The sequence below is a fragment of the Peromyscus eremicus genome, chromosome 4 (genome assembly GCF_949786415.1).
Source record: "Peromyscus eremicus chromosome 4, PerEre_H2_v1, whole genome shotgun sequence".
In the NCBI taxonomy this organism is placed as follows: Eukaryota; Metazoa; Chordata; class Mammalia; order Rodentia; family Cricetidae; genus Peromyscus; species Peromyscus eremicus.
The window spans coordinates 44035003-44179181 of NC_081419.1; the positions used below are offsets into that span (position 1 = coordinate 44035003).

At 38.8% G+C, this 144179-nt stretch overlaps 1 protein-coding gene across 7 annotated transcripts; it reads left to right on the forward strand.

The window, feature by feature from the left end:
- Positions 1-14546: 14546 nt before the first annotated feature.
- On the forward strand, positions 14547-100445 carry LOC131909182 (sodium channel protein type 2 subunit alpha). Of its 7 annotated transcripts, none has more exons than XM_059260577.1 (26): positions 14547-14856; positions 15696-15814; positions 25927-26016; positions 26951-27079; positions 27458-27549; positions 28617-28889; positions 31588-31651; positions 33184-33325; positions 33464-33670; positions 34917-35204; positions 42983-43330; positions 47487-47616; positions 52079-52317; positions 54975-55148; positions 56993-57349; positions 66571-67050; positions 76477-76597; positions 78956-79110; positions 80140-80313; positions 83049-83171; positions 85304-85585; positions 86523-86576; positions 89763-89900; positions 90432-90536; positions 95622-95892; positions 99250-100445. In XM_059260577.1, exons 1-26 carry the CDS (start codon positions 14590-14592, stop codon positions 100443-100445), a joined length of 6018 nt encoding a protein of 2005 aa, XP_059116560.1. In that variant the 5' UTR covers positions 14547-14589. The 7 variants fall into 7 exon arrangements, with proteins under 7 accessions (XP_059116560.1, XP_059116566.1, XP_059116561.1 ...); XM_059260583.1 differs by having other exon boundaries at positions 42983-43183; positions 86523-86580; positions 89767-89900; XM_059260578.1 differs by having other exon boundaries at positions 28617-28829; positions 42983-43375.
- The last annotated feature ends 43734 nt before the right edge of the window (positions 100446-144179 follow it).

The following is a 144179-nucleotide window of genomic DNA, read 5'->3' on the forward strand; positions in this document are numbered from 1 at the left end:
GGCTTGGACTCTGGTCTTGACATTTATGTCACAGGTGTCGCTGGCGAAAGTGCTGTGCGACCAGATGGCAGGCCTTCCCGAGGCTGGCAGTATCTGCTATTGTCATTGCTACCTGTTCTACTTTCTGCTTCCTGTTCACTTGTCACTGCCTTGTGTTGTCAGTCCATGTGTCCGATGCGATTTACCTTCCTCCAGGTCTTTCCAACTGTGGACACCTTTCCAAAAGTCCTCTCTGCCTAGAGCTGTCACATCCAGGAAGACTCAACAACAAGGCTGGTGGCTTCCTCACCTTCTTGCTTAAACCACAGTTCTGCAGGGAGAAGCTCCCTCGTCGCCCTACTGAAAATTGCAGCCTTCCCCCCCTCTCTTCACTGTACGATTGCTCTGTGGTCCTACATTACTCTTTCAAAAGCAGTCACCATCAACTTTTGTGTTCTATATTTAATTTACATATACATTATATATGCCTCTTAATTAAGTTGTATAAAATATAAGCCCACAAGGGCAGGATTTTGAGTGCCTAGCTCAATATTCAATGTTGAGCCAAAGTAGTTGGGAGAATGATGGTCCTCTGTAGGTGCTTAAAATTTTTGTTGCTTGGCTCACATGAAGCCTGGCTTGGATTCTCAACAACAACCAATAAAATATTTAAGTGTAATAAATAGAAACTGTTCAATGATTAACAGATTATTAATACTGAAAAATGTAGAAGACGGTTGTTTTACATTTAATTTTATTCAAATGGTCAACATAACGTTACATGCATAAGACCTTGAAAGGTACAGGGGCAAATGAACAGTCATAGTGTTCAATATTTTATGGGCATCGTCCAGCTCTTTTAACCCTGTAAATAACCCAAGTACTTTCATTAAAGAATCGCAACCAGAAAGCAGCAGAAAAAAGACGAAAACAGGTGCATCGGCATTGAAGTGACTGTCTTTCCAGAGGCGTGGTTCTACCAAGTAGCAGAAAGGAAACCCAGATCTCCGGGATAGAAGATGTTGCTTAGGCACAGCTGGAAGCTGAGTGGCAAAAGCACCCATGAGCCTTCAGCAGACAAAGGCAACTGGGAAGGGAGGCACACCCAAGTTTGGAGAGCTGTAGCATTCTGAATTAAGAGGCTGAATTTCCAAAATCATTAATTTTGACATATTCACTGAAAATACATTTCATATACTAGTCAACAGAGTAAAAGAAAATTATTCCAGATGCTGAAAAAGATGTAAGAGCATCTCATGACATTGCTCTTGAATGCTTTTCGCACTCTAGTCCAAAACACTCATAGTTAATTGCATTTTCTAAATTTATTCTTCTCTCATATATTACATCCCAACCACAGTTTCCCCTCTCTCCTCTCCTCTCAGACCTTCCCCCCCACCAACCCTTTCCCCATATCCACTTCTCCTCCATCCCTTCAGTAAAAGGCAGGCTTCCCAACTAAACATAGCATATCATATTGCAATAAGATTAGGCACAGCCCCTCATATTAAGGCTGGATGAGGCAACCCAGTAGGAGGAAAAGGATCCCAAAGGCATGCAAATGAATTAGAGATAGCTCCAGCTCCCACTGTTAGGTGTCACACAAGAATACCAAGCTGTACAATCATAACATAGGCAAAGAACATAGATCGGACCCATAGGCTCCCTGGTTGTCAGTCTCTTTGAGTCCCTCTGAGCCCTAGTTAGTTATCTAGTGAACCATGTTTACTGATAAAATAGTTCCTTACTTTGTCTTCTCCTCTGACACATTTAGATCTAGCTACACAAATGCAAATTTGAGTTCATTATTAATTCAACACCATGTATTTATGAAGACCTCACATGATGCTCAAGTCATTAGAGACCAGAATTTCCTCACCAAGCCTGGACTAGCCATCTGCTCTGGAGGTTGGTGTAGGCGTGTGGGGCTCACCACTGGTGAGGAGGATGACATGTTCTGTGGTCACCTCCAGAATTTGACAGAGGTCTTATCCAGACTTTACATAAATGATCTTAATAACTATAAAATTGTATTTTCATTTTTTATTTAGTAAGAGACAAATTACTGAAAAATTATAGAATCTAGAAGTAAAAGAGGCCGGGCGGTGGTGGCGCATGCCTTTAATCCCAGCACTCGGGAGGCAGAGCCAGGTGGATCACTGTGAGTTCGAGGCCAGCCTGGTCTACAGAATGAGATCCAGGACAGGCACCAAAACTACACGGAGAAACCCTGTCTCGAAAAACAAACAAACAAACAAACAAATAAATAAATAAATAACAGTAAAAGAGATTGTAAAACTACATACATATGTATATCCAAGGTAAGAACATATAGCCAAGTATCCTGATGGTAGCATTTGCTTTGTCTCAGGCAGTGGAGAATTGTTAAGTATTTTTAAACATTCATTTTGTTTTGTGCAAGTCTTAGTATTTAACCATTGTTGCCTATATTTATTTTTTCTTTCATTGAAAACAGACCTTTTTCATACAAAATATTCTTATTAGTTTCTCCTTCCCATACTCCTCCCAGTTCTTCTTCACCACCACCACCACCCCCAAATCCAGATCCACATCCTTTCTGTCTCTTGTTAGAAAACAAACAGGCTTCTAAGGAATAAAATAAAATAAATCAGAAAATGATAACCGAACAAGAAAAAGAGCCAAGAAAAAGCACATAGTTGCAGAGACACACAAGTTCACACACACAGGAATCCCATAAAAACCCAAAACTGGAAGCTATAATGTATATGCAAAGGATCTGTAATGTTAAAAAGAAATATGACCTGACTTGACATTATGAGACAAAGTAACTCCAAAGATGCCATTAAGTTCCTATTGTGTTGGCCATCTACTGCTCGGAATGGGGCCTGCCCTTAAGAGTAGCTTGTTGTATTTATAACAAAGTAAAGCTAAAGAATAGCACAATTTTAGGGTTTGTGCAAACATCAATTCTTCATTCAGATACCTCCAAACTAGAGGTGATCTGGGGTTTTGTAAGAGAGCTAGCAAGTAGATCAAAGGAAATCTGCATTCAAATACACTGGTGGAACCCAATAGAAAACCCCTCCTTACATAAAGGCAATGCTTGGTGCTTCTGACTGGTTCACACTGGGTTGCATTTGCCACTGATAGAGGTAATTAAAAGGGAGGGCTCCAGTTGTGCTTTGTGTTTTCAAATTAAGGTGGAGATTATCATCTGTAAGGGCCAATGGTCTTTGACTTACTTTAGGATACAAAGAGAGATTTTTATTTAGTCAATATTAGTCTTAGATCTGCCCGTGGAGTCACAATAGCTTGTTGTACATAAAATCCCCTCCAAAGTGTTCAGAGCAGAATCTCTGAAATCTCCTGCTATCCAACTGTTTCTCCGAGAATTCACTGTATGCAAGTCATTGTACTATGCAAGTCTATGTACTAGAAGAATTACAAGGCAGAATATAGAAGAGCCTCCCCTCTTGGTAATACAGGTGATTGCCTCTATTTATACAGATAGTGCTTGGTTAACAAGTTTCCTGGAGCTTGAAGAAGTGAAGGAGCATGTTCAGTTGGAAAGCAGTGAAAATGTTCTTGGAAAATAGGATACTTGAGGCTTAAAGCTGCTAATGTTAGGTTGAACTGGTATGTGTTGAATTTTAGGTGATGGAAATCACATCAACTGACTCTTAGAAGCAGAAATAGTTCAATAAGCAGGCTTAGAAAAGCTTAGCTAACATGTCTGAGCAAGGTAAAGATAGATAGAAAAGAAAAGCCAAACAATTGGCTCTTTAATCCATAGCACAATTTATGCGTCTTACAGATAGTTTTGGAGAAGGGTTGGATTCTTTGGTGGAGGTGACAGATGTGAAGTGACATGTTTATTGTTTTTGGCCAAGAGTAGTTTGGGAGGTGAATTAAAGCCAAGAAAACTGTTTTCAAATGGGAGAATTAAAAGACTAATACCAAACAATTTTTTGCTTTAGATGAGATATAAATTTAGATAATGAAGATCTAATTTAACAAAACTTTCCAGAGCAATTGGATATTGATATGCTTTTTAAAACATCAAAGAATGTGGACTTTGTGTGCCAGTGAAATAAGACATAGTCAAAAAGAATGCCCAGCAAGTGTGTGTGAAGAACTGTGTGGAGGAGGGGTGGGTTGAGGGAAGGGGTGAAGTACAGACGAGAGGGGAAGAGTGAGGAGGAGGAATGAAGAGTCTAGTTGACTGTAGGTTGGGACTATGCAGGAAATGCAGCTCCTGGGGATCTGGCATTCCCTTCTGGGCTCAGTGGGCACTGAAACATAAATGACCATACACATACAGATTACATGTACACACACATAAGTAAAAATAAAATATATGTTTTTTAAACTAAGAAGGAAGAAAGGAGTACATTCAATGAAAAGAGAAGGGAGGCCTGCTCTTTTCTGAAGGAAATGGAGGAGGAGTGGATCTGAGGAAGAGGGGAGGTGGGAGTGGGGAACGGGACAGGGAGGAAAGGCAGGAGGGAAAACTGCTGTAGAGATATAATGTGTGAGAGAAGAGTAAAAGAAAAAACATAAGAAGAAAACTGCTAGGTAAAATATAGGTTTAAGGAAATTGATTTATCACTTGGTTGTGGTACAGTTTATCTCAGGTGTGATGCTCAGCTCAGTGATCTGGAAATCACAGAAAAAAATTAGATAAGATAAAGAAGATGAACTAAAAAGAGAAATATAAAAATTAAGCATCTACATATGACAATCACAATATAATACATAAATTTATATGGAAAAATCAAAATGGGCCTTCATTTCTCACTGATGTAAAGCTAAATCACATCAGTAACTTATATAAAGCCAAATCAACAAACTAACAAATGACAGGAGACCATTGGCTTCAAAGCTTCTGATCATTCCACTGCTCCATGTCTTGAGAAAGAGAGACACTGCTTACAGAGCATGCTGAGACTCCGCTTTAAAGAGTTGATTTTGAGTTATTTGGTGGAAGTGGGAATATGTTGCATCCTAATGAAACAAAAATATAAAGAGGAGATGAATTAAGGAATTGGAGCAAAAAATAATTCATCTTAACTTGAATATGATCAGAGAGATATAAGGGATGGAAAAAAGAGCTAAGAGTAAATGAAAAAAGAGAGAATAAAGTTGAAGATTTAACTATACTTAAACATCTAACTTTCAAAACAGCTTAGTGTAATTACACATTCTTTGCTTGTCTTCTTTTGAGATAACGTCTGACTCTATAGCCCAAACTGGCCATGAGACCCATTGTGTAGCCCAAACCAGCCTTGAGCTTGTGACAGTCTTCCTACCTCAGCCATCCAAGTGCTGGGATGGAAGGCATGAGCCACCTCCCCCTGTCTGTAGTCACGTTTTAAAATGGATTCCACTAGAGCTGTATGCAAAGTGGACAGAGGAGGAACAGATTGAAGGGGACCAATTGCTTACTCTCTAGTATTGTTAACTGATAATGTGGTTCTAAGCTTGATGTTCCGAAGAAGGAGAAGAGAAGAGATGAGTGATAGTAATTGCAGAGGTCTGGTTGACATAATAGGATGGAGCAGCATGAAGAAGAGAGAGACAGAGAATGTCAACACTATGAAGCTTGGCACAGGAGGTGGTGCTTCTATAAGAAGTTGAAAGAATAATTTGTCTTCATGAAAAGTTAACTTCAATTCCTCTGTGAATTCAGAGTATTACAGTACCTGTGCCCTAGAAGGTATACATTGCTTATCTATGCATTTGGTTCTGTCTATATATTTGGTTCCTGTTAGGGGCTAAAGATCATCCTAAGAATAGGTGACACAGAAACAATGTTAGTCTCATTTTGACATCATATTGCTCTACCCAGTGCAAGACCATGATGGTCCTTTCTAATTCTTCTTGTGATCTCCTGCCTCTCTATAGTTAGTGGTTTTCTCTTAGGATGCTGCAGTAGTGTCACTTTCTGGAGGACCGTCTTCAGATTATTTTAATCTCTGTTCTCACTTCATCTGAATGCTGGAAGTGCCTGGGAGTTTCTATTTCTTACGTAGTTAGCAAATGACTGGTTACTACAGTTTCATGAAGGTCCAGGCAGGGTTTGGAAGTCAAATGTTTGTTTGACTTCCTCTTCATGCAGATCTGCAACTCCATGAAATAACTTACTGTCTCATCCTAGGGAGACTTCCTTATCCCAATTCGGTATCTGCTTCTGGAGTAATTGACCTAAGACGTCAACTTTGCACTAGAATTAACAGAGACAGACAGTATAACTAATTCAACCATATAGTACTAACAGATGAAACAATAAAGCAAAATAAGGAAGACGATGCTGTCATGGTGTACATTTGAGTGTGTACAGATGGTTTGCAATATTATACAGTATGCTTGGAGAAGGAATCATCATTGAGGAAAAATTTAAGCAAAGATTATGACATAGGAGGAAATGAGTCAAGCAGATGACTAGCTGTGTGTGTGTGTGTGTGTGTGTGTGTGTGTGTGTGTGTGTGTGTGTGTGCCACTTCAGGCAAAGAGAAAAACAGCTGATGTGTATAAGCTGAAGTTGTGTCTTGAGTACTTGAGAGTGATGACCATGTAGGATTGTCCAGGGAATGGAAAAAAGATGGTAGAAGGTGGTACTGGTAGTGGACAGATCTTCCCTACTAACATAAGGTTCTATACATGCTTTGGTTCTGCCTTGAAAAGTGGGATTTCATTTTAGAAGTTTTAGCAAACTAGTGACTTGGTTTGTCTCGCATTTTAAGATAAGCTGGCTTCTACACTGAAGAGGTCAAAAATCAGTCAGGGAGAGCAGTTGGTTGAGAGTCCTAAGATTTGTAGGGAATCTTACCAACGTCAATGTTACAATGTGTCCCTGGCATCCCAAACTGATCAGCATCCCTGTTCCCATCTCTTCCCAGTGACTACTGTCACCCTCCATGGGGAACACTAAGTTTCTAATGGGAGGAAACATATTCTGCTGTCACTAACTTTGTTGGGACTTGGGGGCACAAATGCAGGCCAACGTGCCATTAAGAACACACTCTGGCTTGCCAATGCCAAGGCAAGCAAGGAAGGTGCCTTCACATCACAGCCAACCCAGGTGTTCTCAGATGCAAAGGCTACGATCCACTGGAGAGGGGAAGTCTACCACAACAGTAGTTAGAGGAGGAGGCTCACAGAAAGAATAAACTGAATTCTCTGAGGGGCAGAAGAGACACAAGCCCATTTTAAATCAAAGGAGTCTATGCAGTTCAGTGCTTGCCCTGTATCTTATTGCTTTAGCTAGTGTAGCATTAAATAGCAAATAAAACTATAAGATCAGGAGAGCAGCCATATGTCTTTGTGTGTGTGTGTGTGTGTGTGTGTGTGTGTGTGCACATACGTGAAAGCACTTAAGCATGTGTGTGTAGTTAGTGTAGTGTATGCATGTATGTACACATGTTGGGGGTTGCAATCACCTCTGTGTACATTTGTGGAAGTCAGGGACTATCTAGTTAGGGTTTCTATGGTTGTGAAGGGACACCATGACCACAGCAGGCTCTTATAAGGAGAATATGTATTTGAGAGGGCCAGTTTACTATTTCAGAGGTTCAGTCCATTATCATGGAGGGGAGCACAGCTGTATACGGGAAGACATGGTACTAGCGGAATAGCTGAGAGTCCTACAGCTTGCAGGCAACAGGAAGTCAACTGAAACACTGGGTGGTTTCCTGAGCATAGGGGAACCTCAAAGCCCACCCACACAGTGACACACTTCCTCCAACAAAGCCATGCTTCCTAACACTGTCATTCCCTATGAGAATATGGGGGCTAATCACATTCCAACTACTACGGGGACCAACTCTAGACATTTTCCTCTATTTTGGAGGGCATCTTATTTTGGAGGGCAGGGTCTCCAATGGGAATCGTGGAATTTTTGCTGGGTTGCCTTGTTGGCAAGTTCCCCAAATACACCTATCTCAGCCTCTCAGAGCTTGATTTACGGAAGGCATCACCATGCCCAAATTTTATGTGGGTTCTGGGAATCTGTACCCAGGACTTTATTCACTGATGCACCTCTTCAGTCTGAAATATCTCCCTTTATAATTTACTTTTTCCGAAAAAAAATTGCATGTAAAGTGATTTTTTTTTCAAATTGACTTATATTTTCTCCGAGTTCATTATGATACAATCTGTAAACATTTCTGTTAAACAAAAAAAAAAAACAAGCAAAGACATAACGATCATTAAAATGAATGCTTGTCTTTAATAAAGATACTCAATGCATATAATATGAACACAAAGAACTGAAAAGGAATTTGTTTCATATCAGAATGTATCTAGTATTGAAAAAGGAAAAAATGACAATTTTCAAATGGTACATACTGCACTTTGGTTTTTCATATTGTATTGTGCTCCCTTCCTAATCTACCACAGAAAACATGAAAGTCTGGTTGTCCAGAACTTTCTCCCCCTTGGGGAAATTGTTCGTTACAGAAATGGGCTGGATTCGGGCTGAATAAAGAGAAAGGAAACACAAAACCACAGCAGGCGACCACTAAAAAGCACAGAAGAACAGACTCAAACCTCAGAACTAAAGACATTAAGAAATTTGGGGGCGGGGGAGCTTCAAATAAGATTTAACAAGTGTTATCTAAGTTTATGCACATATTGAAGAAAACTAAGTCACTATTTTAAAACAGGACTTAAAAGGCACTGCTAGAAACCCTTATTTCTCAGATTTTTCTCAACTTTCTTCACAATGGGGTGCCAAAGCCTCTAGGATGTTAAGTTATCCCAAACTATTAATTATAAATTACTACATGATTACATCTTTATCTACAGGAAATAATAACAGTCATTTTCTTGCTGTGTGTTTATCTTTACAGTACTTATTATATTATATAAATGTCAATTCTTATGCAGAGAAATTAGTTATGCAATAGTTACTACATAGCCTTGATTTTAAAATTGTCCCTTTATGTAAGTATAAGTGTATCATTTATATTTACATCATTGTGTACAATGAAATGGCATGGTTTGCGGTTTTCTTTCATCAGTGTCCCTTTGGACCTGTGTGTGTTTATATGCATGTAGGTGCGTGTTTATGTGTCTGCAGATACAATGGGATGTGCAGACACATGTGCACATGTGTGTGGAGAGCAGAGGACAACCTTGTTCGTTGAGTCCCAAGTGCCATCCACCTTGTTTTCTTTGCAAAACATAGTCTCCCCTCTCATTGACCTGGAGTTTGCCTGGTGAGCTCAGCTGGCTGTCCAGGAAGCCCCAGGGATCTGCCTGTCTCCACCTGCCTGGCAGGGGGATTAAAAAGAAACAGCACTATGCCTAGACGATCTCACCAGCCTTTCATGTCCTTCTTTTTTATAATCTGGAAAACTAAAGAAAATAAATCATTGACAGAGAAGTAGTGGAGCAGTGGCAGTAGAATATAGAAATGCAATCTCAGTGTTCCTTCTTTTTCTACCTTCTTTATATAATATTGCTCTCCCCAGTTTCTTATGAGTCTTCCAAAAATAAAGCCTCACATTAAAAGTTATTACAAAATCTTCTGCATAAAGAGTGATACAAATGAATATAGTTTTAAGTCTTCAGGTAACTGTGTGTATGTTCTGATATTGGTATTACTATTTGCCAAATTTTCAGGCATTGAAAGTTGACTGCTAGTATATTACTAAAGTACATATTTGTATTAATGTACCCCTTACTACACTAAACACAATTCTGTTTTTTTAAGATGTTTCATTTTTATTTGTGTGTGTGTGTGTGTGTGTGAAAGAGAGAGAGAGAGAGAGAGAGAGAGAGAGAGAGAGAGAGAGAGAGAAAGAGAGAGAGAGAGAGAGGCAGAGACAGAGACAGAGACAGAGACAGAGACAGAGAGCAGAAAAGGGCATGGGACATACTGGACCTGGAATTATGAGAATTGTGAGCTACCAACCAGCATTGGGAACCAAACCCTGGTCCCTTGGAAGAGCAGCAAGTGCTCTGAACCACAGAGCTGTCTGTCCAGATCACTCCCCACCCCATTCTAGTTTTGAGTACTTCTACTTAACAATACGACCTTACAGTTCACATGCTTTAAAGGAAGATTTTCTGCTCCAAAGCATGTGGCTCAGGCAAGTCCAGTTCACTGGAAATACTGCTATTGCTCTGCACAGAGTGGTCATTTAGGAGCCACCTAGAATTGGGGCCAGTGAAAGATAATGACAGCTTTTCTCGCTTTATTGTTTGTTTTGGGTGTGTGGGGGTGTGTGTGTGTGCAAGTGCATGAGAGCGTGCACACTGTTGCACTTTTGTTGTTTCCTATCACACTTGAGTTTGGGAAGTTGGCAGGCTGGGCTTTGTGTAACACCTATCACAATAGGAGCCTCTAAAAAGTACCTCTCACTATGGAAGTCGGAGCCAAAAGATCCAGTGTAACTCTGCACTGATGACATCAGCTGAGGTTCTGACTCACCCCATACTTAATGCTAGCCTTGGACAATAAACTACAAAACAACAAATCCTTTCTCTTTTTTTAATTTTCTTTTTGCTGCAACCAGTCTGAGTCACTTTCTCTCACAAGCAGAAGATATCTGCCCCAGTGAGTAAAATACTACTTCTGGCTAACTTTTCCCCTTCTTCATTTCCAACAAGTACAATCTCCACTGAAAAGAAAACAAGAAAAAAAATGTGCAAATATGTATTTTTGGTAGATTAACTTCTATTAACTACTTTTCATGGAGATTACCAAATGCCTGACTTAAGGAGCACCATCCATCATGGTGGGGAAGGCATGGTGGCAGGAGGTGACAGAAGCATGTGACAGCTGGGGACACTGTGTTTGTCGTCAGAAATCAGAAAAATCTGGTAGTCAATTGGCTTTCTCCTTTTCTCCATTTTATTCAGCCTAGGACTCCACCTTCTGGGATAGGACCTCCCATATTCAATGTGAGTCCTCCTTGGTTTAAGCCTCTCTGAAAACATCCTCCAAACACATGGCCAAAGGTGTGTCTCCTCAGTGATTCCCAACCCAGTCAGGTCAACAGTGAGGACAAACTTACACCGCTGTCCAATGTGTAGATCATGTTCACTTTGGGCTTAAGCTGCATGAGTGTTTCTTTTGATGACTGTGTAAAGGTTACAGGTTTCATTGTCAGCCTTTGAGCTTGAATTATGTTTACATGACTTCAGGAGACTTCCGAATCTCAGTGTAACTCTTCTCTTTTCAAATACGAGTCTGGAACGTGTTATTTCATAGAGTTATGGGACCGTGCAGGCAGGCATCTTAGCCCAATGACTGGCACATAGTAAGTCTTCCATTCTTATTATGTTATTAGTTGACAGAGTGACAGCTATGGTCTCAATCTCCAGTCAGAACTATTTTTTTTTCCTGGTAGCTTTTCTTTTCTACATGTATTTTTCCTTTTGGACTTGTGTATGTGTATAGGGAAGTGGTTCTCAACCCATGGGTCATGATCCCTTTGAAGGTTGTGTATCAGATATCCTGCCTATCAGATATTTACATTACAATTCATAACAGTAACAAAATTACAGTTATGAAGTAGCAATGAAATAATTTCATGGTTCGAGGTCACCACAGCATGAGGAACTGTATTAAAGAGTCACAGCATTAGGACAGTGGAGAACCACTGGTATGGGGTGTCTATTTCAATGTGTGTGCATGTTTGTATGTGTGTGACAAATGGACATGCATGTGTGGAGAGGCCAGAGATCAGAGCTGGGTATCCTCCCTGACTTCTCTCCTTTGTATTTATTGATCAACATCTCCCAGTCGAACCCGGAGGTAACTGCTTTGGCTAGACTGCCTAGTTCAGCTTGGAAACTCACTGTCTCTGTTTTGGTAGCCCTGGGATTGCAGGTGGGCTGGAATATCTGTCTGCCTTTTTCTGTGGGTGCTATGGATTCAAACTGAAGTTGTCATTTTTGTGCAGCAAGTGCATTATTCACAGAGTTTGCCTCTCCAGACCCTCTGGTTTCTTTTCAGTGACCTAGTCTGAGAGAGAAAGAGAGAGAGAGAAAAGAGAGAGAGAGAGAGAGAGAGAGAGAGAGAGAGAGAGAGAGAGAGAGAGCTTTGTGCATTATTAGGTTAAACATTTTTTTACTGGAGAAAGTAACTTACAAAACGCAAGGGTTATCTCTTTGTTATATCAGCAAACAGTTTATTGGACCCCAGGTATTCTGGAACAGAGAGTAATGTTAAATCTGACTGTGTATAATGTGTCCATTACTATGATTTCATTAATGGAGTCAGCAATCCACTACTGAGATTTAAATGTTTTTAACCCTTACCTATTTGCGTCTTTATACTTTTGAATTATTCATTGTGATTAAGACGTTCTGGCTTAGAAAATACAAGGAATGAATGGAAGCGTTGCCAGTCAGCCGAATGCAGCTCCGCCACCTGTCTTGATGCTTAGGTCTCTGACAGCTTGCAGACCCTCTGGGCTCCACCCCTGAACGCTGAGGGCTGCCTGCTGCTGCGTACTCAGTGTTTTTCTAGGAAGGTGTTTTTCTTCACAGTTCCCAGCCCTCTAGTGGCAGTTATAAAAATGTCACTTTGTAGTCCCCACACAGGAAATGCCTGTTCTTACTTCAGTTACCAGAATCCTCTTACAGGAAGTTAGGTGTGGTCTTTAAAGGAGAATTTGGGGAAAAAAAAAATTTTTTTTTCTTTTTTTTTTCTTTTTTAAAGCATGATGGAATTTTAGCTGCAGTCTTCTTGGTTCCAGCTCACAGACCCCAAACTCTGAGTCTAAAAGCTTCTGCAGGGGTAATGTGTTCCTCCTGTTCTTACTATGCTTGCAATCTGAGGCTTCTCTACCTTTGCAGTGGAATCCTTGGGGAGGGATCTGCAGGGGGAACCCTTTCATTTTGAAGCTGCGGGCTGCATGTTTTAGCATGTCTATCTCCCTAGAACACCAGGCATGGGTACAACAGTTTGCTCCCTTGAATGTGTTAGGAGCATCCTGATGCCTGTGTCTACCGCTAGGCAGGAGAACCTGTGGGGATGAGTGAAGGAAAATAAGGAATGCTTTGGAGATCCTGTGATGCTGACAGGGCAGTCTGACAACCGGTGCCTGAGAGGTTCCGGGTAACTTCAAAAATGAATTCTATCTATACATATAGATTTATATATATATATATATATATATATATATATATATATATATATATATATTATTTAATGAAGCTGTTCAGCAGCTTAGGGTGTTCAGATTTCCTTGTGTCTTTACCTGGTGTAGACTGCAGCAGAAATGAATTGGCAACTTGTTTTACTCTTAGAAGAGGCATTTCATATATTACAGTGGCAACTCATTTCTGTAGTGTGGAGGTTAAAATGGATTTCTTTTTCTTTTAAGGAAAAAAAAGAAATAGATTAAGTGATTTTTGAAGAGATGGCATTCTAGGGTCAAAGATTTTGCTGTATTCTTTAGATAGCACAGAAATTCCTGTAACTGACTGAGGTCACATTTGCAACCACATCTGTCAAGTTGTCTGCCTTAATAAAATGTGATTTAAGCATCAGTTAAACTCCGTCTGTATCATCAAGAAAGCCCATGCCATAGAGGCTGTGCTTAAAAGAGAAACTGTGTTAGACTACTTTTTTTCAAGTCCAAATTCTGAAATGGATATTTGAACTAGTCTGCTAGATTTTGTTGTGAAATGGGACTTAACTTGGAAACATGGTATCTCTCTGTGGTGTTTCTTTGCGTACTGCAAATTTGTTAATTTAAGAAGCAATTACACTAGTTGGCAGCAGGTTGCTAAGCTAGGAGGCCCAAGCTCCAGACCTCTGATGTGAGGAACTTCCTGCCTGTGCTGGCAGGTGCCTGGTCCCTTCCTGTGCAGTTTGCCAGCAGTTCCAAACACAGCCAGGCATCTCCTGCTCCTCCTTACCACCACCACCACCATGACCACCACCACCACCACCACGACCCCTACCACCCCACCCTCACCCCCCACAGATAGGCCTTGCAGGATTTCCTGAGCTCTTTCCCAGGTGAACCAGTTTTGAAAGAACTCTTAAAGGTGATAAATTGGGCCAAAGGAAAACTAGAAAAAAGAAAATGAGAAAGAGAGAGAAAGAGAGAGAGAGAGAGAGGGAGAGAGAGAGAGAGAGAGAGAGAGAGAGAGAGAGAGAGAGAGAGAGAGAGAAGCAAGATTCCCGCACAGCCTGCTTCTACGATTTTGTGTGATTTTTTTTTCCTTCTCTTGTTTTGAATCTGATATATTTTCAGAAAGAATGCAGGGGGAAAAATGGCTCCCAAAAAATATTCACGCGAGTGAAACAGCAAGCATACACCAGTATCTTCCATTTGCAAGCTCTGAACAGGGTGTTTTCCCCCAAGTAGCACAATCATTTCAAACATTTCAGGAGTGGGAGAACGGATTACCTCATACACACCTACTGGATGTGAGCGAAAGATCTTCTTGCAGGCAAATGAATGCGTGCACCAGAGCTCACAGGGCTAGATGCAGGGGCCTTTTGGAAGTTCTCTAGCTGTTTGCTTGACAGACTTTATGCTCAGTGTCCTGTGACTGCCACCCTCACCTTTTATCTTAATGGTCCTTGCTTTTTCCCTCCTGTTTCTGTAGCACTTTCTTATGCGAGGAGCTAAACAGTGATTAAAGAAGCAGGATGAAAAGATGGCACAATCAGTGCTGGTACCGCCAGGACCTGACAGCTTCCGCTTCTTTACCAGGGAATCCCTTGCTGCTATTGAACAACGCATTGCAGAAGAGAAAGCCAAGAGACCCAAGCAGGAACGCAAGGATGAAGACGATGAAAACGGCCCAAAGCCAAACAGTGACTTGGAAGCAGGAAAATCCCTTCCTTTTATTTATGGAGACATTCCTCCAGAGATGGTGTCAGAGCCCCTGGAGGACCTGGACCCCTACTATATTAATAAGAAAGTGAGTCTTTAAGTCCGGTTGCTGTTATTTTCCCTGTTACCTTAAGATGGTGAAGAATGTACCTCCTTCCATCTCTTAAAGTATCTGTAGGATGCTGGCTGGGCCTGATCACACAGTGGAACAAAATTCTATGTGTTTTGAAAGTACTTGTTTGAGCCTGTGTTCTTGGGACAGGCAGATACTGAAGAGCCATCCTGTAAGAGGGCACGTGAGGAAGGCACAGCCAGTTTATTTCTCTGAATACTGATTATACATAGTGAATCGAATGCAGATTCACTATGATGCTACGAGCCTATTATTTTTATATTTCTAAGAGTGGTATCTAAGATTCCCCTGTAGCCCGGAACTTGATATAAGGCTTACCATCCTTAGCAGGCTTAATTATACCTTCACACCACAGACCATCACTTTCCTGTGGCTCCCCCCGGAAGAAATAACACCAGGGCTCATGTAAGTGCCAAAAAAGTCTAACAAAGGCCATATTTGGAAAACCCTGAAGTTTTCATGAAATTGCCTAAGTGAAGAAGTTACGGCAGCCTCATTTTTACGTTTTGTGAGAACTATAGATAATAGCTGAAAATATGAGTCAAATACTTGGCAAAGACGCCAAGAATTCCTGTGATGCTAATCACAAAATTGTCTTTATATTCCTTACCTCCTGAAGTCCCTTATCACGTTTTGAATTTCTTGCAATGTCAAAAAGGAAAAGGGGCCATTATCTTGCCATGTGCTGGTAATTGTTACAGCACTTGTTATTTTAGAGAAGACTCTTACTCCCTTACGATGTCCTAGCTGTGTTCTGTAAATTCTGTTTCACGTGTTGTGTTTTTCTCTTTCAGACCTTTATAGTATTGAATAAAGGGAAGGCCATCTCCCGGTTCAGTGCCACCTCCGCCCTGTACATCCTCACTCCCTTCAACCCCATTAGAAAATTAGCTATTAAGATTTTGGTACATTCATATCCTTTTAGTAATGTGGTCATATAAATGGTCCTTTCTCTTTGATTTAATTATAAAGTTGAGTCTTTGCAAGAATATGTGTGGCTTTGTTACCCTGGCTCTTCCTTTTCTTCTGCAGTAAGCCTGTGGCAAGGGGAGGGACAGCGGGTAAGTAACACACTCTTCTATCTTCTAAGCAGCTTCTTTCTTTTCTGTTTCCTTCCCGACCACTTGCTACCTCCAAGACTTCCTTCATTTTAACTAGACTGCAAGGATAGCCTTTCATGCCTTCAGGTTTTACAGTGTTATATTGGAACAGTTTCCATGCATTAATTTTCCTCAGTGATTTATTATTTAAATCACACAGGGGCACAGAATCTGTGCTGTGTATTTTGCGTCTTTTTGGTCAGAATTGTACAAATTTCTCCTGTTAAGTTAGTGCTTGTAAACTCTGAGTTCATGAGGATTTGCCAGTGTGTTTCTAGGTACACTGGACTTCTCAATGGTTTTCCAGTTTTCCCCAATGACGTTTGTACTGACTTTCCCCTCACCCCCTCTTTTGATCACTTGTCCCCGTGTTTTATTCACAAGTTTAAGTCTGTTTGTCTGTATCTACTCAACTGTGGTCTTTATTCTCCCTATTGAAGGACATGATTCCTAGAAGCAGGATGGGAGAGCTTGATGGGTAACAGTGATTTGACTTAGTCCTTGAAGTTGAACCCAGTAGCTGGAATGAGAGGTTTTATTCTAGGCAAAAGCAGCAGTCTGGCTGAGAGTCAGGCCTGGAAAAGCAAAGAAGCAAAGACTTGAAAGACCAGAGAAACGGGAGCACATAGAAGCCTTGAGGTGAAGAATTGTGTGTTTCAGAAACCCAACACAAGTGGAAAAAAAAAAACGAAATACAGCTAAGTGTCTATTAGCACAAACTCTTTGTTTGTTTGGTTTTTGGTTTTTGAAACTGGGTCTCGCTGTGTAGTCCTAGAACTCAGGCTGTCCTGGAACTCACATTTAGAACAGACTGGCCTTGGACTCACAGAGATTCACCTACTTCTGCCTCCTGAGTGTTGGGATTAAAGGTGTGTACCACCATGCCCAGCCCAAGACAAACTCTTAAATGTTTCACTATCTTTATTTATTTATTCATTTGGTGTGTGTGTGTGTGCTGTGTGTGTGCTGTGTGTGTGTGTGTACACTTGTGTGCACATGTACCTGCCATTGCATACATTTAGAAGTCAGAGGACAACTTGAAGGAGTCAGTTCTCTCTACCACGTGGGTCTGAGAAACTGACTTCATATCATCAGATTTGGTGGAAAGTATCTTTATCCACTAAGTCATCTACTAGTCTAAAATTATTTTTATGTGTGTGGTGGTGTGTGTGAGGTGCCATGGTGCATATGTGGAGGACAGAGGACAACTTTGTGATATCAATTCTTATCCTCCACATTTATGTTAGTTTTGGGGTTCTAATTCAGGTTGACTGTTTTTTAGGGCAGGTACTTGATTCACAGGAGCATTTCACAGGCCCTACCAAGACAAATACTAAGTCAGAGAGAGTCATGACTTGAATTTTTGATATAGTCATACCAGGACCTGGATTTATGGCTTACATCGTAAAAATCTCACCACCACCACTGATAGCAGATGTGGAAGATGGTTTGAATCACATAAAGTAAGAAATTTGAAAATGGGATAAGCCTGATGCTGGGTACCTGTTTCAGGTACCATTTGGATGGCTATAAAACATGTCCCTAAAATTTGCCTGGAAATGTGACTAGTTATGTGTTTAGAAATGTACTACTGTGAATGTCTTTTTTTTTTTTTTTTTTTTTTTTTTACCCTGGTGGATTTCTTCTCCAGTGTTCTTATAGATATCATCAACATGTTTTTATTTGATCTTTATATTTAAGGTTTTAAAATTTACTATGTGTACCTTAGGTCAACAAAATTTCCTTCCACCTGTCCCAGTAAGAGAGTCTAGTTACATATGGAAAACATCTTTGAGTTAGCATTAGAAAAGAAAAATAAGTTTGGGATCTCCATCTTGGTTCCCGAGTTTAAAACTATGTTCTATTATGTGTCAAGCTTTTAAAATCTATGCACTGCATAAATATATTTGTAAGCTATTCATTGTATTTTAAACAACTATGTTTCATTTATGTAAACATAATTTATTTATGAAATTATGACCATCCATCTAGTAGATGCAGATAGGATATGCACTAAGGAAAATAATGACTTAGAAAGATAAAACTGGAAAATTTGATATGAAACAGGTAGAAATAAAAGACCCAAATGGAAGAGAAAATCAGCTTTGTCCTCCCTCTGATGGAAGAAGTGGTAGCCCTTATATAAAAGTATGAGTAGTCTTTGTATAAAAGAATGAGGCACCATTTTGTTTCGGAATGTAAGGAGATCATGTCTTCTATAGAATAGTTCATAAAAGCTATCATCCTCACTTTATGAAAGTCCTTGAAAGTTATGAATCCCAGGAGACAACCCCAGTGGAGACATCCCTACTTGTAGTTTTCAAGTTTGGACAGAGAATCTGGGTGTCAGAGACATTGCTTCTGTTAGGAGCTCTCTGGAGATTCAGATAATACTTAGATTTGCCTTTTATCATAAGGAACACAGTTATCAATAGGCCAGCAGGCTGATAAATTAAAGCTGGAGCAAGCCAATCTATTAAGGTTGCTAAAACGAACTCATGTTTCAGTTTTAAAATTTGTTTACATTTATTGATTTGTGGGAGAGAGAGTTGCACTCATAAGAAGGCAATGGTGTGGAGGCGAAGATGACAGGTAGAGGTAGACCTTCCTCTCCTTTCACCATGTGGATGCTGGGGATCAAACTCAGGTCGTCAGGTTTGGTGGCCAGCTCTTTTACCCACTGAGCCATCTGACCAGCCTCAAGATAAACTCTTGACACTCCTGGACCCTTTTAAACGATGCAGAGTCACAGATTCCCCCACCCCGGGAAGTAAATTAAATATAAGTTTACTCTCTCATTTCCTGAATTAAAATGTTATGTTTCAAACATACCATCTTGGAGTAGAGATATAAGATGAAGCAAGGCAAGTGGGCTCATAATAAATGCAGATAAGCCCTTCTGTCTTTTGGTGACATGGTAAGAACTGAGCAGAGATCCCACTAAACAAGATATATGTGATGCTAAAGTTTCTGGCTGGTTTTTTACAGTGACTCTGTACTTCACTCCACACAACGTAAAGCTCTAGGCTCAAGCCTTGGTTTTGTGGTTCCCATAGCAATGCCTTTGCTGTACAGTAAAACGCTTGGGAATGGCCACAGGACAGTAGTTGACTATGGTTGAGAGATTCAGAGAGTCATCAAATTTAGATGTATATTGCAGGAGGGTTGACAGTTTCCCGAGCAACTAAATGTGGGCTACAATGTAGTAAGAGAAGCTAAAGACGGCACTATGTACTTACTCTGGATGAGAAGGAAACTGGAGTTCCTGTGTACTAAGCCTAGAACGGCTCCGAGTACAACAACCTGTAGACAAATCAACTGCTTGTTTTTCAGCATCCATATTTGAGACATCTGTTAGATATTGGGGGAGGTACTGAGGCGTTCCATATATATGTAAATCTGAAATCCAGAAAGGGCCAAGCTAGAGATATAACTTTGGGAGATGTTATTGTGTGGGTGTCATATATGGTCATGACACCAGAATAAACCACTAAAATCCTGAGATATACCACAACTACCACTGAACTGTCCATCATTCACAAAGGGTAGGAGAATGAAAATTATTGGGTTAAGGATCAGAAACCAAGACTCCAATCTTACCTCTGAGATTTATTTACTTAGTATATGTTGTTGATCACATTATAGGGTTTTTTTTTAATCTCAGTTTATCCGTTTGTAAAACTGTAGCCATAGTATGTAAATCATAATAGTAAATGCATTGTTGACTCTGGTGGTACACGCCTGTAACCCAAGTGCTCAGAGCCAGATGCAGATGGCCCAAAAGTTCAAGGCTATCCTCAGCTACAATGTGAGATCAGTGCCAGCCTGAGCTCCATGACAGGCTGTTACAAGAAAAACAAACAGAATGTATGACAAGTACCTAATACCAGGATCCATGACCAGCACTTAGGAAGTACTTGAGAAAGAGTACTTAGGATAGCGGCTGTTGGGAGCAGCTACAAATCGAGCTGCAATGGCTACAGCATCCACAAAAAGAAATCCTCCCATCATCTAAATATTTCTGAAAGAATTCTGAATGCATCACTACTCTGCTCCAACTTGTCCTTGGAAAGAAAAGGTGCATATTCCACCAGCATTTAAAGCTTGAAATGACCACCACACATACAATCCCTCCAATCATCTCACTTTTTTGATGAGAAATGCAGCTGAGAGGTTTTTAATGCTTGGTCTTTATCTAAGATGTTTTTTCCTCTCTCCCTGTCTCTTTTTGTGTGTGTGTCTCTCTCTGTCTCTGTCTCTGTGTGTCTGCATTTCTGTGTCTCTGTATGTCTGTGTCTCTGTGTCTGTTTCTTTGTCTGTCTGTCTCTCTGTCTCTGTCTCTCTCTGTCTCTGTCTCTCTCATTTTCTCTCTCTCTCATTCTCTCTCTCTCTCTCTCTCTCTCTCTCTCTCTCTCTCTCTCTCTCTCTCTCTCTCTCTCTCCAGGCTCTCACTATGTAGTCCAGACTTGACTGGAACTTTCTGCTGGTGCTCAGACTTGCAGGTGCTTCAGTTATAGCTGTGAACCAGCAGATCCAGATTTCTGAATGTGCACTGTCAGTACTGGGGCTCAAAGTTAAAACAGTCATTCCTTCTCAGCCAAGTGATATTGCATTTTTCTTTCAATGGAAGAGAACTGATTTTGGAACCCAGATACAATATATTAGGGTATCAGCCATGCTCATCTCTATATTTTTAAATGTTCTTTTCACTGATTCCAATTATTGTATTTATGTGATATTTATGCAGACTTTAAAAAATCAGTTTTATATATAAAAGAATGATACAGCTCTGTAGAAAAGAGAGTGATTCAACCTAGCAACATCCCTTTCTTATGTCTTTAATAAGCAAAGGTTATTGCCTAACTATGTACCAACAAGTATTCACATGAAGAGTTAGTAGTAATAGCCAAACGAATGGAAACACATGAACTATGAACCAATGACTGAGGGGCCCTCAACTGGATCAGGCCCTCTGAATGAGTGAGATAGTCGATTGGCTTGATCTGTTTGGGAGGCATCCAGGCAGTGGGACCAGGTCCTGTGCTCATTGCATGAGTTGGCTGTTTGAAACCTGGGGCTTATACAGGGTTGCTTGGCTCGGCCTGGGAGGAGGGGACTGGACCTGCCTGGACTGAGTCTACCAGGTTGATCTCAATCCTCGGGGGAAGCTTTGCCCTGGAGGAGGTGGGAATGGGAGGTAGGCTGGGGGGAAGGGGAGGGGGCAGGAGGGGGGAGAACAAGGGAATCTGTGGCGGATATATAGAACTGAATTGTATTGTAAAATAAAATTAAATTAAAAAAAGAAAAAAAAGAGTTAGTAGTATATGACATTGTATACACACACACACACACACACACACACACATACACACACACACACACATATATATATATATATATATATATATATATATATATATATATGACATAAAACAGAATTTTTCCTGGCTCAAAAATATGCTCATATATCAAAAGAGACCTACCTCACTGTTTAATCTCCACATTCAAGTTAGAAACTAATAACATGAAACATTTTTCTACCTATAGATTATATGTAAGTTTTTTAAATTCCTCGAACTTCTCTGGACATACACAAGACTACAGTGCTTTAAACCAGAACAGTCTCCTCTTCCTTGAGAGCAACAACAATAACAAAAATACTCCATATCTAATAACCCAAATTATTAGTGGTATTAAAATAGCTGATAATTAACTTAGCAGACAGCGACTGTATCTATCTTATGAGAAAAGTGTTGATACAATCATCCACATTAATATAATAAAACTGAACTTGCTGCTACATTTTTGCTACTGGTTCACACTGAATCACACCACTTGTGATGCCTACATGGCTAGTGAAGGATGAATGTGACCCTTGAGTGCTTGGCTTGACGCTGGGGCTGTCCTCATGGGCACAGAGAAGGGACTGTCAATACTCCTTGTCAAAAGCTATACAATCATTTTCAATATAAGCTTTAAAAAAGTTTTTCCTTACCACGTATATAGAGAGAGTATTTAAAATTTGCCAACTGATGAGTTGGTATCTATCAATAGGTCCAACTACTTTTATTAACACTTGGTACAAAGAAACCAATAATCAAAAAGATTGCTTTTTCCTGATATGATACAGATTAGTCTGCTTGTATTTTATTTTATATAGCCAAGCTGTTATATGGAAGTATTGTTTCAAGATAAGTTGGACTTTTGAAAAATATAGTCTAGTTCATCTATTGAGAAAATCATATAGGATGTGTGTATTTCACTTCTAATTTTAGATCTTAAATATGTGCCTTGATGTGCAGTTTCATAGTTTTTCAATACATGGCCTAACCAATATAATATTCATATCTTTATGATGTTTTTAATGTGGTTTAAATTTTGTTGAATTCTACTATTTTAGTCACTTATTAAAATCCAAAAATTTGAAAACTATATGATTGATGAAATAACTGACAATAATTAATAAAGTAGTGTAATTTCAAATTTTATATTTGCAAATACATAGCCTGCCAGAAATACCTGAACCTGACTCTATCTCTTATTTTAAAAGGAAAATAATTGTATTTGTTCAGTGTCTATCAAAGTACATATTTTGTTATTAAAATAGTAACCATACAATATGAACAACACTGTTTTGAGCATGCTTTATTATCTGTAATTTATGAGAAATTATCATTATCTCTATTGTTTATCTTAAAACATATTTTACTTTCTTATATCTAATTAAATTTTCCTGTTGGAAATAGCGTTTTATACGTATTATAAGACCATATCTCAGTCCATTATGTGACATTAATTTCATGAGGTTTTAATTTTCACTTTGTGGTTATTCTACATGTTCAAACCTTTTAACAGTAAGGAAACTTATATCCATTGTGTATATAGACTTTGACATTAGGTGACTATTATAAGGTAACACAGGTAGACCTGATCAGATCAAGCACTGTTGTGAATATTAAACAGTGTGCATCTAAAATGCTCATAACATCCCATGACTTTAAAAAATTAAAAGTTATTGGGATGAAGATAGTACAGAAAGAGCAAAAAGAGCTGAAGACATCTTAGAATCCTGACCTTATGTTAATACATTATATCATCATATATTGATTATATCATATATAATCATTATATCATATATAGGGTAGTGAGAAACTGCCAAAATGATCCCAGATACATTTACAAAATCCGTTTTGGTGCAGTGTGTAGAATGGACTAATTCAGGTAGATTATTTCAGAGGAATGCACAATAATGTACAAGTCTTGTTACATGTACTGTTGGTCCTGATGAATACTTGGACAACTCAGTAATAGGGAAATGGAGAGTCATGGACTGAATCCAGATATAGATAATAAGATCAGAAGTGTTCTATGGGAGTTAGATATAGAAGTTTAGGAAGAGAGAGAAATCCTCCAGGCTAAATCATAAGAATACAGAGATTGTAAAGGAGTTACATTACACTGTAGCAGAGGGACAGGAAGGCTGTTAGTTCAGTTTGAAAACTCAGCGTCTTTCAAAAGGTTTGCAAGAGCCAATGAGGTGCCTAAGTACAGATGTCATCTGCACAACTGAGTGAGTGGACCTAGAGAGATGTGTCACCTGCAGAGAAGATTTGGTATCTGTAAAGTCACAGGTGACACCTGCAGCTTGCTGTTGTATCTGGTAGGATGCTGATAGCAGCAGACAGGATGGTGGCTTAGATTTTGTTTCTTTTCAAAAAGGAAAAATGAAAGATTCCAAATGGCACAGAAATACTGTTGCTCCCGAAGCATGAACAATCAATCAGGCAATTGAGGCCTCCTGTTAGCAAAGAGGAAAAGACTTCTTGTAAAGGGGAGGGGCCATCTTTTGGGGGCTCAGCTGAACTGCAAGTCAAACAATAACTATATTATAGCTGTAGATTATCCTTTTCAGTGAAACGGCATAAAGGTTTTTCATCTTTAGTTGGCAGAATAGCTGGAGGCCTGAAGATGGGATAGGTTTGTAAGAACAAGAAAGATAAACATCTCTTTCAAGAACTTTGGCTGTGAAGTGGAGAAAAGATGTGAAGCCGGAGGTTGTGATGAGGGTTGTGGGTTAGAGAGACCCTCTCCCTCAAGATAGGAGAGACATAAGTAAGTTTGTGTTGCTGGGAAGAGGCTAAGGGACACACAAGTTGAGAGAATGAAGAGCTAAGATATTCCTAAAGCATTTGGGAAAGTTAGCTGTCCAGAATACGGGTGGAGAGATGGAGATTTCCCCCACTGTAACAGGGGAAAGAGAGCAAGTCCCAAAAGAGAGAGCTTTGCCAATTTGGGGTGGGGAGCAGAATCTGATGTTCTCATTATCTCTCTGTGAAGTAAGAAATGAGGTCATCAATTCGCAATGGAAAGGGAGGGAAGAAGAGGATTGGAAATTGAAGGACACAGAGAATGTTTGGAATTATCTTTGTGGGGGGTAGGGAATGCATCCAAGCTGAAACACACAGGACTGTGTTTAGGACCACTGTGGTTAAGGACTATGCATTTCAACTGTTGCTCATCTGCCAAGAAATTATGCATCCTTGCAGGGCCCAGAGGGGCTTCTACTTCTTTATACTAATGGTAAACTATCATATGTATGTATATATATATATATATATATATATATATATATATATATATATATATGTACATATATTTCATTGTTTTCTCTTTAAAATCATGTTAGATTGTACTGCCCTCACGTGGCTGATCCCCATCACTCCTTTAGAACTACTCTTAGGTAGATGCATTTGAAGAAGCTGAGAATTAAGCATAAGCCTAAGAACATTATCACTAAAACCAAAAATGTCAGTTATTGCCCTGACTAATGCCTGATATAGGTGAAAGCTGTCTTTTTAAATTAATATAACACTACGCACTCCCTGGCCTTGAACAGGGCCTTTTGGTTTCATAAAAGGGATGAAATGGTTTATATCAAAAAAGAAGCAAGAAGGAATGTGAATACCATTATCCTATATCTGAGATTATTATGATCATGTGTAAGTTCACAAGAAGTGATGTTTATATACAACTGAAGTGTGATTTATGTTAAATGTGAACACCAATCATTTCAATTATTTGACTGTTGATCCTTTTCATAAGAAGCTTTTTTTCTGCTTGTTTTCATTACTCAAAAGGAATACAAGATGTGTACTGGCCATACATGGGCAATGAGGGAAATAAACCAGAAAATTATTATAATCAACGTTTTCTCTGTCTTTTGAGAAATAAAGAGAACTGTTTGCTGAGTATATGCTCTCTGTCAGGTATAATGAGTTATAGGATATTTAACATGTTTTGCTAGTCTGGTTTTCACAAAAATTCTGTGGTATTATTTTTTTCTTCCTGTTAAAACCAAGTTGACCAATACTGAAAGAACTTAGTAACTGATTTGACTTAGTTACAAACCTAAGAGATGTCAGCATTATCAGCAGCCATCTTTTCTTACATTTCTGGATCTTTTGAACAACTGTTGTAGGTTGTACCTTCTATTTAGAAAGGAATTTTGTGTACAACATTCTCCCAGGGTGACACTTAGAATAAAGTCATAATGCATTTCACTAGTTCTTTGAATCGTTTTATCAAACGTTTACCACCCTAGTTTATTTATAAAGTGAACTTGCAATTCTGCTGTTTGGTGGATTCTATCATGAAGAAAATTTACATTGAAACTATTCACCAGTCAACTCACTTCTTTGCATTTTCTACTCTTAACTATTGTTTCTTATTACCCTAAAGATAGTTGATGGTTCTTTGAAAGTACATTTTACATGTGGAGTTAAAGTACAAAAATGAAAGGAATTTGTTGATAAAACAATATGTAGCATAAGATAGGCGTGTTTTAGATTTAGTGTGGATGAAGACAGGGCATGCATGAAAGTGGTATTCTCCTACTGACTTCATTTTCCTTGACAATATATTCTACTTTATTCAATGTGCTCATTATGTGCACAATTCTTACCAACTGTGTATTTATGACCATGAGTAATCCTCCAGACTGGACGAAGAATGTGGAGTAAGTATAAAATTCACGTTTCAAATTATTCATTTAGTATTTCAAGACACTTTCAGTTTCCTTACTACTTTTTTCTAGTCATGTTAAACCAGATGATTTAAATGTATGCCCACCACTGACTTCCTCTGGGACAGTGGGTCTCACACTTCCTAATGCTGTGACCCTTTAATACAGCTCTCTGTGTGTTATGGTGATTCCTCAACCATAAAATTATTTTTATTGCTACTTCAGAACTGTAATTTTGCTTCTGTTATGGAACATAATTTAAATATCTGATATGCGAACCCTGTAAAAGGGTTGGTACACACACACACACACACACACACACACACACACACCGCCGCCAAGAGGTAGCGACCTACAATTTGAGAACTGCTGCTCTAGGACAAAGTGTTCAGTGGTTCAAATAGCTGCACTGATTTTTGCCTGTTGATATTTGTGGGCTTTCATCTTCCTTTTGAATTTTACACACTGAAGATCTCTGATATCCATTATATTGCTCATCTAGTGATTAACATTGATCTGCTGAAATCATACTAAAAGTTGGCTGGTGTAGTTCAAATACTATCATCATACAGACTGGTGGGTTTTTTTTTTTTTACATCCTTTAGGTTGAGTAATATGAAAAGCAAAATTCCATTTATTTACAGTCAATAAGAATATCATTTGGAATTTAATGGATTCATTTTGCCTTAAGTCTTGCCTAAGCACTCTATCAGAAACCAACATGGAGCCTCTCTTCACGTGTGCCATCTAAGTGATCTTTAGGATATGTACAATCAGGGCTTGGGTGTATATCTCAACAGCAGAGTACCTTCTTACTAAGTGTGAGGTCCTGGTTTCAGGTCTGGCACCAAAATATTCTTTAAAAATTAAATAAACGTATGGGAACCACCTACAAAATCTTTAATGTGAACTCGGCTATTTTTCTCAGGTATACTTTTACAGGAATTTATACTTTTGAATCACTTATTAAAATACTCGCAAGGGGCTTTTGTCTAGAAGATTTCACATTTCTACGGGACCCCTGGAATTGGTTGGATTTCACAGTCATTACCTTCGCGTAAGTATTTTTATAATGTTTTCCATCCTGGTAGAGTAAATGCAATTGGAGACTATATTATAGTTCTCAGTTGTTGGCTTCCTACAACTCATACAGCATTCTTATTAGTTACCATGTGACTTCAGAATGCTTTTTCCAATCAAATTATTCAGTTTGGAGAAATTAGGAATGATCCTAATGAATTATATGACTTTAGTTTCAATTAGCTGTAAAGTAATAATACAATTCCCAAGTAACAGCTCATAGTCGATGGCAATGCTGTTCTCCTCTTAATTGGGAAATCTGATGACACTTGCTGAAGTTGAAACGGTCTTGACTCAAGACCAACATAGACTTAGATTTCCCAAAATTCTGAATAACTCTGATTTAATCCTACAGGTATGTAACAGAATTTGTAAACCTAGGCAATGTTTCAGCCCTTCGAACTTTCAGAGTCTTGCGAGCTCTGAAAACTATTTCTGTAATTCCAGGTAAGAAGAAAATGGTATAAGGTGGTAGGCTCCTTATATCTCCAACTGTTTTTTGTGTTCTGTCATTGTGTTTGTGTGTGAACTCCCTATTACAGATATGTGACAGAGTTTGTGGACCTGGGCAATGTCTCAGCGTTGAGAACGTTCAGAGTTCTCCGAGCATTGAAAACCATTTCAGTCATTCCAGGTGAGAGCTAGGTTAAACACCGAGGCTGACTTTAGCTGTACTGGTGCTCTGCTCACAGCTTTTTGGCAAAAGCCTGGTTGCTTGTTGCATACTGCGAGATGATGATCAAAAGCAGGAACTGACCCATCCTAGTTTGGATAGGTTTGACTACTTGCTTTTGAATGTTGCTTTCTCTCAATTTGTTCTAAATCAGCCTTTGAGTTTAACAAGTTTTGCATGAGGCACTTACAGTAACAGGCTACCTGGTTTGCATCTTACAGCATCAAGCTTTCCGCATAGAAGCTGAAATGTGAGACACGTGGGCCAAGGCAAATTCGATCAATTAGCTCGAAAACGGGCTGTCTCTTTAACTGGAGTTCAATGGAAAAGCAAGACAGAGCATGAGCGCTGCATGGGGCTCGGCTTGCAGATGTCTTCCTTATATTGGCCCATTCTCAAGTTTTCAAAGTTCAGACAAATCTATACCCTTGTAATTCAGTGGCTTCAAGATTCCTCCCTACTCCTCTACTCATACAGATTTTTCTCCAAAACCAATACGGGGTTAGAGAGTAAGACATCTGCAAATAAAAGCGAACTATTTACCTAGGGTGGATCGTCAAGCATGAGTAACACAATCATACCTTTTGCTGTAAGGAGTGCGTGAAAACACATTTGGTTCACTTCCATTTGGTTTTCTAAAGAATGTGTAAGTTCTGCTTTCATTCATTTCCACCAGCTAGCAGGCTTTTCGTGACATTTTTATTCAGCCACAAACATTAAACTAATATCGTTGGCATTCTGCATGACATTTGTATTTTTCAGAACAAGCTCATGATATTTTTGTTGGAAAATTATCTGTTGAATTGGAAGTGATAGTCCCTCCCTCTGGTTTTATTTGCAGGACTGAAGACCATCGTGGGGGCCCTGATCCAGTCGGTGAAGAAGCTGTCTGATGTCATGATCCTCACTGTGTTCTGTCTCAGTGTCTTTGCCCTAATCGGCCTGCAGCTCTTCATGGGCAACCTGAGGAATAAATGCTTGCAGTGGCCCCCAGACAATTCTACCTTTGAAATAAATATCACTTCCTTCTTTAATAACTCATTGGACTGGAATGGTACTGCCTTCAATAGAACGGTGAACATGTTCAACTGGGATGAATACATTGAAGATAAAAGTAAGATATACTCTTGTAGCCATTAAGTTGCTTGGTTCTTAAAATATTAAAAACTGCACTGTATGTGATAGAAAGCATCTAAAGTTTAGTATAAACCAAATGTCTTAGACTAATTTATAATAACTTCATACATGTACTAAGAATACCAAATTTTTCCTAATCCAACAAGTGACATGATGAAAGTAGTCATTTCAAAGTGTATCATCTATTCCTAAATGAGAGCTGAAAGTGCTACCACATCGTGCTGTATATAATCAAAAATTTTTACCATGTGAGCATTAGGCAGGAGTATTCAAACATCTTAATATGACATTGGCTAGACTCATTCAGTGCATTATGCTGCAGTGTGTCATTAGGAAGACCTGGAGAGGGGCAGGAAAAATAGTAAATAAAGTGCTTGCCTACCATGCAGCTCAATCCCTAGCAGAGCAGAAGCTGAACATGGTAGCATACACCTGTAATACCAGCGTTAAAATGGTAATTGAAAGGTCAGAAGTTCAAGGTTATCCTCAGGCACATAATTAATCCAAGGCTAGCCTGGAATACATAATGATGAAATGATTTGAATCTTTTTGGTTGGCTCAGTCCATATGATCTATCAGGATTGAGAAAACATTTTCCAAGGTAAAATCCAAACTTGTGTACTGATCAGAAAGGTAAACAACCGTGACTTAGTCACTTGGTTACTGATGATTTAATTTTTATTCCTTTGCATGAGTCTTGGTATTAGAGTTATCATTATCATTTGATTTTATTTGAGGCACAGATATTAGAACAGGTTAATGTTACATTACAACTTATCATTTTCTCTTACTGAAGCTAGTGAGTCTGTCATTTGATGACCTAAGCTCCTCCATGTACTGCTAGATTCGCCGAAAGCCTCTTGATCACCTGCATTCCCTGGGGTTGTTTACTCTCTGATACCGTTCATGGTCAGCATGCTTTTTTAGAAGAATATGAGATTTTACCACAGCTCACTTGATACTACATTTATCAAGTTTACATTCTTATGAAGGTTTTACTTAAAAAGATTCATTGGAAAAAAATGAGAAATTTTAACAGCCCAATATGAGGTTTTCTACTACTAATAATGTAATAGATGATGAAGAGCTTTGCCCATAAATCTTTTCTCTGCTTCTGTACTGCTACAGATGGATTTCTATTTATAGCACTTCAGTGGGAGGGGTTGATTGTAGCTGAGAATGCAGAGACATAGTGTCCAACTGCTCTCCTAAGAGGCCACACCACTTCATAGATCCTCCACAGCCAGGCTCAACTCCCTGAACTGAGACGAATATAGATTCTCATCACGTTTGAAAATCTTTTGGTAGAGAAAAATAAAAATCAGCACTTTACTGTTTTTTTTTTTCATTTGTTAATTAAAAGTGTAGAGAATTTTTAAGTATGTTTTCTAGCATCAGTGGCACGTTATGTATTTCCCACCATGTGAAATACCTGTTGATGTTTGTACTCATTATTTTACCAGGTGGTAGTGTTTTGAAGGGAGCCATAATGGATTCTTTATTAGCAATTGTCTTTCATCAGGAGAAGTCTACTTTCCAGCTTATTTTTTATCTTATGGCTTGTTTGGGGGCCTCAAATTTTTAGGCAACCCAATCATCAATTTAATTTGTACATTTTTATCCTATTTTTGTGTTCATAGAATGCTTTTTTATAAGGGATTAAACAGAATGTTTACATATTTTACCTGTACAACAGTGATATATGTTTTTGGTAGTGTATTGGTAGACTTGCCTTTAAGTTCATAACAATTTAGACTTTTTGTAGTTTGATGGAAAGATCTAAAAATATTTTGTAAAATTATGACCTAGATTTTCCTACATAATCTATTCATGTATTCCTTGAATACAGGGTTTTAAATACTCTTAAGTATCAACACAATAAATTTTAATGTGTGTGTGTGTGTGTGTGTGTGTGTGTGTGTATGTGTGTGTGTGTGTGTGTGTGTGTGTGTGTGTGTGTGTAGTTCCTGGGAATATTTTTGAAACTTCTTAAAATTGTATATGTTGTACCTTAAACAAAATAAGTTGCATATATTTAGACAGGTTACACTGTCCGAGCTAAAAGTTTTTTTTCTCATTTCAAAGGGAGAGATCAAGCAAAAACAAACAAACAAAACAAAAATAAAAACAAAAAGCCCAACCAGGCATTATAAGGAGTGAAGAGGCACCTGAGCCCACTCCTCGGAAGAAACTAAATGACAATTGGCAGGAAAAATGTCTGCATCTATTTCGAGTCCAGGCAAAAAGTATTTGGAGTAAAATCTCATTTGCATGCCCACTGAGAGAAAACATGCATTCCTTTACTCTCCTTCTGTCCCAAGCCAGCTGCTTCAATGCTACAGCTTTCTCTTTAAGTGTTCCCCAAACAGTTTGGGTTTGTTTCTGTAATAAATTCTGAACCAAAAATGCTATTATTATTATTATTATTATTATTATTATTATTATTATTGCTTATGCAAAGATTTCTTTCTAAAGTAATTTTTTCAAACAGTATTTAGTCATATAGTTGCTTGATACTCAATTCCTATGAAAAAAATTCATTTAACCACGACTTTCAATTATTTTTATCTATTTCTTTTATTATAACTAAACATATTTATAAGCTTCCTCGCCTGAACACAATGATTAAATATTTAAAGGCCTTTTAATGAGTCTATCCTTTGCTCTTTAAATAGGTCACTTTTATTTTTTGGAAGGGCAAAATGATGCTCTGCTTTGCGGGAACAGCTCTGATGCAGGGTAAGTTATACTTCTTATTGACGCTCAGTCAACCTCAATAATCTGCAACCTCCCACACACCTGATCTCTACTCACTCCTCATTCAAAGCTCTACATAAATTCTACTTCACACTGACTCACAGAATAGCCAGGGTAAGTGTGGATTCTCACCTCCTTCACACACTTGGAAGTAGTAATTATTTTTCCATATTAGGTCTCATCTAATCTTCCAAACTAGCACAATGGAAAATAGATACTCAGAGAAAATGCATTAAAATTCATAATCGCATACTAGTGTGTGATCATTTATTTAAGCTAATCTGATCTCAATGGCTTAAGACATGAAATCCCTGAAGATCATGTCACTAGCTGAGACACACGGCAACTACATATGCCTACCATATTTCAGCAAAACAAAGCCATAAAGTAGACTGGGATGTCAGCATAGATTCAAATTCTGACTCTACCATATTGTCTCACTTCTGCTTGTCTTGAGTTTTTTTCCCATGTATAAATGGGGATTGTAATAATTCCATGGATTAAATGTATTATTGAATTATGGCTACAATATAGAATTTTTTGTTATGCTTAACATTGTGGAAATGTTTGTAATTAAGAAGCATTATAGATGGGGGGAAAAAAGCTTGAGAAAGTTAAGAGAAATAGTTACCTTTCCCCACTTGAACTTATGTTACAAAACATAGGCAAAAATACCATGTGTCTTCTACAATAATGTTGCAAACTTTTGCAAATGATATGTTTACCAAAGTTCTCATTGACTACATGGTTTACATTTGGTTCCTATGGTCAAAAATCTTCAAACTTTATCTATGCTTAGATCTGTGATTGGTAAGGCAAACATTTTAACCCCCAACTGCATGGTACTAAATGCTTTCCACACAGTATCTTATTGAATATTTGCTAGGTTTTTTGAAACAGGTTCTTTTATTAGTCCATGCTGACCTGTGAGGTCCCTGAAGGCTAACAATGTAGGGAAATTAATCCAAGTTCACTTAACCCAGAAATGTCAGTCATAGTACTGAAGGCAGTTTTGTTTGATCAATAGGGTGACTGTATGAGATCTCCACTGCACAGTGCCACTCTCTTTTTTCAGGATGCCCACACAATGCTATCTTCTCCTCTCTGCTCTAACACACACACACACACACACACACACACACACACACACACACACACACACAAATACACATACACCACTTATATCTCAAAACATCTTCAGTGAAAATCAATTATATCTCTATAGATTATTTATCTTATTATGTCCATCATCACAAAATAAATTGTTAAAGATATAATTATCTTATATAGATGTGTGGTAAATATAATATTACAATTAGGAATTAGAGGAATCCCCAAAATGGACTTGGTAAATTCTGTTACTACATAGGAAAGCCCACCTAGTGCAGGGTAAGTGATAGGTAAGGCCAAAGATACAGACTTTCCCTGGAGCCTGTACAAAATCATTCACATCCAGTAAAATGGAAAAAGACTCATGGATGCTGAGTTCCTCTTTCCCTCTAATGTAATTGCAGCCAGTGTCCTGAAGGGTACATCTGTGTGAAGGCTGGGAGAAACCCCAACTATGGCTACACGAGCTTCGACACATTTAGCTGGGCCTTCTTGTCGTTATTTCGTCTCATGACTCAAGACTTCTGGGAAAACCTTTATCAGCTGGTGAGAACTGATGCAATGACTCTTTTAGGAAGCAAGGGATGCAGTGGCCAAGGGAACCACTGAGGAATCTTTTATTACTTAGAGAGGGAGCTAACAGCTGATGTGAAATTTATGTACATGTTCCTTCCATTTTGACAGACCCTACGTGCTGCTGGGAAAACATACATGATATTTTTTGTGCTCGTGATTTTCTTGGGCTCATTCTACCTAATAAACTTGATCCTGGCCGTGGTGGCCATGGCCTATGAGGAACAGAATCAGGCCACCTTGGAGGAGGCTGAACAGAAAGAGGCGGAGTTTCAGCAGATGTTGGAGCAGCTGAAGAAGCAGCAGGAGGAGGCTCAGGTAGAGTTGGCAAGCATAGAGACTGTTGGGTTTATCTCCATTCTCTGACCTGCAGGTTGCTGTTGACATTGGAGAGACAAAGCTGTGTGTGGTGGCAGGGACCTATTTGGTTGTAAGCAGAATGTTACTTGATTTGGTGATTATGATATATACTAAGGGCATCAAAATACAGACAATTACCGTTGCTTCCTTGATACGTTCCTCCTTGTGACATCTTGAGGATACGGACTGTTAGTACTCTCATTCAATGAGTCTGATAAAGTGGCAGAGCAATATGCTGTTGATGGAAGTGTTTCCTTAATACTCCAGCAAACAGGAATTCAGGTAGAGTGGCTTCTTCAGTACAGCCTCGCTAGAGGTGAGCAATGTCAGAAAATGCAAGTCACACTGCAAAGATTTCACAAATTCCGGAAACACAAAGCCTCATCTAATACGAAATCATGATAGCACTGACATCCTCAGCTTCTCTTGCTGAAAACTCTTTATGTAGACTCCATGAGTCTTCAGAATCATGTGAGTGTTTTTCTAAACACATTTGCTTGACTTAATGGTATTCACTAACCTACTTGTCTGATTTTATCTTTTATTTTCTGTTGGATGTAGGTCTCTTATGTCACTATCATTCAATGTATTTATTTATTTATTCAAATTTGAACGTATTTATTAAAAAATAAAGTTGCTGAGATAGTAGCAACTACACTGAACACTTTTTTTTAACCCATATGGTTATCATTTACCAATCCATTCTGACATCCTGGAGTTCCCTATTATATAATCTGTGACATGCTTGCACGTTTCCGAATTAAATAACTAAAGTAAAAGATTAAAGGTTTAATCAATAAACATTTGAATGAATTTAATTCCATAGCTCAGTTTGGTAGTCATTGTTGAATGTGATGAAGAGCAAATACCTTTGTTTGAGATGTAAATAGGAAAATTTAATTCTTAAATTTCTCTTTAAACCTTGCTTAGGTCACATGGGAAATGTTACTGTTTGTTATGTTCCTGTTGGTAGATAATTAGAATGCCACATGAGGTCAGAATTAAAAGATTTTATCGTTCATGTGTGTCTACTTCCATGTTGATTTTTTATTCTTTGGTTTATGAAAATGTTGTTTTCCAAAGTGTGGAACAGAATTACAGAACTGGATTTCAAGGTCACATTCATGGTATTCTAGATAAGTGAAGCAGTAAACGGTAACGTTGAAGGCGGTACACAAGCTATGCTCACGTTGTGCCCTTCTAGGCAGCAGCTGCAGCCGCATCTGCAGAATCCAGAGACTTCAGCGGAGCAGGTGGGATAGGCGTGTTCTCGGAGAGTTCTTCAGTAGCATCAAAGCTGAGTTCCAAGAGTGAAAAGGAGCTGAAAAACAGAAGAAAGAAAAAGAAACAGAAAGAGCAGGCTGGAGAGGAAGAAAAGGAAGACGCGGTGCGGAAATCGGCCTCTGAGGACAGCATACGCAAGAAAGGCTTCCGGTTTTCACTAGAAGGAAGTAGGCTGACCTATGAGAAGAGATTTTCTTCTCCACACCAGGTACAAAAAAAAGAAAAAGAAAGAAAGGAGGGAAAGAGAGAGGAGAGGAAGAAGGAAGGAAGGAGGGAGGAAAGGAAGGAAGGAGGGAAGAAGGGAGGAAAGGAAAGGATGGAAGGAGGGAGGAAGGGAGAAAAGAAGGAAAGAAAAAGAAAGAATGAAAGAAAAAAGAAAGAGAGAGGGAGGGAGGAAGAGAAAGGAAGGAAGGAAGGAAGGAAGGAAGAAAGAAAGAAAGAAAGAAAGAAAGAAAGAAAGAAAGAAAGAAAGAAAGGAAGGAAGGAAGGAAAGAAGGAAAGAAAGCTAGATTGTATTTTCACAACAGAGTAGCAGGGTTTCTCTTTCCAGCATTTAGTGGGGCTGAAGGTGTCTTCTCTTGAACTTCGTGGTGCTCTCACTATAGTAATGAGCATCAAGGGTCGGGTTGCCATCTCAGAGATCCTGCGAGTTTTATAACTTTTTTTGGAAGCACAAGAAGGCATTTTCATACTGTAGTGTGCTTGGGAAGGGCTGAGGTTTTGTTAAAGACTTGAGACTCTCTGGGCAGTGTTCCACATGGGGAATGATCACAGATGGTCCCCATCCCTTCTTAGCTACTGTGCCTGGACTCAGTGAGCTGTAGGTTTTCTGAGTGGCTGGTGCTCAGAAGTGGACCAGGGATGCTTCTGTGCCATCTGTGCTGTATTCCCTCCCAACCATGTGAAAGCTCTCGTGGAGAATGAATTATTCATTGTCTCAAAGGGGGCCGAAGTAAAATCTTTTCTAAACGGTAGTCCAAAGTCTCAGGTAGACAAGCACTAAGAAAGATGTGTGCCACTAACTAGCAGCGATGTTTGACTGTACTTGATTTTCTGTGCCTTATGTTAAAGTTAGCCTCGAATTCAGAGAATTCACTGATTTACATATTGCAAGAAAATGTTTTCTGCATGCCTCTGGCTTATGTACCCAACTGAGCTGTTGAAATTTCACTATTTATGTTCCTTGGTTTTTTAAAGTTACCAAGAGAATTCCCAGAAATACACAGTTCCTTGGAGGACAATTTCACTATGAGTGAAACTACAGTATTCATGTAGTACCAGTAACAATGACAACTTTGTTTGTATTGGTACCTGCAATATGAATTCTTAAGCACCTCAATACAAACCTAGGTAGCTAATAATTCAATTATTAACATTCAGACAGGAAGAGGGGAGGCTGTGTGCTTTGTTGAATGTTTTATGCACTGTTATCTACTTATTTTGAAATTTATTTTATTAGCATCTATTAATTGTAAAAAAAAATAAAGGGTATCATTGTGGCAATTTTCACATATGCATATATCAGACCTTGACCATATTCATCCCCCTATTCCATTTATCCTCTCTGCCTTTTGAGTCTCTCCCTGCTCTCATTCCTCTTCCCAAATCAAACTCATCCCATTCCACTTTCATATGTATTTTTCATATATGTATTTCATATATATTATTTGTATAATATATATTTAGTCTGGCTCATTTCTGCTAAGATGATGATATATTATGTTATTAATGACTAATTATTATACTCCATTGTGTAGAGATTCCCCGTTTTCTTCATCTGTTAGTGATGGACACCTAGGCTGACTTCACAGCTTTAGAATTATGTGTAGTGCTGTTTTAAACATGTATACACAGGTATCTGTACGATATGTTGACTTAACCCCTTTGAGTATATACCCAGGTGTGGTATAATTGAATTATATGTTAGCTCCATATTTAATTTTTTGAGGAGCTTCTTTACCAATTTCCAGAGTAGCTGGACTGACATAAATCCATGCCCATATTGCATAATGTTCAATTTCCCTGATACCCTTGTAATTTTTGTTTTCATATGAGGGTGTCTTAGGGTTTTTAATAAATCATTGTAACTGAGATGAGATGGAATCTCAATGTAATTTTGACTCATGTTTCCCTGATGGCTAGTACTAGTGAACTTTTTTTTCATGTATCTATTGGCTAGTTGTACTTCTTATTTTTGAGAACTAACTGTCCAGTTCATTTGCCCACTTACTGACTTGCTTGTTTGTTCTTCTGATGTTTAACTGTTTTTGAGTTCTTGACACACTCTAGATATCAATCTCTCATTTTCTCACTTTTCTCATCAATCTCCCATTCTGTAGCTATTTTTTCACTAAGGTAAATGTTTTTTTCTGCAGTGCCAAAGCTTTTTAACTTGATGCAATCCCATGTATCAATCTTGGCTGTTATTTATTGAGCTGTTATAGTGTTTTTCAGAAAATAGTTTTCAGCACCCATAACCTGAAGCATTTCTTTCTGCTCTGGTAGTTTTAGAGTTTCCAGTCTTACTTTAAGATCTTTGGTTCCTTTTTTAGAAAATATGAAAGGAGTTTATGTATTCAAAAATGTTGTCAGAGAAGCATCTTTTCACTGGGAAGATGATCTGAGAGATGAAGATTTGCACTTGAATGCAGAGAGTTCAGAACAAGTCTTGTGATTTACTCAGTTTAATTACCTTGACTTCTCCATGAAGACTGTAAGATCATTGGCCATCTTTTTTGCTTTTGGTTTCTAGAGATAAGGTCTCGAGTTTCCTAGGTTGGCCTGTCACTCGCTGTGTACCTGAGGATGACTTGAACTCCTGGTTTTAATGCCTCCACCCCCAAATGCTGAGATTATAGGCACATGTCCCCACGAGTGGCTACAAACATTGCATCTTCTTGATGTGGCCTTCCTTTATTAATATGTAGTAACTTCCTTTCATGTCCTCCAAACAACTTTAGCTTCAGATCTGCTTTGCCAGACCTGAGTAGAGCTGTGCATCCTTGTTTTCAGATTTCGTCCAGGTGAGATTCTCTTCTTGCATCTTTCCACTTTCCATCTGTTTCTGTCTTTCCTGGTGACTTGAGTTCCATGTGGCTAGCAGATAGGTGAATCTTGTTTTGTATTCTGTTTAGCCAGTATACATGTTCTAATTGGAGAGTCAGGACACCTTACATTTAGGGGAATTAAAGATATGTGTTAATTTATCCCTGACTCAGTTTGATGTTTTCCTGAGGTTTAATGACTAAATGAGTGTTTATATGTTGATTCCTTCCCATTCCTCCTTTTTTTAATGCTGTCAGGATTGTATGTATTTTTATTCTTCTTCTGTGTGGAGTAATGCTTTAAGTATCTGCTTTGTGTCTGGCTTAGTGGACATGAATTGCTGTAGTTTATGCATGGCATGGAAGGTCCTTTTTCTCACTCCATTTTAAAACAATCTTACTGGGTGTTGTAATCTTGTTTGGCAATTATTTTGTTTCAGAGACTGATATATGTTAGTCCCTGCAAAACATGTTCTTTCATAGTCATATAAACAAATAACAATAGTCAACTGTAATGAATAATCTGAAGTAAACTCACTTATACTGCTACATCTGGGAAGGACGCAAAAGAATAATCCAAGCACAACTGCATGTTTTTTAAGAAACTGAGGTCACAAGACTCTTCCCTTGGTTTCTTGGAGTTTTTTCACCCAAACTCAAAAATTCCTCACAGGACTCCATCTTGGACCATGTTCTGACAGAGAGGGGACAAGATGGGAGGGGGGAAAGGAGAGAGAAAGAGGGAGAGGGAGAGAGAGAGAGAGAGAGAGAGAGAGAGAGAGAGAGAGAGAGAGAGATCCCAGATGTTGTACTAACCCCACTTTGAAAGAAGTAATACTGAAAATGTCAAACCAAGTAAAGAAATTTTACCTGGGTACAATGGTAAGATCTTCTTCGGTTTTGTGAGATATTTTCAAAGGTCACAGATCACAAACTATTAAGAAACTGTGCTTTATAATGACATAATAGGAGACTATGTGGATAACCACTTCTGCTTTCATACTGAAAAAATGCATAATATAAGCTTTTCCTGCAAGATTATAATTTTCACAGCAGAGTAGGTGGAAATGTGAAATATTTCTTAGACATCTCTGACTTGTAAGTGTGGGAGAGGAAAGAAGGGAGAAAGTCAAGAGTGCAATCTCTATCATGTCTCAAGGGAATCTGGATATTTTCTTTTGAAACTTTTCTAAGAATCAGGTCACCTCTTTATGTCATGCTGATAGCTGCTGGTAGCAATGGCTTTACCAGAGGCCAGAGGAATATACATCAGATGGCAATTGATAGTTCAGATGTCAACCTACCAGATGAATAATCCTCTGGTGGAGGAACCCCATTCGAGCAAAGCTTACAGGGTCACAGACTCTGAACACTGTTGTTTCTGTGTGTAATTTCACATGTGCAAAAACAGCTGTGGTATCTCCCCAAGGCTGAATGCCTCATAAGTTACACCTTCTCAGATAATACACAAGGACAAATTCCTAGGTGTCTTATTGTACAACCAAGGTCAGGCACAAAGCAATTTTGGTACCAGTTCTCTGCTTGCTAAAAGTCTGGCTGATAAAAACCTAACTCCCTGCACAAATTCCTCAGCAGCTTGTTGTCATGGTTACTTACTCCCCTCAAATGTAACTTTTTACATTGCTTTCCTGGGGAGGTATATAGGGAGAGAGAGAACAGGAGAGAAGAGAAAGAGAAGCTTGAGGAAAAATAAAGAGCATGATTACCAGTACATGTATGAGTCGTATTCCCTCAGATAAATAAGAATTACTCCTAAGTCCTGCTACTTTGAGGCTTTCTCTTTGCAACCCTGGAGCAGTTCTGAAAGCTGGTCTCACAGGCTACAATAGTGTCATGATTGACGTCGGTACTTGTGATAAGCCAGGAGTTGTATTTTTGGAGATTCACTGGTGGAGAGGGTTTGTCTTCTTGGCCGTCTTTCATTTAATTTATATCATCGCATTTTACTACTCTAAGTTTATGAAATCATTGTAAGCATGTCTGTAGTGCAAGCAATGGTTCAAATAGAGGAATGGGATTCTGTGTGACCCACTGAGAACTTACCTTTTACCAACGTTTGGGAAAGAGAGGTACCTTTACACTGAGGTTGTTGAGACAGCTGACTCTAAGCGCTGCAGTGGGCATCTTTTCACACAGAAGGAAGTAACCTGGGCTGACATATGGAGAAAGATGTGGTTTGGTTATTTGTAATATAGCTAGCATCATATATAAACTCTGGACTTGAATGGATTAATGCACCTTTTAATCATGAGATACATTATGTGAACTTTTATTGAAATTATTTCCCTCTATTCATCTATGATGTACTTCAAGTTAACATATAAACTCTACTAAAAGTTCTACATATATGTTAATTTTACTATATTTCCTTTTAATTATTTTTATGCCTCTCTTTTTCAGGTAGTGATAAATAATCGATTATTAATTAAGATAGGTAGGATTGGAGTGGTAGCTTGAATGAGAACAATTCCCATAAGCTCCTGTGTTGGAATACTTGGTCCCCATTTAGTGGAACAATTTGGGAAGGATTATGAAGTATGGCCTTGTTGGAGGAGGTGTGTCACTAGGGGTGGGATTTGAGGTTTCAAAAGCCTTCCTCCATCTCCAATATCCTCTCTGCTTCCTGTTTATGACTGGAGATGTGAGCTCTCAGCTTCTGATTGTGCTGCCTTCCAATTGTTACCTCTATTCTGCCAACAGGATCTCTAATTCTCTGAAACCAAATAAATGATTTCTGCTATAAGTTGTCTTGGTCATGGTGTTCTATCACAACAAGAGAAAAGTAACTGAGACAGTTGGGTAAGGGGTAGGGTTAAGAATAGAAAGAAATAACTTCTTCAGAGGGACAAAGTATGTATTCTTAAATGTTATTCTTTTGTGAATAATGAATAGATACATAACATAAAAGAATATCTAACCCTTTTAGAATGTATTGTAGATATTACAAAGATCTTTGAAGAAAAGATGATTATCTAAAAATAAAGTTGGAATAATACTTAGTGGTCAAGGAATATAAGAACATTGTAGGTACAAAATTTTATTTGCTTAAATTCTTCCAAGAAGAAAAAAATCAAACTCATCATATTTAGTTATGGAATTTGTTTTATTTATGTTAATAATTATATACATACAACACAGAATAGCTTAAGGAAAGAACAGAATTATTATTTGAATAATGTCTATGAGTAGTTTTATGCAAGTATAGTGGTTTGATTTTATGGGGGGTTACAATTGTCTTCAGTCTCCAAAGCGATTTTGGACTTTGGATATTAAGCAATCTTGAGACTGATAGACTACAGGGATTTTTTGAAGTTGGATTAAATGCATTATACATTTTGATATGGCTACAAGTCTGTGAGCACAAGGAAGTGGAATGTGGTGGTCTGAATAAAAATGGCCCCCATAAGCTCATGTGTTTGAATGCATTGTCACCAGGGAGTGAAACTATTTGAAAGGATTATAAGGATTAGAAAGTATGGCCTTATTGGATTAGATGTGGCCTTGTTAAAGGAAGTCTGTCTCTGGAAGTGGGCTTTGTGTTTCAATAGCCCATACCAGACCCAGGCTATCTCTGACTATGAATTGGGATGTAGCTCTCAGTGACTGCTCCACTATCTGCCTGCATGCTGCCATGCTTTCTATCATGATGATAACGGACTGTGTCTCTGAAATAGTAAGCAAGTCCCAAATTAAATGCTTTCTTTCATAAGAGTTGCCTTGGTCATGGTGTCTCTTCACAGCAGTAGAACAGTGACTAAGACAGTAAGTCATATACAGGGACTTGGGCCTAATCACATCTTTCTTCAAATGTCAGCCCAGGTTTCTCCTATGTGTGTGGCATGATGCCATTGTAGCTCTTAGACCCAGTAATCTCAACAACCCCAGTTGAAAAAGCACCTCCCTTTCCCAACAGTTGGAAAAGGAAGGTTCTTAGTGGGCCAAGAAACACCCCGTGTTTCTCTCTAAGCCATTCTATATATTACAGGTATAAAGTGCTCTAGTTGGCTGTACCTGAGATTTTGCCCTGCTTCTAGGGTCAGGGATTGGATTATTGCCCCACAAACTAAATGATTCAAGAACTGAGGAGCTTTTCTTAAGGTACAGATACTATCAACAACAGAGAAATGAGTATTGGTCAAGTGAAAGTATGTGTCGCAGAGGTTATAAACAGACTAGTATAGAGGAATCAATTCTTTCTTGTTGGGCAATGATGGTCAAAAGAAGGACTTGTTGTAGAAACAGGCTTATCATTTAGAAAATGGTAAGTGACTATAATCAGATTCTCAGTTGAAAACCGTTTTTTGCCATTATGGTGTTGTTTGGATTTCCTGAGACAGAAGAGTGGAAATCAGGAAATGAATCATACAGTTATTTCAGCTTGATTTGTTTAATTTATTCATGAAGGCCATTATAAAATATGCAAAGGGAGGGAGAGAAACTGCTCCTGTACTATAATTATGCAGGTCTACCAGCAAGCTTTGATTCTCCTCTAGGGAGAATCTGCCTCAGGGTGTGGTCACTTGTGAGCTCTTACTGCATCTATTTTAGGCTTCAAAAGGCCTAAATGTAGGTGTGTGTTTAATTACTTTTCATTCAATTGTTAAGTGAAATTCAGTTCTAAGAGAATGATTTAGCAAGTACTGCTGTTTCAGGCATCAGCAATAAGACTAGACAATGTTGTGGGAGTGCTTTTAACTATACTAAGGCAAAGAAAATGACCAAAAAGGAGGAAAATAAAGGAAGAAGGGGGAAAGTAAAATGGAAGGGGTGAGCACCTAGCACAGGAAGGGAACCTTCAGCATGTGTCTTGTGACTTATCCTGAGGTAGCCTGCAGCTATGAACCAGCAGGTCAAGCCATTTTCTTCTGAGTGCAGGTTCTTAATTCCCTTCATCTGTTTTGTTTCTTTTGGTTGTTTCTAGTCTTTATTGAGCATCCGAGGCTCCCTTTTCTCTCCAAGACGCAACAGTAGAGCAAGCCTTTTCAGCTTCAAAGGTCGAGTGAAGGATATTGGTTCTGAAAATGACTTTGCAGACGATGAACACAGCACTTTCGAGGACAATGACAGCAGAAGAGACTCTCTGTTTGTGCCACACAGACATGGAGAAAGGCGTCCCAGCAATGTCAGCCAGGCCAGCCGTGCCTCCCGAGGAATACCCACTCTACCCATGAATGGAAAGATGCACAGTGCAGTGGACTGCAATGGCGTGGTGTCTCTGGTTGGAGGCCCTTCTGCCCTCACATCTCCTGTAGGGCAGCTACTACCAGAGGTGAGGCCTGTTGAAACAGCAGCCAAGGGCACAGAAGGAAAAGGGGCATTAGTGCATTCAGAAATGAGGGGTTTGATTTCCACAGGCAATAATTTTCTTGCATCTTTTTCCAAGGCCAAGAGATTGTTGGTATTATCAAGCTATGAATTTATCTTGTCAAAACCTTCTACACCTTCAAACAAATTAATATCATACAAGGAGTTCCATAGAAGCATTTGTTCATTATTATTACTATAGCTTGAAATTCAACAAAAACAAAAAAGACAAACCACATTTTTGCTGTGCAAACATGTAATTATTATTATTGTTATTATTATTACTGTCATTGTCATTGTTATTTGGTTTGTTGAAACAGGGTTTCCCTGTGTAGTCCTGGCTACCCTGAAACTCTCTTTGTAGAACAGGTTAGCTTTGAACTCAAAGATTTGCCTACCTATGCCTTCCAAGTACTGGGTAAATTAAATACATGCACCACCAGGCTGGCGATATGATTAACTATTAAGAAATTCATGTGCATGATTATATAATTAAGCATTTCAAAGGTTTTGCCATCCTGTTCCTTTAAAACAACTTCACACTTCCACTTGCTCTCAGGTTGTCACTAATTATATCTAAATCCCTTAGTCACAATTCTCTCCATTTTACATAGAGTGCCCTTCCCCCACCTCCTGCATCAACTCAAATGTCCCAGTGACTGTACATCTGTTTGACTTTTTCTAATGGATTTCAACTTTTATATTACTACCATAAAATCTTATATGCAAAGTTGCCCCAAATCAAGCATATGTAAAAGATTTTCAACTAAATAATGTATATCAGGATTCACCATTGATGATTCCTTTATAAAACAAGATACTCTTCATGTTGGTGTTAAATAAAATGTCATTTGACCTTTATAAAATACTCCAGCCATATTGTTTGATCACATCACAGTGTCCTGAGCTGGGTTAAAATCTCCTTTGTATAATTACTTTTATGTAATTTCATTTTTTTAAGGGGACAAGCCCTGTAGGATCCCATTATAATGGTCCAGTTAGTTTTCAGTCACTTCTTACAATAGCTGTTGCTCATCACTGATTTCCCATGGTCTCTCCTCAACTTTTCCTCCCGGAGAAGTTTCCAAGTATCTTGGAAAAATAGCAAGCCTCAAAAGTGGTGGAACTTCGTTGTGAAGCAGACAAGAAGAATAATGAGGAAATGTCACGTCTCCTTAGAAAAATAGTTTTAGCCAACTATCCACTACACATTACCCAGAACACTGCAGAGCTAATACATTAAACCCTCACAACCACCCATTATAATATTTACTAATTTATCTCCATTTTACAAAGGAGGAAACTGAGGCCTGTGCATGGTGGCGCTAAGATTTGCCCCCAGATGTGCTGGCTACAGGCCCTACTACATTTCACTCATAGTGAAATACAACACTCCATTGGATTTTCTTAAATGAGAAGAAGAGATGAGTAAGGAAGAAAATACGTTTAAATCAGTGTTTCCTCTTTTTTTCTTTCTTTTTTTGGTTTTTGGTTTATTGAGACAGAGTTTCTCTGTGAAGCTGGACTCGAACTCACAGAGATCTGCCTGCCTCTGCCTCCTCAGTGTTGAGATTAAAAGTGTGAGCCACCACTGCCCAGCTAAACCAGTGTTTCTTTTTTATTTTTAAATTCTCAAAAATTAAAACACAGTTTAATTAAAATACCAGAGACACATAAAACAAACCAACAAATAAATCAAATGCCTTTGAATAACCCTAATGTAGGATGTGAAAAAGCTCTATAATGGGAACACTGATAAAAGAAAATGAGGAAGACATTTGGAGACAGAGATGTGCCATGCATGCAGGCAAGTACTATTCCAGCAAGCTACTACAAACCCAGTTCTAAAATATTTATGGAGTACTAAAATGTTACTGTTTTAATGGGCAGACAAAGAACAAAATGGTATTTCTTAAGCTGTGCTTCAAGCTTTCTCAGATGAGTCTCGGAAATAGAAATTTCAATTTTTCTACCTACACCCAGAACTACTCTGACTGAAGCTATGAAGAGGGACCCTGGAAATCTTTTTCCTAAGAAACATTACATCCACATAGTTCTTGAATACAGAAGTAGTTCTATCATAGATCTTCATACCACTGGGATAAAAATCCCAATGTCATTGCATGAATATAAGTATGGATCCAGATATCAGCACTGTCCTGGCATTAATCATCATATGTGTATCCTATCAGGAAAAGTAGAATACATAAAGGCCCGTTGGGCTTAGTTTGAAGCCAAGCCTATTGTGCCCTGATAATCTGCAAATTCCCACACCTGCATTCTTTCAGGAATGAAGTCAATGCTTTGGGGCAAATTCTGTCCTGTAGAAGGAGCTGAAAGGACCCACACAACTGGCAGGCTTTGGGATCCTGCAGAGGGAACATGCAAACAGAAAACAAACAGCAGTGAGCAAATGGCTTGTCCCAGAGCACACTCTTTCCTGTTCTTTACACATATATTGCATTGAGACAATTAACTTCAGAGCAATTATCTGAGTAATTATCACGAGGGATTTTGAAATCTATCATCAAAACTTACATAGATCTGGAGTTTTTAATGTAGTTTTGCCTGATGCAGAAGAGATGGAATGACATTTATGTGACCTCTACATTATTCTTAAAAGTATTCCTCTTTGAGGAAGTAAAATATTTCCATTTTGTGAGCCCATCTTTACTTTAATAGTTTTATTTTCAGTGAGGGATTTTCTCTTTTCTTCTTGGTTCAACTTCTCCTTTATCTTGAAGTCAATTTCAGGTGACTGGATGGGTCTTTATCACCATTCATGATAACATCAGTTGAGTAGAAACCAGTTTTTAAAATACATGATTATGCAAATCAGTAAACACAGCAGTAATGTTCATTGCTCACATCACAGTGAGGTTCAGATTAATAAGCAGCAGCCAAGTTGCTCTTTAAGCAATGGCAAAAACACTCACAGAACTGAGAGTATCTTATTTATGGTCAACTTACTCAGACCTGCATTTGAAATGCTTGAGATTTTCCCTTTGTCCTATGACAGTTAAATTTAAGTTTGACATTCTGAAGTAGGAACATGTTTCTACCCATTTCCAAACCTGGAAAGTTTACTTTAGAGTAGGGAAGAATTGAGTCATGGTATGATTGCTAAAATCCAAACACCACTGATTGGTATGTCCTGAGAATTTCAATGTTTAGGTAGCTCATCTGTAAACAGAGTTGTTTCATAAGAATGATATGAAAAGATAGTTTAGCTTAAAAAAATTTGATATAGATATTAGCAAATGATATTTGTCTCAAAAAACCAGAAGTGTTTTACATGTGGATATCACATTTTAAGGGAACTATTACAGAAGCATATTGTATAATAAGGGTTTTTTCACATCTGTCTGTAAAGATATAAAAGCCTAACCTGGGAACATCAGGAACAATGCATTTCAGTTTGAAGTTGGAGGTTGAAATAGGTGAGATGCTCAGAGTTTATCCAGTAGATATTAATTTTGGTCCTTCCAACCTCAATCGCCAGCATGGAGGAAGCTCACTCTGGCAAACTTGGGCATCCCAGAAGACTGAGGATCTGGTGGACTTTCATAAACGATCCTCATATGCTACTTCTAGAAATGTCACCATGAACTATTGTGGTCTAGATATGAAATATACACAATAGGCTCACACGTTTCAATCATTGGTCCCTTGCTGGCAGCACTATTTGGGAAGGTTGTGAAACCTTAGTGGGTGGAGAACAGAAGGAGATGGTGAGTCACTGGAGGTGGGATTTGAGGCTGCATAGCCTGGTCCTGCTTGCTGCTCACTGACTGCTTCCTGAGTGCAGATGTGATGTGACGAGCCAGCTCCCTACTGCTGCTACTATTCCTTCCACCATTTCCTTCCCTGACTGCCACCGTGTCTTCCCTGCCATAGTGGGGGCTGAACCCACTTGAACCTTCGGTGAGCCAAAACAAAGAATTGTTCCCTTGAGTTGCTGTGGTTTGGTATTTTTACCACAGCAATGAGAAAGTAAGACACTGCTTACATCTAGAAAGCATGGTAAACTCTTGGTTAAGCAGCATCTACAAATGGAGTACTTTCAGGTTTGTTACCCAAGAATAGTGATTGTCTTGTTGTCTGGAATTTTGGGATTTCAGGGCACAACTACTGAAACAGAAATAAGAAAGAGAAAGTCCAGTTCTTACCATGTGTCCATGGACTTGTTGGAAGACCCTTCGAGGCAAAGAGCAATGAGTATGGCCAGCATTTTGACCAACACAATGGAAGGTATGTCAAAAGTTCCACACCATTGCCCTTTGATAGTAGGTTGGTAACGATGTGAAACTCCTTGCCTAAATTTCAAGGCAATACTTCCAAACCCAATACCACACCACCACTTCTTTTAAAAGGTAAAGTCAAATCAGTGCATAGAACATGGAATCTACTGTTTTGTGTAGATTTTGAAACAAGCCTCCTGGAAACTGCTACAAATTCAAGGTATATTTGGAATACGACTGTCAGAGCTTAAATTCTAAACTCTTGAAGCTTGATGATGACATTAGTAACAGTGTAATGATTTATGCTTATTGCTATGGTGTTAACACATTTGACAAGCTATAAAATATTATAAGCTAACACTTTATAAAATTTATTGTCTCAACCAGAATTATAAATAAAAGTGTAAGTTAAGGTGTCATGCCTCGTTGAAGCTATATTTAAAATTTTACAATTCTACTTTTGTTCTTCTCTTCTTTCTCCCTGTCTGCATCCATGTATTTCTGATGAAATATTATATCAGCTTCTACTTTGCTCAAAGATTATATCTGAATAGCTAGCATAGTATTTATAAGTCTGGTTTTCATACTACCAAAATGAAAGTTTGGGAAACAGCTTAATTTTATCACTTACAGGCTCTGCCACAGGTTAAATGTACTAATTTATGACTTGAATTTCATTTTTCTGCCAAAACATGGACTGTAATGTTTAGGTATAAAGTTGTTTTAAGGATTAAACAAGGCGACCCATGTAAAGCAGTCCCGTACTTTACATGCTGAAGACCGTCTACAGATGCTATGGTTATTAATTGTTCTATCATGCTACTTTTGTAAATTCATGTGGGTTTTTATATTATAAGTGAAATCAACAACTGTCAACTTCAGTACATAGAAAATAAATTCATCTAAAATGTATTCATGTATAATCCCCACCCTGGTTGTTCGTATCTTTCTCATTTTCCCTTTCTCCTTTCATATAAACTGTATTCAATCTCATCATCTTTTACAAGTCTCCCTGATTCCCATTCCCACATGTGTAAAAGTGTGTTTGAATATGTAAGTCAAAAGAGAAAGCTAAGAAGGAGCATATGGGTGGGAAAAAAATGAGTGTGTGCATGACTTTATTTTTTAAAACTCAGTTCAAATTTTAATAGATATATACACTGTATCTTAATCATATCTCCACTCCCTTCCTCCTCTTCCCTGGCCCTCCTCCCAGTATATCTCCCTTCCCAATTTTAGTTTCTTCAGAGACTGGGTAGATTCTTAGAAAGAATATTTTTTTAGTCATAATGCAAAAATCTCATGATCTCAGTATCAAAAATCCTGAAAGTCTTAACCAGAAAAAATTACCATAATAGATGACTCTGTCATCATAGACAAGATGTTGGTATAAGACCCAGTTTTCTCAGAGTCCTGATCTTTTCATTGGCTTCAATGGAATATTAAACTCTAGTCCGTTCTTCCCCAACCTTGCCTGCCTAGCTCACACTCCTTCTTCCCCCCAGCTGCCAGTAGCTTGCTCCTCCCTATCCCTCCAGGTAAATCTTTTGAAGAGTCTCTGGTCTTCTGCTCCTTGCCATAGCAAAACTACTGAGAGGAAGGGGCCAGTGGTGCTGCTTCCGATGTCAGCAGCATGGCTGCTCCCCAAAGCAGGAAGTAGAGAAGGAGCCAGGGTAAGTCTGAACGGACAGTCACACTTTGCCCTTCTAGTAGTGTTAAGTTTGAACTAATGTAAGGAATAACTGAAGGAAAAAACAATCAAACCATCACCAGTTGGACTGGTCCATGGATTGACATCCAGAGCTCAGAATGACACATACACGCACACACACACACACACACACACACACACACACACACACGCACACGCACATCTTTCTCCATGGAAACACGTCTCCTGGAGTTGGTCAGAATGAAAGGGCTGTTCTAGAAATTGGAAGAACTTAGGAAGCGACAGACTGCAATATTTTGTTTTTTTATGTCTTCAGAGCTTTTGTGTGAATGAAGTTCGTTTTAGTGAGATAGTTGGTTAAACTTCATTCTTTTTTTCCCCCCATTTGTGATATAAAATGAAAGCCTGATATTTCCTTATTCAGTTACATCTGAACAGTTTGAACATGACACTGTGTGGCAACAGTCTTGTGCACATAGCATGAATAGTAAAGTTTGCTTTGATACAGCCCTGTTCTGTTCCCATTAATAATGGGGCAGTTTCTTAGCGGTTATTATCTGTTTATTTAAACGTGGTTTCTTCTAAAATTTGGTTCATTTTCCCTTTTGTGAATGAGGCTTGTTAATGCGGCTGGCAACTTTGTTTCCCTTCATTTCAACTACAGCCAACTCTCCATTATCCAAAGTAATGAATAGTTGCGCTTAAAGATGAGCAAAAATTATTTTAAAATGCAAAATTGCATAGAAATGTTTCATGGACACGTTTTGGGTGATGCGTATGTTGGGGAATAAGTTAAAAGTTAAGATGAATCAACAGAAGATAAAAACTTGGCTGTCGCTGCCTCTAAGGTGGGAACCCCCCACAGGAATAATGGAGAAGTGGTTGTAGTCTTCTTCTCCTGGATGCTTCGCTTGTTTCAAAGTGGGAGATAGTCCTATGGGGAATTAATAATTGAATGATTTTATTTTAGACTTAAGGCAACTTTGCTCCGGCTTTTCCTAGAATCAAGACCATCAGCACCTGCTGAATTTCCCCTTTGAATGTTTCTCTAATTTCTTTTTTTTCCTCTGCTATGCTATTTGCTTTTCTTTTTCTATTAAATCATAACTTGTATAAATTAAAATGAAACTTATTCTGATAGCACATAGACAGAAATTTTGCAGCTTCTCTTCTATTATTTATTGCAAATTATATGATCTTCTTTTATTTCCTGTGTGAACATGAACTTGTTTGGGAGTATTGAAAAAATCTATAAAGTAATAATGCATATATTAAATAAATAAAAATGGGCAATAATTTTATTTGTGGGATTTTTTTCTCCTATTTAACTGAAATATTCTTTACTGTTTGCCAAATTAAAAACTGTAAGAGATGGAAATACAAATGTTCACTTGAAGAATTTCAGTATCCAAAGAGAAATTTTAAAGTGTCTAGCTTTAACAGAATTCCACTAACAGAGTTAAGAAAATAAATTGATTTAAGAAAGTGATAAATTTTATAGCATAAATAAATAGCAAATGTTTTTTAGCAGAACAAAGATCTAGCAACATGCTTCTCCATTTTCTATGCTGTCTCCTCCCTTATAAATTTTACTTTATTGTAAACTATATTAATGTTGAAGAAATACCCTAGTTTCTACAAAAACAGTGCTAAAGTGACTGGTCAGAAACCACATGCCCTTTCTGTTAATGGGAAGAAGGGATGGTCATGGTCACATGTTTGGCAGAGCAGGTAATCTTCTGCAATGGCATTGGCAGAAACTAAGAGATTTGGTATCCTTTCCCACTGAAGACTTCACTAAGTGGCCATCTTACCAAAGGAAGATGGAGATGATAATTTTCTACCTCATATTTCCCCCCAAAAGTCATTGTCAATGTTTACTAAACAGGTGACATCGAGAAGGTCTCTTAATTGCTTAATTTTATAAGAAGTGATCAAAAAGCCTTGTAGACAATAGTCAGGGAAGTTTGATACTACACTGCCATTCAGCTTAAATCCTTCTTAAGAGCACTGCATGTTTTTTTTTTTAACATTTTTAACATGAAGTTTTATGCCATGTTTGATAAAATAGTTACAGATTTCAATATATTAATGTAAATAGATCCAATATAAATGTATGAATTCTATGAATGTTTTGCATTAAATCTTGTATTTTATTAATAGTACTTGAATCTCACTTTGTAAAGTGTTAGCATGCTGACAGTGAGGACCCCAGTTTATTCAGTTAATTATTTCCCTTTTTGGGGGTACTTTATGGTTAAATTGATGTATTGAGAGCACACTAAACTTGTTGAACTTAACATGCAAGCCCATGTAACTAAAACCTGATTAATGTGAGAGTTTTTTTAACTCAGAGGAGTTATTCCCTTGAATGTGCCTCATTAGAATCCCTCCAGTGATGTCTAAGAGACTGAGGTTCTCTGTGACTCAGTGAGGTTGTTAGGGTGTCTCCTGGGGAGCCTTTAGAAATACACCCCAACCCTTGTTCTATCTGGAATATAGATGGACATGTGCGTAATGAAAGTTCTGGATTTTGTTTCTTGTAACCTTGTAGACGATTTTTTAAATCAGTATTGCAGATAGAGTCTTAGAAACTACGTCTATCTGAGAAACACTGGGAAATTTATTAGCCTTTCTGTGACTACAAACCCATAATTTTTTTCTGGCTCTTTCATCAGATTTTCATATCTTTTAAAAATACATTTAGATTATTTTTAAAGAATTGCTTTCAACTTAAACCCAGGACTGAGCAATAGAAAGTAAAGGGTTTTCAGGGATGTATTTACTTTTTCCTCCCCAGAGCTTGAAGAATCCAGACAGAAATGCCCACCTTGCTGGTACAAATTTGCTAATATGTGCCTGATTTGGGACTGCTGTAAGCCATGGTTAAAGGTAAAACACCTTGTCAATCTGGTAGTGATGGACCCATTTGTTGACCTGGCTATCACCATCTGCATCGTGTTAAATACGCTCTTCATGGCCATGGAGCATTACCCCATGACGGAGCAGTTCAGCAATGTGCTGTCTGTCGGGAATTTGGTAAGACTCCTTGAGGGCTCATCTTTCCCACTGGTTCATGAATGTTATATTAGTTTTATGTGTTACTGTCAAATAAGATATGAACTCATTGATCATGTTCACCAAAGACACCAAAATCTCTTGCATCTTTTTTTTAAAACAATAAAAGTAGGTTGCTACACTTAAACATAGTACAAAGGATTCAAGTGTAACTGGATTTAGAAATAGTCACTTCTCTACTATAATGATAATTATGACCAGGCATAATGACACATACCTGTGATGCCAGCAACTGGGAGACAAAGGCAGGAAGATCACACATTCTAGGGCCATCTGTGCTACATAGGGAGATCCTACCTGAAAGCAAACAAGGAAAGAATCATAAACAAAATTAGGGCCATCCAGATGGCTCAGTAAGAAAAGGAGCTTTTCACCGAGTCTGATGACCTAAATTGAACACTTGACCCCAAAAGGTGAAAGAGAACCAACTTCTGTAAGTCATCTACTGACATGTCATTTTATATATGTGCTCCCCCAAATACACAAGAAAAATAAGTGAAAACATTACTTAAAAGCAAGAATATGCTAGGAATTTGGGAATATACACTTATATATAATATGAAATGCTTATTAAGTGCTCATGAGCCTTAAACAAATACCTTAGAACATAATACATTTCTTATATTTGAATTGCACACTGTATATATTATTTATTTTATTCCTGATAGATCTCAAGTGAGTCAAATGATAAAATATGTGCAATAAAATAAATAAATAAATGATAAATATGTGCATATTTATATCAAGTTCTACATTAAATAGCATACACACTCCATTTCTTTCCTCTTCTTCCCCTACCTTCCCAATGGAGACCATTTTAATTTAACAGTTCACTTGAAAAAAAAAGACATTGTGGAACAGGAAGTGTTCCTGAGGAGACCTGCTTCAAAGTGCTCTGCCCCATTGAATACGTGCCTTTCTATAGCCCGAGGAAAGGACATTTCACGCAGAAACAACCTCTTTGAATTATAGTGGTCCTTTACCTTAGATTTGAATTGGTCACCTCTGTTTTATCATCATGCTTTGAAATTAGGATCAAGGGTTTTAGCAGCTCTAAGCTTTTGATCGGTTTAATAGATATTCAGCTGCTACAGTTGGCTGAGACTCAGTTGCTTGGTTATAGGGCGCAGTCTAATTTAGTTGTCCATTTATTTAGAAAGCAAGCTAGGTTACAGTTTACTATGTATGTTGGCAGCTTCAGGCCAAACTTGTTCTCAAATTAAAAAAAAAAACTGCTATGGGACAAATTCACTTCACATCAATGCAGTAATTTGAAAAGGCAGAACTAGTGAATTCTGATAGCACACAAACTCTTAAAATGTATTGGTCTTTTAAGAAGATAAGAATGGCAGCAGCCAAAGGAGCAAGAAAGCACCGGAGAGTTTATTGGTTGGTAGAGGTGGGATTTTTAAGGTGAGAGAAGGATGGAGTCTCTATTGTTTTCTTAAAATCCCAACAGGGAAGCAACCCATAGTAGGAACAGATTGAAACTATAGGCCACTTAAAAAAGCAAATACCGCCGGGCTGTGGTGGCGCACGCCTTTAATCCCAGCACTTGGGAGGCAGAGGCAGGTGGACCTTTGTAAGTTCAAGGCCAGCCTGGTCTACAGAGAGAGATCCAGGAAAGGCGCAAAGCTACACAGAGAAACCTTGTCTCGAAAAAAAAAAAAAAAGAGAGAGAGAGAGAGAGAAAGCAAATACCTCATCAAGTTCAAGACACAGCTACCACAAAAGGGGAAAGTTACCTCAGAACAGGGGTGCAGCATCCATTTTAATATGAAGAAATACATCAAGTAGGGATGTAAACACAATATGTTGGGCAATGAGAGACAACAACGAGGTTGGCTAACTCCAGTCACCAGTAAGAAATACTGAGAGTAAAGGGCAGAAAAAAAATCAAGGTATGTGGAGAAGAAAGAAGGTTTGAAGTAACTGTAGAAAATGGAAATGGAGCCGGGCGGTGGTGGCGCACGCCTTTAATCCCAGCACTCGGGAGGCAGAGCCAGGTGGATCTCTGTGAGTTCGAGGCCAGCCTGGGCTACAGAGTGAGTCCCAGGAAAAGGCGCAAAGCTACACAGAGAAACCCTGTCTTGAAAAACCAAAAAAAAAAAAAAAAAAAAAAAAAAAAAGGAAATGGAAAACATTGATTTTATTTTCCTAAATTGACAATTGATAAAAGTCTTTACTGTCTTGAAGGCCACTAGTGACTGTGTTCATTACAGTTCACATAAAGTCTCCTTAGCACCAGTTTCATCTCCAGATCCATGGAAGGAGGCACACCTATTGTAATTTGGCAGCTAGTCTGTGCTTCTGGGCAAATACTTGAAGTTTTGGAGGACAAGAGAGATAAACCACAGCCGAGCACAGTGTGCCCAGTGCACTTTTTTTTATGAAAATCAGGGTGTTTATTTATTATCTGAATCTATATTTTATCACCTGATAAACCTTAAATATAATGAACAACCAAATGTTGGGTAGAATATAAAACATGCAGAAGCATCGACTTGCTGTGTGCATGCCAATCTTTAAAATCCAGAGTTTGTGCTGGATCTGCTCTTGGGTGCGTTGCTGCTTTTTGAGAGTAGGCATTCCTAATATCAACTGCATTACTCATTTAGGTCTTCACCGGGATCTTCACAGCAGAAATGTTCCTCAAGATAATAGCTATGGATCCATATTACTACTTCCAAGAAGGCTGGAATATCTTCGATGGCTTTATTGTAAGCCTTAGTTTAATGGAACTCGGCTTGGCCAATGTGGAAGGATTGTCAGTTCTCCGATCATTCCGGCTGGTAACTAATTTGCAGTATCCATACTTTCTTTTGTAATTAATTAGTCTTCATTCTTTTCTAATAGCAGGTTCAACATATTTCACAAATATAATATTATTAAAGACATATGAAAACGTAGTTTTCCCTGAAATGTAGTTCTTTTTTCATGATTGCTTTGATAAATATACTGTTCTATTCCAATAAACAGCCAGTAACGACTCTCTCTAGCAGTCAAATGACAGATTTGATGGAGAAAGAAAAAATGGGAGACACACATCAGTCCAGATTGCAATCACCATAGTCAACACAGTTATCTGATTTGTGTAACAATGCATGAGGCTCCACAGGGACCTTGGATTGCCTACTTTATCCCCTGAGAAGCTTGTACTTGGGACAGGGTGTATGGGAGGAGGAGAATAAAGACAGTACTCCTTGAATATTTTTTTCCCTCAGCCAGATCAGGAAGTTATCAAACCTTCTCTCTGAGAAGTACTGACTATACTGTATTTTGATAATTTTAAACTAATTACCTTTCATTTGATCTCTTTATTTCATAACTATTTGCTTCTTTTTAAAATTAAATGACTACATATCATTTGACACATTTCTGTTAAGGGTTTGGAATATTTTATTGCATATGTTCTGACTAGGGATTGGTTCTATTTTCAAATAGTAAAGATTGACTACAGTTACCAGCAAAAGTTCTTGTAGGTGATCTATTGCACTGCTAACTAATCTCGAGACTTTGATTTGATGTCTATTTGGGACTTCCCTTATGAATTTCAAAGTTCAAATGTGTGCTGAGATCCTTAGAACTATAATATCTCTCCGTAGTCTTCAATGAGAGTTATGTATCTAATCTGAAACTAGAAGGATGCAAGATTTACAGAAAACAATTAGAATAATCATATGACAGTTTTTAAGAAGAATGTTTAGTAAATCTTTGTGATAATTCATACAAGGTAGTGAACTGGGGATCACAGTATCATTAGCAGCTTGTATAATGTACCAGGTGCTTTTTTATAAATTATCTCTTGGAATGAATTAAACAATCTGGTGCTTCTACTTACTCCTTTGAGTCACTTAGGTGTCATTAGATAATGCACTGCTGTCTGCCTGATGCTTACTTAAGCAGCAGAAATGAAATGCTTCTGCTATTTAACTGATGGTGCTTTAGGGGCCTTTGCCAACCAATTCCACCAATTTGTCAGGTACAGTGGCAAGGGGATGTGTACACTCTGTAATGACTTCATTCTTAAGTTACGAAAGACATCAAGGTTGAGAAAGTGCACCTTTCAGCTTAAGCCTCCTTCTAACATAATTCCTAAAAGGTATAGTCTAATACTATAGTAAGCTAGAGCTACAGCTAGATGAAAATCATGTAAACTCTCCAAGAAATGTTCAGCTTTCGCTTTTAACTTATCCAGTGTGTGTCATACATCATGATCTTTCAACTACACTGAAAAACATATTCATGCTGGGCTGTCTGTTAAATAATAGCTCTACTTCTTTGAGAATGAGTCTCTGTGAATTACCTACACGATCTTCAAATGTCTTAGTTAAAATCAAATAAAAAACAACACTAAAAATATCCAAAAGCTTCCATAGGGCTGCCCCTACCCCTGTGTGTGTGTGTGTGTGTGTGTGTGTGTGTGTGTGTGTGTGTGTGTGTGTGTACAATATCTGCTACACTTGTTAGATAATTCTTTGGCACATGAATAACCCATCATTCTACAGTTGACACATATTTGCTATACATTTCTGTTGTAAATAAGAATACATATACTTCTGCAAGGCAAGGTGTTAACAGGTTAATATGGCCAACAACAATATAAACATGTATTCTTACATGACTTTTTTTCTAGCTTAGAGTCTTCAAGTTGGCAAAATCCTGGCCCACACTGAATATGCTCATTAAGATCATTGGCAATTCAGTAGGTGCACTGGGCAACCTGACCCTGGTGTTGGCCATCATTGTCTTCATTTTTGCCGTGGTTGGCATGCAGCTGTTTGGAAAGAGCTACAAGGAGTGCGTCTGCAAGATTTCCAATGATTGTGAGCTTCCACGCTGGCACATGCATGACTTCTTCCACTCCTTCCTGATCGTGTTCCGTGTGCTGTGTGGAGAGTGGATAGAGACCATGTGGGACTGCATGGAGGTCGCTGGCCAGACCATGTGTCTCACTGTCTTCATGATGGTCATGGTGATTGGCAACCTCGTCGTAAGTAGTAAAATCATTTTTCTCCTACTCAGTCACAAACAATATGATTTTTAAAATGTTTGACTGAAAGCGTTTTGTGTTTTAGGTAGGATTATTTTGTAAGGAGTTTATTTCCAGTTGTCTATTACTTAAAATTGCAAGAGTCACACATGATTTAGACTTCAATAGTTTGCACACCCTCAGAATGCCTGTTGAACCAAAGTTCTTCCTTACTATTCTATGGTGAGGAACCTGCTAATTTTATATTTCCACACTAATGTGGAAGTATAAATAAAATCACTCACTCATTTTGTTTACAATTATTAACAATAATATATTTCAAAAATGTCTCAATTTTGGGTTTCCTCAAAATTCAAGTTAAAATCTTACTAAACATATCAACTCAGGAATAGTATTCAAAGGCACTTTGCACCTAGAAACTACAGTATGAGTCAGTAACATTGTCTTGAAAAACAACCGCTGTCATTTCTGTAGAACATCAACTGTTTCCAGCACAACTGTCCTACATCTCGGAAAAATGAGTATGATAATAAGAAAAATGTGCCTCAGCCCAAGTCATTTGCTGAGATAAGAGTTCATGTTTGGAATTTGAAAACAAAGCCCTGTATCTTACCTTCACATAATGGAAATATTGTTTTGCTAGGGTGGCTCAGTTTTCATTAAGGAATGTGAATCTGAAATAGCTATGGTTGTGCTATAAAATTCAAGCTATAGGGAGAAAGACGATTGTCCCCAAACTAAGGAACAGTACACCCTACAGCTGGGAAACAGGGAGTAGATTTTGTAAGAAAGAGCAGAGATTCATATATCAAACACTGAATACTGAGCAGTTTCTGTGGATGGAAGTTCAGGATTGGGGTATCTGGACTGTTCAAGTTCAGAGTTAGTCTTGAGATTGCTGTCAAGATGTTTACTGAGGGCACAGTCTTGATTGGGATGAGAGGAGCAGCTTCCAAGAAAGCTCCATCTCTTGACGGTTAGCAAGTGGCTCCAGCTCTTCTTTGGCTACTGGAGGAAGGCTGCAGATCCTCTCCACAGGATTGTTGAGTGTCCCCATTACATAGCAGCCAGCCTCTTCCATTTCAGATAGTACCAGAGAGAGGGTGAGAAGACAGCCAATATATTCTAATCCTGGAAATCACACTCTATCACTGTGCTGTGATCTGTTTATAAGAAGGTACTTACTGAAGGAAATGCATATGGAACAGAAAATTAATTTTTAAGGGAAGAGTATCAGGTAATTCGTGGATATATTTTAATGCCACCAGAATCACAAATACAGCTTTAAAGATGATTGCTTTTAGGAAAGTAGAAAAGGATTACATAGAACAGAAAGGATCAGTCATGGAGTCACAGGACCAGAAACGACAACAAAAAGGTCATGCCTGTGGTAGACAATCTCTCATTTCCGGTGTGTATTGGGCACTAGCTGGAGAAGAGCAGAGGAGGCAATAAACAGAATCTTCGTGACAGTGGAGAATGAGTGGACAGAAACAGGAAGTCAGAGTGGAAGGAGAAAAAGTGGGTTGTTGCAAAGCTGGGTGGTGTCTAATCGATAAAAAGGCTAATTTTATTCATTAAAAAAAAGAAATTTCCTTCCTTAGGCAATTCAAAACTAAAGATGCCTTTTTAAAACCCAGGAATTGATGAAAAGCAAGTGGTATCTGAAACAAATTTATGTCAGGGAATTTGGGATGAACTTGAAAAGAAAGAAACTCAGTCTCTTACCAATTACTGTATTGAAATAAAACAGGTCTCTTTGTGAATGTGTTAAGAATTGTTTCCTTTGTACTCCATTTTATTTATTTATTCAATTATTTATTTACTTAATTAGTGTATTGTGCGTGTACGTGTGTGTATGAGTGTACATGTGGGTGAACATGAGACATGATGTGTATGTGGAGGCCAGAGGATGGCAGGTGGGAGTTGGTTCTTTCTTTATGCCATGTGGGTCTTGGGAACAGAACTCAGGTTGTCAGACTGGGTGGCAAGCACCTCTATTCCCTGAGCTGTCTTGCAAGCTCAGGAGTTCAAGTCTAAAGAGAATTTCAGAAACTATCAAAAACTATGGTACAGATGACATTCAGTGTTAATATAGGTTGTCATGAAAACATTTAACTAAAATAGTGCATTGTTAATATGAAATAATTATTTCTATCCTGGATTTAAAGATTGAAGTGTAATATTTTCAAGATAAAAACCTAAAAGGCCTTCCTTTCTTTTTTATAAGATTTTTTATTTTATTTTTTAATTGAAAACAAATATATTACAGCTCCTAGTTTTGAGTTTTTATGTGACTCTGCATCTATGTGTTTCTTATGTTTTTTCTTTGGTTTTTTTTCTTCTGTTCATATGTTGTGTCTTATTCTGGTTTGTTTGTTTTGTTTTATCTTATTTTATTTCATTATTAGTCTTTAGAAAATAAAAAAAGCTATTTCCAATAAAAGAAAAATTTAGGGCCGGGCGGTGGTGGTGCACGCCTTTAATCCCAGCACTAGGGAGGCAGAGGCAGATGGATATCCGTGAGTTTGAAGCCAGCCTGCTCTACAGAATGAGTTCCAGAAAAGACACCAAAGCTACATAGAGAAACCCTGTCTCAAAAATACAAAAAAATAAAAAGAAAAATAAAAAAAGAAAAGAAAAGAAAAATTTAAATGTATATGTAAAAAAAGAAAATACATATTTCATACAATATATTCTAATTACTGTTTCCTGTAGCTGGAATTTTCTCCAGTCCTGCCTGGCCCACGGTCAGGACAAATCTCTCTCACCCACCAGTTCTGCAGCCGCTTAGACCCAACCGAGTAAACACACAGACTTATACTGCTTACAAACTGTATGGCCATGGCAGGCTCCTTGTTATCTAGTTCTTCTATCTTAAATTAACCCATTTCTATAAATTTATACCTTGTAACATGGCTCGTGGCTTGCCAGTTATCTTACATGTTGGTACTCATGGAGGCAGCTGGCAGCGTCTCCCTGACTCAGCCTTCCACTTCCCAGAATTCTCTTCTCTCCTTGTCCCACCTATACTTCTTGTCTAGCTACTGGCCAATCAGTGTTTTATTTATTAACCAATCAGAGCAACACATTTAACATACAGAACATCCCACAGCAGTTTCCCCTCCCTGGACTTCTCCCAGATCCTCCCTATTTCCCTCCCACCTGAATAAACATCTTTTCTGTCTCTTCTTAGAAAACAAACAGGCATCATAAAAGTAATGGTAATAACAAAATAAAATAAGATACAGTAAGAACAGATCAGAATAAACCAAAGCAGGAAAAAAAAGAAAAAGCACAAGAAACACAAAAAAACTGACATTATATTCACACACAGAGAAAACCCATTTGAAAAAAAAAAAAAAAAAAACCTCAGAAACCATAATAAACAAGCAAAAGGAAAAAAAAATCCCAAAGTATTATGAGACAAAAATCCTCCCAAAATACCATTAAATTTATTAGGTGTTGGCTGTTGGGCATGGGGCCTATCTTTAAGTGTGGTTTCTATACCCAGTCAGACTCCATTGGAGTGATGAGAGGAGAAGTGGACACAAGTCCACATCCCTAACTCAGAAGCTATCTCTGATAAATTTGTTTTATTTTTAATTGTGTATATGTGTGGAGGGGGTGGTGAGTATGTGTGCATGTGCATGAGCCTCTCTTTTATTGCCAGTTAAAAAGTTCTTTGGAGATATCCCAAATTTATTTATGCCACAGCTAAAGTAATATGACCATCAAGTTTACCATATATATATGAGACAGGGTTTCTCTGTGTAGCCCTGGCTGTCCTGGAATTTGTTCTGTAGACCAAGCTAGCCTCAAACTCAAAGATCTGCCTGCCTTTGCCTTCTGAGTGCTTGGACTAAAAATTACCACTATTAAGAAAAGATTTTCATTATACCCTTGGTTGAGTATGACTGAGCTTCATGCACTAGCTTCTGCAAATTTTTCTTTCCACATTTGCTAGAAAGATGGAAGAGCTTTCAATGGCAAGCTGGCATGACTTCTTCTCAGTGCATATAAACTGCTCTGTAGGTTTCCATCACAGTAGCTCTGAGTAATCTCTGCCAGGGTTAGCCCATAAGCAACTGGAAAATGGGGCTGCAGACAGCCTATCCCCAAGCTAGCCTTTTTTCAAACCATTCTTGGATACTGTTTCTTCAGTAGTGGAGCAATGGCATATTGAAGGGATGTGAAGGTTTTGGGTTTCTCTCACAGGTTAGGAATCAGAAAGGAGAAAAGTATTAATACATGTATTATTTTTCATCTGGTACCCTAACGGAAGTAGTTATAGTACCTTCCTTCTCTGAGACAACTTCATGGAACACGCTAAAGAGTTGATTTCTTTTAGTGAGCTGACAATCTTCCCATTTGTCTGAAGGGGAAGAGTATTCAAAATTTCCAACTATCTCTGAGAAAGCTTGCTAAACTGTTCCTTAAGTCACTATCGGCACAGTAAACAAGGTCAGTTGGTTACAAAAGAGGTTTAGATGATAATGTCAACTTATCTTTCTAGAAAGAGAAGACCAGGAGGAATATGATGCTTTGAGGCCATGTTGGATAATGATACCAGAGACAGCAGTTAACCCTTCTCAAGGGTCTGCCATGATTATTTGTCATTGATTCTTTCTTAGAATCCTTACAACAACCTTATAAGCAGGGCACTTGAGAAACTGTATTTATTTACATGTGCAGAAACTAAGGTTGATACAGTGCCTATTGATAAAACCAGTGTTGAACAGAGGATAGAAACTTGAGTTTTATTCAGTACCTCAGCTCTAAAAGATGTCTTCCTCTGTTATAGAAAGAAGTGTGTGGAACTTGGGCTGGCAAGATGACTAAGTTGGTAGAAGTACTTGTCATAAGGCCCAAATTTCTTCCCTGGAACTTATAGTGGAAGGAAACAATTCTACAATGTTGTCCTGTGACCTCGAGATGCATGCCATGGCATGTACCCCCATACACAACATCATACACATCATCATAATAAAAATTATTTAATTAAAGACACTTGTGGAGCTAATATGACTATGATATTTGTAATAAAATGATTTGCCTCATACCACCAAATGCAGATTGAATGCTTTGAAAAAAAAATTCTATATGGGGAAAGGAGAGGTAGTTTTTTTTAAGGGTATGGTGCTTGGTAGATTGACCATGCTTTAGCAAACAGTCATGTATCCATGAATATTTGGGCAATACAAATTGAATTTACAGGTTATTGGAACAAGGGAGGGAGGTGGGAAGGTATGGGAGTATCTAGGAGTTGTTATGGGGAAAGTAGGGGATAAAAATGACCAAAATGTATTGTATAAGATCATGAAAGCTTAACAAAAGTATTATTTTTTAAAACTAGGGAAAGGGTGAGTTCACTGAATTTATGGAATAGAAAATTCACATAATGAGTGACTATTTCTCTGGCAATGGGATAACATTCAATTAACTTGTCAATTTGTAATAGAACATGGAAACATCTAGAAAAGTAGTAGCAAATTTTTCATATTGACTGTAAATATAGCAGGAATTCGCAAAAAAATGATCAATGAGCAAATAGGGAATTCTATTTTCTTCATGTAAATAATGAAACTTAATAATGAAAAGCATGCAAGTTGGATAGTCAATACAATGATGTAACTTTTCAATGTACTCATCAACTATGATCTTCCACAAATACTTAAGGTAAAGAAATCTCTGTTTTCTCATCTACAAAATAGTGGCAACAATCCCTGCTCTGCAGAATGGCTGTGAGAAATAAATCATATGAACCTCATAAAATGCTCGGGCGAACACATTTACTAGGAACTCAGCAAAAAGTCCCTTAACTGTTATTGTTATCGGGTGTGGGCTCTGCTGTGACTCCCACTCTGGTGTATACTTAGGAGCTTAATACAGTAGTCATTTGCCAGCAAAGTTGTAGAACCCACACTGGTGTTCTATTGTACAGTAGGCAATGATAATAGGCAAAACCCAATGCATTATATACTCAAAAATAGCTAGAAAAGAGGAATTAAAACATTCTCACCTGTAGCTAGAGTTTTCCTGCCTGGCCTACGGTCAGGGCAAATCTCTCTCACCTGCCAGTCCCACAGCCGCTCAGACCCGACCAAGTAAACACAGAGACTTATATTGGTTACAAACTGTATGGCCATGGCAGGCTTCTTGCTAATTGTTCTTACAGCTTAAATTAATCCATTTCTATAAATCTATACCTTGCCAAGTAGCTCATGCTTACCGGCATCTTCACATGCTGTTTCTCATCATGGCGGCTGGCAGTGTCTCTCTGATTCAGCCTTCCACTTGCCAGCTTTATTCTCCTCCTTGTCCCGCCTATACTTCCTGCCTAGCCAATGGCCAATCAGTGTTTTATTTATTGACTAATCAGCAACACATTTGCCATACAGAACATCCCACAGCACTTCCCCTTTTCTTTTTTTTTTCAAAAAGGAAGGTTTTAACCTTAACAAAGTAAAATTACATATAATTTGGGAATTTGGGCGTAGCTTCTCTTACTACTTCCTGCTGGAGGGGGGCGCTGTATCTTATGGGGACACAAAGAAAATTTTAGGATCATGGAGTAGTCCATGAGGCTGTATTGTCTGAGCCAGATGCCTTCAAACCATTCTGGATGTTGGATCATCTGGGTCATGGTGTCATTGGAGACCTTTCAGGGGGTCTTGGCTGGTCAAACCTGATGTATCTTAATCTGGAACAAATCCATTGCCTCTGGCTTTCTGTGGGAACAAAAGCAGAGTCTCCTTTCCAAAGTAACACATCCTTATATCCAAATTTTGAAGTCAAGGTACCTTTAAAATATACATTTTGGTATAACTCAACAGCTTTTACAATCAAATGTTTTTCTGCAGTTAAAAATCCCAAAGACAACACAATCCAGATTCTCTGTGTAATATCCATTTTTATGTGGCTTATTTTTTATACTACCTTTACTGTATCTTTAAAGACTTTATTTTTAAAACTATTTATTTCTTTATATAACTGTATATATTCCTTTTTCTCTCTCTTTCAAGCCTACGTACATTTTTACACACATTGTAAACTATTACATCTGAATCTGTCTTATTGTGAATCTATTGCCTTAAACTGCAGCAGCTGTGGCTGCTGGCTCCGCCCACCTCAGCTTCCCAACATGGTGGTAGTACGTTTTCCTCCAGCTCTGGGAGCTATCATGGGTCTATGCTTTTATCTAAGCAGCGTATAGCTCCAAAACCTCTTTTTTGTTTTGTTTTGTTTTGTTTTGTTTTGTTTTGTTTTGTGCTAGCAAAGTCTAAATCCACCATGCGGCTTAATGTGCCACTTGCAGAGGCCTCATTCCAGCCATACTGCAAGTCGAGCGCACATGCTAGGAACCCACCAGTAGCTCAAACCCGCAGCTGCCACTCATTTGAGAGAGACAATTAGGAAGCTGTCTTTAGCTCCATTTTAGAATCTTTTCTCAGGTTTTAGGTGGAAACTCTTGCCACCATGTTGGACGTCATTTGTAGCTAGAGTTTTCCTGCCTGGCCTACGGTCAGGGCAAATCTCTCTCACCTGCCAGTCCCACAGCCGCTCAGACCCGACCAAGTAAACACAGAGACTTATATTGGTTACAAACTGTATGGCCGTGGCAGGCTTCTTGCTAATTGTTCTTACAGCTTAAATTAATCCATTTCTATAAATCTATACCTTGCCAAGTAGCTCGTGGCTTACCAGCATCTTCACATGCTGTTTCTCATCATGGCGACTGGCAGTGTCTCTCTGACTCAGCCTTCCACTTGCCAGCTTTATTCTCCTCCTTGTCCCGCCTACACTTCCTGCCTAGCCAATGGCCAATCAGTGTTTTATTTATTGACTAATCAGCAACACATTTGCCATACAGAACATCCCACAGCACTCACCAAAGAGAAATAATGAATATTTAAGGTGACAGATGAGCTAATCACCCTTACTTGATCATTGTATAATGAATAGACATATCAAAGTATTGTAGTATTAATCTATAAATATATGTCAACCTTATATGTTGATCAAAATTAAAATAAAATAAGAAAATGAAGTCTAATATTGTACATTGTATGGGAGGATTCATTGATATAGATAAAATTTTTTCATGATAGACAAGGCCTTTCCATTAGTAAACCCAAAAACTGTTAATTCAATGTTCTTACAGATAAAGACTCAAATTGAGTATTTAAATCTATTTTTCCTTATTTTATCTATTTTTCAGCCAAGTGAAAAATTCAAGTTAGTCAGTGTGAAACACAAGTGTATTAATAAATTGCTGAAGTAGAGGGAAGGTAGGTCTTCACATGGCTGTAAGGAGCCATGGCAAGGACACTGACAGATGGTCGGTATAGACTTTACCTTCATCCTCACTGGCTCTTACCTTACACATGTCACTGTCATTTTCACTGGAATTTTACCTAAAATCTTCCCAGGGTCCACTTTTGTACTAACAACCTTTTCATTTGGTCTCTGCTGTATTTTATTTTGATTCTGTGTTTGAATAATCAAGGACTGTGTCACTTAAACCCTGAGGAAAAAAATTAAGACAGTTATGGTCCCAACAATGCCTGATTCCTAATTTCCCTGCCTGGTCTACAGATTTTACCTGTCTGATCTACACACTTAGAGATGGCGATACTGCAAACTTAATTTTTAATTCAATATTAACAACATGATTATCGTATAGCAACCACATCTTTATTTCGTTTCTGTTACATAAACACAGCTACTACAAAGTTTTGTTTAAACAAAATTAAGGTTGTCAGTCTAATAATCAATATATTTTTCTTGAATTTTGCAAGTTACCAAAGTGAAAAATCTGGCAATGCTAAAGAAGCCAAATCACATTTAAGTGTACAGGAGTTCTAGTTGGTTCTAGGAATAAAATTACAATAAATATTCACTGTCCTAAGAAATACACATTGTATGTTCAAAATAACAAATGTACAAAATAGCATGTCTTTTTTCTGCAGAGCTGTCTAGATTATTCTGGATGTAAAGTTAGTATAGAAGTGTCATTCCATGGTAGCTAGTGATTTTGAAATGAACCTGAAATAAAGAGTGTGAGTAGTATTTGCTATCAGCCAGGTGTTAGTTTGTTTTTTCTTTGCTGTGTTTCTGGAGACACCATCCTTAATGGGATGTACGAAGAGAATTCCACGTCTTACAGCTGAAGCAAGGCAAGCAGGCTGTCTGATCGCTCTTCCTCCACTCTCTTCTAGGTTCTGAACCTCTTCCTGGCCTTGCTCCTCAGCTCTTTCAGCTCTGACAACCTTGCCGCCACAGATGACGATAACGAAATGAACAACCTCCAGATCGCAGTGGGAAGGATGCAAAGGGGAATTGATTTTGTTAAAAGAAAAATACGTGAATTCATTGAGAAAGCCTTTGTCAGAAAGCAGAAAGCTTTGGATGAAATCAAACCCTTGGAAGATCTGAATAACAAGAAAGACAGCTGTATCTCCAACCACACGACCATAGAAATAGGCAAAGACCTCAATTATCTCAAAGACGGAAACGGGACAACCAGTGGCATAGGCAGCAGTGTGGAGAAGTATGTAGTAGATGAGAGTGATTACATGTCGTTCATAAACAACCCCAGCCTCACTGTAACTGTGCCCATTGCTGTTGGAGAGTCTGACTTTGAAAACTTAAATACGGAAGAGTTCAGCAGCGAATCAGATATGGAGGAAAGCAAAGAGGTAGGAATATTAAAATAAAGGGATATATTGGTATGTACTTCTGTGGCTTTAACACTATTAGATAGTTTATATTATATGTTGCTTCCCTATAAGAAAATAGGAAATATCTACTGTAACATTCATATTGTAAAGATGATTGACAAATTAATGTTAGATTATACTGGCTAGGCAAATCGTGATTTAATTTTTCAAATAGTCACTTTCCAAACTCACAATATTTATGTGAATTTTTCTAAACATTTTAAAAATAAGTTTAGATTTAGGATACTGCCTCAGTGTGTATACTTTCTTCCTTATAATTCACCACAATAGTGGTTTTAGTATGTACTAAAAGATAACTAATGGCAACATGGTTCTTATTCTCATCTTGGATTCTTGCCTGCAATGAAATACTTTATAAAAGAATAGTATCTAGTTTTCCAAGCTCTATTAGCTCGTGCTAAAGTTGACTTGGATCTTAGCTTGATGGTATTTAGTTTTGTGTTTCCTAAAGTAGAAATTTTTTTTAAGGAAGAGAAGTTTGTGACAGGGAATTGTATCTAACCCAATTGAGTGTGGTCAGCCTGCTTACAAAGAGAAAGCCTCCATATGTTATTGAACACAAATTCTGAACTTACTGACTCAGTGTCTTCATAATGCAGTCTTTGATTTTGAGATAATTGTGAAGATTAGTGAATGCTTTGTTGTGTTTTGTTTTTAACCCTTGAGTTAAAGGGGGAAAAGTGAGGTACAGTCTATTTTGCAGTGTCAAACAAATTCTTTTTGAAGGGTAGATAACTAGATGGATTCAGAGGGTATGAAGATGTTTGAATTAAGTGCTCTTTTGCATTTCCCCCGAATTAGCTTGATTCTTTATCAGCTTTCTGGACTACCTCGAATATATCATTTAAAACCCAAGCCCTAATCCTGTAGGCTTTAACTCTCCTGCTATTTTGACTATGTTTAATGCAATTCCCCGCTATGATTTGTGAGTGCCTGTTTCTCTTTTTAACTTTTGGAATAATGTTGAATCCGTACTTGAATGATAACCTTTCAAAGAGAAATTTAGTGGTGTAATACGGTGACCTTCACTTCTGACCATTCTTACTTCTCACAGGCGTGAGACCAAGCTGGAGCCGTCAAGAATGCTGCTCTGGTGTTTATTAAGCATCCAGAGGCTCAAGCCACCACTTTTACCCAGGTTACCAAAGCAAGTTGTGCATATATAAATATAATCAGTGTCTACATGACTTGACTGGCCTGCATGTGACTCAGCTATGTCCCTTGCCCATCCATTGGCAGTGCAATAGAACATGCACAGCTCTTCCTAGGTTGGGTTGTATAAAGCATGGTCAGGCAAGGCTGACAATCCCAACTTCTTTCTTTTGTTTTAAGAAAAATTAATTTAGCTGCTAATTTCTTTATGTAGATTTTAATAGAAAGTATACTCATTTAAAAGTGAAAATGCATGCCTTTGCAGATTTTGTAGCTTCCACTTAATGTCACAAGTTTGGAACATGCTAGTGGCCTGGAAGAAGATTGTAGGTACTCTCAAAAAAAAAAAGCACTGAAGGAAAGCTTTCTGTCCTCTGCCTCTTTGCTTTTGTATTTGTTTTCTTCTACTACTTTTAAAATACATCCCCAGTAAGTGTGCTATGTTGTTGATAATATTTTGCTCAGTGTCTGAAGGGTAATGTGCAAATTAAAGCAATCCCTCACCCTCATGCAAACTTCCCAACCGACTTTCAATGTGATAATAATGTAAATGAATGGAAGTGTTTGCATTTTGCTGCCAGCAGCAAGGGTATAATTTTCATCCACTTCATTTTTGGGAAAAGGGCAATGCTTTATTTAGCAATTGACCAAAAGCCTTTTGCATTTAGAATGATTCCCTTAGAGATTCTGTTAATATTTACTCTTAAAATTCCTAGAATGAAAGAAAAGAAAAGAAATGTACTCATACATCAAAATAAACCCCCCCAAAAAGAGAAAGATTGACGTCTACCTATCTTTATATGATGTGCTTATTCAGAAAATAGATCGTCCTCATCCCTTTACCCATTGTAACTTTCTCCTCCCTGACCCCTTCTCCACAGCACCAACTTAGTCCATGGCATAGTTCAGGTACGTCATGCTCCACAGCACCTCCATAGGATAATCACAGTCAACACTTGTCTCTGTTTGCTTATTTATTAATGAGAGAACCCCCACATAGTGTGTAACTGTTCTGTGATCTCTTTTTATTGAACTTTTCACTGTCTAATATTAATTCACAGTTCTGTGCACAGATATTTAAACCAAATTGTTTCTTCCGGTTTCATCACTTTTGTAGAAATGTTAATAAGAAACTTTATCACTTAGAATTAGTCACATTAAAACTGTAAAATAACTCATAATAAAATCATGTTGAGATTTTTTTTGAAAGGAAGAAAAATCCCATAACACTGTTAAAACATTCTTTAATGCTTTGGAAGAAAATTCAGTTGCCGGGACCCCTGCTTCTGTCAGAAGACCAGTGTGTAAAATATCCAAGATGCAGATTCCTCCCCAATTATATGTTATTTTTTATTATCTTTAAGGTAATGATTTGCTTTTTCTATAAAGAGCCAAGGTTAGTTCCTTTAGTCTCTGAATAGTCTACTTTCCACTTTCTTTAGGGAAAGGCACTGAGAGAAATAACAATAAGGTATACAACCTTCTAAAGTATCGAGGCAGTATATTAACAGATCAAAAAAGAATTGATTCTTAGAATTTTTAATTCTTTTTAAAAAGTCTTTTACAGTCTTTTTTGGAAATATGGTTCAATCCCTAAAAGAACATGCTAAATTCCAACATGAACGGCATGAAGGAGTCAAAAGTATGTGGATTAGATCTGAGCAAGCATTGGTAGGGATGATACCAATGGATAATAACTCAAGATTTTTGCCATAAAATGAGTAGTCCTCATGGGAAAGATTCTCAGTGGGGTATTGATAAAGCAAAAAACAACAAAAACCTTCTACATATCTTTAACATCAGACCAAAATGAGCCAGACACATTGGTAATCTGCTCAGGGTAGTCCATCACAATATAAGTTTTGGGTTTTTTTGTTTTGTTTTGTTTTGTTTTTGCAACTCCACTAAATTAAAAGTCTGTTACGTATGATTTAAAGTTTATAATAAAATATCCATCATAAATAATGAAATGATTTTCTGGTTAAATCACCATAATGAACATGATATTTTGGTTTAGTCAACTTTCTGATTGTAAAGGTAATACCAGCTTTTTTTTAATGTTTTAATGTGTCACTATGACTTTAAGCCCATCACCAAATCAGGCCATGCCCTCCAATGTTGTGATATTAACATTTTCCCTGTAAAATCAATTGGCGCTCCTTCAGTGTATGCTAGCTGCAGGATCCAGGTCTAAACACTCACCATTGTTTGAGAGCAAAACAGTACACGCTGGAATACTTGATTTAATCTACATTTGAAGTAAACGCTTTTTGAAATCCTAGTGTTTTACTGTTACTATTAAATTAAGTTAGAACATATTTTATTCTCAAAATTTTGGACAACGCTTACTAATTACATTTAAAAATAACAGCTTCAGCCGGGTGGTGGTGGTGGCACACACGTTTAATCCCAGTACTCCGGAGGCAGAGCCAGGCGGATCTCTGTGAGTTCGAGGCCAGTCTGGGCTATAGAGTGAGTTCCAGGAAAGGCACAAAGCTACACAGAGAAACCCTGTCTCGAAAAAACAAATATATATATATATATATATATATATATATATATATATATATATATATATATATATATATATATCTTAGCTTCATGGTAACAAACAAATGTTCACATGAGAAACTTAATGTGAAATATAGTTTTCTAGACTTTTCTCCAATCAGAACTTAATTATTTTTAAAATTATTTATTTTCCTTGGCTTTCTGGAGGGTTATTAGTTTGACACACTGCAGTTCAATAATAATTTATTTTTGATGTTGAAAATATAATCTTTAAAATTAAAAGATGGAATAGTAGGATCTTGAGCTGAGTAGTAGCTGGTGAAATGCCTGCAGTGCAGGAACAGGTATTTGAATTTGGATCTCCAGAGTGCATGTGTAAGCCAGGTACAGCAGTGAGTGTCTGTAACCCTAGCAATGGGGAGAGACAGAGACAAGGGGATACCTGGGGTTTTCTACCTAGCCAGTCTCTCCAAATCACTAAGTTCCAGGTTCAGTAAGAGACCCTGATTCAAAACCTAAGGTAGAAAGCAATGGAGAAACACACAATATCAACCTCTGGCCTTTACATGCACACACACACACACACACACACACACACACACACACACACACGCATATACATGCACGAACATATACATAGGCACATGCCCACATGACCTGTACATCCAGCATACATATACACCCCCGAAACATGAAATAGTGCAATTTGGTACTTATTAGATCATTTAGTGAAACATGATTCTTTTCTGCTTAGTTTATAGAATTTGGAATAACTACTGAATAACAAGAAGTCTCTTAATATCATAGATATAAAGAGTGTAGAAAATGTAGTTTTTTATGCAAATATGTTTCATATTTCTAAGTGACTATGATTACTGCTGGTTTATATAGCAGCCTGCTATGACTGTTCTTATATAATCTATTATTCCAATCTTGTATTGCACCCAAATTTGTTCAAATTTAACTAGGCAAAATCTCTTCTAACAGTATTATTCTACCCATTTATTTCCTGGTAAGTTAGGTATGGGTAGTAATAAGGAAATTTAAATATTTCAATATTACCAGAGGGAAGTAGAAAACTCACTAAAGTGTGTCTATGAATAGCCCACTTACATTTTGCTTTCTTTGTAGCACTTGGCAGTGTGTAATGCCCAGACTGGGACACTACCTGACAGCCTGTAATGAAAACGTTTTACCTAAGAACATAAACTCCAGCTGGGCAGTAGTGGTGCATGCCTTTAAACCCAGCACTCAGGAGGCAAAGACAGGCGAATCTCTGTGAGTTCGAGGCCAGCCTGGTCTACAGAGGGAGTTCCTGAACAGTCAAGGCTACACAGAGAAACCCTGTCTTGAAAAACTAAAAGAAAGAGAGAACATATGCTTCAACAGTCACTTACAGTGATATACACTTGACAGCTCAAAGAGGCAAATATGCACTGTGGTCAGGTTCATCATAACTAGGAACCGATCTGAAGCTTATGATTTTTATGTTCTTAATTCATTTCATTTTGTGGATTTTTAATACATTTTAAGCAACATAGTTTATTAACATGATGGCATTTAACTAGTATACAACAAAATGATTGAATTGAGATGAGGAATTATATTAATCATCATTTTTGTTGTACATCTCTAGTATAATTTATGATAAGGTTTTTATTCGTAAGATATTCCAATGTATGTCTTCCTCATTCTACAGTAACACACACAGGAATTATGACTATGATTAGAATTGACACTAAGGTTCTTAGTTATGATTCACATAAGTCAGCAGTATCATAAACACTTATCTTGAATCTATAATGTTGAGTCATATATCCGGTCTACTAAATGTTCCAAATTCACTAAGGTTGAATTTACTGGTGAATCATCAGAGAATTTCCTAAAACATTGTAGAAGAATAGAATACAGAAAATGTAGGGCATAGCCACTCATTAACTCTGACATTGACAAGGTGAGTAAGCCCACTGGATAGTAGTGTGATGCCTCAATGTGCAGCATGGTCTTTCCTGTAGTAAATTAAACACCACAAGCATAGGTACACACACCAACCCATGTGGAAGACATTGTTACTGAACTTTGGGGAAGAGGAGATGTAGCTGCTCCTTGAAGGGTTCCATTCACTGTGGAACAGTAAATCTACATACTTAGTATAGAAAGAAGGGAAATAAATATAAAACAACAGATTCAGTAGTAATTTTCCTTATAACTGACCTCATAGACTCTTCTTAATTATGAATGAATTCTTGGCAGCCTGATTTTCAGAGCACACTCCCAACTTTAAGAATTGTTGGTCATCATTTTAACATCCATGAGTGTTCAAGTAATCTTGATACTCTTCAATTAATTATATTCCTTTGAACCTGGAAGAATCAGACAAGAAGTACTTAGAGGCTGAAGTCCATAAATAGGCTGCGAGGTCACTCGTTCATTGACACAAGAAACATTCACTAACAGCAAGAACTGGTGATAGGTGCAAGGGATATGATAACGACAAAAACATAGTCTTCTGCCCCCAAACCTTAAATCTAGTGAGGTACATATTCCAGAAACACAAAATACACCTTAAGCTGCAGTTTGTGTAAAAGTAATAACCTCAGTGTTGAAGTTCATTGAAAAAAATCTGCTGTTACTTCTTTATTGGTACTAAGATGCCGTATTATAATGAAAAGGAGTTGTGTATATTCTATTTCACTATGGTTTGAAGAAGAGAAAACACAGAAGTGCCTTGGATAAATTATCCACAGATAAAGCCTGTAAACAGTTTTCAAAAGAACAGAAAAACACATCCAGAGATTTCTTGTTTACATTGAGGCATGATGAACTCTGAATAGAGCAAATTGACTTTCTCTAATATTGTTTTTAATTTCAACAAGGTATTGAAAGCAAGTGATTGGCTGGGTGATTTGTTCATTCAGTGAAGAGCAAATTGGGACTTCAGAGTAAGCTGTGAGGGCTGAATTGCATTTTTGTTGCCCCATCCATAGGGCTTAGGGTACTGTTCATGCCCCTAAATGTCTTACAATTACGTTGAGAAGACTTCAGTTTCTCTTGCTCTGAAATACTTTAGCCTGTCTTTCATGAGAGGTGAAATTGAATGAATAAATCAAAAAAGTTATGAAGTGTCCAGAACACCCAAGTTAGGGAAATGGTGGAATGGAAGAAATTGGGAACTGGAAGGACTCATGTAAGGGAGGAAGCGCAATGGTTGCAAAATAGTGAAAACCTGAATCAATATTGGTGATACTGGTCTTCATGACATCTTTTAAAATATCGACAACCCAGATACGTGATAATAGGAGTGATAGCTGGTATTGCAGGGAAACTTCTGAAGGTTTTGAATCAAGATTTCCTATGACATTTTGTGTGGTGACTACTCCGAATACAGTATCAGACTTCATTCTGTTATGAAGCCCTTTATTTATACATCCATCCATCCATTCATTTCTAAATAATATTTATTGAGAATGTATTACATACTTACTATTGATTGTATTAGTCAATTTTCCTATTGCTGTGATAAAATACTCACAAAAGCAACTTAAGTATGGGAATATCTCTGCTCGCAGTTTGAGGATACAGTCCATCACAGGAAGGAAGGCACAGTGGTCAGAGTATGAGGCAACTGGTCACATAGAATCCACAGTCCCAACACAGAAAACAATGATGGCTGGCTCTCAGCTTGCCTTCTCCTTTTCTTTAATTAATACCCCAGCAGCCCATGGGATGTTGCTGTCCACATTTGGGGTGAATCTTCTCACTTCAGTTAATTTGGTCAGGGAATTCTACCACAGATAAGCTCAAAGATTTGTCTCCTATGTGAATCTACCAAGTAAGCCATCAGATCAACCATCACACTGAGGTATATGTTGATATAGCCATTGACCAGTGCCAGCCAGCACATGATACAAAGAGGGACCCGCAGTTTTTTATTAGGAGCTCCATCCTGCACTTCCGATGTTATCCTCTTTGTTAAAAGGAATATTTTCCATTCTTACTGTGTATAGTTAAATCAGATGTGACTGAACTTCAGTTTGTCTGGTTACCTGTGCTGCATTTCAAAATCCTACAAACAACAAAGCCTGTATCATCTGGCCTCTAAGGTAGTACAACAACTTGATGTTACATGATCTCTGCAAGAGATGAGAGAATGTTTTAGGGGTTAATTACATGACTGCAAATCCAAGTATACTTACATAAGAAAGAGTCAAATCTAAAAGAAAGGATGTAAAATTAGAAAAGGCCCCAAAATTTGGAATACTTGTAATAAATTTTATTTTGGTGTTTCACCAAAGAACAAAATATATTCAAATTTTAATGGCAAAGATATTATTATCTGCCTAATATCATAAAATGTTCAATGAGGAAAAAAATCAACTTATAGCTTTTAACAATATTTAGACAAATTTTAAAGTAATTACAAAACTAATTCTTAAGAAACAAGAGTATATAATATTTATACATCTATTATTGGTGTTGTTAAAGTAGTTAAGACATTTCAATTTCTCATATAGGTACATAATACTTTCTTCATATGAACTCAAAACATGCTGAGTCCACACTTCATAAAAATAAAATTATTTTCATGCTATAAGAGAATCATATCATTAGGAAAGGATCCATATAATTCTTATCCACAGTGTGAGTAGGATCTTTCCAGTAGAAACTCCAGCATCTATTTGAATCCAGTGTTCCATGTCAGTGTTCATCTTACCATGTGCTTCCCTCATCCTCTTGGTAAAGGAGCTCTTTGAGCTCAGCCGCCTCCTAATGTTATGCACTAATAGTTATAACATTGTAACAGGTTCGAGAATGCTGTGGCCTAAACTACTCTGGTTCAGCGTGGCACTCACACCTGGCCCTGCACCATGCCTGTGGCATCTTAAGAATAGGTTTTAAGACTGGGACCCCATCCTTTAAGCTGGTCCCGTGGATAGACTGACCTGGATAAAGTGTATGCATGTCAGTATTTAAGACAACTTCTTTCCTCTGTAGTTTCCTTTGGACGATTTTGATTTAACCCAAAGGAAACAAAATGACACACTATGACCCATTTCTGCCATTTCTAAGAGGACAGGCAAGAGTGCCAAAGTAACAGGTAGTTTCCAAATGCACAATGAAACCCAGGAGTGCATTGGCCAAAGAGAATGCGAGATACCTGCTCTTGCTGTATAGCTAACAATGTGCTGCTCTTTTCCAAAATAGAAAGTTATAGAATGTCTTTAATAATAACCAGTAGTCTATGTTTTCATGTCAATGAAAAGTGGAAAAATTTAGATTGTTGCTGTTTATGTGCATTTGACCCAACCTTTTCTACATTTGACATGAAAATACACTTGTGCAGCTTTTGTTGGACGGGTCACAATTTTAGAATAAAACAAGCTATACCATTTACAAATGAATTTGCAAAAGCAAAATCCCAGTGACCATATGGCTGGCAGTTTGCATAAGCTTTCTGTCGAATTCTATTTCAGAAACCTCATAGATACTTAAACAAAAGTTATTTAAGTGGCACTGTGTCTAAGAAAAAAAATTCTACAGTGCTATATCTAATCTTGTGACCCCCACCTCTCCCAAAGCAGATTGGCATTATATTTAAGTTATTCTTAAATTACAGATCAAGAGAATGCATACAGAAGACTGGGGGTGGGGCACGACTTAGGAGTCTTTGTTTGGATTAGAGAACATGTTTAAAAGCTTTTCTGTGGGATTGGTTTTCAGAAATTGAACGCAACTAGTTCATCTGAAGGCAGTACAGTTGATATAGGTGCTCCAGCAGAGGGAGAGCAGCCAGAGGCTGAACCAGAAGAATCCCTTGAGCCAGAAGCCTGTTTCACAGAAGGTAAGCAAGCAGTGGGGTGGTGTCAGTAGCCTTCTCTTGTCTATCCATCTTTCCTGTGACCTGTCTACATCTTTCTATCTACTGCCTCTAATTACCCATGCCTGTTTATCTACCAACTATTAATTTATTTGCTTTGTTTTAAATCTCAAAACAAGGACAATTTTTCTGACTATAGGCTTAAATGATGTAATTAGATCCTTTTACTTTTGAAGGTATTGATCACCTCTGCAACATGCTGCTGTTGGTGTATTAGTTTGTTTTATGTTGCTGTGATAAAACCCTCTGACCAAAAGCAAAGTGGAGAGGAAAAGGTTTATTAATTGGGCTTACATTTCTATGTCACAGTCCACCATGAAGGAAGTCAGGACAGGAAGTCAAGACAGAAACCTAGAGGCAAGGACTGAAGCAGAAGCCACGAAGAAATGTGGCTTACAAGTTTGCTCTCCCTGCTTTCTTAAACAACACATGACATTGGCCAAAAGGTGGCCGCACTCCAGTGAACTAGGCACTCTCATGTCAATCATTAACCAAGAAAATACTCCACAGATTTGCATACACATCAATCAGATGGAGGCATCTTCTCAGTTGAGGTTCTTTCTTCTCAGATGACCTACGCTTGTGTTGACAAAAGAACCCAACCAGCACGCACAATTGACTCTTCTGGCCTTCTAAGTTAGCTAACAAGAGAGATAGCTAAACCAAATGCATAACTGGTAAAGTTGTCAAAAAGAAAAGGAAAAGACAAGTAACTAAAATGAGTAAGGAAATAATCTGACATTTCCTGAGTGGCCATAATATAGTGTACTAATTGATAAATACACATTTCAGTCTGACGTTGAGTAATAGTTTCCTGTATCAATCAAGGTCAAATATTTTTTGTGATTTATTTTTTCAACAAAGGTGAAAGGTATAGGAAAGCTTAAATATACTACATACTTTCATATGGGAATATTGGCATCATCAGAGTACTCTCAAAAGGATTCTCTAAAGAAAGCTAAAATTACGTCATTCTGATGAGGGTCAGTTGTATCATGTAACAACAGTGCTGCATAGGAAACCATATGAAGCCCTCAACTCTAAATCACTCACCTGGCCAGGCAGTAGTGGCGCACGCCTTTAATCCCAGCACTCGGGAGGCAGAGGCAGGCAGATCTCTGTGAGTTCGAGGCCAGTCTGGTCTACAAAGTGAGTTCTAGGAAAGGCGCAAAGCTGCACAGAGAAACCTTGTCTCGAAAAACCCAAAAAATAAAAAATAAAATATATCACTCACCTGAGCTTGACTGCTAAAGCTTGAGCATGATGATCAGACTTTCCCTTCCCTAATTTTTGTTTGGATTTCTTAATTGGTTCTTATAACTTCATGTTATCAATAGGACTTTTATGTAGCTCCTAAGATATAGCCCCAAATCCATTTTATTCCATAAAATTCAGAAATTAAACTTTATTGATAAGACTTTAATAAGACTTTACTTTATGATAATTGTTTTTGTGACTGTAAAACTTGTTGAAAAAAATCACTCTCACTACAATGTACATTCCCCAAGGGTAAGGCTGTTTTACATACTATAATTTTATTATGATTTTCCAAGTACAATTCTTTGCATACAACAGCTCTTCAATAAATATTTCTTGAAAAGCCTTTTACCGAGTACCTCACAAATTACACATAGGTGCTTATTGCATTGTGGCTGATAATGATCAGAAACAAAGCAACCCAATTATTTAATAATAGTGAACATTTATATAAATTCCCATACTCTTATGGAGAGAAACATAATAGCATCTTTCACAAACCTTATGGTTAGATGGAGAAGTTCTATTAAGCTATGAAGCAAACTAATCAAAATTCAAATATATGTAACTTTTTTTTTCTTTTTTGATTTTTTGAGACAGGGTTTCTCTGTGTAGCTTTGCGCCTTTCCTGGAACTCACTTGGTAGCCCAGGCTGGCCTTGAACTCACAGAGATCCGCCTGCCTCTGCCTCCCGAGTGCTGGGATTAAAGGCGTGCGCCACCACTGCCCGGCTATATGTAACTTTTATACAGAGTAGTAGGATTGACTCACAGGACAAAGGCAAAACAGAAAGATAAGCTGGAGTTTTACTTTATGTTTTTCTGCATTTGAGTGTTTTATGGTATATTATAATACAGTTACATGCACATAAAAATAAATGATCATCTAACAGATCGACAAAAGGCCACACTGTTGGTTTTGATTTCTGTAAGCAGAAGCCATCTTTAAAATAAAGTTGTTTTCTAATGCACTATGAAGTAATAACGTAGGTGCGTGTCCCACCTTCGCAATGATGCCCCAAGAGTAACTGATGGCCTTTCTTTCATCCGCTCTCATGTCTTTTAGACTGTGTGAGAAAGTTCAAGTGTTGTCAGATAAGCATAGAAGAAGGCAAAGGCAAGCTCTGGTGGAACCTGAGGAAGACGTGCTACAAGATTGTGGAGCACAACTGGTTTGAGACCTTCATCGTCTTCATGATCTTGCTCAGCAGCGGTGCTCTGGTAGGTGATGCAGGGCCCGCCCCTTCATCGTTTTCCTTCTCCCTCTGTTCAACCTCACTTTACCCATCTGTAGAACAGACTGTTGGAAAAAGTGAAAGATGTGGAGGGAAGGGCCCTCGAGAGCAGTCTACTGCTCTAGCTGGAGGAGCCAGATAGGACTACACTCAGACAGCGTGTGCTCCCATAATATCTCAGAAAGAATCTCTCTGACTTTTAGTTACCAGGGGAAGATCCTTTTCTTTATTTTTGATAGTGAATTTTATTCTTGTATTCTCAAGTCCATTATCATACTTTCCAGTGCCTACTGAATTTTAGACATACAATACAATGTAAATGCAATCGGTTTCTTATTTAGGAAATAGATTTTAGAGTGTCCGTGCAGTGCACCTTCTGGCAAAGGGAAAGATCAATGGCACTTCTTCAGAAGGGCTAACTATGCAGATACGACGTGGGTTTGCCAGCTGAAGTGCAGGCTACTTAATAGACACCCCTTGCTGGAACAAGTCACCTGACTGGTTCACACCAATTCACCTGCCAGCCACAGTGAATGGTGATGAGGCTTACTTAATTTCTAAAAGCATTACAAACCTAGTTTGCATCTGACTTCACAGAATAGGATGAATAATTTAATCAAATATTCACTAATATTACACATTTCCCCCTTTCTCAAGTTCAGGAGACTTCTTGTCACATATTTACACAGTCTTGGGAGGGGGTACCAGTCACTCTGGATTCTGAGATATTTCTAAATGACACCACCTCTTGCTTAAGAAAGGAACATCTGACCTTCTCTTACACATCTTAAACTCTTTGAGGATAGTCTCAATATCCAGATTTTAGAATTGCGTGAGTCTCTCAGTAGGCTGCAATGCCCAGGTGCTCTTCACATGTGGAGATAACTGGGAAGCCAGGGCATCGTGATAACCCTCCTGCCCCAACTGAAGAAGGCAGCTTTTCATTTCCTTTTTTTTCAATACATAAAGTAGAAACTTTTCTTGACAATATTCAATATCATGTTATCATTTGTAGGCCTTTGAAGACATATATATTGAGCAGCGAAAGACCATCAAGACCATGCTGGAGTATGCTGACAAGGTTTTCACTTACATCTTCATCCTGGAGATGCTTCTAAAGTGGGTTGCTTATGGTTTCCAAATGTATTTCACCAATGCCTGGTGCTGGCTGGACTTCCTGATTGTTGATGTGAGTACTCTGAAGTTCCCTCTTCTGTTTCTTGGCAGGGGATGATGAGCATTGGTCCTGGCTGTGGCCAGCAGTATGGAGCGAGCATTCTGGGCAACACTGATTTAGTCCAAATACAAGTGCTATTTTCTACTTCTCCAGTGGAATTATACCTAAGACACATTTTGTCGATTTAAGTACCACCTTATATTTAGTGACTTAGTTTGAAAAATAACATTTGAATCAGTATATTAAATTCTAAGCTATGCAAAAGTAAAGTTGTTTTCTAACCTTGTTTTTAATTCTCACATTACATACAGTTACAGTTGTTAAAATTCTTCACGAGCATCTTCGGCAGTAGAACTTGTCCGCAGTTGAGCCTGCTGAGAAATGTGTGTCCCATACGTAAAATATTAATGGCATGTGAATATGAAAGTCCCAAACCAATCAATATCACTGGATTTATCTGGTGGTTAAAAACAAATTGGCTAACCAATATTTAAAGGATTTATTAACTTGCATTGGTGTTTAAAGGTATTAAGATGGAATATCAGAATACAAAAGGATTTAAAGTAATTGAATATGGTAAATTCTTCCTAAATGTAACGCGCAAAGGGCACATGAAGAACTACATTAGAAATCTTCTTGAAATGCAGAAAGATAATAAACAAAAATTAAAGACACATATGTTTATGTTTGACAATTACGAACAGCAAAACGAGTATGTCAAAGATGCTACCACTCTTTCTCTCCTGTGACAGGTCGTGTAAGACACCATTCTTTTCACTTTTTTGTGTGTAATTGTGACAGATCAGTAGCTTGATGACAGCATAGCTAAAATTTAATATATGTAAACAAGGATAAGTTATTATATCCATGTTAATTAAATATAAAGAAACCCAAAAAGAAAGTTGTCTCGCTGCCTGAACTAACATTGTCTAATATACATCATCTAATATGAACTCACATTGTCTAGAATACTCTGAAATCTACTATTTTAGATTTATGAATACTCTTATGATTGTACGTTAAACTGGTTGATACTTGGTTTAAAATCAGCTATTCTTTCTAATTATCTGTTTTCTTATTGAGTTATAAGTAGAAATGTCACGTCTCTGGTCCTAAGGGAGCTTAAGGTTGACCAGTAAGGATGAATGTACAGTTTCCCTTGAGAAAAGGTTTCTTGAGAGTAGAGTAAACCAGAGTTTGAGTGAGAAGAATGCCAGTAACTCCGGAGGAGGGAGGGACACTGACTTGTGCCAACCCTGAATGGTAGTGCTTGAGGGTGAGCGAAGGTCGGGGAGTACGAGGCAAAGGTTTGTAAGTGGAAGACAAATTCAGACAGACAAGTGCTGGGGGAACCCATGATACCATCCAAAGAAACGTGAACTTAGGGGTTTAGTGGACAGGAAGATTTTGAAGAATATCTTCCAACAAACAAAACCGCAGAAGACTAAAGATGTCGATGGTGATTCAGGAAGACCCAGATGTACCTCCTTTTCAAGTGTGGCTAAACAGCTTACAGAAAGTGGTATGGCTCACCACTTCAGTTCTCTGATAGTTCTGGCCCAGTTCAGAACATTTTTTATTTGTCTAACTGTTCTTTCGTCCATCAATGTACGCCTCTCCCTCGGATTCTGTCTCCAGAGAATGTAAAGCACTCTAGATCCTCCTGGCTTACATGTGGAAAGCCTTCACATGATAACTTTAATTTTTGTTTATTATCTTTTTGCATTTCAAGAAGATAACTCACTTTATTCCTCAGTTATCTACAAAGAGAAGACTTACAAAGCCCTGAACTTGATGAATTTCGTACCTCATTTCCCTCTTACATTTGGAGACTTTGCTTTCAGATTATACATACAAAATTAGTATAAACAAACGAAGGTTTTGTCAAACAAATTCTGCTTACTTCCATCATTTTTCTTAGAATACATTTTTCAAATACTTATTATCGCAATACTTTTAAAAACTATATTATGTATTTGTTTCTGCTTATCTGATTTTCAAATTTTGGTGTGCTTTAAAATGAGACAACTTTTTTTCTGAGTTCATATAATAGTTATAACTCTCAAAGGTAATTGGGTATTTTAGTGATGACTAAAGGTAATTGGATATTTTAGTGATGACAGTTTTTTTTTCCCAACTGGAATTTTTAGAATTTTTACCAATAACACTAGTAATCTGTATAAATGACTAAAGAAAATAACAACCTTAAAATTCTTCAGTTATACTAAAATCTCAACTGTTCTTTCTTTTCACTCACTAATTTTACTTGCTTTAATTAGTGATAAGTCCCAAAATGTGATTTATGAATCAGCACTGCTGCTTTTACCAGAGAACTTAGAAAAATATAAATTCTCAGGCCTTTTCCCGAATGTACTAAATCAAACTCCACTAGCCCTCAATGTTTTTTTTAACTGAAATTAGATTTTTTTTTCCATACAAATTTTGATCACAGCTTCCCATACCCCAACTGCTCCCAGATTCTCCCCTCCACCCCGGCCCCCAAATCCATATCCTTTCTTTCTCTCTTTTATTAGAAAACAGGCATCTAAAAAAAGGCTGGGAAGACAAGACAAACAGAGAATAACATTTCTGTTATAGCCCTTCGTGATCTTAACCAGTTCTGGGTGATGTGGAAACGCCCATGTTTGAGAACTACTTGCTTCTTCGTTACGTAGAGCAAGGTTAAGGGATGTGTAGACACTTTTATCTATAACTTTTAATCAGTTGTCTGCTCTTTTTTTGTATAGGTATCATTGGTTAGCTTAACTGCAAATGCCTTGGGTTATTCAGAACTTGGTGCCATCAAATCCCTCAGAACGTTAAGAGCTCTAAGGCCTCTCAGAGCCTTATCCCGGTTTGAAGGAATGAGGGTAAGACCAAACATCTTCGAATCTGCTGTGATTATAATTAAGAACAACCTGAAACTTTCTACAGTAGGAAGGGCAAATCCATCTTCATGTTCACATAACCAACCAATCAGCAATATGTATTCAATGTCCCTAATGCATATCATCATTTGACTCAACAGAACACAATGCTCAATGCTCTTAATTCCCTTCATTTTCCTTAGGGAATTCTTGATCATATCTCATAGATTGCTGATATGTACCAAGATTACTTATCATCCCTCTATTTCAAAATGTGCAGGACCTCTTACTTCATGTCATTTAAAACTAACCAATCATGACTCATCATTTCTTCACTCCACTTGTATTATGTACTTGGTGCCTGTTGAAGTCTGAATCTGGCCTTTTGGTTTTTAAGCACAGACAGAGATATCTAAAAAGTAGGTCAGCTGTAGAAATCTAATACTCCCCTAGAAAGGCAGTACAAAAGACCAGGAGGAATTCAAGCTGACATTTGTTATCGCCTGGGACAAAAGCCCAAGAACGCATATCATCACCACCTAGAAAATAATTGTACCCTGTCTCCATGGTATTGAGTATTAAAAAAAAAAAATAACTTGTAGAAATGGATGCTTTTTGTGATACTTAAAAGTTTCCTGTAGGGCTGGAGAGATGGCTCGGCATTTAAAAGCACTGGCTGTTCTTCCTGAGGTCCTGAGTTCAATTCCCAGCAACCACATGGTGGCTCACAACCTTCCTTAATGAGATCTATTACCCCTTTCTGGTTTGCAGGCATACTTGCAGACAGAACACTGTATACATAATAAATAAACATTTTAAAAAAAAGTTTCCTGTAATCCTAGCACTCAAATATTTGAGGATTGCTAGCCTACACAGTCAGTTCCAAGCCAGGCTGAACTACAAAGTGACATCCTGTCTCAAAAACTCTGTACAAGACAAGACAAAAACAAAAACAGAAATGAAAATAGTTCCTCAGACTTTATCAGAGTATTATAAGCACAACCATAGATGAATATTATGAGTTGGTATGTAGGCATGTTTGTGCATGCTTTTCTATGAATAGAAAGAAATGATTGGTTGGCTGTTGGATGTTTTTTTTCTCTTTGGCAATTAAATAAAGCCATGCTTTTGCAGTAGTAAGCTTAATAAACAAAGGATGTTAAATGGTTTGTACTATAATATGTTTCATTTTCTGTGTCAAATTCATCTTTCATATACTCCCACTTCCTCTTTCTTGGCCTTGGGACCAAATCCCAGGTCTTGTGTATGATAAGCAGGTGCTCTGTATCACACTGTACCCTCAAATGTTCTCCTTTGTTCTCAATTTAGTATTGCACACTTGGTATTGTTCATATAATGATTTTATAAATTTATGCCATTATTTGTTGTCTTAATTACTTGTTGTTTTTAATTATCTCCATTCCTTGTTGAAAATCTTCTCCTACATATACTTGCTTAGCTCCTAAGAAACTATTCCACAATGTAAAATTCAATGAAATTTAGAATTTAAAAAGTCTTAGATCAAGCTATTGGATATTCCTACCTAATGTTCAACTTTGACGAGTGACGTATTTTTTCTATAATTTGACTATTGTTTTCGTTGTTATACAAAGTATTATATTTCATATTATGTGTATGGATATTTGCCTGCTTATATATGTGTGCACCACATGTATGTAATGTTGGCCTTAGAAGCTAGAACAGGGTGTCTGAATCTCTGCAGCGAGTTACACACAGTTCTGAGCCTCCACGTTGATGATGGGAACCAAACCTAGATTCTCTTGATCTAGGAGTCATCTCTCCAGACCATTACTCTCTCTTCTTTTTTTTAAGATGCACTTATGTATTTTCTCTGTATGTTTGTATGCCAGTGTATGTGTGTGTGCAACACAGGCATTCAGATGCCCTTGAGGCTAGAAAAAGGAGTTAGATCCCTGAAATTGCAGTTACAGGAGAATGTTAGCCACCTGACATGGGTGCTGAGAACCCAGTCTAGGTATTCTCGAAGAGCAACAATGCTCACAACAGTGCAGCCATTTTCCAAGCTGAAATCATTATTTTCTAATAATATTTGAAAGTCAGTGAACATAAATACTTGTCTTTTCATGGGTTTCTTTCCTCTCCTCCTGTGCCAGGTTGTTGTAAATGCTCTTCTGGGTGCCATCCCATCCATTATGAATGTACTTCTGGTCTGCCTGATCTTTTGGCTAATATTCAGTATCATGGGTGTGAATCTCTTTGCTGGCAAGTTCTATCATTGCATCAACTATACCACTGGGGAAATGTTTGATGTGAGTGTGGTCAACAACTTCAGTGAGTGCCAAACGCTCATAGAGAACAACCAGACAGCCAGGTGGAAGAATGTGAAAGTCAACTTCGATAATGTGGGACTTGGATATCTTTCTCTGCTTCAAGTAGTAAGTGACCACCTGATAATTGCTTGCAATGTGTCTAAAGTTTTTTCCCTCCACAATTAAATGTTCCTTCACTGCTGTTAGAGTGACTGTCCTCAAAGAGAAGAAAGATAACACGTGTTTGCTACTGCCTGCACACTGTTTGTGGTAATGTTAATTAGTAAGCCTTATGACAAACACTGAAGGGATCCTTCAAACAAGAACTATCATATGATCTGGTGATTCCAGTCCTGGGCGTGTGTCCAAAGGAAATGCAAGCTCAGTGTGTGAAAACATGTCTACATTCTCATATCTTTCACATACATACTGATTGCCATTGCAGCAACATTATCCACGATAGCCTTCTAAGTCAATCAGTGGATGAATGTCTAAATAAAATGGTATATGCACACATGGAATAATATTCAACCCTGTTTAATGCTGATACTCTATTCCTGAATGCTTTCCTAGGTTTATTCTAATAATCACATCAGAGTTAAAGGCTGTTGAGGTGACTTTTATGATTGTATGATTTTACGATCATATGATCGTATGTTGAAGTGACTTTTGTGACGGTGGATCAGGATATATGTGTTAAATATGCATAAGATGATTTTACAAAGTATTGCATCTATTACCAAATATTGTCCACAGAATTTGAATAATAACCATAAACCGTGTTATACAAATGTATTTGAATGAATCTTGGTTACCGTCTTACACATTTTTTAAATCGTTTGTCTTTGTAGAGCTCTACATGTTAATACACATGTACACTGTGTAGTGCACACTCAAATGAAGCCTATCTTTCACCAAACATTTGCCATTTCTTTGTGGTGAAAACATCTAGAATATTGTCTCCCAGCATTTTAGTCTCATCTTTTGTTAGTACTTCTACCCTGATGATTTATTTTCTAAACTGTAATCAAGAAAAAAAGTAAGTATTTTGACTGTTTTACAGGCCACATTTAAAGGATGGATGGACATCATGTATGCAGCTGTTGACTCAAGAAATGTAAGTCTATTGAGGCCAGAAATGAATATATCCATATTGTTGTAAATTGTCGATGGCAAACAACAACAGAAAAAAAAAATGGTATAGTTATAGGTCAATTTAACAGAACACAACTATTTTACCAAAATAAAGTACTTACATTATTTCTTTTAAAAAAATGTTGGTTTGGGATCCTAGTCTTTAGTTACAGAGTTAAAATTTCTTAACATGCTAAAGATCTAATAGTCCCCTTAAAAATAATTAGTAGCCCCAAAATTGAAGATGGCCAGTTTTTCAAATTTTAATTAAAAAGTTTTTCTCAAGTTACTGTAAATTTTTTATAAGATTTATTTTATTTTATGTGTGTCAGTGTTTTTGGCCTACTTGTACATCTGTGCATCACACATGTGCCTGGTGCCCATAGAGCCCAGAAGAGGGCATTAGATCCCGTGGAGCTGGAGTAACAGACAATTGTGAACCACCATGTGAGTGCTGGGAATTGAGCTCTGCTCCACTGGAAGAGCAACAAATACTTGTAACTGCTGAGCCATCCCTCCAGCCCCTTACTGTGATTTCTTCTTTTGCTTTTCTCTCTTTTTTTCTTTGTCTTTTCTAATAAGCTTGGGCCCTGATGCTTAAATTTTTATGAACTGTATTTTTGAAATGAGACATTTTATTTTTGTGAACAGAAATCCTCCTCAGGGCGATTTTCTTCATGTGCCATACGTTTCCTCCAGCATCTGATCTTCTGTGGGGACGGATATGACTAATAATGACAAATGGTGGGGAACACAGGAAACACAACAAACAAGCCAAAACCTACTAGTGTCTCCTGATGGGAGGTAGAAGTATGTGAGAGAAGGCAGAGATTTGCAAAATCAACCTTACAAATGCAGTGGATTTTTGTGCTTCAGTTTTTATTAATTTCATACAGTTGATCAAGGAAGAAATTGACATTTTGGAAAGAGACTGATTTCTAGTTTACTAGAGTCCCCAGATTACTCTCAAAATGTTATTTCTCTGTACCAGCAATTAGCTCTGTATTAAAAATCCCTGAGTTGTTTTTACCAACCTCATAAAAACACACAAGAGAGAATTGGATAGAAGACCATCGGAGGCAGAAAATGCTAAAAAGCCCTGCAATGCATCAGCAATCCCGGCTATGAGAGTTTTCTGAATCATGATTGAAAATGTTTTACTTTTCACTCAGGATACCAAGGGCAACCTCATGTTATCCCGCTTAATTTTGCACAGTAGCCTTGTGTGCTTGGTACTAACTCTTTGCATTATTGAAGCAGAGAGGCTCAACACACACAATACAGAACGTTTTTTGAAACTCTGCCCAGAAACTGTGTTTCTACAGGAGCTCTCTCTACCTCTTTGATTAGTTCATCCAGAGCTATTTCTACCTTAGCAACAGTGCCTATATGGCACACAGCTTACCATGCATCTCTGTTAGTAACCTAGCAGAAGCTGTCTGCTACCTAAGCGCTCACACTCATGCATACGGCAGAAGACAAAAGCCAACTGGCCACTGAGACAATGAGGAAGACTTTCTGGCTTTTTCTTTTACTTTCGTTTTTTATTTAATGTATTTATTTGAGACAGGCTCTCACTGTGTAGTCCTGGCTGACCTGGAACTCTCTATGTAGACCAGGCTAGCCAGGAACTCACAGAGATCCGCCTGCCTCTGCCTCTTGAGTGATGGGATTAAAGGCTGTGCCACCATGCCAGGTTTTGCCTTTTAGTTTCATTACACACACACACACACACACACACACACACCACTAGATAAATAGAATAAAATAGTTGGGTATTAAGATATTATTTGCCTTTTGCAACATATTCTTGAGAAATTTTTACTCCTGTGCAAGTGTATAGGACAGTTAGTCTATGTATAGACGTGAACAAAAGATTTTGAAATAACAAGAACTGGAATCAACTGAAAAATAATAGCGACAAGTAAGTATTATGTAGTGGTAGAAATGAATGTGAATGCATTAAGACACAGAAACTGCATATGCATCACAATTGTGTTTATTGGCTCAAAACTGGTACAAAATAAACCTACTGTTTAAGAATATCAAGGTATCAATTCTCAAAAATGGAGGCTAATGTTGCTACCAGTGATGGTAGCGTCTATGTTGCGGAAGAATAAACCCACCAGGATTTCTGAAGTACCTGAGTTGTGTTTTTCTTATAAAAAGGGGTATTTCATTTAAGCTTATATGTGAGAAACTTTAGTATATTGCATTTAATTTTATGAAATTTGAAAATATCATATTACAATGTTATACATACATACACATGTAGATAAGTCAAATGGTCGGCGAACAATACCTAGTTTTACAATCATTTTGATTTCTACTTTATCATGTTTCACTTCAAAATGTTTGTTACAACCCTTAAAATTGATGTCACAACACGATAAGCTACAGCATACATTCTTTATCACTGATGATTGACTCACTGAGTTATTAGAAGTGTACTGTGAGACTTGACCTTTTTATTACAGCAGAAGCTTTTTTATCACTCATTTTTCTCCAAGGTCTGGACAAGCAGAGGACTGTTATAATACAGACTGCACCTACTGGAGAGAGCGGGTCACTCTACCCACTATCAGGAAGAACAAACTCTGCCAACCTACTCATACGTACATGCACAGTGTGGTTTCTAGCCTACTTGGGAAGTGTGTACTATTAAACTTTCCACAACTATCCATCACTATTGCTTGATCTTGGCCTTAAGCGCTTTTTTACATGTTAACATATTTAGCTTTCACGAGCTACTGTAAAAGGTATAGGTTCTAGCGTTTCCATTTCACAGATGAGAGGACTAGGCAGAGAAAATAAATATTAGCTATTTTAAAATAGCTAAAATAGCATAATGGGACTCTGACTTCTCTACTGTGGGGTGAGGCAACTCTATCTACATGCCATGTTGCGATCTTTGCTCATTAAGGAGAAGAATGTTCACAGTCTAAGGGTTTATTTGGTGAGACTATTATAATTACTTAAGCTTCTGCTTGAATGTCTTCATTTTCTCAAGTCAGCGAGTAGTCTTTCAGGATTCAATAGGCACATTAGACCTGGTTGTTCCTGAAATCTGTTCAATATTTGTCTGTTTCATATTTAGAGATTTGAAAATTCAATGATGTACTCTTTATGAAATTATTCAATCTAATGGTTACCATTCTTCATATTTTAGGTAGAATTGCAACCCAAATATGAAGACAATCTCTACATGTACCTTTACTTCGTCATCTTCATTATTTTCGGCTCATTCTTCACACTGAATCTTTTCATTGGTGTCATCATAGACAACTTCAACCAACAGAAAAAGAAGATAAGTATATCTAGGTGCTCTCTGCACTGGGAGAGAGCTCAGCTTGAGCTGAGCCCATCACACTACTGCCATTGTGCGGCAAAATGTGTTTGCCAAGGGAAACAAGGCAAACTTCAGAAAGTCTTTTGTGATTTAATGAGTTGTAAGAGATTAGGTCAGCCAGGCATGGTGGTGTAAATGCCTTTAATGCCAGCACTTGGGAGGCAAAGGCAAGCAGATCTCTGTGAGTTGGAGGCCAGCCTGGTCTGCAGTGAGTTTCAGGACAACCAGGGGTATGCAGAGAAGCCATTCCTTGAAAATTTAAATTTAAAAAGAAAGAGTGTAGGTCATTTATAGTTTAGATTCAACACTTTGAAGGCTCCAGTGAGTGAATGTGCTTGCTATGACATAACTAACATGTTGACTGAGTGTTGATCTTCACGAATGATCATTAGCAGCATTAGGAGTGCTGACTTTCTCACAGGCACTCACATAGATTTTCCAGCTAGTAAAGAACATGGTTTTAACAATGTTTTGTTTTTCTTTCTTTACTTTGGAGGTCAAGACATCTTTATGACAGAAGAACAGAAGAAATACTACAATGCAATGAAGAAGCTGGGATCCAAGAAACCTCAAAAACCCATACCTCGACCTGCTGTAAGAATTCTTTCTTATCAGTGAGCGCTATGGTATCTGTCTTTTTGTTTGTTTGTTTGTTTGTTTTGTTTTTCGAGACAGGGTTTCTCTGTGTAGCTTTGCGCCTTTCCTGGAACTCGATCTGTAGACCAGGCTGGCCTCGAACTCATAGAGTTCTGCCTGCCTCTGCCTCCTGAGTGCTGGGATTAAAGGTATGCGCCACCACCGCCCGGCTGGTATCTGTCATTTTCACAGCCAAAATTCCAGAAAGGAGTATCTTTCTGAATTTGTAACCCCATATTTATATTCTGACTTGATAGCCTAAATATGTGCCATGTATCTGCATATGTCAAAATTATTTAATATATAATGTTATATACAACCATATAAAACACATATAAATACTTTTTTAGTCTAAAATTATGGTAGATCACAAAGAATTAGAGACATTAAGGTATTCTTATAATGTAGAGAAGATACTACAAGTGTTTACATACATCATGTGGACACAATGGATGCCCTCTGACTGCCTTATATTTTGCTTGGCACAGCTTATGTGGTCTCACCGCCTGCTCAACTCAGGAGGTTGAATGAAATCATGAATGAATCATAGCCACGGGTTTTTTCTTCTGACTTTAAATATCATGAATATTTGTATTTTTCCCAACTCCCCTGCCCTGAAGTGAGATCATGCCATGCCTTTTATGATTTTTATAGCTTTTCCAGTTGTCCATTGTTCTTTTCTTTTCTTTCTTTCTTTTTTCTTATAGAAGAGTTTGTTCAGGGCTTAACGTTTCAGAGGGTGAGAGTTCATGACTGTCATAATAGAGAGCAGGCGGGCAGAGTACTCCATGGTGCTGGAGTAGTAACGGAGTAATTGAGAGCTAACACATTAATCAACAAGTATGAGGCAGAGAGAACTAACTCAGAATGATGCTAATATTTTGAAACCTCAAAGCCCACCCCTAGTGACATACCTCTTCTAACAAGGTCACATCTCTTAATCCTTTTCAAACAGTTCCATCAGCTGAGGACCAAGTATTCAAATATATGAGCCTATGGGAGCCATTCTCATTCAAACCGCCACAAGATGAAAAATATTTTGTCTTGATTTTTACATCTTTATGCCTTCTCTATTATTTTTTCCTTCTATATGGGAAGATTATTTATGTTAAAGAGATTATGGAAGCATTATGGTATGTCTGGTGAAGGATGTAAAATTAAGCACTTTCTATACAGGGAAGCTACATTCTACAGCAACCAATTACAACACTGTAGTTTTTATGGATGCTTAAAATGCAGTTGTCCAATTACTGCCAGTTCTTTTTGGAGGTTGTTGAGGGGGTCCCTCAGTTCTTCCATTATTTCTGAAGGAATACATCAGATATTAATTCTTGGTGCTCTCCCAACTCAGTACCCACAGTTTAAGACCAACTAGTATTCTCCAAGATTCCTGATTTTATAAATCCATTGACAACAATAAATAACTAGGTTCAATCAAGTTTTCAGTATGAGAATCTGCCAATAGCTCAGAGGCAGTGGGTCACTACATTAGACAAAAGAAAAGTAAAACTTGAGCCTAGTCTTTAAGAAATAATACAATTTGAATAGTTGAAAGCTAGTAGAAAGATAGTCCCTATATGATAAAATATATACTCTGAAGCCTTAGAAATAAGCATTTTAGGAAGAAGAGGGGTCCATTTGAATTCCTAAGTGGTAGGCTCAAAGTTTGAAATATAATCCCCAGTTAACAATGTAAATAGAATCTTCTTGTAAGAAGAGCAGAGTCCCATGAAGAAAATGAAGGTTACAGCAGAGCACTGGACCAGGAAGGGAGTGTTAAGGCAGAGACAGCCCAGGGCTAATCCAGATGTTGCCAAAGTATCACGTCAACAAAATGCACACATCACAGAAGGCATAGCAGCGTTCAGCTGTGGATGCTGATAAGCGAAAGAGAGCTGACTAACCAGGGAGGCCTTTTTGAAATGATTCATTATTGAGGAGCCAAGAAGAATGAAGAAGTTTCAATAAGCAGCATGGCTGAGACCGAGCCTTGTATAGGTGAAAGCCCTGATAGGAAAGTCACATGGAGAGCAGAGAATGGGAGTCCAGCTGAGTCCTGTGGGTGTAAAAAAAATTAAGTGGGTCACCATTTATAGGAATTATCTCCACCCTAAGACCACTTGAAAACCACGAAAGTGATGAAGTCATCTGGGGTTTTATGATGATCACTCAACAAGTTTGACAAAGATGGAGGTATGTGCACTGCAGACAAAGTTTGGAGCTATGTTGGAGGTCATAGGTAGCCAACACCAGAGGGAAAGTGGGTGGATTTGGGGACTGCTGCTGATGTAGAACTAAAAGGGGCCTACTCATCTAACACAGAAACTAAAAGTCAAGAACAGGAGTGATGAACTGTCACTGTGCCAATGAGAGGCTCGGAGATGCAACATAGGATGTATGAGGTGAGAATCAGGGGCGTCAGTTTTGTAGAATTTTGCAGCCAAAAATGAACAGAGATGAGGAAAGAGGACTTAGATGTAGAACAAAGTTTTCCTAGGATTAAGAGATTAAGTTTGAAACATAGTGAAAGACATTCTGGAAAGGAGAGAATTGCAGAATAAATTGCATAGGATGGGAGCAAAGAATGGACAGTTCAGGTTAGAGAAGAAAAGGAACGGAGTCCTTTAAAAGGTGTTGAGTGACACAAGAAAAGAACATGGGAACTCAGAAAGTATGCAATGAATAAAGTTGTTGAAGAATATCTTCTTCCCCCAACAACAAAAAAGGAAGAGAAGTAAAAATGTTAAATAAAAGAATGTTAAAGAGGGACAGAGGGTTGGTAATTAGTGCTTAGGACCTAGATTAATTTACAAAACACATGCTTTGGTAAGCCAAGCCTTCAGGGCTATGCAGTTTCTTGCAGTACACCCAGTGCCCTAAGACTTAAATTGGCAGGGACTCAGAACTGATATTGTACATAAAGCATCCCATTAAGATGCTATATGGGCAAGAAATCTGATGGAGCTTTGTCTAGTCATGATGACAAAATTAAGGCCAATTGTTGCTTCTAAGAGAGTCTGGATTAACTAACCCCTGGAGGCGGTGTCTGTGGGGAATGTGGTGCCACTTTGTCCCAAGGATGCTCCAAAGCAGAGGAAGAAAGAATAAACTAAACAAACCAAATAAGAGCCAGCCATTTGCAATGCAATGCCACAAATCTCATGGTAGGTGAAAGAACAAAGTCTTCTGAGAATACAAGACAGCTGGACCTTAAGCAATGTCATTCACCAGACAGATAAGGGGTGGCCCTTATTTCAGAGAAGGGATAGATGAGCAGGCTAAAATGACAGGATGGAATTTGTGTGGTGGACTGAGTGGTGGAGATAAAGAAAATACAGAAAGCTTGCAAAGACAAACTACAATGAGTAGAAACTAAGACAGGAAGTTGGGGTTGGAAGTAGTCAGTGAATGGAGGCCTGGAAGGAAAGAACCGTATGAAGAAGTAGAGGTTCAGCCCAGCCAGCTAAAGATGTATTCAGAGAAAAGAGCCAAACAGAACAGTTGTCATTTGGTGTCCAAAAATTGCTACTGAAAGTGATGAAGACTTGCACTGGGGAGTGGGCAGAACACTGTGATGGAGAGTACAGACCAGCAAGTGTCAAGTTCTGGGACAACAAGCTGATGTGTAGGCAGCAGGGCACCAAGTCATTCTAACTGAGAAGATATAATTCACAAAAGTCAGAATAAGGCCTGAGCTGCAGTGTCTCAGAATTCCTAGGCAGATACAGGCAATATGGACAACAACAGTGTCTTTGGTGACAACTGTTTCCATATGAGGACTTACTTTCACAAGCAAGACAAAAGGCCAGTCACTTCTTGAAAATAATGTTCAAGCCAGGAATGGTAGCACGTGTCTTAAATCTCAGCACTCAGGAGGGAGAAGCAGGCGGATCTCCCTAAATTTAAGGTGAGGCTGGTCTACACAGTGAGTTCTAAGCCAGCTAGAGCTACATAGTGAGACTCTGTTTAGCAAAAAGAAAGAAAAGGGAAATGAAGTTCAGATCAACTGACACAAGTTGACTAAGTTCTGAACTTGTGTTTAACAGCTTTTGTTTTTTACAAGAGTCACCTGTGGAAAGGGAATAGGAATACTTTTTATGTTACTACAAAAAAGTTATCATAGCCAAGAAATTAACCTTAATAGACTATCACAAAATATAGAACTTGATTCCATTATATCAGATTTCGCACTAAAATTCTTTTTCTTCAACTATAATTTAAAGTTTATCTATTATAAACTTGACAATGGAAGATAACAAAGCTTTTCGGAGAGAAGAGAGTTGAAGGAGGCTGGAGAGAAAGCAAGAGGAAATCCAGGACAAGTGTTTATTCACTCATTAAAGGTGGTGTTAATATCCACCTCTCAGCACATGGAACAAAAATGTTTATTACAGCTGCAAATACTTACTGACTGTCTATCACAATTACATACAGATGCTTGGAGTACTGAGACCATCAGCTGTTCTTAATATTCTCTTTTTTTTTTTTTTTTTTTTGGTTTTTTCAAGACAGAGTTTCTCTGTGTAGCTTTGTGCCTAGGTCTCGCTCTGTAGACCAGGCTAGCCTCGAACTCACAGAGATCCGCCTGGCTCTGCCTCCCGAGTGCTGGGATTAAAGGCGTGTGCCACCACCACCAGAATATTCTTTTTCATAAAGTTCATAGTATGAATAGTATTCATGAAGCAAATTCATTTGAGAAAAGTTGGCTATTCCAATACATAAAACTGTTGACAACAGATAATACAAGAATGGTATATTTTCACAGAAGATAAGTTTTCATATTACTAAGTTGAAATCAGGTAAGTTGAATGAGTTTTTTTGTTTTGGTTTGGTTTTGGTTTTTGAGATGGGGTTTCTCTGTGAAACAGTCCTGGCTGTCCTGGAACTCACTATGTAGGCCAGGCTGACCTTGAACTCACAGAGATACTCCTGCCTCTGCCTCCTGAGTTCTGGGATTAAAGGCGTGTGCTACCATTCACCACCTAGCAAACGAGCTCTTTTTCAAGTGTTGGTGAGTGTACTTGTCTGTGTTGTTTGTTCCAGAACAAATTTCAAGGGATGGTCTTCGATTTTGTAACCAAACAAGTGTTTGACATCAGCATCATGATCCTCATCTGCCTCAACATGGTCACCATGATGGTGGAAACTGACGACCAGAGTCAGGAGATGACCAACATACTGTACTGGATCAACCTGGTGTTCATTGTGCTGTTCACCGGCGAGTGTGTGCTGAAGCTCATCTCCCTCCGCTATTACTATTTCACCATTGGATGGAATATTTTTGATTTTGTGGTGGTCATTCTCTCCATTGTAGGTAAGAAGGGAAGCCTTTACCTTCTTCGCTAGTAAGGCCAGGTGTGGGGCAAATGCCGTATTTGAGAGGTTGGAGCAAATATGAAATTCCAGGGTAGTCCGGGCTGCATAGTGAGATCCTGTCTCAAAGCACAAATGAAAAGACAGAAACAAAGTGAAAGAGTATTTGATAGTGACAGTCTATCATTAAAAATGCTAGAGGTGCCGGGCGGTGGTGGCTCACGCCTTTAATCCCAGCACTTGGGAGGCAGAGCCAGGCGGATCTCTGTGAGTTCGAGGCCAGCCTGGGCTACCGAGTGAGTTCCAGGAAAAGGCGCAAAGCTACACAGAGAAACCCTGTCTCGAAAAACCAAAAAAAAAAAAAAAAAAAAAAAAAATGCTAGAGGTATTTCTTATCATTTCAAAATTTTAGAGAAGGCATAATCGTCCATTCCTTTTGGTTTTTCGTATTTGCTATTTCATCTGTTCATGAAAATTATGCACTTTTTTTCTTTTTACTATCTTGCCTCAATTTAAAAGCCAATAACTGCAATTTAGATTGTCTCCTGTACTCAGTCACATTATCATAAATAACTACTGCTTTGAATAAACATCTAACACTCGCTTATGCATAAATCCTTAAAAGTAGTCAGATAATGCATAGATATGAACTCTTTGATAATTGGAGTGGTATATATGTGCATTTGTATACATTGACACACACAGGCTTCATAATTTCCTGGAGTTCAGATAGCTCTCTATATAGTTCACAATATTCCTTTTTACAAGTAGACATTAAAGGCTGGGTGGTGGTGGCTCACGCCTTTAATCCCAGCACTCAGGAGACAGAGGCAGGCAGATCTCTGTGAGTTCGAGGCCAGCCTGGTCTGCAAAGTGAGTTCCAGGAAAGGCTCAAAACTACACAGAGAAACCCTGTCTTGAAAAAACAAAACAAGAAACAAAAACAAGTAGACATTATATTCAGAAATCCAAACTATATTCATTATCATCATAATTTATTGTGTATTCATATAAAGGATATGAAATAAGAAACTAAAATTAAATATAATAGGATTTAAGGAGAGACTCGGCTCTTATTTTATTTTATTATTACTATTATTATTATTATTATTATTATTATTTACTGATATTGAAATGAAACCTCAGGACCCTAAACATGTGAGGAAAAGTATCTACCAGTTACTATGAAAATGAGATCCCAGTTACTAGGTTGGGCCTATTAGAGGAATAGGAATATAGATACTAAGAGGGAAAAAATATGTCCAAGAGTACCTCATGTTTTTGTAGTTTTCAGATAATGCATTCTGTGCAAACAGAAGGTCATGACAGCTCCATATTTGGCAAGTCAGTTTGCACCAGTTTTTCAACAGTTTAGATGATGATAGCGTTTTTTTAGCAAGAGGTATTTTTAATTAAGATCCACAGGTTGTTTTTTTTTTTTTTTTTTTTTGGATACAATGCCATTTTATATTCAAACTGAAGTATATTGTAATTATAAAAATTTATCTGCACCAAGAAAATAACCAGAAGATTCATGTAATTTGTTTTCTTAAAAAAATATATGTGGAGGGCAGGAGAGATGGCTCAGAGATTAAGAACATTAGTTGCTCTTCCAGAGGTTCTGAGTTCAATTCCCTGAAGTCACATGGTGGCTCACAATCGTCTACAGTGAGATCTGGTGCCCTCTTCTGGCATGCACGCATGCAGGCAGGCAGAACACTGTGCACATAATAAATAAATAAATCAAATAAATCTTTTTTAAAAATGTGTGTGTGTATTTGTGTGCACACGCATGGTTATGGGTATTTTGCCTGCATAAATGTCTGTGTACCATGTGCATGCAGGGCTCATGGAGGTTAGAAGAGAGGACTGGATCCCCTGGAACTATAGTTAGAGACAGTTGTGAGCTGCCATGTGTTGGGAGCAGAACCTCAGTCCTCTGGAAGAGCTACAAGTGCTCTTAACCCCTGAGCCATCTTAGCTCTCCAGTCCTATAATTGGTTTTCTTGTGTATGGCTTCATTCTGGTTATCTGAAACTAGAACGCAAAAACTGAGAGGAACTTGTGCATCCAGAGTTGGACCTCTTATCAACACTGTACTACTGTGCCAGAGTTCTGTGAGGCAGCCAGATGGGGAACACAAAAATCTGACCTCATAGGAGGTGAGAATAAATGGGTGGTGAGCCAAGGCTACAGAGTATAAAGGGGGAGAGATGAGAAGAGGCTAACCAGTGGGAACCAATGAGTTATAGTTTCACAGAAAATAAAAGTTCTAATGTGCAACCACACCGTAGGGTCACCACACATAACAGTCATACACTTCATACTTTAAAAGAGTGAGAGAGGATTTTGAATCTTTTCACTATAAAGGTTAAAGGTTTCAAGATAAAGATGTTGAAACACTAGACAGCATATACTTGTATGGAAGCATGACCTGCTATCCCACAAATAGGTATGGTTTTTATCATTTGTGGATCATTAAAACATTTTTCAAATATTTTAAAGAAAGATTTGGGGGTAAAGAAGACATACCTCGAGGCTTCCCTTTCTGCACTACTTACCAGCTCTCATACCTAGGGCAAGTTAAATCACTGCTCCACTTACTGGTTCCCCATTGAATACAGTGCTGTTGTAGTGTCAAATTATACAGACTGGTTCACTTGGATCTCTGCTTGTTATGAAGAAAAGACTCTGAAAATGTTTAACAGAAACAAAAGTTGACATTTTGGTCATACAATGATGTATTAAGACAAAATTTAGAGGTCTATTCCAAGTGAGTTTGCCTCCCAAGCCTGTGTGTTCTATGGTACATGTGTTCAACTATCTGAGAAGGAAATATTGTCATCATGAGTTCTCATTTAGAACGTACCATTGAAAATTACATGCTTCATCTTGTAGTTCTTACACAAACAATAGCCCTGGTGTTTTAGAAGTACAAATCCATTTCTGTGCTCAGCCACTTTAAACTATTTGATATCTTTAGATAGAAGATATTTTAATCAAGAAAATAGCCATTAATATTTTCATTTAGAATAAAGACCTCAATGGTACAACACCAAATATACTGATGTTATTTTAGTGAATAAATATTGCAGTTTACTTGCATACACAATGTGTGTGTGTGTGTATATATATATATATATACATGTATATATATACATGTATATATATATATATATAGGCATACACACATATCCATATTGTAACTATATTAGGTAAAAGCATTAATAAATGTATATTTATTGGTATTTTTGTAAGTCTTGTATGTGCAGTTTGTAAACTAGATAGTACTTGTCTTAATCATATAAAACTTTTCTTTGCTGCTGCCATTGACACTATTGGCTATCATTTTTCACAGGAATGTTCCTGGCTGAGCTGATAGAGAAGTACTTTGTGTCCCCTACGCTGTTCCGAGTCATCCGCTTGGCCAGGATTGGCCGAATCCTACGCCTGATCAAAGGCGCCAAGGGGATCCGCACGCTGCTGTTCGCTCTGATGATGTCCCTTCCTGCGCTGTTCAACATCGGCCTCCTGCTTTTCCTGGTCATGTTCATCTATGCCATCTTTGGGATGTCCAACTTTGCCTACGTTAAGAGGGAAGTTGGGATTGACGACATGTTCAACTTTGAGACTTTCGGCAACAGCATGATCTGCCTGTTTCAAATCACCACCTCGGCAGGCTGGGATGGACTGCTGGCACCTATATTAAATAGTGGACCTCCCGACTGTGATCCTGAAAAAGATCACCCCGGAAGCTCGGTGAAGGGGGATTGTGGGAACCCATCGGTGGGGATTTTCTTTTTTGTCAGCTACATCATCATATCCTTCCTAGTTGTGGTGAACATGTACATCGCCGTCATCCTGGAGAACTTCAGCGTCGCCACTGAGGAAAGTGCAGAGCCCCTGAGTGAGGACGACTTTGAGATGTTCTACGAGGTCTGGGAGAAGTTCGACCCTGATGCCACTCAGTTCATAGAGTTCTGCAAGCTCTCTGACTTTGCGGCTGCCCTGGATCCTCCCCTTCTCATCGCAAAGCCAAACAAAGTCCAACTCATTGCCATGGATCTGCCCATGGTGAGTGGAGACCGCATCCACTGCCTGGACATCTTATTTGCTTTTACGAAGCGGGTTTTGGGTGAGAGCGGAGAGATGGACGCCCTTCGAGTCCAGATGGAAGAGCGGTTCATGGCTTCCAACCCCTCCAAAGTCTCCTATGAGCCGATTACCACCACGTTGAAACGCAAACAAGAGGAGGTGTCTGCTGTCGTCATTCAGAGAGCCTACCGGCGCTATCTCCTGAAGCAGAAAGTTAAGAAAGTTTCCTCTATATACAAAAAGGATAAGAGCAAAGAAGGTGAGGGAACGCCCATCAAAGAGGACATCATCATCGATAAACTGAACGAGAATTCAACTCCAGAGAAAACTGACGTGACACCTTCCACCACGTCTCCACCTTCCTACGACAGCGTGACCAAACCAGAGAAGGAAAAATTTGAGAAGGACAAATCGGAAAAGGAGGACAAAGGGAAAGATATCAGGGAAAGTAAAAAGTAAAAAATAATAATAATAATAATAAGTAAATAAATAATAAAATTAAAATAAAAAAACAAACAAGAATATTCCATTTTGTGATCAACTGTTTACAGCCTGCGTTGGTGATGTATCTGTGACTCCCTCAGGAGGTCTATGCCAAACTGACTCTTTCTACAAGTGTATACTTAAGGTCAGTGCCTATAACCAGACAGGACCTCGGGTCAGCCAACGGGGACTCACTCCAGCCGTCACACAGCAGGGACAGGAGGTTTCTGTTTTCACAACCAGCTGACATTGCTGAAGAGGACAGCGATGGCTACTCAGACTACAGGAACAATGGAAACGGGGAGGGAAGTTCAATTTTGATGTAAATTTAACACGTGACACTTGATAGCAGTAACTGTCACCACTGTTTGTGTTTTAACTGCCACACCTGCCATATTTTTACAAGATGTGTGCTGTGAATTGATCACCTTTTCTTTTTTTTCTTAAATTCACGGGTTGTTTACTCTTATATGTGACTATTTTTGTAAATGGGTTTACGTTTCGGGAGAGGGATTAAGGAGGGGATTCTACATTTCTCTATGTATAACGAGATCTATTTTCAATGAAGGCATGCTGCAGTTCTCATTCACACGTGAAACTATCCCATCACACAAGGAAAGGGTTCACTTCTTATTTCAGGATGTTTTTAGATTTTTGAGGTGCTTAAATAGCTATCCATATTTTTAAGGTGTTTCATCCAGAAGAATTTTAATGTGCCTGTAAATGTTCCATAGAATCACAACCATCAAAGAGTTGTTTTATTTTTACATAACTCATTATATGTACATGTATATATGTATATATGTATATGGCCGTGTATATACATATATATGTATACACACATGCATACACATGCACACACAGACCATCACATGCTCAGAGTCCTGGCAGCATGACTGTAACATTTTTTGATAAGTGTCCTTTGGCAAAAAATATCCTATCAATCCTTTCTAAGAAACCCGAACTGACCAAAAACCATCCCCACTGCCACTTTCTGAAGCTGATTCTGCTTTCTCCTGCAGTATTGTTTAGCCATCTTCTGCTCTTGGTAAGGTTGACACAGTGTATGTCAATTAAAAAAAAAAAGTCTGCTTTGTAAATAGTAATTTTACCCAGTGGTGCATGTTTGAGCAAACAAAAATGATTTAAGCACAGTATTTACTGCATCAAATATGTACCACAGTTAAGTATAGTTTGCAAGCTTTCAACAGGTGACATGGTGTCATTGGTTCCCTTAGAATCTGAAGCTGTCACTGCTGCATGTCTCTCTTGCTGATGCTGCTGTATCTTGACCCTTCCGCTGTTCAGAAGTCTAAAAGGGAAGCCATATGTCAGAGCAAAGGCAGGCAAATCATTGCATCAGGAACGCATTCTCCATGACACTGAGCAATGGGTTACTACAGTAAATGAGGAAGAGCTCCCCTGTTCTATGTCCTCTCGACCTTCACTGAACACTCTGGTGAGAAGTCGGACCGTGTAAACAAGTGGCAAACTGCTGAGATCTGTTGAAAGTGTATGGTTAGAGTTTTCTAAGAAAAATATAAATATTGTAAAAAAGGGGGTTCATTTTACGTTATTTTTCAGCCTTTTGTACATAAAATGAAAAATTAAAAGTATCTTCAGGTGGATGTCACAGTCATATCATTAGTTTCTGTTCCCAGCACTTCTGAATTAAGGCACTTCACAAAGTAAGAGATGAAGACTGAGAGGCGGTGTAGGTTTCTGCTCTCATTGTTGGTACTGTGGACTTGCACATATTTCTACAATTCTCAAGCCAAGTCAAATGTTCATTTGCTTTCAGTAGTAACGCCTTATCATTGACAAGAGGTTTCAACGGGAGCAGATGATACTCTTGGCATGGCTTCAATGGGATGTCCTCACCTAGCATTTTCCCCTAGAATTCATCCATCTTTCCTAATGTTTGTTTACACAGATAGATAGATGGATAGATAGAATTTTACTCACCCACATGGCACTAGAGCTGTATCAGATATGATATAGGAACCAAACTTCCTTCCTTCCCTTTTTCCTTCCTTCCTTCCTTCCTTCCTTCCTTCCTTCCTTCCTTCCTTCCTTCCTTCCTTCCTTCCTTCCTCTTTCCTCCTTCCTTCCTTTCCCTTTCTTTGTTTGTTTCTTTCTTCTCTCTCTCTCTCTCTCTCTCTCTCTCTCTCTCTCTCTCTCTCTCTCTCTCTCTCTTTCTTTTCTCTCCCACAAAACCAGGTAGTGAAATATTACCAATTACAGCAAAACATTTTGTTTCACAAACAACATTCAGTGTAGTTTCTTTATACTAAAGCTATTGACTTGTAGTGTGTTGGTGAATGCATGCAGGAAAATGCTGTTACCATAAAGAGCAGTAAGCCACATTACAATCAAGCCAAAAGAATAAAGATTTTTGCTTTGGTTTCTGTATTTACTGTTTTGTCTGTGTTTCTATCTTCGAGATGCCATTTAGAGGTAAATTTCTATCGTGTAAAAATTATCTATCTGAAAATTTAAATGTAAAAAGTACACATGAAGTATAACTATTCATCTTTAAATTTTTCATGGACTGGAAGCTAAGAAGGGTGTATTGGATATTTAGTTTTAATATTGGCCAAAAAAACTCCAGCTATGGCACCTGGTAGAGTAGCGGGAAATTAAAAAGATTAATAAAAATTTGACTAACGTTTTGAGCTGTGCTTCTCTTCTCCTCCCTGTCTGTGTACTGGTTGATTTTATTCCCCCTTTCTTCTTTGATTTCCTTCCTTGCGTATTCACAACTGACTGCCCTGCGTCCTCTTTATCCCTCTCTCAGACATTGGCAGGTTTCCTGGAAACTCTTTTCCTTGGTTCTCTTCCATTCACTAAAATCTTGTTTAGCCCTGTCCACACGGACCATTCCCTTAAAAATATTCTGCCACTTTGCGGATGACACACACAATCTGTATATTCATTTTTTATAATTTCCTCAGCAAAACTTCTAGGAAAGCTTAGATATCAGTTTTTCATACTATAAAATACATAATCAAAATTCACAGGTTTGCTTTTCCCATTTAATTATGAACAGTTTGAGAAGTGCCTCTCAACTTTGATTGCGTCTTTGAATTACTTGTGAAGCTTCTAATAAAAATGTCAATGTCGGATGAGCAGGCCAATTGAGTTCCTATCTCCGGAGGTGAGACCTAGTCATCTAACATCTTTAAGACTCTCCACTGCTGATGAATCATAGCAAGATTGGGAATCAATGTCCAATAGGAAATATTCTACATAAAAAACACCTGCCACTTTCACAGCCTATTATTTAGCTCAGTATGCAGTGAAGGTGTTGCTATGCTTCTGAAGTATTTATCTTCCAGTATGAGGAGTATGAGGAATTGATACTGATCCACTTAAACTCCTGTAGTATTCTATTTGGTGGAAATAATTAGAATATTAAAATGATCTAGAGAATGTCAGCAAGACACATATGTGCTCAATATGACACCCAGCCATCCATAATGTATACTGGGTAATTTGAATTTGAGAGTAGTTTAAGCAGTATTAGGAATTCATAAAAAAAAAAAAAAATAGACAACTCTAACATGCCCTGGTGCATGAGAACCAGTAATCAGGACTGACAGAAGTTCACAGTGATTAGTCAAGTTGTCATTAACATTCAAAGCTAGACAGTAGGGCTGGGGAGATGGCTTAGTAGTTAAAATCACTTGCTGCTTTCCCAGAGGTCAGGTGTTTGGTTCTCAGCACCTACATGGTGGCTCCTGATGGTCTGCATCTCCAGTTCTACGGATGCAACATGTTCTCTTGGTCTCTGCAAGAATAAGGCATGCACGTGTGCACAGACACACAGGTAGACAAGCTTTCCATACTCACTTTTTTAGAAGACTGGAGTGGAACGACTCCAAAACTCAACTACTCTATTCTGGAAGCTCCTCATACAATCAGTTGTTTTCCTGAGCTCTGTGGCAGACAGAACAATCTACAGCAGGAAAGACAATGGGAACATGGGGAAGAAATGGGAGAGCCGCTTCCTGAATGATCTTGTGGGAATGCCTGCTGTGGGTACCAGCCGCTATGGCAGCGAAAGGGCAAAGCAGAGAGGTGTAAGGAAGAGAAAGCGTTCCTGCTTGTCAGTATTTGGGATCTATAAAGTAAAACCACATGTTCCTCCTATCACTTTCTGATGAAAAACATCCATGTAAACTGTGAAGAGGACATAGTGCAGCTAATGGTGACCATGACCCCCTGGATCCACACACAATGCTTTTGTTGTTGTTGTTATCCTGTTATTGTGCACTAAATACAACTCAAAGCATCTACTACAAGTCAACTTCATAAGCAGAGCTGAGGGATACAGATGAGCCACCAGACTCCAGCAGTGTGACTCCTGCTAACAGGCCCAACACTGTGAAGAAAAACAGAAACAAACATGGATTTTTTTTTTTTTTAACTAGCTCTCTGAAGGAAGAGCATCAGTTAGAGGCAGAGCCCCTGAAAAGTCATACTAGAGTCTGTTGGCAAAGAGGGGGTGACTGAACACTATTGCTCAGCAGACTTTACCTGTGCCATCTGATACCACTGTGCTGCAGTGTGGCTACCTGGTCTTGGCTAGTGTTTTACAGGCAGCTCATTTTCTCATTTATGTATTTCACTATTCATTTGTTTATTCGTTTTGTTTATACAAACATTTCTTTTTTCAGGTTTCCACTCATTTGATGCTTTTATATGTAAAAAGAAAATCCCAAGGCTTGCTGGGCGGTGGTGGTGCACGCCTTCAATCCCAGCACTTGGGAGGCAGAGCCAGGTGGATCTCTGTGAGTTTGAGGCCAGCCTGGTCTACAGAGCAAGATCCATGAAAGGCATCAAAGCTACACAGAAAAACCCTGTCTCAAAAAAAAAAAAAAAAAATCCCACGGCTCTCCCCCCATTAGCATGCAACTATCTTATGTGAGTCCGTGCAATCCATCTGTCATGATCATGTATCATGTATTGGAATGAAACCATCTTACATGAGTTCATGCAAGCACCTCAGCGTGAACACAGTCATTTCTCCCCATTGTTCCTGCTGCTGTCATGATGTTGTGATTGACAGAGAACTTGACAGAGAAATGGCTGGTGGACTGTTGGTTAGAAAACTTCATTTCTTTACAGCAGCAAAACCATGGAAGGTAATGGGCAATTTCACTTTGTTTACAAGTCACCTTGTTTACCCCACCAACAGGCGCAATGACAGAGTGAACACTTCAAAAGGGGGGAGACGCTTCTCCTTCAAATAGTTAGTAGATAATAGATTCCATTATTTAGTCTGACTTTTTTTGAGAGAGAGATAAATTAATCTTCACAGGGATGGATTTTCTTCTAATTCTGCTAGATTGGGTTCCAGAATAATAAATGGATAATCCCTCATATAAGATTTAAAAGTGAAAAACTCTATTCTTTTGCATTAAATAAATTATTGCTAGTTGAGTAGACTAAATACAATTGGTATGCTAAATAGCATTAAAGAAAATATTTTTAAAATATTTTTATTCGTGTGTGTGTGTGTGTGTGTGTGTGTGTGTGTGTGTGTGTGAATGTATGTGTACAGGTATGTACACAGAATGTATGTGCTTATGAGGCCAGAAGAGTGTGTTGTATACCCCTGGAGCTAGAGGTGTGGTGATTGTGAGTCACCTCTTGGAGGTGCTGGGAACTCAATTCAGGTCCTTGGAAAGGGGAGAGTGGCTCTGTCAGCCACCTAAAGAAAATCTTGATGGGAATGACAGTCTGTAGTCCAAAAGTCCCTAACCAAAGCCATTCTACAAGATGTATTGGCTACCTTGTTACAAGATGCTTGTTGGCATTAATATTGTACAGAGTAAATGACAGCACTCATGAATCAATACATTTGTGCTTCTAAGAATACCAGGGAAATTCCAGCCAAGATCTTGTGACAGTGCTTCAGGGTATGCAGTCCCATAGAGCAGACAACTAGTTTCTTGTGAGAAGCAGTGCTTGCCCAGAGACTGAAAACTAAAGCAGTTACCTTTACATGCTTTTGTAAGCATGACCTTACAAAATTGAGCCTTAGCCTGGATACAGGGAGGCAGGTGCTGTCCTGCAGATTTTGCACAGAGTGGCTGTTACATTCCGAAGGTTCCTGATAGTATTTCTCTGACCTCTAAATTCCTGGTTGGCTGAGTACTTCAGGGAGGTTCCCTGTCCCTCAACTATTGGTTCCTCCCAACCACCCTATTGGTTCCTGATTCTGAACCTTCTCTTGTGTCTATCCAGAAGCTCTTCTAATATGTGTGTGGTTCAGCTGCTTCTGGAGGCGGTCCACTCCTGGGATGCACTAAATGAGCTACACAAGCAGGAATCAAATGCCTGCTAGGGAAGCCTGGGCCTAGTGCTGTAGCTAGAGTTTTCCTGCCTGGCCCACAGTCAGGACAAATCTCTCTCACTTGCCAGTCCCACAGCTGCTCAGACCCAACCAAGTAAACACAGAGACTTATATTGGTTACAAACTGTATGGCCGTGGCAGGCTTCTTGGTAACTGTTCTTACAGCTTAAATTAATCCATTTCTATAAATCTATACCTTGCCACGTGGCTCGTGGCTTACCGGCATCTTCACATGCTGTTTCTCATCGTGGCGGCTGGCAGTGTCTCTGACTCAGCCTTCCATTTCCCAGCTTTATTCTCCTCCTTGTCCCGCCTACACTTCCTGCCTAGCCAATGGCCAATCAGTGTTTTATTTATTGACAAATCAGCAACACATTTGCCATACAAAACATCCCACAGCATAGTTCCTCTTCATTATTTGTGATTCTCTAATGAACTCTTAATGTACCTCATACTAAAAATAGAATGTAATGATTGACTTCTTACATCCTATGAAAGATGAAGTATGTAAGCATATAGTTCAGAGATACTTCAGAAATAACTGAGGAAAAAAGTCTAATGCCATTGGCAATTGAAAGAAAGTGTCAATTTGGGATATTTTAAATGCTTCTTTTTCAGGCCAGCGAAAGGGCTCAGCAAGCTAGAGTGCATTCCACCCTTCCTGAAGACCTGAGTTCAATCTCCAAGACACACCTGGAGGAAAGAGAACCATAGCATTTGCACATTTGCATGTATGTGTGTGCAATTACACACTCATACATGCACACAGACACACACACACACACATGCATTATGCACACACTAAATAAATGTGATTTGAAATATTTCTTAAAAACAAAACAATAACAACAAAACCACCACAGGATCCATAACTTCTTGTAGCTTGAGTTTTCCTGCCTGGCCCACAGTCAGGACAAATCTCTGTCACCTGCCAGTCCCACAGCCACTCAGACCCAACCAAGCAAACACAGAGACTTATATTGCTTACAAACTGTATGGCCGTGGCAGGCTTCTTGCTAATTGTTCTTACAGCTTAAATTAATCCATTTCCATTAATCTATGCCTTGCCACATGGCTCGTGGCTTACCGGCATCTTCACATGCTGGTTGTCATGGTGGCGGCTGGCAGTGTCTCTCTGACTCAGCCTTCCACTTCCCAGCTTTATTCTCCTCCTTGTCCCGCCTATACTTCCTGCCTAGCCAATGGCCAATCAGTGTTTTATTTATTGACTAATCAGCAACACATTTGACATAAAGACCATCCCACAACACTTCCCCTTTTCTTTTTTTCAAAAAGGAAGGCTTTAACCTTAACAAAGTAAAGTTACATATAATTTGGGAATTTGGGCGTAGCTTCTCTTACTACTTCCTGCTGGAGGGGGCGCTGTATCTTATGGGGACACAAAGAAAATTTTAGGATTATGGAATAGTCCATGAGGGTGTATCGTCTGAGCCAGTTGCCTTCAAATCGTTCTGGATGTTGGATCATCTGGGCCATGGTGTCATTGGAGAACTTTCAGGGGGTCTTGGCTGGTCAAACCTGATGTATCTTAATCTGGAACAAATCCATAGCCTTTGGCTTTCTGTGGGAACAAAAGCAGAGACTCTTTTCCAAAGTAACGTATCCTTATATCCAAATTTTGAAGTCAAAGTATCTTTAAAATGTACATATTGGTTTAACTCAACATATTTTACGATCAAATGTTTTTCTGCAGTTAAAAATCCCAAAGACAACACAATCCAGATTCTCTATGTTATACTCATCTTTACGTGGCTTACTTTTTATATTAATTTTACTGTCTCTTTAAAGACTTTATTTTTTAAAACTATGTATTTGTTTATATAACTGTATATATCACCTTTTTTTGTCTCTTTCAAGCCTACATATATTTTACACACATTGTAAACTATTACATCTGAATCTGTCTTATTGTGAATCTATTATTGCTTTAAACTGCAGCAGCTGTGGCTGCTGGCTCCGCCCACCTCAGCTTCCCAACATGGCTACATTTACCGCCAGCTCTGGGAGCTATCTTGGGTCTATGCTTTTATCCAAGCAGCATGCAGCCCAGAACCTCTTTTTTTTGTTTTGTACTAGCAAAGGCTAAATCCACCATGCAGCTTAATGTGCCACTTGCAGAGGCCTCAATCCTGCCATACTGCAGGTCGAGTGCGCATGCTAGGAACCCACAAGTAGCTCAAACCTGCAGCTGCCGCTCATTTGAGAGAGACAATTAGGAAGCTGTTTTTAGCTCCATTTTAGAATCTTTTCTCAGGTTTTTAGGTGGAAACTCTTGCCACCACGTTGGACGCCATTTGTAGCTTGAGTTTTCCTGCCTGGCCCACAGTCAGGACAAATCTCTGTCACCTGCCAGTCCCACAGCCACTCAGACCCAACCAAGCAAACACAGAGACTTATATTGCTTACAAACTGTATGGCCGTGGCAGGCTTCTTGCTAATTGTTCTTACAGCTTAAATTAATCCATTTCCATTAATCTATGCCTTGCCACATGGCTCGTGGCTTACCGGCATCTTCACATGCTGGTTGTCATGGTGGCGGCTGGCAGTGTCTCTCTGACTCAGCCTTCCACTTCCCAGCTTTATTCTCCTCCTTGTCCCGCCTACACTTCCTGCCTAGCCAATGGCCAATCAATGTTTTATTTATTGACTAATCAGCAACACATTTGACATAAAGACCATCCCACAGCAACTTCTTGTGGTAGTTTGATGAAAATGTCTCCCATAGACTCATACATTTAAATGTTTGGTCCCCAGTTAGTAGAACTGTTTGGAAAAGGATTAGATGTGGCCTTGTTGGAGGAAGTATGTCACTGGTAGGGGTAGGCTTTGAGGTTTCAGAAGCCAACACCAGACTCCTCTCTCTCTCTCTCTCTCTCTCTCTCTCTCTCTCTCTCTCTCTTTCTCTTTCTCTCTCTCTCTCTGCCTGCTGCCTGTAGATCAGGATGTAAAGCTCTCAGTTGCTACTCCAGCACTGTGCCTGTCTTCCTGCCATGACAATCATGGACTAATTCTCTAAAACTGTAAGCAAGCCCCCAAACAAATACTTTGCTTTTTAGAGTTGCCAAGACACCGCTGCATAAAGAAAGAAATAAAAATTCTGAATGATCATGTTTGATTATGCTACAAAGTTTAGGATGAAACACTGATTATCTGCTTAACTCATTGCTGTGACAGCATTCATTTGTAAACGAGTTTGTATTTGGTTTGGCTGTGTTCGAGTCACAGGCTCTCATTTTTACAACTGCACTATTTCCCATAAGGGTGAGAGGTTTGTTTCAGCAGAAACTACATTCTGAAAAGTTAGCAACTTGAAGCAAATGTTTTATTATACCATTTCTACTTTATACTTGAACCTGCAAGCTTTAAAAACCTAATCTTGTCTACTTAAAACAAGGTACTGCCGGGTGGTGGTGGCACACGCTTTTAATCCCAGCACTCGGGAGGCAGAGCCAGGCGGATCTCTGTGAGTTTGAGGCCAGCCTGGTCTCCAAAGTGAGTTCCAGGAAAGGCGCAAAGCTACACAGAGAAACCCTGTCTTGAAAAACAAAAAACAAAAACAAAACAAAACAAACAAACAAACAAAAAAAAAAGGTACTTCTGTCTCCCCCTGATTTGACATCTTCCATAAAGGCTTTTCCTCTCCTTCATGTCTGAATTTTGGGGGGAATACAGGAATGCTTAGGTACTTTGCATGGGATGCTTTTTTTTAAGTACTATAATCTTTATTATGTTTTATTATATACCAGGTCACAAAAGGCAATTTTAATGAAAGCATAGGTATGCTTTAAACTTGTCTGCCTTCTGTTCTGTTTCCCACTCCTTTCTCCTGGCCCTCCCATTTTAGTATCTTTTTTACCTAGACAATTTCATGTCTACTTTCATAACATTTGTACATACATGAATTAGATATCTGTATAAAACCCAGGGCCCACAAATGAGATAATGCCTGTGATATTTATCTTCCTGGGACCAACATAATTAACTTAGTATTGTTTCTAGCTGCAGCGGTTTTCCTGAAATCAATGTGACTTTATTCTTCTTTCTCTTATGTAAATACACTACACCTTTTGATATCCATTCCTCTGTTGACAAAATCCTAGCTTTGAGACATAGCCCAGCTATTGTGAACGGAGCTGTAATCAGCATTGACATGCAAGGGTTTCTGTGGCATGTTCACTTGGAGTCTTTGAGGTAAACACCCAGCAATGATATATCTGGGCCAGGCTGTATCTATTTTGAGGATTCTCCATACTGACTTCCATAGTTTCTGGATAGTTTGCATCCCATCTGCAGTATATGGCAGTTCCCTTCTGTTCCACATTTTACCAGTGACTGTCATTCTGAAAGGAATGAGATGGAACCTCTATATAGTCTATATGCAATTCCCTGATGACTACTGAGGTTGAACATGTTCTTCGTATTTTATTGGCATTTGTATTTCGTCTTTTGGGAACTGCCTCCTTGTTGCATTAACCCACTTGCTGATTGTGTTGGTTGGTTTCTTGTTATTTCATTTTCTGAATTCTTTGTATTTTCTAGATAGTAATCTTCTGTCAGATGTGTAAGGAGCAAAGATTTCTCTCCCATTCTGCAGGCTGCCTCTTTACTGAACCACTTCCTCTGCTCTGCAAGCTTTATAATATCAAAAAATCCCATTAGTCAGTTGCTGGCATTCTTTTGTGAGCAACCAGAGTCCAGAAAGTCTTTACCAATGTTGATACCTGAAGTGTTTTGTTTTTTTTTCCCCTACCCATTTTAGGTCTTACATCAAGATATTTGATCCATTTGGAGTTGATCTCTGTACAGAGTGAGATAAGGATCTGCTTTCACTCGTGTATTTATTATTCACTCATTTGTTTATTTATTTGTTTTTGAGACAGTCTCACCTGTAGTCCAGGCTGGACTGGATCACTTGATTCTTCTGCTCCAACTTCTCAAGTACTGTGGTTACAGGAATAAGACACCATTCCCAGCCCCTTGTATTTATCCTAAAGATTTCTCTATACACAGCTTTTAGAATAGTATATATTTTTAAAAGAATATGACTACATTTTAAAAAACATTTTATCAGATAATTTTAATTAATGATCAACCTTAATTTTACCCTTAATGAATTTTGGATTTATTTTTTTTCTATGACCTTATTTATAATTTCTGATTTTTCAAATCCCATTCTTTCCTGGCCTCTTTTACAATGTAATATATTTCCTTATTTTACTTTACAATATACCTGCTAGCTGGAAATTTTCTCATTGTAGCAGGTCTTTCTTGTTGGACTTTCTTTAAACTGTGAGCCCCCAAATAATGACATGGAGACTTATCATTAATTATGAAAGCTTGGCCTTAGCTTAAGTTTGTTTCCAACTAGCTCTTAGAACTTAAATGAACCTGTTTCTATTAATTTATGTTTTTTCCATGTGGCTCTTTGCCTCTCCTCAGTACTGTGCATCCAACTTGCTCCACATCTCACTGGTGAAATCCACATGCCTAGTTTCATCCCCTGACTTCCTCTCTCTGCCCAAAAGTCCTACCTAACCTCTCCTGCTTAGCTATTGGCCATTCAGCTTTTTATTAAACCAATCACAGTGACACATCTTCACACAGTGTATAAATATCTCGCAACATCTCATGACCCCATCACCTTCCATCTTTCTTCCTTTTTTCTCTTTTCTATGCGATTATTCTTACATTTTAGTCATATGCCTGATATAAAATATGACCACTATTTGTATACTCTAACCTGAATCAATGGTGGGTTTTTTTTTAATACTAATAATATATTAGTACCATTCTCTTTCTTTCCGTGTGTGAGTGTGTGTGTGTGTGTGTGTGTGTGTGTGTGTGTGTGTGTGTGCATACACATGTGGGTAAATGTTTGTGTGGTTACACATCTGTGTGCATGTACGTATCTACATGGAAGCTAGATATTAAGCTTGGGTCCTCCTCCTCCTCCTCCTCCACCTCCTCCTCCTTTTCTTTCTCTTTTTCCCCCTCCTCCTTCAGGACAGAGTTTCTCATTGGCTTGGAGGTATCACTTAGGCTAGACTATCTAAACAGTGAGCCACAGGAATCCCCTTGCCTCTGTCCCCGGTACTGAGATTACAAGCAATTGCCAGCACACTTGGCTTCCTTACAAGGATGCTGGGATCAAAGTCAAGTCTATATTCTTGCATGGCAAGTGCTTTACCAACTGATCTCTCTCTCTAGCCTCCACACCTTATTCTTACAGGCTATTTCACCAAGTATTTCAACTTCAGCTTTGCTCACTCTTAACAACTAAACGGTGTTTTGTTGCAGATGTCTGTAGTCAAGACTACACAAGCGCATTTTGAGAAGCCCCTTTCCTCAAATCTACTAATCCTGAGGATGTCTTCATTTTATCTTGCATCTTTCCTCAGATTCTATCAGTAAGGACAAAGGAGACAAAACTAATGAAACTGGTCTTATTTCAGCTACACTTTTAAAGTATTAGTTTAAATTACAATTATCTTTTGTATTGAAGTTCTTTGTTGTCTAATCACATTTCACTACATTGGACTTGGAATTCATCCTAACATAATTTAGAGTCCACAAATCAATTAGTATATTAAATTTAGAACATGTCAAAAAATTATCAGCTTTTAGTATTTACCATTCCACATCCTCTATTTCATTTGCTTCTGGAACTCCTAGGTACTGTGTGTTAAAATCCCCTCCTAAATCTTCCTCACATGTCCTAATGTCCTTCCTTCATTTTCAGTGCCATAGCTGATCACTTTAGGAAACACTCCTTCCTGAGATCATTTCCATAAGAATAGGTTTATTCCTCTCTTGAATATTGGTAGAAAGTAAGAATACTGGTAGTGGAAGGTAATGTGGAATTTGAACAGTGTGGACATTTTTAACTAGCTTTTTCTTTTCCTTTAAGCTTTAATGAGTTGTAATTTTGTAAGAATTTTTCATTTAAGCAAATGATTTTTTTTCATTTATGATTTAAAAAAAGGTCTGTTAGTCTTCCTCTTGATTAGCTTCTCTAAGGAGTCTCCCATTTTATTTAGTATACTGAAAACCTTCCTTCAGGCTAGCAGTTTTATTCCCTGAGTTTTTAGACTCCTAATTCATGGGCCTTTGCTCTTCTCAACCCATCTCATACCAATTTCATTTTCCATGTTTACTGCTGGGGAGGGCCATCCAGTACAATCCCAGAGAAGGACTGGGAATGTATTGTTGTGTTTTGTGTCTGACCATAATGTGGGAAGGTGTTCAAAATCCACCTTTGAGCATGTTGCTTAGTGTCTGCTGTCATTGTTTTGAAGTAGACACCCATACACATCCTTTAGCGGACCTTACATTTTCAAGTGTTCTCAGAGGTTTACATCCTGAATGAACGCTGAGTTCTGCTACCATTTCTCTGAATCTCACTGATTCATGTAAGTGGTTGGTTACTCCCATAGCATTTGTACCATAAATGCAATAAGTGTGTGTTTCAGGTAGATCATTGCTGCTGGTTACAGGATTGATAGCTGAGTGATACTGATGTACTCACTGGACAGCAAAAGAAATTGCCTTCTCTATTCTATGAGGTGAGAAGCTCCTTTACATAGTCTTCCCCAACTGGGGTCTGTATTTATTAAGTTCTCTGAAATTTGGATCTTCACATGCAAAACCCAAACGTTGCTATGGACTTATATATCCCAAATATGAAGTTGAAATGTTTTTTCTCATTTTCTGAAGTAACTGGTTTTTTGTTATTTGGAACAGAAAGCTTTATAGTCTTCATAACACAAAGGGTTCAGGAAAATGAGAAAAACTTATTGAGAAAGTGAAACACATTGGGAAACTTGCCAAAATCTATCGTAATAAGCATAAATGAAGGCCCCTATGTTTTCAATTCGATAAATCTCATACCAAAAACAGTGTTAGAATATTGAGAGATTGTATGCAATGTCCTACTCTAGAAGCACATCCAATGAAAGACAGACTTTGTCTAAAGGAAGAAAGATCTAGTGAGGACTGCCATTCTCCTACCAAACGAAAAGTAATTCTTCAGGAAAACTTCAGAGTATCCTAGAAAACTATTTTCTGCTGTTTCTTAGTAGTATTTTTAATTTTTTGTTCAATTCCTCAAAGTTTTTACCCCAGAATTAACATATAACCCAGCAAAACTACCTCTAGGCATATACCTAAGAGAAAAGGGTACAGACTTCCTGACAGAAATGATATTCAAAGGAAAATGTTTATAAGAGAGAAAAGTGCCCACCTGTGGATACATAAATTTGAGCATATAAACAGAGTGGGCTTGTTCAGCCACTGACAAGAGTGAAGTACTGATGTATACTAAAACTATATGGGCCTCAAAGACAGTGTGGTAAGAGAAGGAGGACAAAGACCAAATGTCGTGGGCAGTATGATCCATTTGATGTGACATATCTAGAATGTGTAGATGAAAGAAAGACTGGGAGGGCAGGAAAGAGAGTGACCGGCGGTTGGTGTGAATTACAGAGCTGGTGTTTGAATAACGCTGAAGATATGCTAACAGCCTTCCCACTAATTTCTTCCACTTTGAACTGGTTGGATTATGAATTTCAAAACCTCAGCGAAATTTTATGAGAATAACTATTTGGGTGCCTTTCCACTAGGGGGTGCTGTTTCCATTATGAACCGTGAAGCTTACTATTTGGGGTGGAATGGCTTTTATCCTCGCACGCCTCCCCCCTGTTTATTTTGCATGTATTTTAGGTATAAACAATGGAAGAAAAAAAGTACATTTTAGTAACTGCTAAAAGAAATAATGTTATGTTTGAATTATCTCTTGAAAAAGGAGTTTGTGAAGTGGCTGTCTAGTAAATATGTTTTTCCTTGAACACCAATCTCATGGTTACAAAGTGAAGCCAGCATAAACAAACCACAATATTAAGGAAATGGCTGATGGAAGCAGTTCAAAGTCTCAAGTGAGACAGAGTAAGGGAACCCTCCAAGTATTCACATCTTCAGGGAATTTCAAGTATTTCTTCATGACCAGTGTAATTGACGGAACCCTGAAAGCATTTTTCTCATAAGTAGAATAAAAATCATCTGCTCAAATTAAAATGACTTTATTAAAGTTCTTCCCAGAAGCTACTTCTTGTAGCTCTCCCAAGAATAAAATAATTAGACCATCGTGTCCTCGAATATCTGTGGCCAGTGGCTTAAGGAGAATAATGTAGTGCCTGCTGTGTATCTGCCAATGTGGAATTTTTTTTCCAGCTCCAAAACCACAAAATACATGACTCTTTCTGCAATGAGAATGCCCTCTCTCCATCAGCCAGAGTAAAATCAAAAGGCAGTACGGAAAGTCAGGCGTGGGGGGGAAACACAGGCTCCAGAGGAGATCTGAGTCAAGACACTCCGATTAAAGCTTCTAATTACAGGCCTGGCTTCTATATAAAGCCAGCAGTCCCCATCTTCCAAAGTATGGGACTGGGTGGGGAAGGAAGAAGCTGTTGAACTGCAAAGACCACACGGTAAAGAAAACCAGAAAGCACTGGCTACTGGATCCTCTAGGAATCAGGAAGCAGCATTTCAACAGAGTAGAATGATTTGGAAATATTTAAGAAACTGTTCTTAGTAAATAATGTAAATGGTATGTCACTTTGTAAGTCCCTTCATTTCTGCCATTGTGAAAAATAAACCACTACTGTTAGGGTTGGAGTATATTGTCACCCACAGGCTCATGTGTTCAAGGCTGTTGGTATGACCTGGGCAGACGAAGCCTAGCTGGAAGAAGTAGCTTACTCCTGGCATGGCCTGGAAAGACTTCTCATATCTGCAGGCTCTCGCTCCACCCCCTTCTTCATCCACTATGAAGTGAGCAGCTGGCACATGTTCCCACGGCCATATTGTTCCGCCTCACCTCAGGCTCAGTGAAATGGGTTCAGTCAACCAAGGGCTGAAACTGTGATCCAAAATGAATATTCTCTCCCTCTAAATGGTTTCTCTGAGGTCTTTGTCATGCCCGTGAAAAGCAGGCTAATGAAGAAGAGCCGTGCCACAAAGTGAGGTCACTGCTGCGACTTTACCTGACATGGTGGCTCACAAGCCTTTACAACTGGCTTGCAGGAAACATCTGGAAAAGTAAAGAGGTGCAGGCTAAGTAAAACAACCCGGGGTTTTGTAAACAAAGCTTACATGGGCAATTTGGGTGGAACTTAGCGGACCTGAGTGTGACAGGAACATGCACAGTAAAGACTTGGCTCACAGTACCTCAGTTTGTAATGAGTCCACTTTGGTGAACTGGACTAGAGGCTACTGTCTAGATTTTGTCTGTATCCTGAGACTTTGTAGAAGGCCAACGTTCAACGGTAAAGGAATACTTGGCAGGGGAAACTTCAAGACATGGCACCACACTTAAGCTGTGTGGTGGACTTTGCTGGTTGCCTTCAACCAGGAATGTAGTGAAAATTGGAGTACCAAGTTCAAAGAGAAACATTTTTTTAAACTTGTGGTTTTGTAAGAAAAGGAACACTGTTGAAGTTGCAGCTCAAGAAGGCACGCTTTCTGAAGAGATTAGCACCATCCCAGAGCATCCAAGTACTTTTAACTAGGAAGCTGGGAAAGATGCTTGGAGGACGTATCAAGTATCAACAAGAGGCCACTCATCCAAGCTTTACACCTTTAGGGTTTAAAAGTATAAACTCATTTAAGACTTTTCCTGAGGAAGAGAATATTGCCTCCGGGCAGGCATTATGCTCACATTGGGTGGCCTAGGAAGCTGTCTAACCTAAGATTTCTCTCACTGAGCTAGGCCACCTAGGTACCCATTTCAACATGCTCAGCCTCCATGGTCCAAGAGAGACAGGAAGCTGGTTACTGCTTAGGGCAGGAGTTGGTATGACCCTCTGATGGCAATTTTGCAGGCACGAAGAAGGCAAGAGCTACAGGCTTATGAAGCTTTCTATCATTAATTCATCAAAAAGCCCAGGAGGCCTAGCTACACAGGGCGGATTTGGAGTCCCTGAAAACAGTGTGAGATGGTAAAGCATGAAGCTATGAGAGTGAAGCATCAGATGCAGTGTAGACCCAATCAAGTTGGAAATGTCAGACATATGGATTATCACTGTGGTAGTGGTGGCGCATGCCTTCAATCCCGGCACTCAGGAGGCAGAGACATGCCGATCTCTGTGAGTTCAAGGCCAGCCTGGTCTACAGATCGAGTTCTAGGACAGCCAGGGCTATTAGACAAAGAAATCCTGTCTCAACAAAGGGGTGAGGGGAGAAAGAAAAAGAAATATAAATTATCTGTCAAGGAAATCAGTAGACCCATCGAGGAGATAGGCCATGTAAGGTGTATCTGGAATGGAGTACTGAAGTCTTTTAGAGCTCAGAGCATATCATCACATGCCCTGGTTGTTATACATGTAACCACAGGATTTAATATTTATCCTGCTTGGTTGCAGTCTAGATTTTGTCTGATCTCTCCTTTCTGTATCTCATCTCTTCCTTTCAGAATTGAAATACTTATTCTGTGACAATTTATATGGAAGTGTGTACCTTTTTTTTTTTTTTTTTTTAGTGAGGACTCACAGCTAAGAATTCACCTTAAGTCTTAGTGGAGAAGTCAGACTTGAACTTCTGAACAATGTTATACCTGTGAGACTTTAGGGTTTCTGGGAGATAGACTAAAGACTTTTGAATTTGAATTATGAAATGTGTATGAGCTTTGGAAGGCTAGAGTCAGAATGCTATGGCTTGAATATGAAGTGTCCCTTATGGGGTCATATATTAAAGGCTCAGTCTCCAGTTTTTTGGTTCTGTTGGGAAGGTGGTAGAAATGCCAGGAGATAAGGTGTAGCTAGGAATGTAGATCACGTGGGCTTGCTCTGGAAGGATTTGCCTTGTCCTCAGTCTCCTCCCTTCCCTTTTTGTCCTCCTGCTTCCTAGAGACAATGACAGGGACAGCCTGCCCCCATGCTCCTGCCACTCTGATAATTCTTCTCTTCAGGCCCAAGGCAATTCTTCTTATACGTGAAATAAAGGGAACCTTTGGAGACTACTGATAGAAACATGAATTGGTCCAGCCACTGTGAAAATTGGTGTGGAAGTTCCTCAAAAATACTAGAAGTACAACATGTATATATGAACTAGGAATATTCCTTTCCCGTCTACACCAGAGAACTCAAGGTCCATATTTCATAGAGATTCCTGCCTTCCCATGCTTGTCATGACACTATGCACAAAAGCTGTATCGTGGCATCAGCCAGCAAACAAGTGGGTTTAAGAACTTGGTGTATATACACAAGATAGAATTATATAGCCATAAAAAAAAGGGCTGGGCAGGGAGGCAAACACCTATGATCTCAGCACTTGGGAAGGTGAAGCAGGGGGGATCATCTTATGTTCAAAGCAAGCCTAGGCTATGGAATGATATGGGCGCGCATGATTTTCAAGAGAAGTGATGGAACTGGTGTTGGTTTTATAGGCGGCGCTGTTACCATGTGAGAAAGGTCACAAGGCATGACAAAACCCAGTATCAGAGCTTTATTGGGGGTTGGGGGCAGAAGAGAGCGTGGCCAGGCCTGTTGGAAGAGACACGTGAGGAGAAAGGAGAGGTGGGGAGGAGGAAAGAGCAGAAGAGAGGGGAGGAGTCTCTGACCAGCTTCTTAAGGATTCCCGGCACAAGCGCATGCGGACTTATGGAGCTACTCCACACATACGCAGGTTGCATGACCACCACACAGCGCACAGATGACTTAAGATGTAAGGCCCCTTACTTGGCTACTGAACTGCGCATGTTCGGTCATGCAGCTGTGGGAGTGGCCAGGAATTCTAACAACTGGAAATTCTCATATTAAATCAAATAAGCCACGAAAAGAGAGATCAATATTGCACGTTCTCACTCATATGACAAATCTAGAATGTTTTGTTTTTCAAGACAGGGTTTCTCTGTGTAGTCCTGACTGTCCTGGAACTCAATCTGTAGGCCAGGCTAGCACTGAACTCAGGGATCTGTCTGCCTCTGTCCCCCATCCCCCACCCAAGGCTGGGATTAAAGGCATGTGTCACTATGAATGGCTCTCTCTCTCTCTGAGAGAGAGAGAACGAGATCTCACACACACACACACACACACACACACACACACAAATAATATAATATAATATAATATAATATAATATAATATAATATAATATAATATAATATAATCTCTTCTGCCTCCACACAGTATAGTCTCCTTCGAATGCTGCAGATTTAAATCCAGATGAATTCACTTTTTTGTGTTGTTTTTTGTTTTTGAGACAGGGTTTCTCTGAGTGTAGCTTTGGAGCCTGTCCTAGAACTTGCCTTGTAGACCAGGCTGGCCTTGAACTCATAGAGCTCCACCTGCCTATGTCTCCTGAGTACCAGGATTAAAGGCATGCACCACCATCGATGTGCCAGATGAATCATTTTATGAGAAAAATTTTTATTTGAATTTTGGGAAGGAAGGAGAGAGAGAGAGAGAGAGAGAGAGAGAGAGAGAGAGAGAGAGAGAAAGAGAGAGAGAGTGCTCAATCACCATGAGCAATAGCCACATTATAAAATATGCCTAGGAGCTGGAATTCATTTATTGACCCACTTAACAGAACACTTCAATTAGCACTGTCTTCGTATCCCAAGGACTCAGGATCATGAATGATCTAGGGAGCTCTTTCATTTGGGTCCAGATGCCCTCAAACTCACCTTGTTTCCAGAAAATAACTACTAAACTGATTTTTTTTTTTTAGATAAATCTTACTTTTACAGCCACACACACACACACAAAAAAAGAAATGCTTTTGATTTTGAGATATTGTATTGAGGGCATTAAAAGGAGTTTGCAACCCCAACGAAGAAAAGAACACCCAACTAACATAAATATAGGATCCCATCAAAGAGTAGATCGTGAACATTTCATGACATGGCCAGTCACAGATGTCCATTGAATGGGTGTTGGCCATTTTCTATAAATTAAATATTTCTACATACAGCCTTACAAGGAGCGTATGGTACTCTGCACAGACCATAAACAGTCAGAAGGATGAGACAGTCTCTCAGCAAACCCTTAACAAACCACAGCACAGCTTTAAAGGGACATGTGAGCCGGGCGGTGGTGGCGCACGCCTTTAATCCCAGAACTCAGAAGGCAGAGGCAGGCGGATCTCTGTGAGTTCGAGGCCAGCCTGGTCTACAAAGCAAGTTCCAGGAAAGGCGCAAAGCTACACAGAGAAACCCTGTCTCAAAAAACCAAAATAAATAAATAAATACATACATACATACATACATACATAAATACATAAATAAATAAATACATAAATAAAGGGACATGTGTTTGTATATGTTTCAATGACTATAACACAAATCTTAAAAGGTCTTATTAAAAAAAAAAAACCAACAAGAACAAAAAACCCGGAGCCAGATACTGGGGTGAAAGCTGAAAGATCAGAAAAACAGAATAAGCCAACCATTTTCTTACCTCTATGAAATCCTCAGCCTCAAGAGAGAGACTTCCTGTTTACTCATGCCTTACATACCTTTCTGTGCCCTGCCATCTTCCTTCCTTCCTAGTGCTGGTATTAAAGGCATGTGCCACCATGCCTGGCTGTGTTCCCAGTGTGGCATTGAACTCACAGAGATCTGGATGGATCTCTGTCTCCCAAATGCTAAGGTCAAAGGCATGTGCTACAACAGCCTGACCTCTATGTTTAATATAGTGGCTGGCTTTGTCCTCTGGTCCCCAGGCAAGCTTTATTGGGGTGATTATATACCACCACAAATTACTATCCTAAAATTTACACTAAATGGAGTTTCCTTTCTACATGTTCGTGTTCTTAGGAAGAGCAAATTGGAAATAAAACCCCAAACATCATTTATCTAAATTCTGTGAGACTGGGTACAAGAAACAAACTTTTAGTCTTCTTTGAATGCTCTTCTTACATGTTTTGCTAGGCAGGTCACCATGTCACTATTTGGTGGTGGGTCCTCTGAGGATGTCTTTAGAGCTGCATGACAGAGCACGTATAACAGGATGAGGGCAAGTCCAGAGTCACATTAGGTGGAAGAATGAGAACACAATAGAGGTGGACAGAGGCCCATAGTGGGAGGGCATAGACATCTGGCATGATGATTGACTGACAAATCCCCAGTTGCCTTTCTTTTCTTCTTCTTAATAAGTGGAATATGCTGGGCGGTGGTGGCACACGCCTTTAATCCCAGCACTCAGGAGGCAGAGGCAGGCGGATCTCAGTGAGTTCGAGGCCAGCCTGGGCTACCAAGTGAGTTCCAGGAGAGGCGCAAAGCTACACAGAGAAACCCTGTCTTGAAAAAAACCAATAAATAAATAAATAAATAAATAAATAAATAAATAAATAAATAAATAAAATAAAAAATAATAAGTGGAATATACAAATAGGACAGACCTATAAAGTGCCTCTTAGCCACTTGGGAGCTCATGTGTGTGAGAAGGGAGGAAAATATAAAATTATAATGGCCATTAGTTGATCTTACCTTTGTACCAAAATGTACAGGTGGTAAAGGTGAACTCCATTTGTATATTTAACAGGGTGTTCCGAACTAGGGTTACAGAATTCAAAGTCAACATCTTGTCAGCTTTCATCTGTACCCTGTGGTGGCATAAAAGAGTGAGTGTGACTCCCAGAATCAGTGTGGCAAGGGATAGGATGGCAGGGAATGGAGTATCCTTGTTTACTAAGAAAAAATCGTAAACTGGACATAATGGCGCACACCTTTCGTCCCAGCACTCGGGAGGCAGAAGCTGGCCGATTTCTGTGAGTTCAAGGCCAGCCTGGTCCATAGTGAGTTCCAGGACAGTCAGGACTACACAGTGAAACCCTGTCTCAAAAAAACAAAAGACAAAAAAAGGAGGGGGGGAGAAAGGAAGGAAGGAAGAATTAGTGGAATTCTAAAAAGAGATGTGAGAACAATTCAAGGAAAGAAGAAGGAGAGGAGAGAGAGAAAAGTAAAGAAGAGGAAAAGGAAGAGATGAGGGGGGAAAGGTAAGAGAGGAGGGGAGAGACTAAAGAGTATGAAGTCTATGGGAAGATGAAAATTGCTATACATGTGAGAGGGAAAAGTCTAATCCACTCTGAGGGGAACTATGAAGTCACTGATGTGGCCAAAGTCTAAGACAGTGAATGGATACCTCAAAAATAGTGATGACACCTCATTTCCACCCTGACCCTGCATCTTAATTTTGAACCTAGAGTTTTTTCAGAGTTGAAAGGCATTTACTTTGTGCAGGATGCTCATACTTCATACTTGGTCAAAAGCTGAAAAAGGAAGAGAGGAAGGATGGGAAGGAAAGACAATAGCCATAGTAATGACATTCACTGAAGGACTAAGAGTAAGACTACAGTGTGTAAAATGCTTAATTATGAAAAGCAAACATTTGTAGTACTTACTTTAAATTTAATAGTAATTCTTCTTAAAATAGTGTTTTCTCCTTATAAGGGACAACAAAGAAAAGGAGATAAGGACAGAAAACCTCTCTTTCTACACTGAAGTTGAGACTTTTTACAAAGGATAATAATAGAAGGGCCGGAGAAAAGGCTCAGTGGTTAAGAATGCTCACGACTTTTGTAGAGACGTCACATGGCAGCTCATAACTGTCTGTAAATCCAGTTCCAGTGAGCCAGCACCCTCCTCTGGTCTCCAAAGGCACTACACACATGCTATATATACACACACGCAAGCAGTCAAACACATATAATAAAAAATAAATAAATAAGTTTGTAAAAAGAAAAGATAGGAGTAAAATTTATGATTCAAAAACTTTAGAATTTTAAAAGGTGGTTGTTCTTGTTTGAAAGTATCTTTTTAGATTGCTATAAAGCCATTTTAGTGGAAACTGGAAACTCCATCTTTGTGATTACAGAAGACCCCCTCCTTTCATAACTTTCAGCTGACTACTTGTGGGCAAGCACATCAGGCCATGTGATCTTTGTTAGTGGACTGCAGCTACTTATTACCAGTAAAAATGCACCACCTTGGGATCAGCAGTCATGACAATGCATCCTGTGGGATCACATTTGCTTTACACTATGATTAACTAAATCTAGCAGGTGAATTAATTAACTTATAAATAGTAATGACTTGATTTTTCCATTTCAGTAAAACTAGTCTCTTAGATAAAATTCTCTTCTCCTCTCCCCGTCTCCAGTTTTTTTGCTGTTGTTATTGTTAATTTCAGAAAGCATGAAAAAAAGGGTTTTTCCTTCCTTTAAATCCTTGAAAATGGAACATTACATTATTGGAGACTGCCTTTAGTGACTCTCCCAGACTGGAGACCAAACAAATGAGGAAGCAAACATAATTAAATGGAACTTGGTATGCAATTAGCATTAGAAAAAGCTTTTTATAGTTTTTAGAATGTTGCCCTAAGCCGTTTCTTCTTTAGGGGGGCTTAACAGCTCTTCCCAACTGTGAGGGACCATTCCAGGTAGCCAAATTTGAAATATTTTTAACTAAAGGCAAAAGGTAACAAAGTAAAAGTGGGATAGACTGAGAAATGCTCACTTCTCACGCGGCTAGTCTAAAGAAAAGTGTAAAAAGTATGATGGCTATATAACCTGTGTTGCTATCACTACATTTTCAAAGAACCAGTCTTCAGTGTCAGATTCTGACCGTGACTTTTGCCAAGCTCATCACTTTAAAGTAATTCGCCGGGTCAAAGTGCAAAATGGGAAGAAAAAGTGTGGCGGATTGCAGCCCATGCCATCTACTGGCAGATATCTCCTGATATCTGAAGTCACTTGATGTACTCTGACATAGGAACAAAACACGCTGATCGTAATAAATGTGCACATTTGGAACTAAACTGAACTGCAATTTTATTGTTGTTGCTGCTTTATAATTTTAGTTTTATCAGCTCTATAGAAGTTTCTCAGCTCTATTGAAGCTCACATGGAAATTGTAATAGTTTGTTTTTTTTCTTTTTTGTGTTGTTTTGTTTTTGTTTTTTCAAGACAGGGTTTCTCTGTAGCTTTGGTGCTGTCCTGGATCTCGCTCTGTAGACCAGGCTGGCCTATGAACTCACAGACATCCACCTGCCTCTGCCTCCCAGTGCTGGGATTAAAGGTGTGCGCTACCACCGCCCAGCCATTTTTGCTTTTTCAAGACAGGGTTTCTGTGTGTTGTTTTGCATCCTGTCCTGGAACTCACTCTGTAGACCAGACTGGCCTCCAACTCAGAGATCAGCCTGCCTCTGCCTCTGGAGTGCTGGGATTAAAGGTGAGCGCCACCATCGCCTGGTAAAGTTGCTTCTTGTTGTTTAAGTGTAACAAGACCAATTTGTAGCCACTGTTTGCTTAAATTCTGTCAAAATTCCTTGACTGTTCTCCAGTCCTTTGTCAGTCCTTGGCCTTATGTCAGACTCTCTGGTGAACTTGAAGCAAATGTGAGCCCAGGGTCTCTGCTGATGGCGTCATTGCTCCTTGGGAAGCTCACACCACTCCACCTGGCTGGGCACGGCCTGTTTCTAAATATTCATACTTGCAGCTGGGCTGGGGGATGGAAGCATCTTTGAACAGATAGAACCGGAAGGAGTACTTATAATTTTGTTTGTTTTCACTTTAAACTAAGGAAGAAAATTATCAAAATGTTAGCTATCTTAGCTTAAAAAAAGACAACAAAGAAACATAATAACAAAATTTCTACTGAAATACATTCACAAGCTTAAAAACAGTGGCTTTGTTGAGACTTCGGTGCCTAAATCTGGTCCCTTGGAGACTGGAGATTGTTCATGTAGATGAATTAAGTCTAATGATGTTGGGCAGTGAAGTACATTCTGATCCATAAACTTGAAGGATTCTAATCTGTACCTGAATTGAAAAGAACCAACTAGAAGGCAGTGGGAAGAAAAGCGTAACTAGCACACTGTTCTCATGGACCCTCAACGGTTGTGTTTTGTGAGTGACTCATGGGCTAGATGAGATAAGTATTGCACTATAAACGTTCCCTTGTAGTTAAAAAGAAGACAACATCTAAGGTACACAGGAAATGATTTGCTACAATAAATAGCATTAACTAACAACTCTGGGACAAGTCTTAGGGCAAGTATACACACTCAAAAAGATATACTTCAAAAAAGTATTATGTAAAGCAGGAATTAATTTTTTTAGTTAGAGACATTTAATGATGCTAAATTGAAAACATCACTACAAGTGGGTGGCTCTAAAAACTCGCTGTTAGTAGGCAATGGGAGAATTTGTTGCTGGTGTGGACCTGTGTCCCAACAGTTAGCATTACTAGAGGGGCTCAAACTGAATCACAGCAGGAGACCTGGAGATGACAGTCAGCTGCAGATCTGAGATCAGACAAAATCTAAGATGAGCCAGTTGTTAGGGATCCCAAGACCAACCCCAGGTTTGGAGATTCCAAAAGAAAGTTCAGAAGACTCAGTATGTGTTTATAAAAAATATAGAATTCTATAAAAACAAATGAATGTTTAGCATTAACCACATTGTTTGAATATATACTCCAACCACAATAAGCCAATTGGCTGTTCTTTTTTTCATTATTTTATATTATTTTTGTGAAGTTGCATATTTTCACAAGACATTGTTTGCCAACAAAGTTCCTAAAGACTAGTCAGTGGACAAGAGACCAACCTGGCCATTCTAAATAGAGTAATATTGGGAGATGAACTTTTCTGTGCAGCTTAAAACCTGTATTTATTGTCAGACAACAAAAATAATATTTTTTAAGACCTGAGGAAAGGTCAGCCTAGGGATATTCAAGCATCAAAGTCATGACAAAATGAGATTCTGTATATGAATGTATGTATGTATCTATGTATCTAATATATCTATCTATCATCTATCTAATCTATGCTATATCAATTGATTGTTAAATTAATCAGTGCTATTAATCACTGTTGGATTTAAAGATGAATGGAATTGATACAGCAAAAGAGCCTAAGACAAAAGGGATACTAAACTGATATCTACATCATGAATTTAGTATAAGTAGCTAATGTATACATGGCTTTTTAATATTCTTTTCTCTCCCTCACAAATAAGAAAAGACTTGTTTCATTCAATACCAATCAGGATGAACTCTTCAATATCCTGCTTCTCTTTTCTGTACTGAGAAAAGGTTTAGGACCTTGCACATACAAGGCAAGTTCTCTACCATTGAGCTATGGGACCAGCTTTCATTATACTTAGGGTTAATATCCATCTTAATAATCACAAGTGATTAGGTTTAAAAAAACAGGGCAAAAAAATTACACTTCTGTTATTTATTGATTTTAGACATTTGGTCTCTGGCAAAAGGCTGAGAATCTATATATTTATTGATTTGTCAGCTAATAGTGGACACAGTACAGCAGCGGTAACTCCAAGTACATGCATAAAGGTTAATGCTCCCACTCCTCTTTGGTCTCTGCCCCAAATTCCATACAGCTTTCTCTTACTAATCAATGTCAAGGAAGATGAGAGTTGGAAAACTCAAGATAAGCATTTAAGAAGTAATAGGTACTAGTGAGAGGAAGCTGTAAAAAGTAAATGTCATACTTGCTAACCACTTGTTGAAGAGAGAGACCCATGGTGATGCATTTCTGGAGTGAAGGCCTGGGGCTAAATTGCTTAGACAAGTCTATTGTGTTACTTCAATGTCAGAGAACCATTTGACAGGAGTACTTGATCAATAAGATTCTGCGTCCTCCAGAGTAGGTCATTCTCAGGAGTGGAATGCTGACCATCCATGTGTTGAGGAACAGGTTACTTGCTGAAGGGTGGCAAATATGTACATCAGCTACAAAGTCAGTAAAACAGCTTTAGAGATTTCTCAACACCCGGTGAGCAGTATCTTACACCAAACAAAGAGGCCGTGATATCCACAATTCCTACCAGAGAGGCAGGAAAGTCTGACAGCAGTGAAATGCAAGAACATGGAGAACTATCCACTAGGGTAGAACATTAGCCTTGCCAAAGGATAGGGTATGAGCACACATTGTGTTCCTGTGAAACACACAGATGTGAGCATGTGTGCTTCTGGAGGGGAATCTTTGAGAGGCTTGGGACCATGTAGAAGTCAACATAGAGGACCTAGAAAGATTTGGGTAGTTAAAGCTGGCCAGCTATGTGGTTAACTTATATGTCGTACTGAGAAAAGGTACCAAGCCACGTGGCTAAACATAGATTAAAAAATATGGGTTAATTTAAGTGCAAGAGCTAGTTAGTAATAAGCCTGAGCTACTGGTTGAGCATTTATAATTAATATAAGCCTCTGAGTTGTTATTCAGGAACTGGTGGGCAGGAGAGAACTATCCATTTACAGAACTGTGTAAAAATTTAAATAGCCGGGCGGGGGTGGCGCACGCCTTTAATCCCAGCACTTGGGAGGCAGAGCCAGGCGGATCTCTGTGAGTTCGAGGCCAGCCTGGGCTACCAAGTGAGTTCCAGGAAAGGCGCAAAACTACACAGAGAAACCCTGCCTCGAAAAACCGGAAAAAAAAAATTTTAAATAAAATACCTTTGTATAACACATACTTGAACAGTGCTTAATTGGCCAATCAGAAGAGGAAACCTGGTAAGGATGTGAATGTAAATCCTGTTTACTGAGCCAAGCAGCCACAAATCTGAGCAAACCCAGGGAACACTCAATTTTTTTCTCAGTTAAAAGTTCTAGAATATTGGTGAACCAAATTTTGCATGCTTTTATATGTATTCTCAAATTATATTTTGAAGTTATACAATTCAGAAATATAAATATAATTATATATGTTCAATTCCACAAGTAGATGTTTAAAATATGATATATATGTATATATATATGTGTGTGTGTGTGTGTGTGTGTGTGTGTGTGTGTGTGTGTGTGGATAGGTTTATATATATATATATATATATATATATATATATATATATGTTAAATACAATTAGCTATTTTAAGCATGCTGCTGGGCTGCTGGATGGTTTTTCAAATCATTAAAAATGGTATCGTGAACATATAGAACATATACTTTTTTATTTATTAATTAATTCATTTTGGTATTTTGTTTGATTGAAAAGTAATTCTTCCAGACATATAAGGAAAGCAAAGGACAAGCAAAAAAATACAAAGGCACTGCTTCAAGTACGAAGACCTTGAGACATCTGATACAAACTCAACATGCAGAGAGCAGAGAGGGAGTGGAGATTCATTCCAACTGTACGGCCAGCAATTGAATCAATCATGCCTATATATCAATACTCCAGTGAAAACTCTAGACATCAAAGCTTGGTGGTCTCCATGCAGCAATGCTTTGTATATGGTCACACCTCACAATGCTGGCAAGATGACTCACTGTGACTCTGCAGGGAAGCTGGGGCAGGGAAATGGACACTTTCATGTTTCACCCTCTACATCACTGCCTTTGGGGAGTTCTATCGGTACCATTTTTACTATAGTAAAACTACAGACAACAACACTTCCCCAGGGTCTGAGAGATGTTCTGTTGAATAACTAACTGAACCAGGGGAAATAGGAAGAGTTGTCAAAAATGATACTTTAGCTTATCAGAAGTGATGATGGAGTATGGGGGGTGGGATAGGATGGGAGGGTTGGGGGTGGGGGAGAATTCACAGCTGCTACTTAAAGTGAGAACACCTTTGAAGGAAACCTGTGTTCATATTCTGTGAAATTTGACTCAGCTATGGTTAGAGTCCCTTAAGTCATCCCAGTGGACATTAATATGCCCTCCTTCACTTATTAACACCAGGCAGATCCTCACCTCAGGGCCCTTACCAGAAGGGGTAACACGCTAAAGATATGAATTCTTGTTGGGCAGTGGTGGTGCACGCCTTTAATCCCAGCACTTAGGATGCAGAGGTAGGCAGATCTCTGTGAGTTCGAGGCCAGCCTGGTCTACAAAGCAAGTTCCAGGACAGTCTCCAAAGCTACAAAGAGAAACTCTGTCTCAAACAACAACAACAAAAAAAATTCTCTAGTTCTTCCTCAGAGGTACTGAATCAGAGACTTGGGAGTAGGGTCAGAATATGTGTCTGGTTAAGGTTTCTGGGTAATTTAGATGCATATTAGTACATTAGTACAAAAATTATTGAGCTGAAGAAATGTTACCTACCTTAACACCCAATCACATTCCTCTTCCTCCACCAAAGACTTGTTAGAGGCCTAGAAACATGATACTCCTGAGAGCTCCCAGATCATCTGTATTCTAACACAGAGGTTTCAGTTTTTTTGGCTCTAAAGTTCTCTTGAAATCCGGGATTCTTCAAATCTCTTGCAATCTTCAAGAAGCTTTTTTGTGTACATGGAACATATTTATTATGTTATAAATTAAAAATGAGATAATTTAAAATAAAAACAGAAACTATGTTGGCATAAATTATTTTTTTATGAAAGTTACCGTCTTCCAAAAACAAGTGAGAAAATGGCATTGGTTTAATATCTGCCTGATAGGAGACAGCTGAGTTCTTTTGTTTGTTTTTATGCTTAAGCTGTTGAAATATGTTGTTTTGGTTGAAGTAAATGAGGAAAACTCGTCCTCACACAGACCTTTAGTACAGACAGAGACATATTAATAGCCTCTGCAGATCACAATGGCTGCTCCTGACTGCTAGTAAAAACTTACCAAGGGTAGTGTTTGAAAGGTGAGTTGCAATGTGAAGTTGGAATAGCATTACCTTCATCTTCCTACTCTACCACAATGAAGTCTCTCTTAAATGGCTGTCCCACCACAGCATTTTTTGTAACACTGTGTCTTGGTTACTTACTGTTAAACTGCTGTGAAGAGAATCCATGACAAAGCAACACATAAAAGAAAGTGTTTAACTGGGGCGAGGGGTGGGGGTGGTGGGGTGCACTTACATTTTTAGAGTATGAGTACATAACCATTATGCAGGAAGCCTGGTCTCGGGCAAGCAGGCAAGCAGGCATGGCGCTGGAGTTTACATCTGATCCACAAGTTGGAGGTACAGAGCTAAAGACTGGGCCTAGTATGGGCTTTTGAAACTTCAAAACCCACTCCCAGTGACACACCTCCTCCAACAAGGCCACGCTTCCAAATGTTTCTCAAACAGTCTACCAGCTGGAATCAAACATTTAAATATATGAGCCTATGGGGGCCATTCTCTTTCAAACCACCATACAACAGTCACTGACTCACTGGGTTGTGAAGAACATCAAGAGTTGTCATACTGCCTTAAGATAAATACAAAAACAATCTTGGTTAATGTTCCCATCTATCTTAGAAATATCCTGATACAATGGAAAGACCTCAGGTTAAGTGTTAAGTTACTGTTAAGTGGTAGACACATTTCAGAATTCCAGTCTTTGCTGGAAAGCTCAAATTATACCACTGGCAACAAACAGTATTCTTTGACTTGACAGACTCATTTCCTTCATGTTAATGAAACTGCCCGTAAAATCCCCAAATCTAAAAAGCATAGTATGCCTGTTAGTCATTATTTCAAGTATAAATGACTTCACACACACACACACACACACACACACACACACACACACACACAGAGGCATATACACACGCTTTTTGCTTAGCTCCTGGCTGAAACAATACCACATGCCTTTTTCCTTAAGCAGTCATCATGCTGTGGTAGCAAGTAGAAGTGACTTAGCTATACTTTGCATTTAATCACAAAGAGTATTTGAAAGGCAGGCGTTCAAAGGTTAGGACTCGGTACATTGATTTTTACTGCTTCATCAAAGACAAAGTGAAACTCACTTTTATTTCCCTCCTTCCCCTCCTCTCTCTCTCTCTCTCTCTCTCTCTCTCTCTCTCTCTCTCTCTCTCTCTCTCTCTCTCTGCAGAAGAACACAATAATCAAAAGAACAGATCCCTTTGGTTTCCTATGGTGTTCTCTGCTGGAACATTGACACCATCACCACTCTGGTTTCTGTGCCACTCACACAAATGTCGGCACAGGGAGGGAGGCAAACAGTGTCTTTCATGTGTTTATGAGAAGCATTTTGACTTCATGAAATCTCAGAAAAGGTCCTAGGAACACTCTCCAAAGAATTTCACTTGGAGAACATTGCTACAGCTGAGCTTCCTGGTACCCGTGATATGGTGGGGATCTCTAGGGGCAAAGGCCTGTCTTCTTTGGCATTTCATTTTAAAGCCAAGAAAGCACAAATGGCATAAAATAAATAGATTTAGAACAAATAAGTGGCTTGACTGGTGGCTACGTTGGAACTTGTTGCTCTGCTTTACTTCTAATGTTTAGCTAATAAATGTCTACCAGCCACTGTAGATTGGTAGGAAAAACCCACAAGCAAAAAGAAGCCAAGCCATACAAACCATGTCTTAGAAAGTTCTCTCCAGCATGTGAAAGATTCTAAAGAGCACATTGCCGTAAGAGATTGTGTCTAGTTTCATTAGGGAATGAATCTGGTACCTGAAAGCGAGAGGCGAGGTTTCTGGGGTGCTAGAGTATAGTATTCTCCATCACAGAGACCTTCTCTGATACCCAGCTTTTCCATGGCAACCTCTCTTTAACAAACACTGCAAAACATAGTCTTTCCTTTTGCCTTACATTTGTAAAAAAAAAAAAAAAAAAGTGGTGATGAGAATTATTAATTATACATTTAATGTCCATTCACACTTTATTTTAGAATATCTGTGGCTTATGTCAAGTTTTCAGTCACTACAGAAATCATTGTATTTCTCACAATAACATTCTTCTGTGTCGTTATTTTTTTTTGTTATTTTTTCTATAACAAATTTACCAAGCCTTAAAAGCACCTATCAAAAGCCGCCATGAGGGAGCCAGTGCCTCCAGACCTCCATGTATGCTCTCTTCTCTCTGTGGAAATGTCTTTATCCACTTCCAGACAAGTGAAACATACCGTCTAAGCCTGTATTGTCAGCCTCCTGTCCTTGTAAGAAACACTGCCTACAGTTGGTTCATAAGGAGAACGTGTCTACCATCGGTGGGCTTCATTGCTTGGCTTTATGTCCAGACAGCACACAGTGGTGGCAGCACAGGGGGAATCGAGCAAAACCACTCACGTCACGGCCAGGGAGCTTGAGGAGGAATGTTCTAGGGTCCCACCAGCCTTTTCAGAGACATAAGGGTGCCCCTATTATGCCCGCCTCATGAGCCCCCCAGAGACCACCAGGAGTCCAAGTTCACATGCAAAAGCAAAGAGCCTTTATTGCAAGCTTGAGCTTGGGCTCTCTGTTCATTCCAACACAGCAGTTGGATCAGGGAGAGCTCTGAGCTCAGTTGAAGCAGGGTTTTTAAGGAGTAAAAGATAGGGGATAGAGGAATTCTGGATTCAGATGGGGGTTGAACTCCTAACTGAGCAGGAGTGAGGTGACAGAAGTTTTGTCAAACAGTGATTGGTACTGGCATTGCTGTAAGGAAATCGGCAATCTACATACAGATTATGTAAGCTATCCTTCATGTTCTAGTCCTTGTTTGTCTCAATTCTGATTGGTCTCCCGTGGGGTACAGTCTGTGGTTTTTCCTGGTTGTTGTAAGGTTGAGGCCTAGTTCCAGTATTGTTAGTCTGCAGCCTGTCATGGCTGCACTAATGTTAGGTTGGGCCTCTTCCTACCTGTTCCAGGTTCCACTGCCTTCCAATATTGGGAATGAAATCAAGTCTTTAATGCCTGGAACTTTGGGACTCGTTCAACAGCCAAACTGCCACAAGCTCTGACTGAAAATTACTCTCTTTTCAGGTGTTGTTTAATGGGGATAATGTAATTTCTTTTTTTTTCCTTTAAGAAATTTTTTTATTCATTTACATACCAATCACAGATCCCCCTCTTCCCTCCTCCCAGATTATGTAATTTCTAAACTTGAGGTCCCCAAGATCTGTGTTTAAAAATCAGCCTTTTTTCTTTCCCCAGAAAGGGCTCTATAGTGAGTCCATCTATGAGAGCCAAATTAAATTTTAAGTTTTAATTACTATGCCTTAGAGAGCCATGAAACAAAAATGCTTTTGATCTGCAAGCCCCTTGCCCAAGGACAGATAGTTCCTGAAATGCTGGAGGCTATTGTTTATGGGAGATAACAAGTCACATGTTTTCACTCCCTTAAACAAGTTTGTTTGACTCATCTGCACTGGATGTGCTTGATCACATGTGGGCAGGAGGCTCACAAGGAGGAAAGACACCAGGGTGTGCATTTGCCACTGATTGGATGTAGGCCAGGGGTACTTCAGGATGCATGCTTGCCCCTGACTGGACCTGATGGGAAATACTTGAGCTGTTGCAAAGCTTGATTCAGGGCCATTTTCTAGAAATCAAGAGATGGCCAAAGCCCATCTACAGGGTCAGTATTTAATTAAAGCTTGCTTCCAATTTGGCTTTAAATTGTGATAGTGTTATTATTCTAGCCCAGTAGGATTAACACATCCAACTTGAAACAAAAAGTAAGAGTCTATCTAGAAAGAAAGAAAAAGATAAGAGGAAGGAAGGGAAGAAGGCAGGAAGAAAAGAAGGGGGAATGGAGGGAGGGAAGGAGGGAGGGAGGAAGAGACGGGCAGGAGGTGAAGGGAGAGGAGGGGAGGAGAGAAAAAAAAGAGCCTTCTGGGTTGTTAACACAGTTTTACCTCCCCAACTAGCTACACAAATTCTGCCTAGGATAAAGGCAAGCAAACAACAAAGCAGCAAGGAATAGAATGAAGAACTCTAAACACTCATCATGTGCATTCAGAAAGAGAACAGTCACCCTGCAGCTCGTGGTGTGGCTTGAACCAGCCCAGCCCATCACTGCAAGCTTTTAGAGATGCAGAGTACAGCATCACATTCTCAAAGTCCACATTTTAACAAAATTTCTGGCAGATTTAGGTACTTATGACACTACTCTAACTTGGTTAAAAACAAACAAAAAGACAAAAAAAAAAAAAAAACCCACCTCATTCATTTCTTTCTTTAAAAAGCTCACCAGCGCAGCTCCTGCGCCATCACTAATGCCTTAATGATAAGTGATCCTAACATTCTGGACATTGTAGCGTTTCCAGAAAGGAAAACAAATCCTCACCTCACCCCTTCTCTCCAGAAAAGGAGACAAGAGAGCAAAGATGGGACATGGAGCATCTGGGGAAGTATGTGGAAAGGTACAAGCTTCCGAGAGAAGCTTCAAGAATCTGAGTGGTGCCAGGGAAGATGGCACACGCCTTTAATCCCAGCATTCAGGAAGCAAAGGCAGGCGGATCTTTGAGAGTTCGAGGCTAGCCTGGTCTACAAAGCGAGTTCCAGGACAGCCAGGGCTATTATTCAGAGAAACCCTGCCTCAGGAAACAACAACAAAAAAGAATCTGTGTAGTTTGTTCTATTACATGACCAGTAAAAGTGGGACAGATTTTATTCTTATCTTTTTCTTAGCTGTACACTCAAACTAAGTATAGCAGACCATACTTAGTTTGTGAGACTACAGATTACTTGGATTCAGAGTGTTAGAAAAAAAATAGTAATTAAACTAGGAAATCACTGTTGGAGATAAAATCGTGTGAGTTTAGAGAAACACTTCAGCGTCTCTGGTCTTTGAAGAATAGCGGGATGCACTATTGATTCACTGTAATTGTTTGATTTCCCCTCACCTGTGTGTGATGGAATTTAACAATGCAAAAGAGCCCTTTTAAAGGAGGGTATTTTTCTCTAGATGCAATAATAAACTGTTTGTTTCTAGTTCTAACACAATCCTTGTAGAAAAAGATGAACCACAGAAAGGGATGAGTACAGGTGATCTGAGAAAACCCAGATGTGGATTTTTCACAGCTGTAGTGGGGGGCAGGGAAGCAAAACAGCTTGACCTCCCAGCTGCCATGACAGGCTTAGAGGCCTAGACACAGCTTCTGGTAGGCAACACCTGGGCCCAGGAAAAGCCATAAGCTGACCCCACCCAGTGGGGCCTGAATCTAAGAGGAAACACCTGACATTCCAAACGTTCCCTATACCCCTAGACAAATGTCAGCCAATCAGGGTCCTGAACCCTGGAAATCCCCTCACCCCAACCTCTGCTATGATTAAAAAAAAAAAAAAAAAAAACCCACCCCACCTGACAGGGCTCTCTGCTCTCATCTGTGCATTAAACAGACAGAGAAACCAAGCCCAGAGCTTGAAATTAAAGGTTCTTTGCTTTTACATACAGGATTCAGTCTCCCTGGTAATCTTTTAGGGGTCCCCTCGATCTGGGCATAACACTAGCAATGCTTATTTTGTTTATTTATTTATTTATTTTTACATTTTATTTGTTTGCTTGTTTGTGTGTGTGTATGGAGGGGGGGTGTTACTTGCAAATTATCCAGAATGCCTCTGGAGGTCAGAGGACAGATAACATTGTGTCATTTAGTTCCTACTTCCACAGTGGAATCAAGCAATCAAACTCAGTTCATCAAGCTTGGTGGCAAGTGCTCTCTCTCACACACACACCCAGCCGTCTCCTTGGCCTCTTACACTTATTAATTTATTTATTTCAAATAGATAGAGTCTCACTAGGTGGCCCTGGTTTGCCTGGAACTCATAAAGATCCCCCCTGCCTGTGCCTCCTGGATGCTGGGATTAAAGGCATGCACCAAGACACTTTTATCTGTGTATTTATTTATTGTGTGTGTGTATATTATTTAGTTTTGCATATGATCATAGCTTGTTGTTTTATATTTGATCAGAAATACAAATTAAATTTCAGACAACCCATTGAAAGGATGAACGGAGCTGGTGGGTCGGCGGGCGTGGTGGAAAAGTTACAAGCCACAGCTATGACTACCTGAGTTAGAAAGAGCTTTGTTAGAAAGAAACCAGACCTGGAGAGACAGAACGATGGCAGGAGCAGAGAGGAAACAGAAAAGAGAGAGGGTGGGGGGTCCGTGTGCGGCTTTTTAAGGCGGAGATTGCCTGACCACGCTGCCATAGGAAGTCGCCGGCTTCCCCGCCCCCATGATGTATAAGACATTACACCCAGAAGAGTGAGAGCAGGATCCTAACACCCATGCCCAGACAAGAGTTTTTGCGTAGCTTAATCCTAATACACTTAAGTACCCTACACAGTTTTGTCAAGTGTGAGGTGAGACACTGCCACAAAATAAGGAAAACTATTACCAGACATATGCAGGTGTTAGGCATCTCCTTAAGTCAATTCAGACTTCTAAGCCTGTCTCTGTCCTTTCTGCAACAGCGTTGAGGATACAAGTTACTTCGCACGCCAGCTTTTTATGTAGGTTCTGTGCATCTGAACTCGGGTCCTCCATCCTATGCTGCAGGCAGTTTGCTGACGGAGCCATCTCCACGATCCAATTCTGGATCATTTTTCTTCCCCCACCTGCTGAAGACGTCCTAAGCATCTCACTTTGAAGACTGATATCTGTGGTCACCGTCCCCAAGTTCTTGATACAATCCTGGATTCTCCCACCCCATCCAGACCCAGCAACTTGGAGTGCCTAAGTGAAGGGGCACAGTTTCAAGGGAAACCATACAGCACAAAGTGACAGCATGACCCAAATCAGTTGTTCCCTAGATAGAGGAACAGGCTTGCTTAGTAATCTACTTCTCTTGGTGACAAAATTAACCTGATACTGAGTTCTGCCCAGGACTGTCTAAAATTGGTCTGTAGGATTAGAACCTGAAATTTTGCATTTTAAGGTGATTTTGTGTGGAAGGCTGGTGGTTTCTAAGCCATGGTGGTCTATATAGTTGGTGAGTCTGCAAGAAGAATTTTGTCTTATTCTTCTCAAGATGCTATTAGCAAACCTTCAGAATTCTTTAAGGCTCACGGTTTACATATGTTTCTTAATTTGTGTGTCCTGGGTCTGTACCAGCACAGTTATCTGGCAGCTTTAGAAATACAGGTTCTTAGACCCCCGCCTGAGAGACTAAATCAGAAACTCGGGGGTGAGGGCCAGGGACCGGGCTGTAACAAGCTCTGCATGGAATTCTGATCCAAACGTACATGAGAGACCACTGATTTGGCCAAAGAATAAAATGACTGCACTGCTCTTTGTCATCTTTGGTCTGGAAGAGATTTTATTTTTCAGAAACTGTATGTTTAAGGGCAAATTTAATGGCCGAGAAGATGTATTCTTGGCAGTGAACAAAGCAATCCATTTCCTCTCTGTGTTTCCCTTTTGTGTGCCTGCAGATGTTGGCAGCAGCAGCGACATTATAAACATATGCGGTGGGAGTGCTCAGGACGAGAACTCAGGAAATCTTTTCAGGTTAAATTCTCTCCAATACTTCCTCTGGAAGACCTTGTGCCAGTTCGTGGTTTCCAGGCAGATGTTTTCCATTATACTGCTACTGGGTCATGACAGGCACTGCCACAGTTTGCAGTTGCCGTGACAACCACCGTTTGGGGTCTGCAGAGAATAGTATACAGCTCAGAGGTATACATTTTCTTTCCGTAATGGAAATGTCGGTCGGCTGAAGGAACTGATTAGGCTGACAACTGTCCATTTGGCCTATCGGCAGTAAATTCAAAAGTTCACATTTATTACACAAGCTCTATCTCGCGGGCAGTCACATATTTCCTCTGCTAATTTTTAGACAATCGAAGATCTGTTACTAAGAGCACCGTTCTTTACAAAGCCTGTTTTTCCATGGAGATTCTAGAGAAACTCAGTCACAAATTTTTGCGATTTCTGCTTACAGTTTTCCATTTATTTGAATCCTATTTTCCTTTTGGCCATTTACAGGAATGAAAGCAAGTATTAATCTGCAAGGCAATGATAATCTAATAACACTCTAGACTTGAGAATAGTATATGTAGTATCTAATTGTAAATTCACTGGGGAACTTGTTACCTGGGGTATCATTAGATTCTACAAACACAAAAATGGTTACAGCAAAAACATTTTCAGAATTAAGTCCCGTTGAAAAAAATGAACTAATTATCATTTTTAAATTAAATCAGACAAAAGGTTTTTTCCCTCCTTTTCTACCAATGTATGTTTATAGTTGGATAATTTTTCTTCCAAGTATTTTTTAATTAATTAATCCATAAACTGCTGAAATCATGCTCTGCTTGGTTTATGTCCTATTTAGGGAATGACAGTCTTTCAGAGAGCGGTATTTTAAATTATGGTAATTACTTGCAGTACCAGGTCCCACAGAGCCTGAACCAAAGTCCTGTGCTCATGTACTACGCTGCTTCCTTTACTACAACAATGTTTGCAAAGAGGCTCGACCTTAGGTTCATATTCACAATGCTTTGGTGTTTTGTGTCCTGTAATAAATATTTTAATCAAGTAATCAGTCTTGACATTATATTCTAAATTGCAATATAAACAATCATAACCCCAAAATTGCTTTATTTATTTACTCTGTTGTTGTCGCACTGGAAACTGTGACATTATTTGCATGCTTTCTTTGCAAGTGACTCTGAATCACAGACCTTGATGTTACTGTATATGGTGCTTTGAATAGGTCTATTTTCTGGCTTGGTGTTAGTGGCATATGAATTTACTCTATTTCCTCATTGTAGATTGCCTGTTTCCTGAAATTCGCTATTAACTCTTTGGTTTATTTTGTATCCCTTGTAGTATCTAATGCACATAGAGGTGCTCAAAAAATCCTGTTATAATCACTTGAAAAAATAAATGCTCTTACCCCTATACATGTATATGTCAATGCTGCATGTATAAGCTTATGCTCAAAACATCCTTGCTGAGGTTTAAGAAACATAAATACCATGATGGATGTTAGTCTGGTACTATTTTAAGTGTTTCTGAAATTTTAAAATATGATCAAATGACATGTGTTGTTTTGTGACCTGAAAAGAAGCACATGGAAGATACAAAAATAACAAGAGAAATGAAGTTCCTCGGCTACCTTTGTGACTTGCCATTCTTCCACACACCACCTGGGAAACATGTGCCGTTCCAACGCTTCTCTCACTCCCACGTCCTCTGAAGTTGAGGACCATATCTGTAAGGGAGTAAGACTTCTTTTCTGAGATGATTTTTACATCTTTGTGCAGGAAACTGAGCAGTCCCGGCTCCCTTCACTTTGTGCTATTCACTTGATCTGCCAGCACTCATTTGTAATCTGTGTTGGGAAAAGGAGAATCAATCTCAGAACTAGAAGGGACCTAAGGGTTCGTTAGACCACAGAGGAAGGAGTCTCGCGCTCCTAGTGTCAGGCAGCTCTGAGGAAAGGGGATGCTGACTGCTGACTAGAGACCACTGTTATAGGTTTCTATGCCTTATCAAAGAGGATCATGAAGATGGTGCCTGCTCATTATTATCACGGAAGAGTACAGTCTGGTTCAGCCAACTGTGTCTAGAGGATCCAGAAGTGGATTTCAAATAAGGTACCCAAATTTTAAATATTAGTGACTTGTGCACACACACAAAAAAGGGTATAGCTTGTCAAAAGAGACATGACTTCAGGCTAAAATTAGCCAACTAGCTATCAGTTTTAAAAAATACAGTTAGGCAAAAACTCTTGTTTCACAAACTAGGAAACAGTCCAAAGGGACACAAAACTGTATTCAAGGTCATCCTGGGCAAATTTAAACTAACAAAGCTCCTTCATCACAGATGTTGGCCACCTGAAGCTGCTGTTTCCTCACCAAGGCAGAAGGGACGTTTGAAAGCCTGCTCTCCCATGAGAATGAGGCTGCAGGAATCTACATCACATCTTTGACAGTGGAATGAAAAAGGTTGGTTTGTGGGTTAAGAAGTAGCAAGAAGGTTTTGTTGGTGATTTCTGACTCCTAAGGGTAGAGGAGAATAACAATGTTGACTTTGTGCTCACTCCATTCTTTGACAATTCCATGGGTTTTCTGTTTGTTTGTTTGTTTGTTTGTTTTGTTTCCTCCCAAGGCTCAGAGAGCCATTATAATACACAGTCCACCTGTTAGAACTAAGTTAGAATTAAACAAGAATGCTAGACACAGAACTGCAATTTCTACATGGCAGGGATGAGCACAACCTTTGGGTAGAACCTTGAAACCTATCTTAATGCAATGTTTTCATAACAAAATACTAGTTGTGTCTAAATGAGATGCCCTTCTGCAGTACAATAAATTATGGTACCGCAAAAGCCTGATAGAGACTCCAGGGCTACTCCTGCTCTCTCCAAATCTGTCTGGACAGCCTGGAAACTTTCTGCTTGCAAAAGTAATGCTTCAAAGACAAGGTCAGACCAAGGACAAGGGGGGTGAATCGTCTAATCTCGCCACTGCTACAGACTTGGAAATGATGCTTTTAAAGAAAAACACGAGTCTTCTCTGTTTTGGTGATAACTTCTCCCTGACTAGACCTGATCCCAGAGGGCACCATTCTCAGTTTGTTGCTTTGAAACACACCCCACCATCACCAGCACCACCTCGGTGCTGAGTCGAAATGGGTTCTACAAGTGCAATCTCATGGACGCAGAATCCCCACCTTCTGCTGCCCATTATTCACGCTCGTAACTCATTTTGAGCCCTCCAAATAGCAGAGTGCTTATCCTTATCTACGGAATAACTTGCCATGCACTTCCTTCCAAGGAAGATTAACTTCAGGGTTTCATGGTAGTTATCTGTGCTAATACTTAAAGGTTTGTCATTTATCTCTGTGGAAGAGGGAAATTGGGGGCTATGCACATTTGCCTATGTTTAATCTTTAAGGGATTCCATAATTTACATTTGCTATTCTGTATACCCTCAGATAGAGGTTTATAAGTATAAATAACTGTTGTAAATGTATGTATTTAACACCTGACCTCAGCTATATTTGTCTAGTGAGCACAAAACTATAAGTCAATGTTGGTTAAACTGCTCTGGAGAACTAATTTTTTATGGTTGTCATTACATAGATGCTTAATGCACATGCAAACACACGCACTAAAGGACTTACTGGCTTGGGATACACTGTCCTAAAACAAATGTAAACTGGCCTATTTGTTCTAATGTATGAAAGTCTATGCCATTTAACACCAAGGAGAAATATTTTGAGTAGTCAATCCATTTTGCGGGATCCTGTGAAATGACTGATTTGGGTGTGGAGGGGGGAACTTCAGAAAGTGTGTTCTACATGTGAACTGGACAGTCAGGGACATTTACATCCCATCCAGATTTTGAATTTTATTTTATTCCCTAAGCCATCTGGGTGACTATGGATAAGCCACTTGATTTCTTGAGTAAAAATTAGATAAATAATATCTGTCTCACAAGATTGCTCTTAGATTAAAAGAGAAAAGTCGTGTGAAGACTTTGGAAGTAGATTTTCTCAATCTGGACAAGTGTACATTCTTTCCCACCTCTCATACAATAATCTCCTGATTGTTCTCCAGGGCATATGGCTATGCATTTGTATGAGTCCAATCAGGTTTCACATATGTGTCTTCTTCTTACTCCACTCTTTCGTGTGCTATGCATGTAGCTCTGTGTTGACATGGTCCATACCACTTACTCGGGCAGCTAGTATTCTTTGGTGTCAATCATTAGCTTCATTGAACACTTCTTGTTGGGCATTTGGATCATTTTTACATTTTTCCCTTTCATAAATGGCTTTGTGCAAATGCTTGAAATGAATCACTTGTTTGTTTTTAGATTATTTTTGAGGAGACTATTCCCCAAAGTGAAATCACTAAATCAAAAGGAGGAAGACATTACATAGCTTTTGTCGCATGTAGCAAGACAGAAAATTTGAACCAATTTATAATGTCATTTAAAATACATTACCCTCTCTCTACCCTAAGATCAGTGGGTTTTTATTGCACAGAATGTATTCCCTGTTGCCAAGTCCACTTGGCCAGTATCTACTCTGATTTATTGATGTTGCACAGGGATAGTTGTCTGTTGCCAAAATGGAAACTTGTTGGGGAGAGAGAATGTGTTCTTTGACTTGTTGAATGGATACGACATTAACTTCCTTTTTGTCCTAAGCTTTAGCAACTATAAAATCATTTTATATGTTTCTAATTGATGAAAAGCTAGGTGACCACAATAAATTCTAAAACTCTATAATTCCATAGCAAAGTGTGTTAGTAACACGGCAAGGAGAAAAGCTTTCTTTTGCCAAGACAAAATAAGGACTCACTTATATGCATACCCATGACTCAAATACTGACCTCTCTGTGCTGGAAAATATGTGGGCTTTATAAAAGAATAGTTTATTTAGGACTATGTACTTAAAGAAAAGAAACAGGGAAGTGAACTCTGGAAATGGTAACTGGCCATCATCTGCAGAAACAGTTCATTAAGTGTCACCCTGTACTTCAGTCACATTAATGTTTTCATGAGAGCCAACTAGTTGGAAAGGTATATCCAGTTTCCTGCTAAAGAACTCTTATTACCCCCAAGCTGAAGTTGGTGGAGTACCTGGGTAGAAAAATATTCCGAGTTATAAACTAACTTTAGGCTTTAGGCAATCAAGTTTAGGGCCTGTAAGTTTAGATGCTGGAGAAGTGATGTTATTATGCTAAATGGTTATGTAATTTCATATAATGCGTCCTGATAATAGGATATCTTGAAAACCAAAAACCAAACAACAAAAAAGGGGTGGGGATGTATTTCCTTATTATCTTATTTCCAAGGAAGAAAGTATAAGGTTTTAATACATTCCTCCAGAATTCTTTATGCACTTGCGCGCACGCGCGCACACACATACACACACGTGTATGCACACTAAGACATTAGGACATAGAGTACATCTTATAAACTTTTAGAATGTTAACACGTTTTTCTATGGACACACAATATCAGCATAATGATGTTCTATGTTTGCGTTCCTAATAATTTTTTTTTAATATAAGTGTCAATCCTGGAAGAGAAAAGTGATCATCAGTGTCACCCAGCTGCAAACCCTGTGACCTACAATAGCTACCCGCCTGCAAGAATTGCTAGCGCAACAGTGGCACAAAGGTTACGGGAGTAACCAATCACTTTCTACAGTTGAATTTAAGGCCCATTCCCTGAGATGGACCCCATGCCTGACACCGCTGAAGTAGACAAGAATTTGAGACTAGATAGGTCATGGGCCCTAGAGGAAAACCTACTATTCTTATTCTGCTTAAGGAACATAGCAGTTAAATGATTTCTAATAGCATATTGCTAAACCTATGTATCAGTGCATTGCTCAACCCTCATTAAAGAAGTTGCTTCTTGTTGTTTGTAGATAGTAATTAACACAGAGATCCATAGCTGACAATGTGCAGAGAGGGAGAGACTTTGGAGCACTTAGCTCTAGTGGACGCTTTTTTTCAAACCACTCCCCCTCAAGGCTCAGGGATCTATGCAGAATAGGGAGTAGAAAGAGTGTAAGATCCAGGGGTGGTGGGTGACTCCAAAGAAAGTATCATGTAGACACAATGGAAATGTTAACCCATATGAACTCACAGAGAGTGTGGTAACACAAGAGCTGCAGAGGTTCAAAGCAGACGAATTCTGGCACTAGCATAGAGAAGGGCAAGTGGATACAAAGCACCATCCCCAACCAAGAAGCTATT

Excerpts from the sequence above, each read along its gene's own strand:
- LOC131909182 (XM_059260577.1), top strand. The coding sequence starts at position 14,590 with ATGGCACAATCAGTGCTGGTACCGCCAGGACCTGACAGCTTCCGCTTC. Across the intron at positions 28,890-31,587 it reads TGAATACATTGAAGATAAAA|GTCACTTTTATTTTTTGGAA; the intron begins GTAAGATATACT and ends CTCTTTAAATAG. Across the intron at positions 31,652-33,183 it reads GGGAACAGCTCTGATGCAGG|CCAGTGTCCTGAAGGGTACA; the intron begins GTAAGTTATACT and ends ATGTAATTGCAG.